This window comes from Schistocerca cancellata, chromosome 8, assembly GCF_023864275.1.
Source record: "Schistocerca cancellata isolate TAMUIC-IGC-003103 chromosome 8, iqSchCanc2.1, whole genome shotgun sequence".
NCBI classification, from domain to species: Eukaryota; Metazoa; Arthropoda; class Insecta; order Orthoptera; family Acrididae; genus Schistocerca; species Schistocerca cancellata.
Window position 1 is genome coordinate 248,944,130 of NC_064633.1, and position 144,179 is coordinate 249,088,308.

A 144,179-nucleotide genomic window follows, 5' to 3' on the forward strand; every position below is an offset into this window, starting at 1 on the left:
GAAAACATAGAAAATGGTTAGCTAATCTAAAATCAGCAAGAAATGAAATACTATTTACAAAATTAACCAGAGTACATGGTCATATGAACAGGTATATCAAAATACGCTAATTAATAATTAATTACATAGAACACGCATTTTATGTAACCTTTTCATAATTAGTATTCTCGTCATGAGAGTCCACTTAACATTAAACAAGAAAATAATATACAGCATATCGACAAAAACATAAATATTTACAGCAGAATTCTTTCACATCAGCTGTCCGGGTAGAAAAACAACTCCGCCCTCCGTACCCGCAAGTACAAATAATGCCGACTGCGGCACAAGAGCCGACAGCGGCTCCGCCTCGCCCGTATTGTTGCGCCCGCTTGTGCGGCACGCATGATCTCACTCGCCTGTGTAACGGCATTTCCAGAATGTCCGTTTCACTGAATTCTTTCGGAAAAACTCACTCCCGAGTAATCTCAAGGAGTCCATTAACACTATCACAGTGGATAACTCGACACTGTCCATCACACGCATGTACTAGCCTGAAACTTAAAACAGCGTCTAAGTACATCGGCAATGACTAGTAAATCACATGTTTATGAAATCTTACAGCTAGCTACAAAATCATATTTACATTCCTTAATCTACTGTGACTCAGCTGAAAACTTAAACTAGCAGCTTGGATTTTTCAATTGATAAATAATCACTCTCTCTTAAATCATCTAGTAAAAATTAATTACTTATTAATTACAACTTCTTTAATGTCCTCTTGGTCAGGCAAAGGCATGGCAATCTAGCAAATCGTTTAAATCTTGCACTCTATACTTACATACTGTACAAATTACCCTTTCTGTGGTATTAATCAATTTGTGGTTGGTACAATTTCAGGTCTACAATGTTCCGTATACCTAATAGCTATCCAGAGCTTGGATACTCTAAGCAATAAGCATTTGTGTGAGGTATACCAGTGACTTTATATGGTCCATTATAAACAAACAAAAATTTTAGAGATTTCATGGTCTATTTCGCTTGATTTCTCATGAGCTTTTACAAGTACTAAATCTCCGATTGAAAACTTAGCAAAACGCGCTTTAGCGTCATGACGACATATGCGTGCATCGGCTCTTAGCTTCATTACTTCTCGCAAACGATCTTTTTTCACACCAATATTAATGTCAATCTGTGGAGGGAATTTGATTATCTCTTCCACAAGTCCCGGTTTGTCTGAAAACACACTCTTATTTCTCATTATTACTTCATACAGGCCTCATCTTTGTTCGTGTGTTACGTTTGACACATCGTCTACAATACTTCCCAATTCACTTGCTACACTATGGTCAATGCCGAGATTCCTCACGATACATTAGTTCAAATTCATATCTAAGTCAATGTCATCCGGCCAGTTAACAATGTGTATAGGCTGATATTGCCTATGCACACCATCTCCTGCCTCGTCAATACTAAGTACTATTGTTTTATCTTGTGACGCACATGTCAAAGTTATGCTTTCGCAATTAATCACCGCACGGTACTTTAGTAGCCAATCCAACCCGATAATTACTTCCCTAGTTAAGTCTGGCACGACGACAAACTCTTGTTCAAATTGTGCCCCACAAATCTTGAAGTTGACAAAAATCTGTTTTGTGACCGGTTTACTGTCCTTCCCAGTAGCACCGATAATTTTCACTCCTGTTACAGGCGTAACTACGATACCAGGTCTGTCTTTCAGTAACTCAAAAATTTTCCCAGATACAGCACTCAATTCTGCACCGGTGTCAATCAACACGTTTAGTTGTAGGTCGTGCATATTAACAGACAATACTATCTGTCTACACTTGTCCTCGACTGTTTCTTTATTTTCCCATAATAAATCCTCGTCTTTATCCATGTCATTCCAGATACAACCATCCGGCTTTGATCCTAAATCCGGCTTATGTGGCGGCTTTTTCAGCCTCTGTTCACATACAGTTTTAATTTTAACACGTTTGTCTTGACTTGAGGCTTAGTCTGTAGCTCCGCCTCCAATACCGAAACCTTTTCCTGTAACTCGTCAACTAGTGAGTGTTGCTTTGCTATCAGTTCACTAATTGTCACCTTCGTTGATTCCTCTTTGGTCAGATTGATCCCATCTGCCATTTACCTGGAGGAATGTGCCCAGTAGTATCTGCAATTACTTTCTCTGGATCTGCGCAATCCACACTGCTATCGTCCGACCGTATAACGTCAGCTCTAACCTCATACACGCTGTAATCTACGTGCTTTTCTACAAATCGTGTTCGGTTATCACTAAAATTTTCGCTATCTTTCTCCTTAATACTCTCGCAATGTTTAAACTGAAGTTTTGCGTCGGATGGGTCGGCCACTTCTACCACTATAACTTTCGGTAATGTCTGCCGGTTAGGACCAGAACTTTCCGTTACTACTTCAACATCCAACTCCTGCGGGACGAAACACGACGAATCTTGCTCGTGCTCCCCATTAATATCAACTATTTCTGGTAAAGTATGCCGGTTAGGGCCAGAACTTTCTATCACTTCACAAACACTATCTCCCTGCGGGACGAGACGCGGCAAATTCTGCCCACGCTCCCAAATGGTTCAAATGGCTCTGAGCACTATGGGACTCAACATCTTAGGTCATAAGTCCCCTAGAACTTAGAACTACTTAAACCTAACTAACCTAAGGACCTCACACACACCCATGCCCGAGGCAGGATTCGAACCTGCGACCGTAGCAGTTCCGCGGTGCCGGACTGCAGCGCCAGAACCGCTAGACCACCGCGGCCGGCGCTCCCAATAAACACTTCTCCCATACAGACCCCTATAATCTCTTAGTTCGTCGTATAAGCGACCGAACTGCCTTAACCGGACCTCATCCCTCTCTGCATCCCCTCGCTCGATGACGGACGTGTTAACCGGCATCTGATCTTCTCTCAACACTTGCGAATCATTCGTAAACTCAGTCTCCAGTTCAGCTGTGGGTGTTAAAGCTGCCACTTTATAATCGATTTCCGGAACACTACTTAAATTGTTCTCACAGACAGTGAATGTATTTTCCACTGCCGTGTCTACAGCTGATCTACTACTCGTTGGCGCACTCCTTTCTCCTAACACTGGCACACTCTCCCGCCGTTGATTATTCCACACGGAATTTTTATAACGACGACACCTGGGTTTTCTCCTGTTATTGGGCCGCCAAAATTTCTCCACGCCCGGTCGGCCGCTCACCGGCGCGGCTAATGGTTTCCCTGTCTCGTCCTAGCAGATACGCTCCCCGGATGCTGCTGAGGCGGCTGATCACACCGTCTGGCGTTATTACTATTCTGCGAAGCCCGTATCACGCTAGTATGATACTGGTTTCCGTCTTTCCTGTTATTATTTGCATTGTACCGATTGTCATTACGGCCCGAACCACTATTGTTATTGCTGTCAAGATTGCGGTATCCATTATTCCTATAGTTATCGTTGTGGTTGCTGTGGTACCCGTTGTTATTACCACGGCCTCTACCACTTTCGCAATTATTGCGCCAATTGTCATCGTCCTAAACTCTTTCCAGGAAATCATTGATTGTCATGTAATTGCTTCCTACGTATCGTTTTGTATCATCAGGAAGCTTCTTGTAGAGTTCCCAGACTATTTCGGATTCCGTGCGGCGATCATGCAAATATTCCAACTTGCGGATCCAGCCCTCACAAAACTCCTTCATCGAGCCGCGCGAATTCCCATCGAAAGGCCTCGATACGACAAATTCGCGCTAGACAATTTGTTGTTTTTGCTCTGATCAGTATTCAGCCAGAAAAAAACTTTTAAACTCGTCAAAAGTCAGGTTCGCAATGTTGAGGTTTAGGCCCCAACGCATGGCATCATCAGCCAACACGTCATTAACCGCATTAATTTTTCTCTCATTGGCCCATGATCTGGGTAAAACTCTTTCACAATTTTTAATGAAATCCGTCGCGTGTATGCCGATTTTTCAACGGGTCGAACCGCTCCTCTTTCGTCAACAATTCCGAACTATGTGAACAGATTGGCACATAGCTCTGTTTTTCGTCAATTTTCTTTTCTAATTCCGACACCCTCGTAATTATTTGGCAAGTGGTTGTCTCAAGCGTTTCCACTTCCCTCTTTTTCTCTTCGCAGTTATTAGCCTGCTTCCTCACTTTAATATCTACTTCGGACACTAAAGCCTTTAAAGTTTCCACCTTCTGTTGATCCTCTTTTTTCACTAATTGAATTTGTTCCGTCACTTTATTCACGATGATCGGAGCAACTGCTTCTCCTACACTTTTCTCGATTCTGCTAATTTCGGAATTAAAACGAGTATTTATGCTCGCAATTTCCGCCTGAACGCCTATCATTTCCTGTTTAAGATTACCGATTTCGGTATTAATCACAACAATATCTTCTTTGATTTTATCAACTTTTGTGTTAACAACTCCAACATTGTAGTTAACAACATTAATAGCTTTGTTCTGATTGTCTAGCATCCGTTCAATTTTTTCAGACTGAGCTTCTTGCTTGGCAGACTGAGCTTCTTGTTTGGCAGCCTGAGCTTTAATTTCTGCCGATTGACTCTTGATTTCATTAATCAAAACATTCAATAAATCAGTTAAATTCCCGGAAACTATCGGTTTTACTTCCGTAGCTGGTTCCTCTATATATGTTCCACTGTATTCATCATCAAGGGGTACAGATTTGATTTTCGCTTCCGATTGCGAAATATTTTCTAAAGTTTGGAATTCTATTTCTACTCTTTGTTGCGTTTCGGCGGTCGGTTTCATGCTAGCCGCCTGCCCCTGAACAATGGGTTCCGCGGAGCGTGTTCACCACTGTTCGACCGATGGTTCCGTATCCGAGTCTACCAAATTTTGGTAATTGTTGCCTTCACTCATTTTAATAATTTTCAATATAAATGCCAAATCTCAAATATAATTAGGATTACTGCCACTACTTATTCTCGCTGACGGAACGGCCTGTTCGTAACCAGTACTTTGTTACGAGATTTGCACAATGCAAAATTTGTGTCCAGAACAACCTCAAATCTGAAGATTGTCCTGTCATGGTCGCCACGTGTAACCTACCCCTCACTTACCGACCGTAACGACAGTGAAAAATTAAACCGTGTGTACCTAATGGGAATTTGGGAAAAGCAATCGTCACCGAAGTTAATCTGTCGGTAAAGAGGGAGGAATGGGTTACATCGAAATGAAAGCAAAAATGCAAATGAAATTGGTGGAATTAATTTTGAGAAAAGGGTAAAATTAATAAAGAAAGTAAATGTGCGGCCGTTACGTTAACAATTAACTAGCAGTAATTAGATATTTGAGATTTGAGGTAAATTACGGTCGCCAGTCCTATGGACAATTACTATAGTAACTGAAAAAGAAAGATTATTGCACATATAATTAGCACTAGAAGCGTGGCAACTGAAGGTTGATACGTGTAGTGTGAGAATTGAATGTTTGTCAGAAGTAATAAATTTCGCTACACTCTGACTTATTTTCACAAAAGAATTAATAAAACCGGAAAAATGAAAGTTAATTTAGTGACTGAAATTAATAGTGAGCTTTGTTGTTGAAGCGCATCGAAATTCAGTAAAATACGGTTAGTCTTGGGCTACCTCAACAATCATTTCAAAGGCTACTTGAATCTGCAGAATTTAGAAATAAGAGATTTAACTTTTAACTTGAATTAAATGATTCTGAACAATTAACAATAGTAAAATTTAGTATGTACCAAGCTGAACTGCAGTCACAGTGGAGCTAAAATATGGTAACAAAACTCGCACTCTTAATTTGTGCTTGTTTAATCTAAATATTGTAGCCAGCTATGAATACTTTAACTGAACTTTGAGATTAAAGCAGTGAAATGGAATGATATTACTTCAACGCTGGTGTCTGAATTTCAACGACACTCGGGGTCATTTTGGAAAAGGAAGGGACCCTGCTTGGTAATGCAATTGGGACAATGAGCAACAAAGGTTCATGCTAAGTTGCTGTAATTTTGTGATGCAACAATTTTAAAGCTGAGGTCTGTCATACAGTTCTAGAACTTTACGTGCTTCCAGTCTTCCTTGTTGGTTGATTGAAGGTTTGCAGTCGTCGGTCGAGCAGGTGACGACAGTTACTCATTGTCGGCCGTCGCTGTTGCAGAAGCTGGATTTTGGCGCGCCTTCTTCTCGTCACGGTCACCAGGCGAAACGGGCTCTTGATGTGTGCCAGCTAACGCTTCCCGTCCGCGACATCATGTCAGAAACTATCATAGCAAGTCGAGCGCAATTACATGCTGCCAAATCCCGAAAGCGCGGCAACTCGCGGGAGCGTCACACCACCCCTGCTCCACTGCCCTCCTCCAGCCAGACTCCGCTCTGACCGCACTCCACGCGGCCGAGTTCACACTACCAAAGATCCTAAACACTTTGGTTCTCCACACGACCTATCGATGTATTCGTTCGATAGCATAGTTTTCCCTAGGCAGGACCCAGCGTAAAATTATAAATAATATTTACAAAACAAACCAATTATACATCGACATAAATGCATAAATAATTACAATATATAAAGACACAGAAATTTCATATATTCAGGTAACAAAATAAGGAAAAATCTAAAGTCAATAGATGGAAATAGAAGGATATGCATTTCCGGCGTTACAAGCGATCAAACACCAAACGTGATCGATCGTCGTTGCGGACGCTTTGTAAGATGTCAGCAACGCTATCAGACTCGATAACTGACATACCAAGGCCCAGCACGGCGATGCGCATTCGCTCCACGTATTGGCTCAACGTCCGCGACGATGCCTGAACCTTCCAATAATACTTCCGCCCAAGTTCGCTGCGCACATGCGCTGACAACTTTCTGACTATAATGAGAGGTCTGAGCTGCCGTATGGAGTTCTGACGTCTCAAGGTTTCCGAATCCAGACTACCCAATGTCCCTTTAGCTATAGGGTAAAGAAAGGGGAGGATTACGTGGTGCGGTATGCATATGGCATCAATATGTGACTCAAACCGCACAAGCATCCACAAGATTTGAAGCACTTCATTTGAAATATCAACAGAAAATTCTGAAATACCGGTCAGTAGGCACAAAATTAGATTGGATAACTTAGCGAAGTAATCGAAGCGCAAACTACCTAGACTTCGGCCCTCAGGGTGGTTGTCGTCACTGTGTTGATTACAGCTTAATAATTCCAGCTCCAAGCCTACCTCTCAGTTTTATAGGCTCAGGGATTCCGCCTTAACCAGCAGGTCCCTTGCCCAGTCACTCGACTGCTTAATGTTCAGTCTCTCGTGATAGTTAAGCAAAACACAGCTAAATTCCTACCAGCAGTTCCCTAAATGCGTCAGAGGTGCTTGAATCCTACCTGCTTAGCTATGGACTGGCTATCGTCCAGATAGGAGAGATTTCGTTGTACCTCGCAGCTGAAATGTTCTGAAAAGAGGCACACACCTTCCCGACGATATCTTCCAAAAGTGTAAGCGGGCTGTCCAACGCCGCACGCACTCTGGTCACCAATTCCAGGACGCTATCTGGAAGCTGACGGATTTTTAATTCATACTGCAAGAATCACTTTTATTAAATACGAAACTCCACGACACCCCCTGGAATCCACGATAAGTCACGGTCCTTAAAACATAGACAGCAAAAGAGTACATTACCATAATCACAAGAAACAAAAATGACGTCAATGGGTAGACAATTCTAATCCATTTTTTAAGCATTTTCAACTTAAGCTGTTTATTTGTCGGACTTCCCATCTACCAGGTTTGGCTATTAAGCATCATCCAGGATATAGGGTACAATAGATTAGTTACAAGCATCTATTATTTATTGAAAACTGGAATATGGGATGCGTTTAGCTAATTTGCTGTACCCTACGTCCAGGATGATGGTTAATAAAAGAAACTGGTAGATAACTAATGGAAAAAATAAACAGTTGCTTGTTGGTTCAAATGGTTCAAATTGCTCTGAGCACTATGGGACCTGACTTCTAAGGTCATCAGTCCCCTAGAACATAGAACTACTTAAACCTAACTAACCTAAGGACATCACACACATCCATGCCCGAGGCAGGATTCGAACCTGCGACCGTAGCCGTCGCGCGGTTCCAGACTGTAGCGCCTAGAACCGCTCGGCCACTCCGGCCGGATAGGTGCTTGTCGAAAAACATTCTAAAAGCGTTTTACGGCTGTTGATACTCCCCTTATGGAGTCATTACAACTTTAACCACCTCTCGGCAAGCAGAACGTAACCACGAACTGCGTACAACAATTGATAGCTCACAACAAGAGATTGGATAATTTTAAAGAAAAACACATGGAAGGGGCACCCATATAATTTGTCATTTGTAATTTCATGGAATAACAACAATTATTATGTTAACAATTGAAAACTTGTCATAATGAACAACAATGTTTACAACAATTTAAAGTAATTGAACAGGATCAATTCATTACCAAAATACTTTAACAATTTATACCATTAAGAACAGGGCTTAAAACCAAGAACATAGATAAGTCCCCCAATACAAATAAGATGTCACACCAACCAGGTACGTGTGCAAACTGGTTCAATAAACGGAGTTTTACCAGTAAAGTGAATTATAAATGACTGCCACTAAAGTTGGTAACAATACCCAAAAAAAAAAAAAACACGCAGCTGATTGTGGCTGTTGGAAAGCACTTAACATTTCATAAACCTCAATACAATTCCTGAAGCAATAAATAGTCAATCCCCCAAACCACAAGAAAATCTGGGAACACCAGCAGAAACATTAACAATGAAAAATAAATATGCAGTGACCCTAAATACAAGACAACAGGCCACAAGCAAGAAGGTTTCACAATGACTGTTGATAAAAAAGGAGAAACTCAACAGTTTATATTCATAACTAAAGGGCTTTAAAACTTGACATGCTCCAAAACTAGCATAAGGGTGCAAGGTTTAAAGAAGCAGTTAAGTGGCAACTATAGCGCTGAGGCACATCGGACTTGCAGAGCACTCTTCAAAGTTTATGTGCTAGCTGAATAGATGAAGAGTTCCAGAATTAATTGGCGCCACTCTACCGTAACACGTATCAGTCGATCAGATTTATTTAACTTGAGCCAACATGAGGTGGCTGGTAAGGACGCCAGTTTGTGGGCCGATCTAGATGTCCTGCGACTACGGAAGTGTCGCCACAGCCGAAAGAAACAAGTCCCTGCCACGTACCCAGGAAACATTAACGCGTCGTCCGCTGCCAAAACTGCGCTGCAAACACACATAAGAAGACAAAAGTAATCTATCCAAATAAGGCTACAAACTAGGATATCTAGGATGTAGAACTTATTCTGGAAGTGACTACACGAAAGAGTTACAAGCTTAACACTCCTTAAATCAAGGTGAAATATCAGCGTCTGCAAATCCAATAGGCACACTTTTCTTCATAAGTAAGAGAGATTCACACGTAAAAAAAAATATTTTGTTACTTTTTCGAACTTCCACTGCTATGAGTATGAATCCTGAATCCTTTCTGGTCATGCTGGCAAAGTTTTAAGAATTTATTTGTAAAAGTATAGACAGTGGAAATTAAAATGTTCTGTGGTGCTTCTCCTGCATCAAGTCGGCCCGTTTGAAGTCCTACCCCCCTTAAGAGTTTGGACGCAAAACTTTAGGGCACATTACTTTCCAGCATCAATTCGTATTATAAAAATTTTGTACCTGTCTGAAAAATGCACTGGATGTAACTCCTTATAAGAGTTTTTTACTGAACACTGATCGCCTAACAAATAACGATAGACAGCTTAAATTCTTTTTATGTCGTATTCACGTATATGGAGGTTTGCAGAGCATCATGGGCGTAAAATGTTCATGTAAGGGACAAGACACTTGCAACACAATGAAAAGAGGGAAAAGAGCACAATTCCAGTAGCGTTTTATTTGTGACTCAGCTTCCGGCTCGTCGGGGTGCGGAAGAGACGAAAGGGGCCGGGCTGGAGTGGCGCCGGTGTCGCGACGCTTTGTCCAGCAGCGTCGGCGTCGGCGGTGCGGTGCGTCGCGTCGGAAATTACAGCTCATGGCCAGCCGTAAAAAGCGCGCTTTATGGCGGAGAATAAACCGGGGCCGGGCTGTAAACGTAATCGCGGCGTGGCCGCGGGCCGTGCTCCGGCCTGCCAGGTCCCACTGGACGCCGACCGCCCCCACCACCGCCACCGCGTCTCGCCCCAGCTGGGGGCGGACCACCGCGGCGGCTCAATTAACCGTCGCCTCCCTGCGGGCCAGACGCCGGCGCCGGCCGCGCCTTCTGGGTGCCGAGCTGGTGGCGGGACCAGCTCGCCGCTGCTGGCGCCATGCAGATCGCCCAACCCAAACACGCCTCCGACGTGTCTCCACACAGCACTAAAGCTCTTTCGGCGGCTTTCTAAGCAACGTGGCAACCTTGCGGATGGCTTTCTATTCTCCGATTTTATTTATACAGGTCGGTCTCGAGCTTCAGTTTCCCAAGGCAGTACTGCGAACTCTCTAGGCACTAACCGCCTTTAGAAAATGATGAAGTGGCGTTCATTAAGAAACATTAACACTGTGGTGACGAAAGTCACCGGATGTCTCCTAACGTCATCTCGGACCTCCTTTCGTGCGGCATAGTGAAGCAACTCCATGTGGCATGGCTCAACAAGCCGTTGGAAGTCCCCAGCAGAGATTTTGAGCTGTGCTGCCTCTACAGCCGTCATAATCACTAACGTGTGGCCGTTTTCTCCAACTGTCCAATCGCAACAGTTGTGACCCAGTAACATGGAGCACTATCATCCATAAAAATAAAATTGTTGTTTGGGAACAAGAATGGCCGAAAATAGTTACCAAGTAGCTGACCAAAAGTATTTCCATCAATGATCTGTGTTAACATAGCCCACATCATTATAGAGGATCACCAGATTGCACAGAGCCTTGTTGACAACCTGGATCCAGAAGTTCGAAGGGTCTGTGCCATACTCTGACGATATCATCAGCTCTTACCAACTGAAATTTGGGCTCCTCTGATCAGGCCATGGCTTCCAGTCGTCTAGGGTCCAACTTATACGGTCACGAGCCCAGGAGAGGCATTGCAGGCGACACTTTTATCAAAAGCACTAGCCGCGGTTTCTGAGGTTAGGCCTATTCCAATCAGTGTTACTTGTTAAAATATGGCGTTTCAGTCTTCGATCGCTATTCTTTTATTTTCAATTACCGGTTTCGGGATAGCTGCCCATCTTCAGATCTGTTAGACAATGTTAAAAATGTAATTAATAAAAGAGATACAGTTAGTGATAAAATATCTTAGTTTACAAAAAGAAATTTTGGAACGTATTAAATGCCAACATACGATTTGTTGTGGTTACAGAGTAACTTGTCCGTACAGAACACACAGTTCACTGTCATAAGTAAAGTAAATTTCAATCTGTTAAAACATTATATCGCAGTATTTATGAGTAACCTGATTGGTAACAGTAAAAAGTGCCCTCTACCTAAAACAAGTGTGCATCTGTTATTATTTCGCCGTATATACTAATGGCGTATATTCTTTTTAATAAAATAATTTTTAAGGTAATAACATACGAATAATCTTTTTGAGTGGACCATGAAACGAAAGATTTTTACATTAATTTAAAATTTCTTTATAAAGAAACATAAAATATAATTAAAATTTAGATATTCTTCTGAAAATGTGCGTTTGCTCTTCTTTGTTTTTTATTGGTGGTGGAGTGGATTTCCCTACGTCAGAAGGAATACAACGCCACGCCGAGTCGTCTTGCGCCGCGCCCAATTCACCTCGCCGCCAGTACGCTGAGGGAAATCCACTCCACCACCAATCAAAAACAAAGAAGAGCAAACGCACATTTTCATAAGAATATCTACATTTTAATTATGTTTTATGTTTATTAATAAAGAAATTTTAAATTAATGTAAAAATCTTTCGTTTCATGGTCCACTCAAAAAGATTATTCGTATGTTATTACCTTAAAAATTATTTTATTAAAAAGAATATTCGCCATTAATATATACGGCGAAATAATAACAGAAGCACACTTGTTTTAGGTAGAGGGCACTTTTTACTGTTACCAATCAGGTTACTCTCAAATACTGCGATACATTGTTTTAACAGATTGAAATTTACTTTACTTATGACAGTGAACTGTGTGTTCTGTACGGACAAGTTACTCTGTAACTACAACAAATGGTATGTTGGCATTTAATACGTTCCAAAATTTCTTTTTGTAAACTAAGATATTTTAATCACTAACTGTATCTGTCTCATTAAATACATTTTTAACATTGTCTAACAGATCTGAAGATGGGCAGCTAGCCCGAAACCGGTAATTGAAAATAAAAGAATAGCGATCGAAGACTGAAACGCCATACTTTATTTCATGAAGGATCGCGGAATTCCCAGTGAGACAACCATGTCCAGTTTTGATAAAGTGTTACTTGTCTTTTAGATCTAATAACCCAACGAAAACGCCACTACTCTCATCCATTAAGTGAAGACCATCGGTCATTGTCTGTGGTAGGTAGCAACGACTATAAGTTGCTATTATCGACATACTCTTGACTCTTGACTAACAATTTCTGATATCGACTGTCCCATACATCTACCTCCAACTACAATTTCGCGTTAAATTCCCGTGGTGCTGCCATAATCCTGACAAACACCTTTTCAGATGAATCACCTGAGTGCAAATGAAATCTCCACCAATGTACTGCCCTTTTATACCTTACGTTTGCGATAATACCGCAATTTGTATATGTGAATATCGGTATTTCATTACATTTAGCGCCTCTCCACATCCAAAATAGACTTGTAAATCGTAGGCTTCCATCGGAAGACATGATGTATCCGGCGACGTGGCATGCTGCCGACTATGGGCCAGCTACCGGAAACACGCTATTTATAGACGCCACGTCATCCAAGGTCATGGACTTTGATTGATATGTTGAACGGACAGACTGGTTTTCGAGGAGGTCGTTTAGATTTTATTTTTTCTGTTACTGATAATCCTGTCGGTCAGTGTTGGTTGACTGTTGCGATTATTCGTATTGATAGTACTACTACGTCGACTGCAACGTCTTTAGAGCAGATACCTCCCCGTGATGTTCTCGGTTGTCGTGGTGTTGGTGAAACATGAACGTAGTCACCGGCAGATGACCGAGCCTTTGAGTCTACACCTCCGGGTAAACAAGGTGTAAAAGAGGCTACAAGCTTTGTGTGAAGACAATTCAGAAATTACGAATAGTATTCCAAAAGTAATCCTACACAGTCCTTGTACCTGAAAGCAGATCGGTTTTATTCAGGATTCCAGTACACCACATTAGTCCTCGCCATTTCGCCTACAAAACCCTGTATTCCAATATAATCTCGATTTAGTGCGATGTCCGTACGCCACATTACTGGGAGGGCTTGTATGCCCACATCGTACCACTCTAGTAACTGACATCGGAAGCAAAGCCTTGCTGCATAACTAACTTCCACGTCATCCAAGTACTGCTTCCAGCGGAGTGCATCCTTCGTGGGTTTTGACAGATGGAATTCTGGGGTGGCGAGATCCGGGCAGGAGGTGGATGCGAAAGAGTAGTCCAGTGATGTTTTGTGACATCCTCTCGGGTGCGCACACTTGTCTGAGGTTTGCGTTGTCATGTAGGAGGAGAAGATCTTCGGCCTGAGGTCGTTTCTGCAATTTGCTTATGGTAGCACGATACACTTCAGAGTTGATCGTTGCACCGCGAGGGAAGACATCAAACACAAACCCCTTCAGTGTCCCAGAAGACTCTCACCATTGCTATGCTGTCTTTGAACTTTTCATTAGGAGGAGACGTGGTTTGACGCCTTTCCATAGATTGCCGTTTTCTTTACGGTTCTAAGTGGTGGACCACCCTTCCATCGCTCTTAACCATGTTTGACAAAATATTGTCACGATCAGCCTCGTGACACGTAAACAACTCTGCAGAGACGTTGCTTCTGATTACTGTTTGAGGTCTTCTTTTGTGTGGCGATGAACCGACCGGTCACACACCTTAGTACCCCAACTGATGGACGAGTGTGTCCGTAAACAGAGACGTACAGTTGTGCAGGGAGGTGTTCGAGTATCATCAATCCATCGCCTCGAATGAGAGTGTCCGCACGTTCCAACATTGCAAGAGTCACAGCCATGTGCGACCGGCCGGCGCGCCAGAGGTCCGACAGGTTTGGGAGACTCTGTTGCGGTGATGCCAGACGCCTAGTTCAGCGACTCTCCGTGCTATTGTCTACTGCCCGGTCTCCACAACATTTTGCAAGAGCCAGTGAATATCGGCTTTGCTCTGGTTTTCCGCCACAAGAAAGTTGGAAATGACAGCTCTCTGCTGGGAACGCACCTTCATCGCAGATGCCATTTTAAAGGTAACATATAGCGAGGCCGCCTTTCGGAACTTCATGAAACAATAGGTGCCGACGTGGGAATATTGCATTATGTTCATAAAGAATTCTGAAATATTTAAACCGAAATTGGTCGAGAAAATATCCCTTGCATTACTTATTGAACGCCCCTCGTATTTTACGAAATGGATTCGCAGTCTGAGAATAGTATTCACCTCAGCTCATTCTGACATGAAAGTCCTTGCCGGAGAAGGACCATACCCTGATTTCCAGCTTAACCAAAGGGATTGCCTTAACGTCTTGGGCTATCCGTGCCCGCTCCCCAGAACCGACTTAAACCTCCGTATATCACGTATTCAAGGACGTAGTAATGTACAGATCGGACACTGTATCAGCAAAAACATACTAAACATCATTGGTGATATTTGTTTCTAAAATGTGGCATTCACGAAACCTGCGAGCGTAATGGAATGAACAGACGACGTGACATATTAAGATTCTGTTCGCTCCTTGGGGCCGTACACGGACAGCCGAAGGTGTTACGGTGAAGGGTCCCGTTAAGCGGGAACTCCGCGTGCAGTTTATTAGCCGGTACAGATTTTCAAGTCTCACAAACAGCTTATGTCAATACATTTTCTAAAATTGCGAATGCAGCTTGCAATATTTACAGCAGCTGTAATTGTCAAGATGAGCGTCTTTTTCTTCAGAAAGGCACTGTAATGTAAAAACACACGGCTGCGTAAAAACAGACAATGTAATTATCAATGTAATATTTTTTAGGGGAAAATAGGCTACTTTCAAAGGGTACATAACTAGAAGGAAAATGTAATCAAGCCAATAATCCCTCGAACCACAGAAATTAAGGAAGCGAAATACAGAAAGAGGCAAAGAATCAAAGAGATAGTTATGGCACAATATTAATAACAAGTCTTGGCAAACATGATATCGTTTTAGAAACTGTACTGCCAAAACAAGTAGCATCTTCAGACCATGATTTACTGAAACTATGCCTTATAATCAAAATTCTCGTAACTCAATAATCATTTATTCAACTCACTCTGAGTTCGACAGTACAATATGACCATGGTATCATTCATGTACAATAAATCGCGTAGACAGTATCATGCAAGTGTAGTTTGTGTAACGGAACGTCGGATACTGAGAAATTATTCGTAAGCTCGCTTGAAACTGTAGAGTGTATAGCTTTTCAGCATATAGCCAACACGATACCAAGGATCGTGACCTTTCATAATAATCACAAAGCCTTAACATAAAGGTGATTAATTGTTGCTAACATCTCTCCAAATCAGTCCAAAAATGCATGAATCATTCGATTAAATAGGTTTAAAAAAAAACGAGCTCCTGTCCATGGTGTTAAAGTTGAAGGGATGTCTACCGGCAACCGTGTCGTCCTCTGTCTTGCATCACAATGCAGATGCGGTATGGAGGAGCACGTGGTCAGCGCTCTGCTCTCTCGGCCGTTTCGGGCTACAGCTGTTATTACTCGGTGTTGTAGCTCCTCCGTTGTCATCAAGAGGCTGGGTGCATATCGTACCAGTCCTCTCACCATGGCAGTTACGGGAAACGCGTCCCGTTCCTCCGCATGGTAGTCATTTACGCTGACGACTCAGCTATGCAGACGAACTAAATTTATGTACAGAATGAAATTTTCACACGGCAGCGGAGTGTCCGCTGATATGAAACTTCATCTCAGATTAAAACTATGTGCCTGACCGAGATTCGATATCGGGACCTTTGCCTTTCGCGGGCAAGTGTTCTACCATCTGAGATACCCAAGCACAACTCACGACACGTCCTCACTGCTTCAGTTCTGCCTGTACCCTGTCTCCTACTCTCCAAACTTCACAGAAGCTCTTCTGCGAACCTTGCAGAACTAGCACCCCTGGAAGGAAGATTACTGCGGAGACATGGCATAGCCACAGCATGGGGGATGTTCCAGAATGAGGTTTTCACCCTGCAGCGGAGTGTGCACTGATATGAAACTTCCTGGTAGATTAAAACTGTGTGACGGACCGAGACTCGAACTCGGGACCTTCGCCATAAATTTATACAAGCTATTACGAAATGCTGTGGGGATCAGTACCATCCTCTGTGCTGGTTAGTTTTTGGAAACATCACCGTATATGGACAATACAGAGAAAAATGTGGCTTTGTAAGTCAGAATTCAGGAATCAACGTCACACCTTTTCTTCAGACCTGAACTTTATGCTTCCTTAGAGAGGATGTTTGTTAATGTTAATAGAGCAACAGCAGAAATCTGTATATCAACTGAGTTATTTGGTAATCTGTACCACGTATACCCACTGACTCGGTACAAAAGCATTGGTTGCATAAGTGTGGTGTGCCCAGCAAGGCACCCGACAAGAATATGAACCATAGAGTCCCATAAATGTGCAGTTAATTGTGTAGGTAAAGCCGAAATCAGTAACAGGAAACTCACGCCGTCCGGTTAGCCGTGCTGCCTAACGCACTGCTTTCCAGGCGGGAAGACGTGCCTGTCTCCGGCACGAATCCGCCTGGTGGACTGCGTTCGAGATCCGATGTGACGGCCAGTCTGTGGATGTTTTTTAGGGCGCATCTGCCTCAGCGAATGTGGGCTGGTTCCCTTTATTCCAGTTAAGTTACCTATGTCGGCGATTGCTACTCAAACGCTGTCTCCACGTACGCGTACACCATACTTACTCTACCACGCAGACATTATGGTTATACTCGTCTGGTATGAGACTTTCTTAAGGGGGTCCACTGGCGGGCCGAACTTCAAAATAACCGTGGGTTCAGTATCGGGCGGCGGTGGTGGGAGTGGACTACAGTAGCCTGTTGTGAGGTTGTGTACCACTGACGACTACGTCGGGGACGAAGCCTCTTCGTCATTTTTAGGTCACCAGTTCAATACAACATAAGAGCAAACTCAAATGAACTAAATACATACTGTCTTTATATCAAACTGTGTGCTATTTACAATGTACCTGAGACAATGTCGAAATTCTACCAGTAATAGATATTCAACATTAGTATACATGATTTTTATCAAAGCACAGAACAACAAAACCGACTACAAGACGATCTAGTAACCAGCCTCCACCTTACGGAAAACACAAGGATCCCAAATCTTAGCAGTATCACAACCCTGAATATCGATTCGCCTCAGTAATTCATCAACAGTTTTACACGTGAAATAATAGCAAAATAAACTGTGCTATATGAATTTCATATGAATGAGAAGATACAAAATTCTGCTTATTAGCAATCACTACAAATAACCGAAACCGTCTCTCTAAAGCGCCCATCACTTACCGGGTCTTCTGCACTGCCACAACTTCTCACTAGACGAGCCGGATCAAAGTATTTTATTGCAAGTCACTCTAAAGCCTGGCCTGGCCCATACGCTACCAGATAGTGTTTCAGAGAGATACCTCAATACATCAGTTCGCGAATTAAACAGACAAATCTTAGCAGGACTAAAATGTGCCGTACAACGCGCAACCTTCAATTTTTAATAAAGTAAAGTATGGTCAGTGATATGATGTCAAAAAATGAGAGGTTGCATACTACAGGGCTAAGCCACGCCAACGTACCTCTCAAGTGGTATTAGTGGACACGGTTTCACAACGGTCTACTTGCGGGAGTTGCAGCACTATATGGAATGCTGTAAATGAATACGTAGCATTTCTAAGAAGAAATGACGGGAGATATATTGCTACGGCAGTACTCATTGCACCAGATGAGCTCAACTTACTAAAAAAGAAGAATGATGCTTTTTTTAGCTGTATCGCAACATTCTTAATGGCGTGACGCATAAAAGTTCTTTACACTTAACTGAGAGTTACAGCTCTTACGTCCAAATTGAATTCTGTAAATAGTTAAAACTAAGATTTCATAAACAACGAATAGGAAAAACTAAATGTAATTGAAACACATCAACAATTAGAAACCAGAACGTATTGTAACACTTCTGCCACTAAATGTAACGGGGTTTTCTCTTTTGATGCTAGTCAATTGTCAGGATGAGCATCACTGCAAAGCGCATTTGATTCTAAAGCACTATGTGAAGGTGAACATACTAAATAAATTAACTTTTCTCTCTTAACAACGTGTGGGCAGGGTGGGTTCTTCCTTGACTCGGGTATGAGGTAGAATGAAACAGCATTTTTACATAAGATAACTTTTATTGAAAGTTTTGTACAACTGCTCCTTACTCGATGTTCTGGCTCGGAGAGCGGCAGCTGTGTCGTTTGCGAAGCCTTCTGCTGCGACAGCGGCGGCGTCTGATTACACCTGGCGGTGTGTATCTCGTGTCGCCGTCTCGCCCAGTTGACCGGAGACGCGTATCGTGCTGTGGCCCGTTTAATTATTGAGAACGAAGTCGTGCATCGGACGGTGATACTTTGGATGTGGCGTCCCAGTGTTTCTCTTCTCTTAGCGGCCGAGTGTGTTGTGCGTCGGCCAGCGGAGCGGCGCAGCGGGGGAAGGCCAGTGTCCTGGACTCGAACAACGGACTCCCACTTGCCAGTCTTTGCCTGTCAGATCTTCATCCCAGCTCACAGGTGACTGCTGATGTGAGGCTGTCTCCTTCCTGTCCTCACGAGTCACGAGAAGTCAGACTTCAAATACCTTTTAACTTCTGTCTTCTGGCGCCGAGGCTGCTGCTTGCTATTCCATTACAGCGGCGGACTTGGTGCGTCTGTGCATGATGTAGTCTCTTCTTGCATGACGGTCTTCAGCACCAAAACTGACTGAAAACTACTGCTACTCTTCTCTTCTTCCTTCGTCTTCTTCGTCTGTTGGGCCCACTGTGTCTCGCGTATTTATTCACTTTAGTTCACTGGAGATGAACGACTTCACAGTCATTGCCTCGTTTGTCACGATGAAAAGCTTCTCGAAGAATCTTCTTGACGTCGGTCATTGGCTCTTGGAATGTAGGTGAGGGCCTTTGATCACATGTGACAATTTAGAAACACGTGAGCCGGTCGTTGCCTCTTCTGTAATGCTGAAAAGCTTCTCGAAGAATCTTCTTAACGTCGGTCATTGGCTCTTGGAATGTAGGCGAGGGCCTTTGCTCACATGTGACAACTGAGAAACATGTGAGCCAGTCGGGCAATGCCCTGACGGCTGAATCGACAGCGTTCGCTTATGTGAGGAGGGCGATGGCTTCTGAACTCACTGACTTCACGGTCATTGTCTCTTCTGCTCTGCTGCTCTGCCCACTGTTTGCCAGTGTGTAACTAAGTTCTTCATTTATTTTCTAATTTCTACTTCACTTCACCTCGATTTCACTAATTTATTCACCTATCGTAAGTACCACTCAACATTATAAATACTGGCGTACACCTTATAAACTGTAACGTTATTTTTTTTCTATTTGACATATGTCTTGTGTGAATGCTTACCTTGCTTGAGAGTTTTATGAACACTGTCTTGCAATACACTGAAGAATATGTGAACGAGCAGTTAGAAAATAAGTATGGTAATTTATAAATAAGATGGAGTAATTTTTTGTGCAGAAGATATGTTATGTAATGTGCTTCTTTTGATTTACTACTTTTAAAGATGGGTGGCATGCATGTAATCTCATAGAGTGTTTGGTAACTCTATTTGTGTTTATATAAACATTTCCTAATTTTAACAGTTGTTGTTGTTGTGGTCTTCAGTCCTGAGACTGGTTTGATTCAGCTCTCCATGCTACTCTATCCTGTGCAAGCTTCTTCATCTCCCAGTATCTACTTAAACCTACATCCTTCTGAATCTGCTTAGTGTATTCATCTCTTGGTCTCCCTCTACGATTTTTACCCTCCACACTGCCCTCCAATGCTAAATTTGTGATCCCCTGATGCCTCAAAATATGTTTATAATGTTGAGTGGTACTTACGATAGGTGAATAAATTAGTGAAATCGAGGTGAAGTGAAGTAGAAATTTTAACAGTAACATCCTTCAAATTTAATTACTGGTTAAATGATAAATAAATTAAAATTTGACACAGGTATGTCTTACTGTTGAATGAAAAAAAGGTCATGTATACCAAGAGTACGATTCCAAAAATAAAACAAGTTCATTATTTTGCATTTGATTTTTCGCATATTTGTACCAAACTTATTTTCATGTCATTACTCGCATTTTAATACGGTTGGTAACTAATAACAAAAAGAAGTTACGTCTACAAAAATTACGATTAAATGCTCGTAATCTGACATTTCTGTTCGTTAGTAAACAAAATATTTGAATTGAAGTAAATATAATGTTCTTCTAGCGAAGTTTATAGCAGCTAACTAAAGACTTTTATGCTACATTGATAAGCTCACAAAAAAATTTCCCTTAAGGGCGATTTTCACGAGTTTTTTGAGAACTGCGCTGCACTTCCGTACCTGATTGATGTTCACCTCTGTTACTCTACTTCCATAAGTACGAAGAAATTCGTCGAGGGCTTCATTCGGTAAGATTCTTTTGGCAGACACGACACACGTGTAGCACCTCACGCACAGTAGGTCAAACTGGTGGCAGAGAGTGTCTATAAGTAGTGTGTTACTTGGCATACAAGTCACTGGTAAATTGTTGCGCCTGTGAAAGCCATATAGTGAATTGGCACAAGGTTCCGGACTATTACCGCATTCAGATTTAGAAGGTGAAACTGACAAATGGTGAAACCTCTGAAAAAATAAATAAAAAATCCACGAAGTTCAATGATTTTGAGACGGCACACTGAGTGTCACGACTGTGAATGTGTTGGAAAATAGGAAATCTTGAATGTATAAGGGCTGAAAATAGATGCAGTGTAGCCAATAAAGCGAAACGGTATATTTTGTGCTTCTGGAACTGCACAGCTCCTAGTTAACAGAAAGAGGAATACTTGGCAGCGGGAAAGCTGCTTCATTACTTTGCAGTATTCAACGGTGAAATTTATTTTCTTGTTTTCTTATCTAATGTTCTCCGAATTCTTCCACTAATGGGCTGGTACTTACATGGTTTGATATCATAATCAGTCTTATTTGTTACGCCACATATAAGATATTGAAAGTGAAATATGTATGTATAGGTCTATAATATAGTATTTGTTCGCACTGGATATTTACTTTCAAACGCCATACTCTCTGTCTTTTGTGCAGGAGTTTTCATTATATCCCTCGACTAGAACCATGAGAGTTAATACATATATCTCTGTCGCCCATATCCGGTTTATTGAATAATAAATTATCAACAAACAGCACTGTATGTAAGAGTATTCTTTCATTTAGCAAGGTACAGAAGTGGACTGCAGAAAATGCTATTATTTTTATTTACTTTGACGATTACAGCAGTTTCAGTTTACATCTTCCGAAATGAAATCTGCTTAAATCATTGTCAAGACAGCATTAAAATTAGAATACGACGGCAAAAAATATGTATGTAAAGCAAGTATGTTAAAAGCAAATGCAGAAAGATTGAACAGCAGGATTATCACAGGTTTATGAAAACAAATATAAAAGTGTTAACCATGAGAACAACAACGTCGCTTTGTTCAGAATCCATAAAAAGGATCACAATGCAAAACAAAACCTGATGTATGTGATGCGTAGTAAACGCTAAAATGTCAAATCGCAAATCGTACATAGTATGTCAAACAATATATAGGTCACATCGAGAGCAATAACCACGCGAAAGTACTAAGCGATAGCCCTAGCACACGTAGGACCTTAATAAAATACCCAGAGTGGGAGAGATAGTATTCATTGAACATTAGGAAACGATATAAATTATCTAAGTATTTAGAGAGACATTTAAACCATGGCTCTAGTGTTAAGTGAATAGACACATATTCACAAAAATATCATTGCAATGTAAAGCTAGTCAAACAAAGACAGGCAAAACACCAACATTTTACTATCAGTTGATTGTGGCGCCATGGGACAATGGAGAAGCGAAGATACATTGAGATGTTCAGTATCCCGGAGATGAGTGCGGTGGCAGCACGCGAATTAGCAGGAGACACAATTAAAAAGCTTGCAGTCAATCTTCGTAGAGACTGCCCACTCGAAGGCGTGTAAGGAGCCCAATGGCGTGTTTACAAGTTGACTTAGTGCATAGAATATTGCCTATAGCTCGTCCAGTGTGTGAAGGCTAGTAAACCCTGGTGGACATTTTAACAAATTACATTAAACTAATTGGTAGCTCATGATTATGTAAGAAACAACTGTTAAAAAGTAAAAGACTTATGATATATTAAAAGCTCCTAGTACGTATTGGACAGAGACGATAAAATGCATTGCTGTAGTTTTCCTTTATATATATATCCTAACCTACTTGGGTGACGATTTAAATTATCAGTATTATTATATCTATGTTTGAATATTTACATGTTTGTGGCTCCTACTGTCTGTCTCTGGAGATCTGCTGCTGCCTGAAGCATATCTACATTCTTTTTCTGTATCATCTGTGATCCATTTATATTTGAGTTTTCATGGCTAATTGCCATATGACCACTGCAAGAATTACCATTCATAATAAGCCTTTAGTTGGCTTACGTGAAGTAGACCTATATTTTTTCCTTTCGTTGGTTCACCAGTTCTACCGCATTTGGGTGAACCTCTTTACTAATGATCATGCGTTCCTTGCAAACTCGATAGAATTTATGGTAAATCTGTTTTCCGTTATTAGATGATAAGTGAGTTCTAACGAGAACCAACTGCCCCACAGTGAATATCTGTGTGGACCCATCTTTGTCTGCTCTGAGCTTCCTTTTTGCAGCTACTCGTTCAATGTTTTCGAGTGCTAATTTTATTATCTGCTGTTGTGATGGTCTTACTCTATCCAATGGTCTTTTATTTTTGAGAGCTGTGACTGGTGGTAATCGTGTAGTACTGTGCGGCATTTCGTTAATAATCTGTAAATGATGTCAATCGGCATCCTATGTGATATGACATGAACTGCAGTACAGGTGACACCATGTCCCAATATCCCTCATCATTCGTTCTGCACAATTGGCGCTTGGTTTGTACCTGGAAATGAAGATGGGTTTAATTTTAAGTCTTTTTAGAGTAGCCAACGAAGGTTTAGATCTATTTTGGGGCCCATTATCTGAAATTAACCTTTCTACATGCCATACCTTCTTGAGCAAATCACGTTGTAGTGCCTTACTGATCGTAACACCAGTTGAACGTTTCAAAGGAGTCAAACTGACATACTTTGATGTTAACCCTAAAACTACGAAGATAAATGTGTTCCCATTCCTTGTCCTTGGTAACAGTCCCAAATCTGTTGCTGCTAGATGTTTTAGCTTTTTCGCTATTATGGGTGACAATGGTGGTCTAGTCCGAAAAGTAGTGTGTTTGGCACATTGGCTGTCCTTACATTTTTGAGTACTTGCCGAATACATCTTTCCATGGTGGGGAAATGTGCGGTCTCTTTAAGTTTCACTAAACATTTCTTAACCCCGAAGTGCCCATTACTTAAGTGAGTGTACCATATATATTTGTTCATGAGTTCATCAGAAACACATACTGGCTATAAACATGTACTAGGGTTTCGTCTGTAGAGCAGCACGTCATTCTTTAGCAAATAATGCTGACAAATGTCAACACAGTTCTTGTCTTTCGACTTACGTTTGACCCTTAACACCTCTGGGTCTTTCTTCTGTTCATTTGAAATGTTTGAGAAAGCTGTTGCTATGTAGTTTTCAAAAGGAACACCAGTATTGGGACACGGCCGGCACCATTCCAAAATACCGAATGTATCCGGTACGTGTTGCCTCTCTAGTCGTTATTACCGTAGCGGGTTGCGACATAGAGAGAGTCCTTTCCTAAGCATCGTTAGTAGATAGCAACAAGGTCGCACGCAGTGTATCCGGCAAGTGTTGACTCTCTAGTCGTTATTACCGGCGCGGGGTTGTGACATAGAGAGAGAAACCCTTTCTGGAACTCGAACCCTGCTCCTCCTGGGTGGAAAGGCCAAGTGCTCCCACCTAACACAATTAAACCACCAGACACACATGGAATTGATGGGAAATTAAAAATGCCGGAGCCCTTTCTGGGACTCGAACCCTGGTGCTCCTGGACGGAATGCTCAAGTGCACCCCCAACACATGAAACCTGTCTAGATGCGGGAGAGGAAGGTTAGGTTAGTGTACTTTATTTATTTTGGTCGAGAAACTGACGCAAAGATCGATCCTAATTGCGTAATTAATCACAAAGATAGGTCCTAATTACACAACTATATGCAAAGCACTACAGAAGGACGGCATAAAATCGCAATACGCCGCGGAAACTGACGATACCATACAACTGGTGTTATCCTGCCAAGAAAAAAATTCGCAGAACCACTCGAAACCAGCGACAGAAACATCGAAACTCTACCCTACACCTACAAGCTGCCAGAGTCGATATTAGCTAACTTTGAGACGGGTGTATTTCCTGCTTTTCATGTATGCGTGTTTCTACTGCATTACAGAGAAGTTATTATCAGAGTTTTTTTTTCTTTGTATACGTCTACGGCATTGCATGTTTCGAATTCTTTAAGTTCAATGGGCCCCATGTACAATTAATCTTAAATAGAGTGATGGTAGAACTGCTGTCTGGACGCTTCCATATGAGGTCTACTTTTTTCGTATTTGGTCTTCGTGGTCCTTATGCGCAATTAATGTTAGCTGCAGTAGAGTCGTTTGGTAGTTACCTTGAAATGAGGGTCTCTAAATTTAGTGTTTACAGTTCCTAGGAAAGAACACCGTCCTCCAAGGACTTCTGTTTGAGTTCTGAAGGCAGCTCCATGGCACTTACAGGTAACAAATCTAGAAGCCATTCGCCGAAATTCTTCAACATGACCTGGAACGGATCAATCCCACCAGTGAAGTAAGCAGGACGATAGTAATACTTCACCTGAAAGTTACTGGTTTATTATTCCTACTCATCAGCATTAACTTGCATTTTTTCCGCATTTAAGGCTAGCGACCATTCATCACACCAAATGGAAATTTTGTCTAAATCGTCTTGTGTCCTCCTACAGTCACTCGGCTTTGATGACTTATCGTAGACCGCTGCATCGTCGGCAGACTATTGACCCGCCAAATCATTTAAGTATAAAGAGAACAGCAGCTATCCAATTGCACTGGGCTGCATATTGGATATAGCCACTCTCTTATCTCTGAGCCTGTTAAATATGCTCGTGCCTTCGTTAACGGGCTGCGATGGGAGATCGTATCATATACCTTCCTGAAATCTAGAATATGTAATCCACCTGTCACCTTCCTTTATAGTTCTAGATATATCATGTGAAATAAAGGCATGCCGAGTTTTGAACGAATGATGCTTTCTAAAATCAGGCTGATTCATCAACATAAACAGCTTAGCCTCAAGAATGTTTATTATATTCGAACTGAGAATACGTACAAAGATTCGGGAGCAGTCCGAAGTTAGGGATATTGGTCTGTAATTTTGCGGTCTGTTCCTTCATCTTTCTTGTATACTGGAGTGACCCGCGCTTTCTTTCTTTCCTTTATACCATTCGTTTCGATCTTCGTGTTGGACGAGAAAGAAAGAGAGAGGGAGAGAGAGAGAGGCGGGGTGATGGACCAATTCCCTGGAGTACTCCTTCTAAAACCTAACAGGAATGCCATCCGGACCAGATGATTTGTCTGTTTTTCAAATCTTGACGGTACTTCCTTATGTCAGTTACACATCTTTCATACGGGGGTCCGTCCGAAGGTCAAGAGACTGCATGTTTGTACGGTTTTCATGCTTGAACGATGTCTTAAACGTGAAATTTTAAACTTAGGTTCGGTTTTTGCTATCTTCAACTGCCGCACCAGACTGGTCAACAAGGAACTGATTGGAATCCTTAGACTCGCTTACCGATTTTACACACGGCCTGAATGTTCTCGGCTCCCTGCCAAATCTTTTGCTAAGTTGTGACGGTGGCAGTTACGTGCTTCACGCATTAATATTTCGGCAGCCGGCTAATGGCTTCCGAGGCCTCGATTCAATCTATTAAACGTGCTTGATTCGATTATTCTATTCCCTACAGCTTACAGCCATGAAATATCGGTCAAATTATACATCATCTTCGTTTTCCATTAATGTCGATGGTACTTCATTCCTAAATATACGGCTTACAAGTAGTATTGTTTAGTGCTCGTCGCAGTTATGAGTACCGGTAACTACAAGCGAGGTTCATTACAAAAGCGATTCATTGCAAAAGCGATACTGTCTGACTCGAAATAGCCAGGTATCTATGACAGGGTATGCTAATACACAGAAAATTCGGTGCATAACTGATTCTTTGCCTATGTGATGCACAAAACTAATTTCATTTTGTTTTGATGTTATTTATTTATTTATTGATTTTAGTTTCAGAAGCTATCCCCGATAGCTCCGCATCGCCGTCACCACTACCATCACTGCCAAGATGGTACTTACTTCCGGAGGAGGGGTATGGAAAAGATGATAATGATGACGATGACGACCATGTAATATTTCTCTGTGAAATAATAAATATCGACTAAAAGCACTACATATTTTGGAACACAACCTACGAGCAGCTTAGAGACAAAAGTGATGACACTTTCTGCGGGACCTGAACATCATTTTGCAGAACAATGCTCAAGCACGTAGAGTGCAAACTGTTACTGATTTGTTTGACTGATGGGACTGCTGAGTGCTGTACCACCTACTGCGGTCCCCTGACGTAAGTCCTCGTGAGTTCAACTCGATTTCTGACTGAAGGAAACACTTCACGGCATTTGCTTGACGACTGCTGCAACTCATCGATTAACAGACCGCGCCACTCGAACTGTCGACACATGTGACACTGCTAAGAGCATCACTGGCAAGGGTTATACACTATGCTGGAGACTACTTTGAAGGTCAATAAAACTTTGAAAGACATATTTATTTTGTACGAGCTGTAATTAAATAGTTTTTCCACTGTTAAATTTCCAATCCTCGTATATAAACTCTCTCCTAGTATCCACCATCTTCTACAAGACGAGTCCCTTACAACAGAGTATACCACAGAGGTGCATGTGTGTTTGATGCTTTAGAAATACGCAGTGTGTTGCCTCTACAGTTGCTAAATTCATCATAGCATCCACAGTGAGTAAATGATACACTGTCACTGTTGCGGCCAAAGATGTCAATACAGAGATAGAATGTATTGTACTTAAACTGCCAACAGCCTTGTTCAGTCTATTTCAGTAATGTCCAGCCTCGTACCTATCCATATATCCTCAATTTATACTATAACTTTGATGCCACTGGCTGATCTCCATGACAGCAGCAATATCTCCCTCCCTGTAATACTATTACTTGGAGTGCAATAAGACTCTCTTCACCAACTGTTCGGTGTTGTAATCAAGGAAGAAATTAACCGCATATTTACCTTCTCAAAGGAACCGAAAGTATAGGACCACGCGGATTACGTTTCGCAGACTCATCCATCATTCAATTTGATTTCGTTTGGCTCCCATACAGCTCAGCTGATGACGCCATTCTTACGTGCTCTCCGTCCCACTCAGCAACTTGTGTGATGAAGACGCTCGATCTGCTCACCACACAACGAATTCAACCACTGATGGTGTTAAAGATTAATATGTTTTAGAACAGTTAGTCTAATTCTGAAGACGACGCTAGTTTGACAGATTATGGCATTGGTCTTCCGCTCCTAGTCTACTTCTGTCTGTAACGGCAGGCTTAATTCAACGTCATGCTTATCTGTTGAACAAAACAAGAGTTAGTTTTACACGCTACAACAAGTAAAAATCAGTGATAGTGGTCAAGGTTCATGGTTGGACTTGAGAGCATCTATTTTTTGTGGTGACCTTCATTATCATCCTTTAAACTGACTGGCGTGTTGTTTTAGCGTCTCTGCTTAACTCAAATAGTTAAGCCTAGACTCGGCTAGCGTCGCTAATACGTCTCCACAACACTCCTACGGCCCAAATCATCAATAAGCTCTGTCGATCACGCTATTGCATGCGACCAGCCACCCGATTTACGTCTTTCTATGACGTCTCAAAACTCGTCTTTTCACACAACATCCTCATCGCACCGATTACGAATTATCCATGTTTGATGCGTCCCTATCGCCTAATTTCGATTGACTGGACACCGGATAGTCGTTTTGATCACCGTACTCACACTATCAACACAATTGAGATAACAGGTGCGTCTCGAACACTACTGCGTCGGACAGACCACCTCATAATTATCACTCGAAACACCCACAATCACCATACGCCGATAACGCAACGGGTGGGTCCTGAACACTACCGCATCGGACGTCATACCCTGCACTCGTCTCAAGAAACGCAACACATTCGGTGGGACGCAATATCCACCTACCACATCACAACACGCTCAACACAGCCCAAATCCATCCACCACAGAGCCAGATTTTATCCTGAAAGCTCTCCTGTCCAATAGCCTTGCCATAAAATTTTGTATAGGAAGTTATCTACATAAGATAACCCCTTCTATAATTAATCTAATACTTCTAAATATTGTTTTGTGTCATAGCTGAAGCAAATTTTCTATACTAAGCGACCCAGTGGTCCCCATACAACAAAATTTAACATCAAACACATAATATACACACAATCCATGCCAAAATAAGACAAGCACATGAAAATAGGAAAATAAATACACACAACATAAAACAAATAATCACAAAACACAAATAAAACAGTGCCTATACTAATACAAATAAACATCGCCAACAAATCACAAAAATCTAATCTAATTATACAATACTTTGTTCCCGGCCGCGTTCTTCCGCTGCCGAGTGTGCCGCCCTAGTCATTCTTGTCTGTTTTGCGCAGTTTGCGTACGGCCAAGGTTCGCCGGACGTATTTTGATTATTTGTGTAGGTTCTGGATTGCGGTCTTCACTCGCTCTCCAGTTCTGCACTGGTTGATCCCTTCCATTTTTATTGGTTGGTTTCCAGTTATTATTACCCTGGTTCCACCTACGTTCCTGTGGCGGATAATGTTTGTCCTCTATTATCGCGTCACTTCGGATTGTTTCTTCAAGTTGCATGCTTTGTGGGCTGCACCGCGGAACTTACCCGTAAGATGACAATGGTCTCTACGAGGAGTCTCAGCTTCTCTATCTAAGGTCAGCCCGCAAATATGACAATTAACAGCCTTTTCATACAAGTCATCATTTTCCTTTGATTTGGTCATGGGAATATTGATGCTGTAGAGCTTGTGAACTTGCCATGAAAGTTTTCCAAGCTCAGTGAGAAGCCAAACCGCCGGATCACCCCCTACATAAGACTGATAGCTATTACGTTTACAATCATATGCGCATACAACTTGGAACGCAGTCGCATAAGGTAAGTGTTTTTGTATGAAGGTTGTGTGTGAGGCTAAGGGGTTCCCTTCACAACGAGTAATAGGAGCCAGCAAGCATCAAAATCGGCGTACACAAAAAAAGGACAACGCTGCTCGTGGTGAGCATTTTTAAATTTAATGAAGTTATTTTCCTCAGTGGGCATAACAACATGTACCGGGTCCATGCATGCACAATCTAATAGATGTGTCGCTAATAACTCTTGAGATGAAAAATAATTCAAACACCTTATACAAATATGTTGTTTATGTTCATTTTTACTTAACTGGGAGGAAATGAGTCGGGACATGTCTTTGATCCAGACGTAGTGATAATTGTCACGTTCGGAGAAGAGCAGCATGTTGACATGCAACTCTCGCTCACATGCAAATTTTGAGAAATGGAGGGGGCCTACTACTGTATGCTTGTTCTGCTCATCTGACTTGCTTTTCCTCTCCAGGCCACAAATGTGAACCGATATTGCGGTATTCTGAGCTTAAAACTTAGGTATGTCCTGGATTCTTAAAGGGAACTCTATTCCATCAAAGTTGTACTGTCTCTTAATATCTTTGACTTTGTAACTGCTGGGACGCTCGGGATGATGTTTGTAATTGTATTTGTAATTTCTCTCGCAAGCCAGGACTGACCATGCAACACACGCATTATCATACTTATTTTGAACATTAATGCACGCCTGCTTTTTCTCAATATCTATAGGGAGTTTAATATAACTGAACCCTCCATTCATTGGATCAAAGACATGTATATGGATGTCGAGGTGTGGTATACTGCTGAGCGCTTTAGCGGATACACGTACTTCCATCTCGGAAAATCGGGCCATAATAGCGCTCAAGGTGGATTCTCGGTACAACTCAGCAATCGATGTGCTCCGAGAAATAACACCATTTTCACCCCATATATAATGCAGAGTAACCGTCTCCGCGTCACCTTGATGTTTAGGGGGGAGACTCAGTTCACTGCATAATACCGCACTGCATTTAAAGGCGTTAAATTCCGGATCTTCTAAGAGTTTGAGGAGCTCGGTCTCCAAGACGGGGAGGCACGCCTCCAAAAACCTTACAGGATCGCGATATACCGAGCGAGGTGGCGCAGTGGTTAGCACACTGGACTCGCATTCGGGAGGACGACGGTTCCATCCCGTCTCCGGCCATCCTGATTTAGGTTTTCCGTGATTTCCCTAAATCGTTTCAGGCAAATGCCGGGATGGTTACTCTGAAAGGGCACGGCCGATTTCCTTCCACTTCCTTCGTACCCCGAGCTTGCGCCCCGTCTCTAATGACCTCGTTGTCGACGGGACGTCAAAAACTAATCTCCTCCGGATCGCGATACCTCCCGCATGGATTCTCAATTCTGGTGAAAGAGATTCGCCCCTCAAACGCTCTAGCAACTGCTGAGTATTCTAAGGGAGTCATTACGCCGTTATTCTGATCGAATTCGTTATCGATAGGACGGGGGAGAGAACTACCGCTAGCCATAAGGAAATTACTATTATTACTGTTGCTACAACTAGGAGTCCACCCGATAGATAAATGGACTGGTGATGGGTGATCGTAATCATCATCATTTGCGGGGAGAGGTATATGTCTCGGAACGCATACCTTGCATGGGCGGCGAGCTGCTGCTTCTAGAGGAGGAGGAGGTGACAGCCGGTTTGAAGGGCCAGGCTGTGGCGACGGCGGACGGGCTGCGCAGCCAAACGCTTGCGACAGCGCTGGGGGAGGAGATGGCGCTAACTCTCTCTCTATGTCACAACCCCGCGTCCCAGAGCCAGAGGAAAGAAAGAAAGCGCGGGTCACTCCAGTATACAAGAAAGATGAAGGAACAGACCGCAAAATTACAGACCAATATCCCTAACTTCGGACTGCTCCCGAATCTTTGTACTTATTCTCAGTTCGAATATAATAAACATTCTTGAGGCTAAGCTGTTTATGTTGATGAATCAGCCTGATTTTAGAAAGCATCATTCGTTCAAAACTCGGCATGCCTTTATTTCACATGATATATCTAGAACTATAAAGGAAGGTAACAGGTGGATTACATATTCTAGATTTCAGGAAGGTATATGACACGATCTCCCATCGCAGCCCGTTAACGAAGGCACGAGCATATTTAACAGGCTCAGAGATAAGAGAGTGGCTATATCCAATATGCAGCCCAGTGTAATTGGATAGCTGCTGTTCTCTTTATACTTAAATGATTTGGCGGGTCAATAGTCTGCCGACGATGCAGCGGTCTACGATAAGTCATCAAAGCTGAGTGACTGTAGGAGGACACAAGACGATTTAGACAAAATTTCCATTTGGTGTGATGAATGGTCGCTAGCCTTAAATGCGGAAAAAATGCAAGTTAATGCTGATGAGTAGGAATAATAAACCAGTAACTTTCAGGTGAAGTATTACTATCATCCTGCTTACTTCACTGTAGGGATTGATCCGTTCCAGGTCATGTTGAAGAATTTCGGCGAATGGCTTCTAGATTTGTTACCTGTAAGTGCCATGGAGCTGCTTTCAGAACTCAAACAGAAGTCCTTGGAGGACGGTGTTCTTTCCTAGGAACTGTAAACACTAAATTTAGAGACCCTCATTTCAAGGTAACTACCAAACGACTCTACTGCAGCTAACATTAATTGCGCATAAGGACCACGAAGACCAAATACGAAAAAAGTAGACCTCATATGGAAGCGTCCAGACAGCAGTTCTACCATCACTCTATTTAAGATTAATTGTACATGGGGCCCATTGAACTTAAAGAATTCGAAACATGCAATGCCTTAGACGTATACAAAGAAAACAAACTCTGATAATAACTTCTCTGTAATGCAGTAGAAACACGCATACATGAAAAGCAGGAAATACACCTGTCTCAAGGTTAGCTAATATCGACTCTGGCAGCTTGTAGGTGTAGGGTAGAGTTTCGATGTTTCTGTCGCTGGTTTCGAGTGGTTCTGCGAATTTTTTTCTTGGCAGGATAACACCAGTTGTATGGTATCGTCAGTTTCCGCGGCGTATTGCGATTTTATGCCGTCCTTCTGTAGTGCTTTGCATATAGTTGTGTAATTAGGACCTATCTTTGTGATTAATTACGCAATTAGGATCGATCTTTGCGTCAGTTTCTCGACCAAAATAAATAAAGTACACTAACCTAACCTTCCTCTCCCGCATCTAGACAGGTTTCATGTGTTGGGGGTGCACTTGAGCATTCCGTCCAGGAGCACCAGGGTTCGAGTCCCAGAAAGGGCTCCGGCATTTTTAATTTCCCATCAATTCCATGTGTGTCTGGTGGTTTAATTGTGTTAGGTGGGAGCACTTGGCCTTTCCACCCAGGAGGAGCAGGGTTCGAGTTCCAGAAAGGGTTTCTCTCTCTATGTCACAACCCCGCGCCGGTAATAACGACTAGAGAGTCAACACTTGCCGGATACACTGCGTGCGACCTTGTTGCTGTCTACTAACGATGCTTAGGAAAGGACTCTCTCTATGTCGCAACCCGCTACGGTAATAACGACTAGAGAGGCAACACGTACCGGATACATTCGGTATTTTGGAATGGTGCCGGCCGTGTCCCAATACTAACACCTCTTAAGTAATATATACCCATTTGGTCTCCACCGAACTTCGTGTTAGTTAGGGTTTGCATCTTGTGGACACCGCGAAAGAAAATCTGGTATTTTCCGATCCTGGGATATGCTTCACACAGATATCATATTCTTGTAAGACTAAAATCCACGTTGCTAGCTTACGACGTGTCAACTCTGCTGTGAGTAAAACCTCAAGAGCGTTATGATATGTGCGTACAATAGTTTTCCTTCCGAACAAAAAATATCTAACTTTCGGAAACCCCAGAATACGGATAAAACTTCCAGCTTTGTAATGGAATAATTCCTCTCACTTTCTGGTAACACACGACTCGTATATGCATTGGTCTTATACGTTATCTGTCCATCTTTTTCGAAAATGGGTCAAATGGCTCTGAGCACTATGGGACTCAACATCTTAAGTCATAAGTCCCCTAAAACGTAGAACTACTTAAACCTAACTAACCTAAGGACATCACACACACCCATGCCCGAGGCAGGATTCGAACCTGCGACCGTAGCAGTCCCGCGGTTCCGGACTGCAGCGCCAGAACCACTAGACCACCGCGGCCGGCCATCTTTTTCGTTGTGTTGAAATAGTACTACGCCGAAGCCAGTCTTGGGGCTCTCCGTTGCCATACAAAAATCTTGCGTAAGATCTGGGTGTGAAAGTATCAGTGCCTCCGCTGATAACTTTTTCAACTTCTGAAATTGTTGTTCTGCAGTATCATTCCATATCCATGGAGTGTTTTTACCGGTTAAACTGCATAATCTGGTTGGTTAAAATGGCTCTGAGCACTATGGGACTCAACTGCTGAGGTCATTAGTCACCTAGAACTTAGGGCTAGTTAAACCTAACTAACCTAAGGACATCACAAACATCCATGTCCGAGGCAGGATTCGAACCTGCGACCGTAGCGGTCTTGCGGTTCCAGACTGCAGCGCCTTTAACCGCACGGCCACTTCGGCCGGCTGCATAATCTGGGTATAGCTATACAGATGAAACTTTTAAAAAACGTTATGCGTTCCAGAAATCCTCTGAGTGTCTTCCTATTATATGGTGCCGCAAACATCTACATCTACATCAACATCAGCCCCTGGAAATGCCTTACAATTTAAAACCTGGTCCCTAAATCTCTGTCTTGCCATTGTATAATCAGTCTGGAATCTACCAGTGTCTTTCCATAGAGATGGGGCCCCTCCACGCCCGCACCAACGTGGTGACCAAACCAAAAGTTCTACTGTCACCTCCGTAAACATGTTAGTTATCTAGTGGGTGGATCACAGGATGCTGGGCTGTGATGTTGTCCGTGCGTCTGGGTAAGGCTACGCATTAACACGGTCCATCAGGTGATAGATAGTGGACGAAACGCGAGTGAGGGTAGCGATTTGAAGAGCAGAGGGAAAAAAGTGCCATGGCTCGTGCCGTGGGAAAAAAACCTCTGCGACAGTGGGATGGGTAGTAAGAGCAGTAGTGGCTTACTAGCTGCGATAGTTCATGCAAGGTTGGATTTGTTAGTATAGGTATCATGCATCATTACCGTGACAGGCGATGGCGATGTGTCCCAGTTGCTGCGGCTGCTACTTTCCTGGAACAATCAATATCGTTATACAGTAGTGGGAGATCGGCCATAGATCATCTCACTGTGTGGGGGATGTGTGGAGCTTGTTTGCATGCAGTGTACGGTACGGCTTCCCTGTATGGTGCCAGTTATTCGGCAGTGTATTTCAGCTGGATATCCAGTAAATGCGTCTGATTAACAGGGGCTCGCCTGTGCCGCTATGTTTGCGTAAGCTTGGCCATAGATGTTATGTCCTTGCAAGTATGTCTTTTGGTCTTTTATGCTTCCATCTATGGTTGTGGTCGTAGTTCCCCAGATTCAGAATAAACGGGTTCTGCGAATGTCTGGAGTTTCTGTATAGTCTTGTGGTGAGTTTGTGGATTACCTCCGTGAGAGTCTCAAGTCGGTATTCCCGGTGAAGGTCCGCGATGCGTGTGTATCGTGGAGCATTGCTTATGATTTTGAGTACCTTGTTTTGTATGAGCTGCAGACGGCGCAGGCGTGTAGGCGCAGCGTATCCCCAGACGGGAGCTGCGTACGTCATCAGGGGTCGGATAAGTGTCATGTACATGGAACTCGACACCCTTCTGTTCAGTGTGCTACGCCTGTTGAGCATAGGATAAAGCTGTTTGAGCCTCGCGCTAGCTCGGTTGGTCATGTGTTGTATGTGGTCCCCCCAGAGTAATTTCCGGTCCAGCCAGACACCGAGGTATTTGACTTTCTCGCGGAAACGTATTGGGCGTGCATGTAGAGTTATTGGTCTGCAGTAGCGGTGTTTGCGCAGTTGCTTCGGTCTTCTCGTGAACAGAACGGCTTCGCACTTGTCGACGTTTACTCTAACACGCCATTTCTCCAACCAAGGCTCGGCCACTCTGAGTGCAGTCTGTAGGCGTGACGTAATATTTGATGGTTTCCAATCTTGCGCAAGGATGGCTGTGTCATCCACGTAGATTGCCATCATTGTGTTGTGTGTGGTTGGGAGATCGTTTATGTAGAGGTTAAACAGTAGGGGCCCTAGGATGCTTCCCTGGGGTACTCCCGCGTGTATACCATGTCGTGTTGACTGTTTTCCCTGCACGTCAGTGTTGAAACTCCTGTCTGTGAGGTATGAGTGTATTAGACGCAGCAGCCCGTCGGGGAATCCCGCGTCGCTGAGTTTGCGGATGAGGCCGTTGTGCCATAGACGGTCGAAAGTCTTTTCGATGTCCAGGAACACTGCCCCTGTAGCTTTGTTTATGTTGAAGCCATGTGTTATGTGTTCAACGACCCGTAGGAGTTGTTGTGTTGTGGAGTGGTGATTTCTGAAGCCGAATTGCTCCGGTCTCAGGATGTCATTTGTTATGCAGTGCCTAGTGATGCGTTTGAGAATCACCTTCTCAACAATCTTACTGAGCGAGCTCAGAATACTGATGGGTCGGTAATTTTGTGGGAGGCTGTGGTCTTTCCCCGGCTTCCTGAACATCAGGACCTTGGCCGTCTTCCAAAAGGCGGGGAAGTGTTGGTGTTTTAGTATGGCATTCGTTATGTGTGTTAGGTATTCAGTTGCTTTATCCGTGAACTCCTGGAGGACACGGTTTTGAATGCCATCATGACCAGGGGCTTTCCTAGCAGCGGAATGCATTATGGCCCAGGAGACTTCGGCTGTGCTAGCATGTCGAATGTCGTCGCGCGATGGTTGGGCTAGAATGCGTGTAACCTCTTGGTCAGTAGCAAGTGTGAACGCTGGATCTGATGGTACCAGGTTCGGTGTGAATGACGCTGCGAGTGTTCGGGCCATTAGTTCTGCTTTCTCTTCCGCTGAGTATGCAGGTCCGTCGGGCCCTTGAAGTGTTGGCGTGTATATTTTCTCCCTGGTGAAGTGTCGGGCTAGTTGCCACACGCCAGGTCGTGTGGTGTCCAGCCCTTCGAGTGTGTGGTTCCACTGTTGTGTTCTGTGTGTTTGTATTTTATCGTGTATGATGCCCTGTAGTCTGTTAATGTGCCGTTTGAAGTACGGACGCCTGGTGCGCTGCCATTGTCTCCTGAGGCGATTCCTCATCGAGATTAGGTCCAGGATTTCCTGCGGCAGGGCCGCACTATGTTGTTGTGAGGTGCGATCAGGTATGGTGCCTGCCATTGCGTCCTGGACGGCGTTAGTGAGGGTTTCTACTGCCTCGTCGATTTGTGCTGTTTCATTAATTTCGTGTATAGGTGGGATGTGGCTATCGAGCGTTTGCTTGAACCTTGTCCAATCCGCACGCCCGTAGTCCAACATCTTACGTTGTTCCATGTGCTGCAGTGTTTCCTCAATGTATAGTATTACAGGTTGGTGGTTTGAGGGCAGATCGTTTTCAACGGAAACGTTGAGTGTCGATGTAATGCCCTTGATGAGGGCCATGTCTATCACGTCTGGCCTGTGTCCCCTCTGATAGGGAATGTGCGTCGTTTCAGTCGGCGCTAGTATGATGTAGTTTCTGCCAAGTGAGTGTTCGTACAGTTTTTTGCCGTTGGGATTTCGTATGCGTGAATTCCATTCTGGGTGTTTTGCGTTCAGATCTCCAGCGACTATTACTCGCGGTGAAATGTTGAGTAGTGTGCTGATATCGCGTGTTGAAATGCCTACAGGGCTGTTGTATACCGATATCAGTGTGGTGTAGGCTCCGTTGAACTTGACTCTGACGGCCGTAGCCTCGATTTTTTCCAGTTCAGGGAGCTCTATGTTTGTGTGCTCAATGTCTTTGTGTATGACGATTGCAGTTCCACCTGCCACGGCGCCGCCCGGTCGGTCGGTACGATAGACACAGTAGCCAGGAAAGTTTAATTGTTTGTGCGGTTTGAGTTTAGTCTCGCTCAGTAGCGCGACAAGGATTCCCTTGCGCTCCATGAACGCGGCAAATTCTGCCCTTTTGTTGTGGATCGAGTCTGCATTCCAGAACAGGATCCGTGATAGTGTGTGTGTGTCTGCGTTATGGGCCGGGTGTGGCGTATTATTCATGTAAGAGTGTGAAAGAGTGTTGTGATGGCAGTGTGTATGACAGCCCAGTATTGCCCGGGTTCGGCGCTCATGAGCTGGGTGATAAGTGTAGTGACGGCCATCAGCACCTTGGTAAGGATTTCAATGGTCGTGTGTCGGGGGAATAGTGTTTCCAGTATTCCCCCAGGTGATGTGTTTGTGTTAGGTGTGGCAGCCTGAGGTGCTGTTGTGGTGTTAGCGGCCGCTTGTGCAGGTATTGGTGTGTTGTTTGGGGCGGCATTTGTGTTTCGTGGTAGAGGTTGTGGCGCCTGAGTTACTTCTGTGGTGAGGGGGATGGTAGTGTGAGTTACAGTCTCGGTGTCTTGTTGACTGTTTTCCTGTGTGTTGCTGTTCTGTTGTTGCTGCGTGGCCTGTTGTGGTGATTTCGTGTTCCCCGCTCTGTGTTTGCGTGTACGTTTATTCCGCCTCTGGGCTTGGGGTTCGGGGGGTTCTTGTGTGGATGTGTTTTCTTGTATATGGTGCGTTTCTTCGCAGCTCGTGATTTCCGGGAGTGGGGTCGTGTTGTTTGGGGGCATAGGTGTTGGTAGCGATGCTTGTTGGGTTTCAGGTGTTGTCTGTGGCTGTTGTGTGGCTGTTGCAGCGGTTGTTTCTCGTGTGTGTGTAGGGCGCTGAGGTTCCGCAGCCTGTGCCGTTCCGCCAGGGCGTGTAACCGTGGCAAACGTTACGCCGTTCCTTACTGGGTTCGGCGCTGGCCTTGGGCGTTGTATGTCGTACAGTACCCTACTTCTGTCTTGTTTTCGCTTCAGCGCCTGTTTGTATGAGTTGCACTGTCTGAAGTTTGCCGCATGGGGCCCACCGCAGTTGGCACAACGTCGCTGGTTTGGCTGTGTTTGTGTGCAGGTGTTGGATCTGTGGTTGCCAGCGCATCCGCGGCAGCGAGTTGCCAGGCCGCAGCGGAGGGCCGAGTGGCCGAACCGCTGGCAGTTGTTGCATTGTTGGGGGACGTTGGGTGGTTCGTAGAGTTCTACACGCACGTCCATCCGCAGAAAGCTCTTTATCTGCAGGATGGCGCGGGAATCAGCCGTGTCGGCTAACTCAACCATGTAGTGTGGTAACGGTGCGTGTGTACGGAACCCTGTCATCCGGGAGGCACTTTTACAGTCAAACCCCAAATAACAGAGGGCCGCATGTACTGTCTCGTTGGGGGTACTGGGATCCACTCCCTTGATCACGTACTGCTGGGTTCTCTCGTCCAGCGTCCTGTACGTATAGTGTTCGATCTTCCGATCTTTGAGGAAGGTCAGAAGATCTTTATATTCTGTGTCTGTGGCAACGTACAGTGAGGCCCTATCCCCCGAGTACTTTGCATGTAATGTGCTGTTTATGTGCCTTTCCGCGAATGCAGTGTTAGGGCACTAAGGTTCCCATAGTTTTGTATAACAACTGGGGGGAAACCAGTCTTGTGTTGTGTGGGCACTGTTGTGGCTTTGTGTGTTTTGTTGTTGTTCGCCACAACTGTGTTTGCGTTGGGTTGTGTGCCAATGTTGCTAGCCTGAGGTGTGCTAGTGGGTGTAGGCAACAGCGCCTTTCGGTTGCCTAGCGAGTTTGGTTGCTCGCTTGTTTGTGCCGGTGTTTTTTTTTTGGTCTGCGTCTTGGGCCCTCCACCTGCCAGGGCTCTGTGTAATGGTTTTCTGTGTCCTCATCCGCCGTCGCAGCCTCGATTTCTTGAGGCTGCGGCGTCGGTGGGAGAATGGTACATGACTGTCCAGTGATAGGTGAGTGTAGCGTGATCTTCAGTGTACTTGTTTTTGTGGGAGAGACGTCCGCCCCGAAAAGTTCGGTGATAGACCGGCGCGGCTCAAGCTGCTTTTGCGCTTTCGCGCCAAGCTGTCGAGCGCTCCCAGCCGCTCCCTTGCCTTCGGTAGCGGGCGGGGCGCGAGTTTCGGCGGGTGCAGTCGATCCTCGCGCCTCTTGTGTTGCAGTCTTGCTGCGGGTGATAGCAGGGGAAGTGCTAGTAGCGTCCGCCATTTCGCACTTAGGATTGTTTATTGGGTGGGAAGGAGGGAAACGACAATTTTACTTTTCTCGAAAGACAAGAGAAGTGTTACTTGTTCCCTATGGAAGTGGGTGGTCCCTAGTTTACGCTAACATGCGCTGTTTGTGTAAGCGCGGCACCTAAAGGAGGTGCGGGAGAAGAATGGCCTGCAGCACGCGGGCTTGGTCCCGTGAAGGAGCCCTGGTTACCAGTGTCTACATCTACATCTACATTTATACTCCGCAAGCCACCCAACGGTTTGTGGCGGAGGGCACTTTAGGTGCCACTGTCATTACCTCCTTTTCTTGTTCCAGTCGCGTAAGGTTCGCGGGAAGAACGACTGCCGCAAAGCCTCCGTGTGTGCTCGAATCTCTCTTATTTTACATTCGTGATCTCCTCGGGAGGTATAAGTAGGGGGAAGCTATATATTCGATACCTCTTCCAGAAACGCACCCTCTCGAAACCTGGACAGCAAACTACACCGCGATGCAGAGCGCCTCTCTTGCAGTCTGCCACTTGAGTTTGCTAAACATCTCCGTAACGCTGTCACGCTTACCAAATAACCCTGTGACGAAACGAGCCGCTCTTCTTTGGATCTTCTCTATCTCCTCCGTCAACCCGATTTGGTACGGATTCCACACTGATGAGCAATACTCAAGTATAGGTCGAACGAGTGTTTTGTAAGCACCTCCATTTTGATGGACTACGGTTTCTAAGGACTCACCCAATGAATCTCAACCTGGTACCCGCCTTACAACAATTAACCTTATATGATCATTACACTTCTAATCGTTCCGCACGCCTACAGATATTTTGCAGAAGTAACTGCTACCAGTGTTTGTACCGCTATCGTATAATCATACAATAAAGGATCCTTCTTTCTATGTATTCGCAATACATTACATTTGTCTATGTCAAGGGTCCGTTGCCTCTCCCTGCACCATGTGCCTATCCGCTGCAGATCTTCCTGCATTTCGCTACAATTTTCTAATGTCGCAACTTCTCTGTATACTACAGCATCATCCCCGAAAAGCCGCATGGAACTTCTGACACTATCTACTAGGTCATTAATATATATTTTGAAAAGCAATGGTCCCATAACACTCCCCTGTGGCACGCCAGTGGTTACTTTAAAGTCTGTAGACATCTCTCCATTGAGAACAACATGCTGTGTTCTGTTTGCTAAAACTCTTCAATCCAGCCACACAGCTGGTCTGATATTCCGTAGGATCTTACTTTGTTTATCAGGCGGCAAAATTTCTTATTGCCTCAAGTTTTTCTGGGTTCAGTTTTATTCCCTGTGCAGATATGACATGTCCAAGGAAGTCTATGTGTTGTGATCCAAATTTGGATTTCTCCAAGGTTACCGTTACCCCATGTTCCGTGCTTTCACTAAGATATCCAGAACTTCATTATGTTTTTCCCACGATGATTCTGCTATGAGGATGTCATCCACATAATGTGTCAACTGCTCCTGGATCTCCTAAGTTAGAATACTTCTTAGAGCTCGAATAATAGCCGTGGATGAAATTTTCAGTCCAAAGAGTAGTCTTCTACACCTATAACACCTTCCAAAATTGCTGGCCGGAGTTCTAGGCGCTACAGTCTGGAACCGAGCGACCGCTACGGTGGCAGGTTCAAATCCTGCTTCGGTCATGGATGTGTGTGATGTCCTTAGGTTAGTTAGGTTTCATTACTTCTACGTTCTAGGCGACTGATGATCCCAGAAATTAAGTCGCATAGTGCTCAGAGCCATTTGAACTATTTGAACCTTCCAAAAGCAGTAAATGCAGTATATTTCCTGCAGTCCGGGGGTATTTCAGTATCCCAAAAGCTACTTCGTAAATCTAGTGATGAGAATCTTTTTACATTACGAAATTTGAGGAGCAAGTCTTCTAGTCTCTCAGGATGGTATGTCTCAGGAACTACGATTGTTTTAACTTGTAATGTATCATGCTATCCTTTTTTTCAACAACACGTTACGGGCTGTTGTAAGTTGACGACACCTGTTCAGTGACAACATTTTGTTCCATCTTATTTATCTCCAAAAATACACCACATTAGTAACTCAATGGGATGTTATACGGAACTACTCTAAAAGGCTTATGTTTCTTAACCTCGAATCTGTACTGCAGATCTGGAATTGCTCTAGGTTTCGGTTCAAATACAATAGAATGCTTGTGTAATATTCCATCTAATTCCAACGGTTGCTTATCTGTTAACCCCTGATCTGTTAACCCCTCTAGACTTGGAATTTTTTTTCGATCTTTGTGTACATTTCTTCACGTGTTAACAAATCCATAGGCATTCTATTCTGAGACGCAAATTCTGCTTCTACTTGCATATGTAACTGTGTATAATTTCTACACATTTCTTCATCTCTCAGGTTTTCCTCTAATTCCAAGATAATTTCTCCTAAAGTGAAACTTCCTCTGCCCATGTCTAACACAGCTTTATGTTGAATGAGGAAGTCAGCTCCGATAATCATATCGACTGACATATTTGGTACTATGAGAAAATTCTTTTCTATTTCATGAACCTGGCATTAAAATGCAAGTCTTAACTGCCTTGTTACGTTCGACAAACGTTCCACAATTGGTCGGTGTAGTCTGACCTTTCCTGTTTTTAACACTAATAAGTCATTTTCACAACTGCAACGATTGAATAGCGGCTCTAATATCGCAGTTAATTGATTCCAGGAGAGGTACTTCCCTACTTTAAATTGTCCAACTTTAGTCTCGCTGCATCTAGATCAGCTTCTAAAGTAACCAATCTAGATTTTAAATCCTCATTTTCACACGTTGCTACTTCCTTTAAGTTAGTCTCCTTTTCATACATCTGTGTAATCGTGCCTAATTTGGATTTTAGAGCCTGGCAAGTATTCTTTAAGTGTAACAGTACTTCACTCTTAGATTCTGGGAAGTCAGGTTCTACGTTAAGTGTATCTGTACACTCACATTGATTAAACTAGTTATCATATTTGTTACCTGCCACTTAGAGTTACAGATTCAAATTTTCAGCTGTGTCGTCATTTATTAGGACGCTGTTTTCTATGTCTGGTGTGATGATTACATAGTCTCGGTAATACTGCCGTACTATGTCCTAGTATGTGCCAAAATAGTATACATTTGAATCTGATTTATCAGACTGTTTACATACTTCATTGTCTCGTTCGTTTTCTGATCCAAGCGAGATGTTTTCCCTGTTATTTTCCTCTCTATTATCGACTTGTTCGATTCCCGCAATCCACAATGCCTCAGACTCTTTCTGATTTTCTTCCAAACTTTTGTGGAAGCATTTCATTAGAGCCTGTAGCGTGTCGAATTTTTGATGTGGTGTACTTATCCGTACTTCCTTCTTTCTTTATGACATGTATTAGCCGTTTTTTGTCGGTTAATGATATCACCTTCATCAATCATAGCGTCACATGTTGCAGTAGTATATATATATTATCTTGCTGATATCATTTTTCGTCTGTGTTGATACTTCACTGGTAGTTTCGTTTTGCATATTTGAATAAATTCTCCGTTGCTATATGGGTTATCTAAGTATTGGTTCGTTTTATCCAAGTTCTCAAAGAATTTGACTGCTGTTTTCTCACGCGAATTTTCGAATGAGACGTTTTGTAATAATTCATAATTTATACTCATTTGACCTTCAGGAAACCAGTATCCTGCTATAAAGGCAGCTCTACACGAATCATACGAATCCCAAGTTTCTGCTATCTTCTGCATAGTTTCAGCAGCACTTCCCTCCATATGTGCGCAAATAAAATCTAACTTATGTTTCAATGGCCAATGTGTCCGTCCTCTTCAACTTTTTTAGTCCTGTCTTCCTCAGTGGCGTGTAATATTACGGTATACTGATAATTTTCACTTATGGACCGGCTGACAGCAACAGAATAACACACAATTTTAGTGCCATACGCGTTTCGCCTTTATTTTCTGCAAGGCATCATCAGTGGCAGATTTCGTGGACAATTTCTTACATATTAGGCTCCTGTTGCATTTTTGGTATTGTTCTTCTTCTTATGAATGCCAATTTGCGGTTTTTTCCCCACATTCCACAGCTCTATGAACTGAACGCTTGATCCAATGCAATGTTTTGGTTTCCGTTGCCTACTGTCGAAATACTGATTTTGACAGTAGGCAACAGAAACCAAAATTCAATACTCACTTTGAGCTTAGCTTCTTCAAATCTTACCCCATTCTCGCTAGTAACATTTCATTTAAGAGACTGTATGTGGATGATACCATCATGCTATTCGAAAGCGGTGTGACTGATTTCTTCACTCTTAGTGGCTTTCTGAACTGCTACGACTCTAATTTACAAATGAAACAGAAAACAAGTATGATGTACGTGGATTCCTCGACTTCAAATTCGGTATAGCACATGGAAAATTTAGTTGTGATGTCTGCAGGACACCTATAATGACGGAAAACGTTGTCGATGATTCTTCCTGTCACACTGTCAGGCACAATGTGGCATTTTATCAGCTATGTTTGGCCTAATGTTTGATATCCCTGTCACACCCTCTGTTACAATCTCACACGTGGTCTTAAATAACTTCTATCTTTAACGGTTATCAGACGAATCTTGTGCAGTAACTATATAACAGCTAATAAGCTCAAAAGATTCTTCTTTAGTCAATAAAGATGACGACACTGTGAAATGCTATTTTACAATCCGTTTTCTAGAGAATGAGTCGTATTGGATTGGCAAGCTCTATACAAAATACGATCTCAATGTGGCGTTTAATTCTAATAACGCCTCGAAGTTGTCTTTTAATTCAGTGCCTAGGTGAAGAACTTTTTATACGGGACAAAAAGGGATAGCTTTTAAGATTCCTTTTTGCGGGAGTTTATTCATCAATGGTTGTGAGAATTATTGTAAGTTAACTTCCGCTCAACATCTCAGAATTGGAAAACGCACACTCTCACCGCACTCCTTGTTGGACATGGAAATTTTGTATATAGTAGACAGGAGATGGAAAATGACTCAAAAATGGCTCTGAGCACTACGGAACTTAACTTCTGAGGTCATTAGTCCCCTAGAACTTAGAACTACCTAACCCTAACTAACCTAAGGACATCATACACATCCATGCCCGAGGCAGGATTCGAACCTACGACCGTAGCGGTCGCACGGTTCCAGACTGAAGCGCCTAGAACCTCTCGGCCACCCATGCCAGCTAACGAAGAATTCTCCGCTGCTATCACATCTCTTCGTTTGATCCTGGTTGTTACTTTCTGGGAGATTGCCGCGAGCACAAACGTGTGTTCACTGAAGTCGGCTAGAGTTGCAGCCGTTTTCTTGTGTAGTGTTTAACTTAATTTAATTCATTCCTTCATTAATGAAGTGTACCAGCGGTATCTTCTATCTTGTGGCCGTTGACATTCCGGTTACCTGCCCTGGGCGTTGACGTAATTTTCGGCAGGGTATTTTCCTCGTCGAGTTGATGCTGTGCTACGGTCGCAGGTTCGGATCCTCCCTCGGGCATGGATGTGTGTGATGTCCTTAGGTCAGTTAGGTTTAAGTAGTTCTAAGTTCTAGGGGACTGATAACCACAGCTGTTAAGTCCCATAGTGCTCAGAGCCATTTGAACCATTTTTTTGAGTTGATGCTGTCCAGCACAGCGGGTAATTCGACAGCTGAGGTGTATAGGTAATTTTGGGCGTTTATTCTGACTTGCCTGGATTGGGCACCAGTATCCAGTGCGTTGTACTAACGACATCTTTTTGTCGTTTTGCTGGATGGGTGGAACAGAACTGATCTTGTCAGTTGGTTCGTCGGCTTGCTTTTGATTGGGTTGCCTTCCGATAAAGAGGCTGTGGGTTTGGCTGCCTGTCTCACCTAAACGTGCGTTAGTGTTGCCTTCACAGGCCAACCCTTGGAACCTCCTGAGCGCCGCTCCTTGTGTTTTATATAGTGATTTCCTTGGTAGTCTTAAGTACTCTGTGTGGCCTTTAGCCGAGTCTTAGCTTATTAAGATTGCAAGGCTTCTCGTTAGGCTTTAAACCATATAAAAATTGTTTCTTGTTATGTGGCCTTCAGCCGTGTTTCAGTCTTTCAAGATCAAAACTGAAAATTCCTTGTGTCTAGGCCTTAATCTGTAAATTTGTTTCGAGTTGGTATGTAGCCTTCAGCCGAGTTTTCAGCCTTTTCAAATAAATAGTTGAAAAATTTAGTCTAGGCCTTAAGCTGTAAAACGTATTTTCTAGTTTGTATGTGACTTTCAGCCGATTTTTCCAGCTTAAATTAAAATTTGTAAATTCCTTTGTTTGGCTTTAAGCCATGAGATTGTTTGGGTTTCATATGTGGCCTTCAGCCGAGATTTATGTGAAGAATTTTAGGATAAAGCCTTTAGCCTATTTTAGTTGCAAATTAGAAGCTCCTCCCTTTAGACCTTAAACCATAAAATTGTTTTCTGCATGGTGTGTGGCCTTCTGCTGAGTTTCTATCACTCTTAAACATTCAAAATACTTCACTTGCTCTTAAGTCGTAAGGTTGTTATTCCTTAGTATGAGGCCTTCAGCCGAGTTTTACACGAAATATTTTAAGATAAGGCCTTCAGCCTTTTCAAATTGACAGATGTTCTTCTTAGGCCTTAAGCCGAGTTTGCAGCCTATTTAGATTGAACATTGAAAATCTTTGTCTCGGCCTTAAGCCGTAACACTGTTCTTGATTAATGAGTGGCCTTCAGCCGAGTTCTATGGGAAAAATTTAAGCTAAGTCTTTCAGCCTATTTATATTGAAGATAAATTTTTTTTTCTAAAGAGCTGAAACCTCCAGAAGAACTCTTGTACGTCAATTCCTTGCTTAGGCCTTGTATACTGGATTTTATATGTGGACTTCAGCCGATCTAAATTAAATCAGTGGAGGTCTTTCGTTAAAACCTTGAGAGTTTTTGATTCTTGCTTGTTTGATAGTGTGTCTTAACAAATAAAGTTTATATGTTGAGTGCAACTGACAGTAACTAATTTTGGCCCCTTTCCACATACATAACCACATCCGCTCAGTCCTGCTAGCACAGGGATCTCAGTAACAAAGGTAGGTAGCGATACTCAAGCTTATTTTACATTTGTTTGAGCAAAACCTATTCCATTTCTACAGTTCAGTCCCTGTACGTTTGTTTTAACATACTTGTCTTACATATATATTTTTGCAAAATCTTCGTAGGACACTACTGTTCGAGTCTTATTTTGACGTTGGCTTACCTATGATTTCAGCTTATTTCTCTTCCGAAGGTGACAGTTTAAAGTCTTCAAACCGGTAAAGGGAATCCAATAAAGTTTTTTGGTGCAGCTGACGACTGACTTTTCCTTTTCTCGAGATACCCTGCCGCTGCTGAGCTGCAATTACGAATAGAGTTATATGTAATATACTTTAACCCATGGCTTGCCCTGAGCTTTTGTCCTCTGATAACCGACTGCTTTTGACGCTCTCCTCGCTGGTGCAGATTTCTTCAGATAATACGTTTTTGGTGTCCAGTACAATCTGATGGCCTTGGTATAAGATTTGTATGAAATCCACAAGACGAAGAGTAAAGTGACAATTAATCATGGCAGAGTCTGTTGATCTTGTCACAGGTGTTTTGGTAATCAATGAGCGATACTTGAGAATCAAGATCAAATTTTTGTCTATTTTCAGTCAGTATATTTTAAACAAAATATTTTGCCTGGGCATGATCGATCTTTCCTTTGGCCCACCTGTTAATCCTGAAACGAAGTGTCAGACACTAATCATTCAATAATTATTTTCCATATACTTTCTACGAGATGTTAAACATATTTTCATCACCTATTTAAAATACAAAACTCTTAAGAGCTTTTCTCCCGACATAAATTTTTGCAGCCCTTCCCCCACATACTAAACAGGTACAACAATTTTAGTTTAAAGGGTTACTATGATATTTTAGTAATTCTCAAGTTACTACTTCAACACCACATGAACTTCAATGTATTATTGCCATAACCTCGTTTCCTTTCTCCGTAATTGTTATACTGTCAACACTAATGTTTCTGGTTCTGTTTTCTTCTAACAATCAAACCAGCTGATCATTGGTACAGTATCTGATTGTTTCTTTTTCGTCTTGCATAACAGGGTTGGTTATTTTCTCTGCCATTGTTGATCGCCCACGTACAACATCGTCTGTTAGGCAGCGCCCTATGTAAGCGTCAGAATTGATCAACAGCGAGCGACGTTTGGATACGCGACATTTTGGCACAATTCCCAAAACGCAGCAACTCTGACGATAAGTTCTGGTATACTGCATGTGAACAGCCATGTCGCGCTACAAACGGCTACTTAGAGCCGACCAGCTGTTTCTCTAAAACGGCGACCCTAAAATCTGTATCTGAAGAGTAAGACTACAAAATTAGCATCACTTCGAAAAATGAATCGAAAACTAAAATTGTGGATGATATTTAGAAAGAGAGGAATCTTCGTGGAAAATTTCAAACTTTATATCATCAACTACGAAGATCACCAGACAAATTCTTGGAATACACGTGAATGATCAGAGGAACATTCGACTATGTCATCAATAGATTAAAGACAAATGTCTTTTATGTGATCAAGAGCTTTTAACAGCCGATAAATATGGAAGAATGACTGACTAGTGTAAATAAGAATGAACGCATCATACAACTAACTGGAGTAACCGTAGCGTTCCCGGATCAAGAGTGCGACTACCAAATGGTCGTCGGTTCGATCCCAATTCCTCATTTTTTGACTGATTCAGCTACAATTCTGTATACTACGTTTTATGTATACTGTTTACACAGCGTCGCTAAGTTTGTTTTTAAGGTCATGCCAAAGCTCTTGATCTTTAACCGTCTACACCACCTATCGCAGTACATCACACACATTAAATTCCTAATAAACTATAATGAAGCACGAAATTTTACAGATATGAGATGTAGCGAACGTAATTCATCAGCATTCAGTGTTAAGGCCAAGCGTTTCAGTTAATCTAAATAGTCTGCAAAAGTAAAACATAAAAAAATTTTGAAAAGGAAGTCAAACGTTTTGTGAAATGATTTGTCTAAAAGAATGAAATAAGAAATATTACGGAAACGTTTGAGGCATCGCATTTTCTGATTTAGAGCATCATTCAAAGGCACTTACAACTTTTCTGTGATCTATTTATTTTTTATACAATGATCATTTCACAAAATATTTCACCGATTTCTTTCATTTTTTCAAAGTTTTATTCAGAAAGCATGATCTTACTGACTCCTCATTTGCCCTCTTAACGTCTTCTGTTCACGAAAATCCTAGCTTTGGTACCTGATTCGAAGGAAGCTTTTCTGACATTTAAATATTGCACCATTGTATCTTTATGTTCAAAATAGCTAGGTCTTGAACCGATGAAATTTTTGACACCTCAGTGATATAGCTTTGCAGCAGCTTTTCGTGAATTATTTTAATTTTTGTTAAACTAATTAATTAAGTTTTGCTTAACTACCCTCATTACTGTGGCGCAGTTAAATATTTTCATACAAAACTAGACCTCACGCTGGTCACTTTGATACCCCGTTTGCCTGTTTCTCTCACTTTGTTTGTATATGAAAATTCGGACAAAACCTCGTGGGGTAATTTATAAGGAGTCTTGATTGCGCTCTTCTCACGCGTTTACAATAGCATATCGATTGTTAATCAAGCGATAGAATAGTCCTTTCTGCGTGCTGTCGTTTCCAAAAAAGGTTGTTTCGATATCTTGAACCATCTATGAGATACGACGATTTTTTCGGTCACTTGATTCCCGAAGCGCAGGAAAGGATTCGGTCGCGCCGCGAGCGACCATTCCACGAATATAACAACCAATATCTTAAGAATGAAAAACGATATCATTTCGTCCTCAACCCTAAACACAATTTAGATGTATTCGTTGCATTTCATACACAATTTATGGCCTTCAATGAACTTCAGTACAGGGAAAATTTATGCAATGTGATTTTACCTCTGAAAATTCTTAAAAATTTCGTGCAGCCATGTACTCAGTTTCGTGCAGCACAGTAACTATGACGAATAACGAAAATAAATTCACACCTTTATCGAGCAAAGATATCAAGCTAAGAGATGCGGGAGAGTCAAATTTTTTCATCTAATAGTTTTCTTAAAATCGGAAGATAAGTATTTCATAGCTGCCGTCGCGTCCGCTCCACAACTTTGCCGAGAAGATACGTGGCAGTCGTTCTTACTGTCACGTGTACTGTAGCGACAAGATTCAAACACATTTAAATTCACACGTCGTTAGTTGAAGCAAAGGGCATGCAACGTCACGGACGTCGCCCACGTAGGACATTTGTGGTGTTTCGACGTCTGAAGTTGTCGGGCGTTGTCGGTCACTTCTGTCATTTACGTAGGACGCGGCCTTAGACTAATAATTCTGTTCCATGAATCCACATGTGCATTTAGATAACATTCTTTGCTGAATTCTGATTTTATTTATACGTTCTATAAGCGTCGTTTTCTTTTCTGATGTATTTATTAAAAGCTGACCGTTTCTTCTACTACTGTGTATCCTCGATCCTAATTTAAAGGGTGTTACAAAAAGGTACGGCCAAACTTTCAGGAACCATTCCTCACACACCAATAAAGAAAAGATGTTATGTGGACATGTGTCCGGAAACGCTTAATTTCCATGTTAGAACTCATTTTAGTTTCGTCCACCTACGCTCAATGGAGCACGTTATCATGATTTCATACGGGATACTCTCCCTGTACTGCTAGAACATGTGCCTTTACAAGTACGACACGACATGTGGTTCATGCAAGATGGAGCTACTGCACATTTCAGTCGAAGCGTTCGTACGCTTCTCAACAACAGATTCGGTGACCGACGGATTGGTAGAGGCGGACCAATTCCATGGCCTCCACGCGCTCCTGACCTCAACCTTCTTGACTTTCATTTATGGGGGCATTTGAAAGCTCTTGTCTACGCAACCCCGGTACCAAATGTAGAGACTCTTCGTGCACGTATTGTGGACGGCTGTGATACAATACGCCATTCTCCAGGGCTGCATCAGCGCATCAGGGATTCCATGCGACGGAGGGTGGATGCATGTATCCTCGCTAACGGAGGACATTTTGAACATTTCCTGTAGCAAAGTGTTTGAAATCACGCTGATACGTTCTGTTGCTGTGTGTTTCCATTCCATGATTAATGTGATTTGAAGTAATAAAATGAGCTCTAACATGGAAAGTAAGCGTTTCCGGACACATGTGTGTGAGGATTGTTTCCTGAAAGTTTGGTCGTACCTTTTTGTAACACCCTGTATAATCTTCTTCCGGGTTTAAATGAGACTTTCTTACAAATAACGTTATCACCTACATATATCTCAGGATATTTGTATGTTACAGCATCAGAGTGCAATTTTTTCAGCTTTCAGAGCTGTATACGGATATTCAGTTGCTCATTTCAGAAATAAATAATGTTTTCTATCTTCCAGTAACTTTAAACATCTCAGGTCTTACATTTCAAGTGTTATTTTAAACTTTTCTCATCTAGTTCCAACTTTTTAAAACACAATGTAATGGTTGTTGTTATATATCGAGACATTGTCACGCAGGGCGTTATTTCTTCTACTGCTGCTGATTCTTGTCTGCTTCCGTTGTCTTTTCGATGATCACCAGTGTACCCGCAAGCCGGAACAAGTGCTGCTCCCATGTGCCAGTTACGGGAAGCAGCAACACCGTCTCGTGTAAGAAGACACTACTACTGTCTGTTTTCAGGCATACATTAATACACGTTTCAAATTACTGATTTGCAAGTGTTATAGAGGGTTTGCTAGTCAATGATGAACGAATTAAATAATTTAGAAAACCTTTGAGATCATAAATAATGGTCGCTGGGTGGAGACGGGGGCCTCCCTCTTTCCGAACAGAAGGCTAGTCTGTTTGAAACAGCGCTACCTCATTCGGTTTATCCCTTAAATTCAGAAAGAGGATGAAGTTTTAGTCCTATTATTTCAGAGCTTTGAGTAAGGGTTAACAGAAATTAATCTTTGACTGTACAGATTGTGTTATTTGACAGGTGCTATCTAAACGCATTTTTGGGTATGTTCGTTGTAATAATCTTTTCAATCATATTGGAAAATTTCTTGCTTTGAATTTCATATTTATTCTTCCTTGGTGCATGTAAGTTCCCTCTAGATATCGTTCTGTATTCAGGGACTGAATAATTTGTGTAGTAACTGTCAAAGTCATCTGCGATGTGCTTAGCTGATTCGTAAATGTACTTAATTGGTGCTGTTAAAACTTTCAGTGTATAAGACCTGTGATCCTCAGATGAAGGAGAGAGATATGTATTGTTTGTTACAAGTGTTTAATAATCTTCATAGCAGTAAAAATTAAGTTTACATAAAAATGCAATATTATTTTAATTCATATCAAAACTAGTATTCTTAACAAAAACCTCATTGTTTTGAACAGATCCCTAAAATAAACTCTATTACCAGTTTTTGGTTTTCTTATGGCAACTTCCGTTGTTTTAAAACTATATTGATTTTTTGTAGGTTTGTAACTTAGAGAAAAATGATTCCATACCTAAGAACTGAGTGTACAAATGAACAGTGTGTAAATAAAAGTCACGGGCTATTTGTTACACACTGATGATACGACTAATAGCATAATACCTTGATGACATTCTACTTGCTATTATCGTTGTCTGTTCACACCATTTCCGCTGACAATCAGTTTTAATTCCAGGAAATTCTGTGTTCGTCAATAGAACCACCTTCTACACTCAGATCTAACAGTGCTATCTTTCTCTTCACACCGAAATTAATGGTTTTCTTGAATTTCAATGCCTATTTATTGTCTAATGATCAATGTTAAACTTCCTTCAAGATTTCATTTGCTTTCTCTTCGTGGAGTTCCCTTGTTTTGTCACTGACTACAATAATCCGGTCGTCAGTGAAGATACTTCAGGAACAGTACTAGTCCTGCTACCCTGAGGAACTCCTGTATTATTGTGTTTGGGTTCTTATAACATTGGATTATTTGAATATTGTGTTATCTCTGCTTTTCTATCGTATCTGCTTGGTATGATCGGGAACCAGAAATTATCTACAACCTCTTATTCCTAAAGGCTGTAGCTTATTTAGTAGACACTTATAGTAATAATAATAATGATAATAATAATTATTATTATTATTGTGGTGTCACCGCCAGACACCACACTTGCTAGGTGGTAGCCTTTAAATCGGCCGCGGTCCGCTAGTATACGTCGGACCCGCGTGTCGCCACTATCAGTGATTGTAGACCGAGCGCCGCCACACGGCAGGTCTAGAGACACGTCCTAGCACTCGCCCCAGTTGTACAGCCGACGTTGCTAGCAATGGTTCACTGACAAATTATGCTCTCATTTGCCGAGACGATAGTTAGCATAGCCTTCAGCTACGTCATTTGCTACGACCTAGCAAGGCGCTATTTATCTTGTGATGCATGTACCGTCAGACCGATGTTCACCAATTATGAATCAAAGTTAAGTATTCCAGCAGCGACGTACCTTATTGGCTATATTAATTACATTGTCCTGTTCCAGACCTCACGCCAGCCTGCGTGAGCTTAACGCGTGCTTTTCGGCTACCAATCATAGCGACTTGGCTGTCTTGCCAAGTCACAACAATTATGCCTAGTGTAAGTCTTTCAGCTGGGAGCAACTTCGCCGCCTAGCTGTCTCTGAACTAACGGAACGTGGCGTATCCAACTATTCCTATATTTTTTTTTTTTTGTTTTCCTTCCTCTTCTTCAGCCCTGTCTTTCAACTGACCATCAATACCCACTCTGGCCTGTCCTCAGTCCGCCAATGTTGCACTCTGCTTTCCCTGAAAGGGTGTCTTCTTCTTCAGAGTTAAGCGAATAATTGTCGTCGAGTAAAATTAATACTTCCATTGTAATTACTCTCCAAAGGAAATTAAAAGTTCATAGTTCGTGACGTGAAAACCATGACAAAGTGAGACTGAATTTCCACAGTTTCAAGTGAATCGTTGTAAATATCGACGCATTTGAGGTCACTGAACTGAAATACGTCTTCTGAATACATTAAAAGTCTTAGTGTAAACAGAAAAACAGTAACCAGCGAAAACAATAAAATTCGCTTATTTATACGTGAGCATGAACTTCGCAGATCCGACAGTAACCTAAATTCACTGAAGAGCATATCTATTGCTTGATGAATGACAAAGAGAAATCTTACACATATTTACTGACAGACATAAATATTTTTACGAATGAATTGAGAAAACATGAAGATATAAAGATCTTGTTACTTGAAACAAATGAACGTGTTCTAAAGTATAATACATCTGTACAAGTTAACCATCTGTGCAAGTTAACCCCTTACGGAAAGTGGTATTGTTCTTTTATAACAAAATCAACAACAGCTGTCTTCCTGTAAGAAATTGGGTATTTGTGAAATTTAGAGTGCATTCTCAAAGAATTCTGCTTATGCAGTACGTCGAACTCTGCAGAGGTTTGACCAACAGATTTCAAGATGCGAATTTTCAGTATCAGAAGATTCGTGCAACTGTCATTTAACTTCTCATATTCTCCTGTCGTAACTAATAATTTCACTGAACACTGTTTGAATAGATATTTTGAAAAATATTTTGGAAAGGCTTCATACGTAGCTTGTGTCCCTTTAAGGTGCGGTACTGCTCCAGCACATACATTAGAAACAGGACCGTTATTTCCAGAGCAAAAATTACATATCTTGCGTTACCAATTATCGAATTTGTTGTCACTCTTTCAGGAAATCGGCTGAAGTCAAGAATTATCAATCTGGTGACGTCAAGATACACTGACGTGATAATTCGCTGCCTTTCCCTGCCAGCATCCCATGTCGATCTGAACGTGGGGTGCGTGACGCAGCTCACCAGTGCGACTGTAGCGCCCCACGGTAGACACAGGTTGGACGGTGTGAGGTTTATCCTATGGAACTACTCTTTGATGGTATTGCTTTAAGAACTACCTTATACCAAATGGTATTCACATGTTGTGGGAAATAACGAGCAGAGATGTCTTGTCAAGCTTCCTTCCAGTGCTTGCTTGTTCCTAGTGAGCTCTTCATGAAGTCTCTTTGCAGCTCTGGTGCTGACACTAAATATTCCTGTAATATTTAGCTCCTCTGCATGAAGATATGAAGCAGGAATACTAAATGGGATGGGCTCGATGATGGATCCGTTGATGCTACCGGTGAAGCCGGTTGTTATTTCGTGAACAGTGAAGATTTGAGACTATCTGGATGCTCTTCGCATGTGACCAACGTTCTGTGCACCAAGGATGCAGCGTATTGGGCCAGCCGACCCTCCTGAAGTGACAGCAGGCTCATCGCAGATCTCCCCCTCCACAGAATTTGGTAAACAGCTTGCGCTCTGCCCCCGCCTATTTCCTTCACCACGAGGGAATTTTTGCTAAAATCCTAGCCTTTGACGAGAGGAAGACATCAATCAGTTGAACTTTCTCTCCTAGTGCGAGATTTCTATTGGAAAGCATTTTTGACAGAGCCTTTGGGGTTCATAAGCAAACGCCAATTGTAGGTTGTCGTTTTCTGCTAGTTTGCCTGCAAAATCTTAAGTTTCTCTTTTGACACATAATTTTTTGTGTTGATCACTGATTGGTGACCAAGTCGTTGAGTCTGGAACGTAATGATTCGTATGCGGGATCAAGACCATCTTCAAGACCGATTCATGTTGGACGCTTACGTTCCCCTATGCAATTGTAATACGCATGTGACGCGCTGATGTCCTTCCTAATACTAACACACAAGCCGAGGTTGTCTACATACGCAAGACAGACCACCCGTGCGTCGCCAACCAGTACGCCATTGCACACAAGTCATTTTGCGCGTCAGAGGATCGAACGAGATCGCAAAGAACGGTATGGAAAGTAGACAGTCGTGATGTACTGAACTTTGAGCATTTGTAGGTTCCGACAACTATCCTTCTTTTATGATCCTGGACCCTGAAATGGTTTATGAAGGCGTTTATAAACCTGGCACTGAAACCAAATTTCAACATAATTTTCCTTAAGTAATTATGATTAACTCTTTCAAACGCTTTGTCAAAGTCCACTGAAAGGATTTCCTGAGACGTTTGTGTAGTCGTGGCACTGGCCATTGCATCTCCGTACGTAAGCAGGACGTCGGAAGACAATATGGCCAGGGATTATGAAGCAGTAGCTCTCGTTACGCAATTGTTATCACGGCTGGTTTAAAGCGGGTAGCGGAACAGGATTTAACAGAGTCACTTGCCCTACATTTCTTGTTTGCGGTTTTCATTTGCCTTTGGGCAATACAACTCTTCTAAGTTGGCTGTAGCAACTGGAATTCCATTTACTACGTCGTTGAAGAGTTCTGTCATCGTTGCGCCCAGCATTTCTCAAAACCAGAGATAGAATTCAGACGGTAGGTTCTGTTCACCTGACGCCTTTCCGTAACAACCTTATGTGAAGCTATGCAGAGTTCATCTTACGTGAAACGTTCTTTGAAACGTGTACTATCTGTTTTGGTGAGAAGCTTCTACATTTTTTGTGTGAAGCTGTTACTGCTACGTTATCGATTCCCTTTTGCTGAAATAAGTTGGTAAAATACTTGCGCTCTTCCGACAACATCACAGTTTGGGTATTAAGATGTTCTCTGTTTTCTCCTTTTAGTTCGTCCAGCGTACGTTGCGATGGCGCTTATGTACTCGCATAATATGGTACATGTATTTTTCTTCCCCGTAGATCTACATCTACATCTACATCCATACTCCGCAAGCCACCTGACGGTGTGTGGCGGAGGGTACCTTGAGTACCTCTATCGGTACTCCCTTCTATTCCAGTCCCGTATTGTTCGTGGAAAGAAGGATTGTCGGTATGCCTCTGTGTGGGCTCTAATATCTCTGATTTTATCCTCATGGTCTCTTCGCGAGATATACGTAGGAGGGAGCAATATACTGCTTGACTCTTCGGTGAAGGTATGTTCTCGAAACTTTGACAAAAGCCCGTACCGAGCTACTGAGCGTCTCTCCTGCATAGTCTTCCACTGGAGTTTATCTATCATCTCCGTAACGCTTTCGCGATTACTAAATGATCCTGTAACGAAGCGCGCTGCTCTCCGTTGGATCTTCTCTATATCTTCTATCAACCCTATCTGGTACGGATCCCACACTGCTGAGTAGTATTCAAGCAGTGGGCGTACAAGCGTACTCTTACCTACTTCCTTTGTTTTCGGATTGCATTTCCTTAGGATTCTTCCGATGAATCTCAGTCTGGCATCTGCTTTACCGACGATCAACATTATATGATCATTCCACTTTAAATCACTCCTAATGCATACTCCCAGATAATTTATGGTATTAACTGCTTCCAGTTGCTGACCTGCTATTTTGTAGCTAAATGATAAAGGATCTATCTTTCTGTGTATTCGCAGCACACTACACTTGTCTACATTGAGATTCAATTGCCATTCCCTGCACCATGCGTCAATTCGCTGCAGATCCTCCTGCATTTCAGTACAATTTTCCATTGTTACAACTTCTCGATACACCACAGCATCATCTGCAAAAAGCCTCAGTGAACTTCCGATGTCATCCACCAGGTAATTTATGTATATTGTGAATAGCAACGGTCCTATGACATTCCCCTGCGGCACACCTGAAATCACTCTTACTTCGGAAGACTTCTCTCCATTGAGAATGATATGCTGCGCCCTGTTATCTAGGAACTCCTCAATCCAATCACACAACTGATTGGTTGACTTCCATTAATAGTGCAGTCTGATAGAACTCTATACCTTACGTATCTCCTCCTTGATGTATTTTAATCGCTGTAAAAAGTAGGACGAGTGTCTGAGAACGATTAGTAGGGCATCCTTTATGCACTATAGATGGAGCTCCGTGGTAGACATCAGCCAAAACGCTTTCGCCGCGCTATGTGTTTTTATGGACTACTTCAAAGCTTTTTCAACGCTAGTGATCCACTAATATATGGCGCTGAGGATGTTAGTTACTCGAGAGACTGATTGCAAGTTTTCTGGGGTTGGATTTGAAGTGCGATGTCCTGCAGAGGTTGGGTATAAGGTCTCCAAATTCCGGGCTAGCTTTTCTTTCAGCAGTTGTGGCACGGTGGTCAGGTAATGCGCCTCTATCGGGCTGCCATGAAGTCCATCACACGGGGGTGCAGCAACAAGGTCTTTGAACCCTCCCATTAGGTATTGATAGGAGCCGGGTTGCGGCTAAGTGATGTTTCACTAACCTGCCGACAGTGACGGCCGGCTGTAATATTAGGTAGTAACGTATGTTAAGGTAAATACTAAAATACGGCTTACTAGGCTAAACATTTTGCTGTAGAAAGTATCTACACTCCTGGAAATGGAAAAAAGAACACATTGACAACGGTGTGTCAGACACACCATACTTGCTCCGGACACTGCGAGAGGGCTGTACAAGCAATGATCACACGCACGGCACAGCGGACACACCAGGAACCGCGGTGTTGGCCGTCGAATGGCGCTAGCTGCGCAGCATTTGTGCACCGCCGCCGTCAGTGTCAGCCAGTTTGCCGTGGCATACGGAGCTCCATCGCAGTCTTTAACACTGGTAGCATGCCGCGACAGCGTGGACGTGAACCGTATGTGCAGTTGACGGACTTTGAGTGAGGGCGTATAGTGGGCATGTGGGAGGCCGGGTGGACGTACCGCCGAATTGCTCAACACGTGGGGAGTGAGGTCTCCACAGTACACCGATGTTGTCGCCAGTGGTCGGCGGAAGGTGCACGTGCCTGTCGACCTGGGACCGGACCGCAGCGACGCACGGATGCACGACAAGACCGTAGGATCCTACGCAGTGCCGTATGGGGACCGCACCGCCACTTCCCAGCAAATTAGGGACACTGTTGCTCCTGGGGTATCGGCGAGGACCATTCGCAACCGTCTCCATGAAGCTGGGCTACGGTCCCGCACACCGTTAGGCCGTCTTCCGCTCACGCCCCAACATCGTGCAGCCCGCCTCCAGTGGTGTCGCGACAGGCGTGAATGGAGGGACGAATGGAGACGTGTCGTCTTCAGCGATGAGAGTCGCTTCTGCCTTGGTGCCAATGACGGTCGTATGCGTGTTTGGCGCCGTGCAGGTGAGCGCCACAATCAGGACTGCATACGACCGAGGCACACAGGGCCAACACCCGGCATCATGGTGTGGGGAGCGATCTCCTACACTGGCCGTACACCACTGGTGATCGTCGAGGGGACACTGAATAGTGCACGGTACATCCAAACCGTCATCGAACCCATCGTTCTACCATTCCTAGACCGGCAAGGGAACTTGCTGTTCCAACAGGACAATGCACGTCCGCATGTATCCCGTGCCACCCAACGTGCTCTAGAAGGTGTAAGTCAACTACCCTGGCCAGCAAGATCTCCGGATCCGTCCCCCATTGAGCATGTTTGGGACTGGATGAAGCGTCGTCTCACGCGGTCTGCACGTCCAGCACGAACGCTGGTCCAACTGAGGCGCCAGGTGGAAATGGCATGGCAAGCCGTTCCACAGGACTACATCCAGCATCTCTACGATCGTCTCCATGGGAGAATAGCAGCCTGCATTGCTGCGAAAGGTGGATATACACTGTACTAGTGCCGACATTGTTCATGCTCTGTTGCCTGTGTCTATGTGCCTGTGGTTCTGTCAGTGTGATCATGTGATGTATCTGACCCCAGGAATGTGTCAATAAAGTTTCCCCTTCCTGGGACAATGAATTCACGGTGTTCTTATTTCAATTTCCAGGAGTGTATTAAATTGATGTAGCCCGTATAGAAATCAAACATTGATTTGCACGCTATTTTTAAGGCAGTGGAACAGTCTAATTAAAAGATTTATAATCCAACCATGTTTGCTATAGTTGGAAGGTGTGAAAGTGCCGTGCGAGAAGGCGTAACGTTGACATTGGCATAAGATGTATCACGTGAAGATGCCAACACGCTTTCTAGAAACTTATGCGTATGGACAAATATCTGGCGGAAACAAGAGAAAGGAGACATCTGTGTGAAGGGAACCACGCTTGGGACCAGTGGAATGGACTCGTCATTTTCGCTGAAGATAGCGACAGAAAACAGTTGGATGATAAATACACATAGTAAAATTCAGCATAATAGTTGATCCAAGCGATAATAAAAATTTGTCATAGTCTGTGATAACAAAGGTATTTTGATTATGCGGTGTTGTGGTCTTCAGTCCGACAGCTGGTTTGATGCCTCTCACCACGATATTTTATTCTCTACAAGCTGTTTCCATTCTTTATAACTGCTGCAACTGAAACACATTTCAACCTACTCTGTAATGGCTCACGTGTTGCAAAATTTCTCCAGGACTAAAACAAATCTTTCCACAGTTCGGGTTCTACATGTTTTTCCATTTTTCTGATAATAATTCGGTCATTATTTTGACACCACGAGTTACTGAACTGATAGTTCGGTAGTATTCATACCTGTCAGCACCTTCCTTCTTTGGAATTGAAATTATTACATTCTTCTTGAAGTCTGAGGGTACTGTCTCAGACATCTTGCACACCAATATTATAAGTAGTTCTGACGGAACACTGTTTACTCCAGGGTCATTGTTTAAAATTAGGTCGGTCAGCGTCCTGTCAAATTCTTCTTGCAGTGTAATATCTCCGACCTAATCATCATTTTTTCCCTTACTATAATATTGCCTTCAAGTTCTCCTCCCTTGTATAGATTATAAAATCCTCCCCCTCTTTGCTTTCCCCTCATTGCTGGGTACTGCTTTCCATTCTGAGCTCTTGATATTCTCTCATCGCCTTCTCTTTCGTCCAAAGGGCTCTTTAAAATATATTCCTTTAGTCGGTATGGTTCATCTCCCCTATGAACCATAGACCTTGCCGTTGGTGGGGAGGCTTGCGTTCCTCAGAGATACAGATAGCGGTACCGTAGGTACAACCACAACGGAGGGGTATCTGTTGAGAGGCCAGACAAACGTGTGGTTCCTGAAGAGGGGCAGCAGCCTTTTCAGTAGTTGCAAGGGCAACAGTCTGGATGATTGACTGATCTCGGCTTGTAACAATAACCAAATCGGCCTTGCTGTGCTGGTACTACGAACGGCTGAAAGCAAGTGGAAACTACGGCCGTTATTTTTCCCGAGGGCATGCAGCTTTACTGTATGATTAAATGATGATGGCGTCCTCTTGGGTAAAATATTCCTGAGGTAAAATAGTCCCCCATTCGGAACTCCGGGCGGGGACTACTCAAGAGGATGTCGTTATCAGGAGAAAGAAAACCGGCGTTCTACGGATCGGAGCGTGGAATGTCAGATCCCTTAATCGGGCAGGTAGGTTAGAAAATTTAAAAAGGGAAATGGATAGGTTAAAGTTAGATATAGTGGGAATTAGTGAAGTTCGGTGGCAGGAGGAACAAGACTTCTGGTCAGGTGACTACAGGGTTATAAACACAAAATCAAATAGGGGTAATGCAGGAGTAGGTTTAATAATGAATAGGAAAATAGGAATGCGGGTAAGCTACTACAAACAGCATAGTGAACGCATTATTGTGGCCAAGATAGATACGAAGCCCACACCTACTACATCAGTACAAGTTTATATGGCAACTAGCTCTGCAGATGACGAAGAAATTGAAGAAATGTATGATGAAATAAAAGAAATTATTCAGATAGTGAAGGGAGACGAAAGTTTAATAGTCATGGGTGACTGGAATTCGAGTGTAGGTAAAGGGAGAGAAGGAAACGTAGTAGGTGAATATGGATTGGGGGTAAGAAATGAAAGAGGATGCCGGCTGGTAGAATTTTGCACAGAGCACAACTTAATCATAGCTAACACTTGGTTTAAGAATCATGATAGAAGGTTGTATACATGGAAGAACCCTGGAGATACTAAAAGGTATCAGATAGATTATATAATGGTAAGGCAGAGATTTAGGAACCAGGTTTTAAATTGTAAGACATTTCCAGGGGCTGATGTGGACTCTGACCACAATCTATTGGTTGTGACCTGTAGATTAAAACTGAAGAAACTGCAAAAAGGTGGGAATTTAAGGAGATGGGACCTGGATAAACTGAAAGAACCAGAGGTTGTACACAGTTTCAGGGAGAGCATAAGGGAACAGCTGACAGGAATGGGGGAAAGAAATACAGTAGAAGAAGAATGGGTAGCTCTGAGGGATGAAGTAGTGAAGGCAGCAGAGGATCAAGTAGGTAAAAGACGAGGGCTAGTAGAAATCCTTGGGTAACAGAAGAAATATTGAATTTAATTGATGAAAGGAGAGAATATAAAAATGCAGTAAATGAAGCAGGCAAAAAGGAATACAAACGTCTCAAAAATGAGATCGAAAGGAAGTGCAAAATAGCTAAGCAGGGATGGCTAGAGGACAAATGTAAGGATGTAGAGGCTTATCTCACTAGGGGTAAGATAGATACTGCCTACAGGAAAATTAAAGAGACCTTTGGAGAAAAGAGAACCACTTGTATGAACATCAAGAGCTCAGATGGAAACCCAGTTCTAAGCAAAGAACGGAAGGCAGAGAGGTGGAAGGAGTATATAGAGGGTCTATACAAGGGCGATGTATTTGAGGACAATATTATGGAAATGGAAGAAGATGTAGATGAAGATGAAAGGGGAGATACGATACTGCGTGATGAGTTTGACAGAGCACTGATAGACCTGAGTCGAAACAAGGCCCCCGAAGTAGACAACATTCCATTGGAACTACTGACGGCGTTGGGAGAGCCAGTCCTGACAAAACTCTACCATCTGGTGAGCAAGATGTATGAAACAGGCGAAATACCCTCAGACTTCAAGAAGAATATAATAACTCCAATCCCAAAGAAAGCAGGTGTTGACAGATGTGAAAATTACCGAACAATCAGTTTAATAAGCCACAGCTGCAAAATACTAACACGAATACTTAGCAGACGAATGGAAAAACTAGAAGAAGCCGACCTCGGGGAAGATCAGTTTGGATTCTGTAGAAATACTGGAACACGTGAGGCAAAACTGACCTTACGACTTATCTCAGAAGAAAGATTAAGGAAAGGCAAACCCACGTTTCTAGCATTTGTAGACTTAGAGAAAGCTTTTGACAATGTTGACTGGAATACTCTCCTCAAATTCTAAAGCTGGCAGGGGTAAAATACAGGGAGAGAAAGGCTATTTACAATTTGTACAGAAACCAGATGGCAGTTATAAGAGTCGAGGGACATGAAAGGGAAGCAGTGGTTGGGAAGGGAGTAAGACAGGGTTGTAGCCTCTCCCCGATGTTATTCAATCTGTATATTGAGCAAGCAGTAAAGGAAACAAAAGAAAAATTTGGAGTAGGTATTAAAATCCATGGAGAAGAAGTAAAATCTTTGAGGTTCGCTGATGACATTGTAATTCTGTCAGAGACAGCAAAGGACTTGGAAGAGCAGTTGAACGGAATGGATGGTGTCTTGAAGGGAGGATATAAGATGAACATCAACAAAAGCAAAACCAGGATAATGGAATGTAGCCAAATTAAGTCGGGTGATGTTGAGGGTATTAGATTAGGAAATGAGACACTTAAAGTAGTAAAGGAGTTTTGCTATTTGGGGAGCAAAATAACTGATGATGGTCCAAGTAGAGAGGATATAAAATGTAGACTGGCAATGGCAAGGAAAGCATTTCTGAAGAAGAGAAATTTGTTAACATCGAGTATAGATTTAAGTGTCAGGAAGTCATTTCTGAAAGTATTTGTATGGAGTGTAGCCATGTATGGAAGTGAAACCTGGACGGTAAATAGTTTGGACAAGAAGAGAATAGAAGCTTTCGAAATGTGGTGCTACAGAAGAATGCTGAAGATTAGATGGGTAGATCACATAACTAATGAGGAAGTATTGAATAGGATTGGGGAGAAGAGAAGTTTGTGGCACAACTTGTCCAGAAGAAGGGATCGGTTGGTAGGACATGTTCTGAGGCATCAAGGGATCACCAATTTAGTATTGGAGGGCAGTGTGGAGGGTAAAAATCGTAGGGGGATACCAAGAGATGAATGCACTAAGCAGATTCAGAAGGATGTAGGTGGCAGTAGGTACTGGGAGATGAAGAAGCTTGCACAGGATAGAGTAGCATGGAGAGCTGCATCAAACCAGTCTCAGGACTGAAGACCACAGCAACAACAGTCGGTATCTGTCTTTCCCTTGGTTATACTTTCTTCTATAGACATTCACTTGTTCTCCAGACACACCTCTTGAGGCACTTTGTATTTGTTGTCAACCTCTTTTTCTAGGCTATCACCTTTTGCCTGCTTCATTTGACTATTATTTTTACTTTATCCTTTCGCCACTTACATTAAATAACTGCTGTGATATCTACTGATTTCTACTAGTCGTTGTTTTTTTATGTATTTGATCGTCTGCTGCCTCCACTGTCTCATCCCTGAATGCTTAATTATATTACATTAAAAAACTTATTAGACGCCACTGGCGAAGAAGAGCTTGCTATAGAGGTAATGGTGATCGTAATGAGGTTTCCCAAGTGAATATCATGTCGCCAATTGTGCAATATGTTGAATTAGTAATATCTCGAATACTGCCAAGTGAAATATTTATCTGATAACGATATGATTATTACAGTAGATGTACCAAATACCTGTTCATAACAAGTAATCTTTATTCCCGACTGACTCTTTCGGCTTAGCGCCATTTATGACGTCCATATTAAGTCGTTAGTGGACTTTCTTACAACTGCCATTGTTTTAATAAGGTGGTAGACGATGTCAATACGTCGAAAATAAAACGATAGTTACGACGTGACGGTGGCTCGAAAGTACCACTCTTACGACGCTATATTTTTACCATACATGGAAAAAATATAGCGTCGTAAGAGTGGACCTGTCGAACAACTGTCACATTGTAATTAACATTTTATGTTCAACATATTGGTATTATTTACCATCTTACTAAAACAGTGACAGTTAAATGACAGTCCACTAACGGCCTAATATGGACGTCACATCAGTCGAGACGTACTTGGAAATGGCGATAAAGCGGAAACAGTCTGTTGTGAATAAAGATTACGGCTTATGAACAGGTATGTGGTGCGTCTACTCTAATAGACATATTATGCTGCTGGCCCCAAATAAGAAAGAACAATTGAAATACATTCAGTCGTGGTGGCAGCGACTCTGACTCAGAATAAAATTGATTTATTTTTATTCGTGACAGTAATCACAGACTTAGACGGAACTAGATAGTAATGTACAAAGCTTACTCTGCTCAGCTATGTCATTGCTGCAATAGAAAGTAATGCAATGCAACACTCCAACTGTGCCATGTTCTCAGTATGCTTGCTATAATTATGGATCGCGAGGGGCGGGTAAAGATGATAAACTAGAGAACATGTTTGTTAAGGATAGAAAACAAATGTTTAATTATCCTGTTGTTTAACGGGTGGGTAGATTACTTCAAAAATATTAGCTAAAATTATTAAATAATGTTCCCCAGTATATTTCCCACAGATGTCAACAGTTTGTAGGGAGTACAATGGATGACGAGTACTCTGAATAACTAGCTCTCATGAAGGCTTCACCAGAAGAACTTGGTTTTTATTTAATGACCAACAAATACGTTCCAAGGCCTTTTAGCAGGTATGAAATGCGGATTCAGGTACAAACACTCGCACCAGCCATTCGTCAGATGTATCATGTGCAGACTTTGACCTATGGTGTATGGATTACTCGCCTCTCTGACGTCATAACGCTAGATGGCGGCAAGTCTTTCCTCCTTATTAATGTCGCCACCAAGCTACACCAGTCTCCCCTCTCACTATGAATCCCTTGCTTTTGTTTCCACCCCCTCCCCACCTCCCCCCTCCCCCCCTCCCCGCCACACACACACACACACACACACCCCAAACAATTACAATCAGAGATGGTGGAAGTAATACAATTTTGCTAGTGGCAAGCTGAAATTCAACTCCAGTTGTTGTTTCTAACCCATCCTCCCTCCTCCTCATCCCACCCTAATCCTCCCTTTTCTGACTTAATTTAGTAATTTGCGGTCATTAAAATGAAGCAACCAATCACAATATAGCTGTCAACATACAACTGGGTTGTATAAAATGGCGTCATGTTCAAATATATTTGCCAATAGTACAGTATTCCGATATCGACAAATACGTGAGCTTTACTTGATTGACTCGACGTTCTAAATCAGAGGCGTCCAACCTTTTATCTTACCTGGGTCATACTGGACGAAATTGAGTACTTTTAGGCCGCACATACAATTTTTAATAGAAACTGGAGGGGAGTTTCAAATCACGTCTATGTATAAACGCGATTTTAAGAAACATTGCTCCGATTCTGTGATGGATGCTCACTTCTAGGACAGCACTGGCATTTGCTTTGGGGCCGCATGTAGCCTGTGGGCCTTCCTTTTCAATACCTCGGTATCTCTAAAAGGAAATTACTAAGCTACCTCACATGATTGGCACTATTCATCACACACACACACACACACACACACACACACACACACACACACACACACACAGTGAGAGAGAGCTAGAGAGAGAGAGAGAGAGAGAGAGAGAGAGAGAGAATAATTCGAATGCACTGTATTCTTTTTTGTGCCGTGTTCAAAAGTATTTATCCTAAAAATTGCGTAAAGGCTGTAACTTGCACTATTTATGAATACTTTTGAAGAAACTGGAAACTATGTGAGCATCCTGAATATTTTTTGCACCATATTCAGAATTGTTTATCCAAAATACTTAGTCTGTTACATGCAGTATTTCCAAGTACTTTACAGGATACTCAGACGTATCCAAATACTAAGTTTTTGCGGTATTCAAGTGTAACCATAAAAAATTTAGGTAAAGCAGCACTTCTGCTCGTTCAGAACTCGATTTCTTTACTACAGACTTTTTAAAAAACGATATTTTGTGCCAAGTGTCATTAGCCAGCCAGGCAGGCTTCTGCAACATAGAATTCGCTTTTTTTCCTGTTTTTAACAAGTCATGTCTGCCTGACACCGAATCTACCTGACTCACTTAGCACTCTGTTCAGTCCTCATTCGTAATATGACGAATAGTTTCAGGGTTGACTTCACTGTGGAAAAGAGCAGCAAAAATTAACCAGAAAATTATCGATGAATAGAGTTTCAGTCCTGCGTAATTTCACTAGTCTTTAATGCGACAAGCTTAAATTTAGATACTATTAGAGGTTTGAGGGTTGTTACTGAAAAAGTTTTGAAAAACGATCTCTTACCTTGCAGACGTTACATATATGAAATCAAACTGAGAAGCGTTTTTGGAGAAAAGCTGAGTTGAAGAATCACAGACCTGTCCACACGAAACTTAAAAAAAGTTCGAAATGCTTGGTCTGGAACCGACGTTAATACTTTAATAACTGCAATACAGGAGGAAAAGTCAAGGAATACATTAATCACGCCACTGAGTTTTGATACCGCAATTTAATTTCAGATATTTCGAGGGAACAGTAGCCTATAGAGAGTTATACTAAATTTTCGTAACTGACTCAACCATTTCTTATTGAAGTACAGTCTTATTGAAGTACAGTGTGTTCACCAAGCAAGGCAGTTAGAAAAAGCTATTTATTGCTTGAAAGCATATATTTTCAGTAATGAGCTCCACTTGTCACCACAAGCATATAATACAATTTGCAACCTTTATATTTCTCTTACATGGGACCGGTGTATAACTTCGCTTATGGAAGGTAATTAATGAATACAGTTGTTGAATAGGAGTTTTACTTCAACCATTACACCACAAAACTTCAAAATCTGAAATGAAATCCACTGCTTCTTTACGCTGCTCCTGAGTGTTACTTTCATACTTCGGTCTATGAGCTACGCTTGGGGTAGCTTACAAAAGCCCCTCAGGTCAATAATTTTCCGTGTCAAAATTGTTGTATCATGCTTATTACTCAACATCGTACCACAATTTGGTAAACATAGTCTGGTAGAATGGTAAATGGATAAATGAAATGATAAAAGAAATGGGGAACGTGTTACCACAACGATAGTGTAAACAGGTGCACAACAGGTATTTTAATCGGCAATTCAGTCTGGTGAACGCTTTTAGAATTACAGAGCCAGAAACCACCATAACCTATTTTCCAAAATTTTCTACAGTTCTTCTTGTTGTTAAATTTGAGGTTTTGCCTTACATATCATTTGTAAATATTTTACTTTCTGCATATTTAAGTGATGAGTAATATATTAAAGCTATTTTGAATACATTATTAATTCATCTGGTATGTAGTTTCATAATGAGAAAAAATGCTATACCCTTTAGAACTGTTTATACAACCTGTGGCCAATTAAGCCATAATTCATCAGCCTAGCTCAATTTTGTATCTTGATGCAGGAAACGTTGCCATTTACCATGCAAATAAATTATGTTTGTTTAAGTTCTTAACAATTTTATCTGTCGAGATAGTGGAAATTTTTGTTAGTTTCCAGTAACTTCTATTTCAAAAAGAATTTAACTTGTAACTGGGATTTGATAAACTTTCTGCTTATTGTGATTTCGCTTACTGATTATTTGTGAACAGCAGAGTAATAATGTAAGGCATATAGTTCTGAATACAGTACTCATATCTTTTGGTGGAACACCTTTAAACTTCAGCTGAATATTTTTTCCTAGGTACAAACCCGTATTGTTCCTTGGACATTGTTTTACATTTGGAAAAAAATTCTTAGTTTTCCACAGCAATTTTTGTGATTTCTGAAAACCACTAAGCCACATAAAGATGAATTCCCAGAATTTAAAAATATATTGACAAATATATTACAGTTCTATCACAGACTGGCCAGATTTGATAGTCTGAAAGTTACAACACTCTCCCCTAAGAGACTGCCAGAAAATTGGTAATAGTAAATAGGGCGCAGCTAAACGGTTAAAAGGTAGAACAATAGTGGTAAATGGGTAATGGTAATGGGTCACCATAACACGTTAATCGTAAATGGTTAACGGTCAATGGGCAATGGATAATGGTGAACGAGTAACCTTAAAAGGCTAGTAGGTTACGAGACTGCACTATGATGGGTGTACAAGTGAATGTAGCATCTGGAGGATAGTGTAACAAGGAACACATGTAGATTTCTGATCGGTGTTTCAGTCTCGTGACCCACTACAGAATTACATGAAGGTCAGTCACTACAGAAAATAGTCAGCAGTTTCCAATCTTTTCCACTGCTTCCCTTGCTGTTGGACATGTAGTTGCATTTTGTGCAGCGTTTGTAAATATTACGAGTTGTACATATTTAAGTGTTATATAATATGTCACGACTATTTTAAGGGTGTATTTAATTTCTCAGTTGCAGGTGCTTATCGCAAGTGAAATTGTGTATGTTTTTAGAAGTACTTGCATAATGTGTGGACGGATCAGCCATAATTAGTCACTCATGAACTATACTGTACCTAGAAACGTAAGGAGATTTTCCACATATTACGTGATATTAGTCAAAGAACTTGATTTCTTCAGTGTCTCAACGATGTTCTCTGTTCCTAAAATGGATTTTGTTTTGTATCATTTGCCAATAGCTTCTTCTTCAAAATGATTTTAACTAGTAACCGGTTTTTGGTAGTATTTTTGCTTAATTGGAGTTAACTTACTGACTACTAGTATGTTCTAGAGTACTAATGCAATATATATACTATTAAATAAAGTACTGACAAGATCTTCTCGGTTGCAAAACTTCTAAATTTGAACAGAATAATTGTTCCTAGATGCATGCCCATGTTGTACCTTGGAAGTATCTTCAGATATGGAAAAAGCCTACATTTCCAGAATAATTTTTGTAGTTTCATAAAAATATTGCAGCACACCTAAAGTGAATAATACCATTTTAAAATATAGTGAAAAAAATTATTTAACCTTCTTTACAGGGCTGGCTAGAGTCTAATGTCTGAAAATTGTTATAAAGTACAGCACTTTCCTCTAATGGTCATGACCGTGGTTAGGGTAATGGGAAACTCCGTTAGGGGTAATGGTAGTCAACATATGGCTAATGACAGTCGCCATTTGCTGTAATAGCGGGAGAGGATAATCGAAGCATTTGAGCTGTGGTACTACTGACAAATATTTAAAATTAGGTGGACTGAGATGATAAGGAGAGAGCAAGTTTTCTGCAGAATCGGCGAGGAATGGAATGTATGGACCATACTGATAGCAAGAAGAGCCAGAATGCTGGGACATCTTTTAAGACGTCTGGGAAAACTTTTACGGTAATAGAGGGAGCCACAAACGGCAAAAACTGTAGGGGAAAACAGAGATTGAAAATATTGAGCAAATAATTGAGGATGTAGTTTGCAGTTGCTACTCTGAGAGAAAGGTAGGTACAGAAGAGAGATTTTGGGGCGGATGACCTAACAAATATGAATTAAAGCAAATAAAAAATAAAAAAAATATAGAAAAACCACCACGTTCGGGATTATGGCAGTCACCATGTGTTTCAGGTTGACATAGTTATCATGACTAGGGTACTGACAGGTACCATCTACGGTTCAGTATGCTATTTCATCCAGCATGATTTAACATTATCAGCGGAACATGACAAAACTTTTGCACCTCAAGATAAAGTTAATGCTCTATCACCGGGTCTTCAGAACAGATGACTGACTCTTAATGATCGGAATTCATCGAGCAAATAATTCAGGGCACTGGGTGCCATTGCTATTCTGAGATGGAGTGCTTAGTGCAGGAGAGGAATTCGTGATGCACCGCATCAAGCCAGTCAGAAAAGAATGATGACTTAAGAGGATGCATGGCTGTAACTTTCACCCTACTGTTCAGTCTGTACGCCTGCTGTTCAATCTGTACGCGGAAGGGACAACGAGGGAAATACAAGAAAGGTTTAAGAGTGTGATTAAAATTTTAATGACTCCGATAGCATCAGTGAATGTGAAGTAAAATTACAGGGCCTCTTGATCAGAATAAATAGTCTAATGAGTACACATTATACGTAGAGGGTAAATTGCAAAAATACTAAGTAATGTGAAGTAGCGGAAATGTAAAAAGCAAGAAACTTTACATCAGTGTCGGTGGTCAAAAACTAGACGAAGTTAAGGAATTCTGCTACTATGGAAGTGAAATAACCCATGACGTACGAAGCAAAGGGGACGGAAAAACTCGTCAGCTGAGACAAAGTTGGCATTACTGGCCAGGAGAAGTCTACATGTATCAAACACAGGCCTTAATTTGAGGACGAAATTTCTTAGAATGTTCATTTGGAGCACAGGATTGGATGGTGGTCAAAAATGGACAGTGAGAAAACTGGTACAGAAGAGAATCGAAGCATTTGATGTGTGGTGCTGCGGAGAATGCTGAAAATCAGGTGGGCTGACAAGACAAGGAATAAGGAGGCTCCCCGCAGAATCTTAGATGATAGCAACATACGGAAAACACTGACAGCAAGAAGGTACAGGGATGATAGGAACTCTAGGGGGTGCCAACTGTAGGGGAGCACAGATATTTGAATACGTCCGGCAAATGACTGACGATGTAGGGTGCAAGAGCTACTCTGAATGAGGAGGTGGTCGCAGGAAAGGAATTCGTGGCCAGCCGCACTCAACCAGTCTGATGACTAAAAGAAAAAAAAGCATTTGTAACGGTACCAACCATCTTGTCGAATGCTTCCTCTGTGGCCTCTGGTGTATGTCATTGTCTTATTGAACCGCTATCTCTGTGATGCTGAACGTGGGTCTGGAGACCTGCCTTCAACGATTTCTGCTCTTCTCTTCTGATTGCAGCTACCCTAATCGTGTTGGTCTGGGCTAAATCTATTCCCATGAGTTTAACAGCTGTACGTATTTTCTTTTCTATATCTTCTGTGATTTCAAGAGATATGCTCATCAATCCTGCTATGGAATCCAATCCGATAGTTAAAATACCCTCAGGAATGTTAATTATCAGTCCGGTAAAGTTAGTGTCTTGACTCTTGTCTGTTATTCGCATTGTTTATGATAATTCTCGTTAGCTGTTCCCCTTCAGTTTCAAGGGTTTTGCAGTGAGACCGAACAATAAATGAGAATTACCTTAAATGTCTACACAGTTGTTGAATCTCTGAAGACGATTATGTCAACTAGGTGATTTTCTCCATTATTAAACTGTCGTTTTGAGTGCCAGTTGTTTATTTGGTCACGCTGCAGTCGAATATCTTTTCTGCTATTATGCTCTCTATTGTTCGATGGCAAGCGGTCAACATTGTGAAATTGAAATTCCTGTAACAGGCTTTGAGACCTTCAATAACATATTAACATTTGTTCGCTAGTCTAATATGCCTCTACCGATTCGGTAATTTGGTCAGATATATTTGAATAAGTTCCATAGGACTGTAAGGGATGCACAAAAATTGATTTTTAAGAACCATGTGTTCAAAATAGCGCGTGGGACTCGAAAAGCTAGATTGATCAAAGTTTTTGTACATAATAATGTTACCTTTGTCTCGATCTTCTGTCTTGTGACCAGTAGGCTGACAGGGAAGCACAATAAGGCTACCCATATGTTTTATATTCGCGTGCTATCAGGAGCCATATTGTGATTGGTTCACTTTCAAGTTTCAGCACATAATTTCTAACTTATGCCCAGTTGTTGGCCAAGTTGCTAGTAAAGAATAATAAAACAGTTCACGCCAAACTTTCTCATGTATTTAGTTTTAAACATTTCAAAAATTGTAAGCTTCTAAACATAAGATAATGATCGCACTCGAAACTGCCATTATCCTGTGTACCCAAAGTCTGTCTAACATTCACAACTTGAATGATTACTCTCTCCGAAACAAGTCATGATCACGAGCGGACTTGTCTACATGCCTCAAGTATGACAGCTTGTCATGTTTCCTAAGAGAATCACAGACTGCTCATGCATTACCTTCTTGCTCTAAATTATTTTCAATTCGAGTAAGTTGTGCACAAATCTCAATGACATCTCTCTTAACTTGGCGATTACTAGTGTATTTCCCCTCTTTGAACCTTGATATCTTTTGTCCCATCAAAGGAAACCGGATTAGTGGCTTCTGAATTCCTTTATGAGTTAGTGAAAAATTTTGATAATATTGTGCCAACTTCTTCCATCCCTTACTTAGAAATGCTAAACTGTTCCTTAGTCTTAAGTGCCTGAGATTCCGACAGTACTTTAATAGATTCAAATCGATGTCCCATTTCACAGATAAGCGCATGACGATGACTCCCCTGTTCTTTACTCTGGGTTATCTAAGCGACTCGTAACACGCTGTTCATCTTTCTCATTATTTCTTCTTTATCTTTTCTTTGTGCCCTTAATTCTATCAAAAGCGTCTACTGTTTATTTGCGTCTGTCTGTGAGGTCCTTCTTTTGCCTAATTTGTTGTGTCCCTACACTTTCTACCCAGGTTTTTATATTATGTACCTCAAGTTCGAGATCTGACGCACCGAAAAAACTGGCTCTGAGCCCTATGGAACTTAACATCTGAGGTCATCAGTACCCTAGAACGTAGAACTACTTAACCTAACTAATCTAAGGACATTACACACATCAATGCCCGAGGCAGGATTCAAACATGCGACCGTAGCAGTAGCGTGGGTCGGGATTGAAGCCCCTAGAACCGCTCGGCCACAGCGGCCGGGTGCACCGACATGTTGCAAATTTTCTCATCTTTAATTATATTCATTAACTATTCTTGTCTTTAGTATGCTCTTCCTGCCTTTTTAGCATTTTCTTCCCGCCTTTTAACGTTCTGCTCCTCTCTTCTAATCTTGCCAATAAAATTTGCAAGAGGTCTTGTCTCCCCACTTCCGTAATACTAAGGTGCAGGAGCTGGAGTAGTTCCTAATAGTGTTACTGATAGCAGACTCGAACACTCACCTATGAACTACAGTGCTGTGACGTATAACAAACTGCTGAATTTTTGTAACAAATATTAATTCGCGTGGTAAATGTTCCTGTTTCTCTCTCAGTACAGTAACCTGACTATGCTGATTAAGTGTATCTACTTCTTTGACAGGTAACTCAGTTAAACCATTCACCTGAGAAATTCCTCCCTCACCCATCTCTGCTGCTAATGAGCTATTAGATACAACTTTACTCAACCCGCGAGTTCCAGTTTCTGATTTAGTAGAGACGATTTTGACAGGAGAGAACAATGCACCAAAACAAAAATTCAAAACACCAAGATAAATTATTGGAGAAGGTAACTACTATGCAGGAAACCACTGAACTTACTCCCCACGGTCTGTATGTACCAGCAATTTTAACCTTATGAAAATATTACTATATTCTCAGCCAAGCATGTCCACACTAATCCTCACAGCGTTGTAATGCCACCAGAAGAAATTCACTTAATGCACCTGCTATCAAACAACACTTCCACCATACAACATCTCTACTCAAAAACTTAATATAAATGTCGAAAGAACTCCAAACATAGGAACATCCTACAATGTATGGACTAAAAGGATCGAAATCCTTGTATTCTAGTAGTTCAAAGATACGTAATCACTGCATAAATCGACCATGAATTCTAGCTTCAGTATGCCAAACAGTAGTTCCAAGATTAGTGCTTCATACCACCTTCTAATAGAGGTAAAGCTTATCCTTCCATAGCCTGATAAAAGAAAGAAAAATAAGTACAAGAAAAGCTGTAACTTTAAATATAAACAGAATAAGACACTAATATTAAATCAGATACGGCGATGACAAACTTTTACCCAGCTGAAGCATGTTATTTACAATGTACGTCACTAAAATTCTTTTACAGTACTAATGCCTCAGTAGCGACTCACAAATAATTAAATATAACAGTCAAGTAAAACATTATTTTCTTTAATCACACTAAAAAATATGCCAGTTTGTTGTACCTAAAGTTTAACATGACCAATGCAACGTAATGTTTGCATGTCCATATACTCAATTTCTTATTCCCAATATCATTTTGCAGTATTGTCGGCAAAGGTAGGTGACACGTGGTGACATTTTACATATGTATTGAGGTGGTATCTACTTATAAGAGTTGTGAATAGGCTTGAGAAATGATTTTGTTATTGCGAATGTGGTGTAGCGTTTGATATGAATAAGAAACTGAGTAAAATAACACGTCACTTGTTTCATAACAAACACAACAGAGCCATTCAGTAAAAACGGAACATATGAAGGACACAACTCGTCAGTGTTCCAAAGACAGTGAGAAATTACTAGTTTTATAAACTATAGCCCAAGTACAACACCAAAATTTCATTCAGGCCAACCCTATCTTTTAACTTATACTAAAGAATTCTTGTGCCAAAACTAGATAAACGTCTATGAATGTACACCCTACACACCTATGTTATCAATTTAGAGAAATTCCTCTCAACTCACATACTACACAGCCCACAACCAACGTGCACCAACATGTAATATGGCTTCACCTCTAAAAGACAAAATAGTCATATAAAACTTCACATGAACCATTATTATACAAATCATGAGCATGTACAAAAGAGTAACAAATTACATACTTGCAGCTAGGACAATGGCAGGGCAGAGACAGAGATTATTTATATGGCCGCTGGCCAACAATCGCCTGTGAGATTGGGATCCTAAGCAGAAAGATGGACACGAAAAAATTTCTTATTTAAACTTCTGCAGAGTAAATTTCTTGTTTGAAGTGGCTCTGAGCACTATGGGACTTAACATCTATGGTCATCAGTCCCCTAGAACTTACAACTACTTAAACCTAACTAACCTAACGACAGCACACAACACCCAGCCATCACGAGGCAGAGAAAATCCCTGACCCCGCCGGGAATCGAACCCTGGAACCCGTACGTGGCAAGCGAGAACGCTACCGCACGACCACGAGATGCGGGCTCTTGTTTGAAGTCTAACAGTGTGAACTGTGTAAACGTCCCATTTTAACTACTTCTTGTTATGTTGCTGTATTACCTGGAAGCTATAGCAGATGCGCAATCTTCAATTTTCTACTCTCATAGTGCAATATTTCAGCAAGCTTCTCTCTATTGTTTAATGTTTCCAAAACATCAGATTAACTGTTCAGACTGTATTTGCAACGACACCTCTGAACTGTATCTCAATAAAATGATTAATGCTATCTCGAGCTACGACGTACAAAATCTTATAATAATTTAGAGATAAATGTTTTGACTCCTGAGTTAGATGTAACATACTGTAACTGGGGTAATTTTAATGAAGAAATAAGATGTGTGAATGGATTAACACGAGGTGGTATAGATATTTCCGATCGAGATGCTTAAAATGTGACCCTGCAATTTTCAATAAACAAACAGTAAACAATTTATGCAAATGCCGGTTAATGATCATTATTATCTTATTGTGATACTCGAAATTCAGACACTGTAACTAATACTGGACGACATACTGTTTCCTTGTCAGTTATATGAAATTTAGTTAATTTCGTTAAACGTAACTTGATAACCTGCAATAACTCAGGCTTGCACACAATGTGTACGGTAAGTATTTGTGATACACTCAAAACTCCAAAGAGTTAATTTCAGCTTGTTGAATTTGTAAGCGGTTATTAAAGCTACTTCTAGATTTCATGGAAATTCAAAAATGATCACTGTTTCCTAATCACAGCGCGCAATATGGAATATGGGCCCCCAAGGGGATCCTCATGTGAACAAGAGAAACGCTGCACTGCTCTGACCTAATACCTGATGTAAATCACCTTCTTGTACTTGTCTCAATTCTTTGCGCTGGAAGTATGCTTAAAATTAATGCAACTGTTACCAAAACTCAGAACATTCGTAAAGAATGCGGCTAGCTGACCTCGTGACACTGTAAGGCGTGTTAGCAATATTATGTTAGTTTTACTCACAAACATTAAAGATAAAACGTCACAGCCCGGGAAGAAACCATTTGAAAGCTCGCTTTCGACTGAAGTACTGTTATGACACAAAAACCACAAAGAATCTAAATCACATTTATACGAGGGTTGCCCGGGAACTAATGCACCGATTTTTTTTTTCTTAGTCGAAAACAATGCTACGAATGCGAAACGTAACTTACGTATTTTAGAAGCCTCCTGAGAGAGCGCGCCAAGTTTCCGTCACTTCCGATACATATCGTAGCTCCAGGACAATTTCAAAATGGCGTCTGTAAGTGATGTACGTTACAAGCAACGTACCCTCGTTCAATTTCTCACTGCAGAGAAAGAAACTGTGGGGAATATTCACAAACGCTAAGTCTATGGAGCATCTGCTGTCGACAGAAGTAGAGTTAGTCTCAGGTCGCGGAGGCTGAGGACATCGGAATGGGGTTCGGGGGAGTTTCACGATTTACAGCTGTCGAGGAGACAATTCAATACTGTCACACCTGACATGTTGCAGCGGGCTGATGTCATTCGCGAGAACAGACGCGTTACGATTTGGCAGTTGGCGCTGAATGTTCGTGGATGCAATTATACGCACTTTTTAATATTCAAAAGTGTATGCAAGATAGGTCCCGCTGTGTCTAACGGTGGATCACGAATCGCACAGAAAAACACTTGTCACTATTTATTGAAATGTTTTGAAGCTGAGGGGAAGCCCTCTTATACCGGTGACGGGTGATGAAAGATGGGTTAACCATTTTGAGCCCGAAACAGAACGACAGACTGTGAAATGGCGCCCTTCTCGCTCCCCACAGAAGAAAAATTTCAAAGCAATTGCTTCCGCCGGTAAGACCATGATCACCATTTTCTCAGACTGTGAAGGTGTGATTGTCGTTGACGTGATGCCAAGAGGCGGTACGAGCGGTACCATCAATTCAGAATCATATGTCAACACATTAACAAAACTCAAGACGGGCTTCCGGCGACTTCGACCCCACAGCAACCCAGGAGATGTTTTGCCGCAACACGATAGCGCTCGGCCCCACACGAGTCTGAGGACTGCTGAACACATCACAAAACAGGGTTGGACAGTGTTAGCCCATCCACCCTACAGCCCTGACCTAGGCACTTGGACTTCCCCTTGTGTGGGCCATTAAAGGATCGTGGAAGACATTTGGAGGACCATGATGAGGTCATTCACTCAGTGAAGCACTGGCTCCGCAACGAGGACAAGGATTGGTACCGAATGGGCGTACACACACTTATTTCACTGTAGGGGAAGTCCATACAACGGGATGGAGATTATGTGGAAAAATATGTTGAGTAGGTAAAACACTGTTCCTTCATGTGTGTAATACTCATTATGTTCAATTAAAAATTGTTCAATAAATAAATGCGATGAATTACTTTCTCGAAAACTCTCGTATGAGAACTTAGGGCCATCTTTTGGCATTGTCAGAAACAATCAGAAGGAAGCATGCAGAAACCAAAGAGAAGTCAGTACACCATTTTCACAAGATTCACTCCTTAACTTCTTTGAGGTGAAGAACAAATTACCAGTACTCTGAGCACATGTCTGATAATCTTGAAGTTGATGCAAGGAAAGAGACTGTCTACTGGAATTTCGTCTTTCGCTTAATAGTAATTCAAGGAAAGAATATCAATGCCAGAACAGCTTGCGCTATTATTACAATTCGACTTCGTAGCAGATCTGTAAATTCTGATACATATTACTTCATTGGAAGTGTACAAGCACACAGGGAAGCACCTGAACAATAAATTATTACCGGCGATGAGTGCCAACTGGGCAGTGCATTTGACAATTACACTTCGACAGGACGACGGCGACGTTATCTTCCACTAACATAGACACTGGTGACCAAAGAGGTATGTCATCCATGCGTTCAGGTATATAACGATATCATACCCTCATCTTTCAACTTATTGTGCTTAGTCTGTCAGGTAGAGGAGGGGGTACAAATGGAGTAATATAACATACTATGGTTTCTTGCTTTGTAAGTGCAGTACACTGGTCAGCTACCTGAAAACTAAGTTCAGCAATTGTAATCTGTTGTAGAACACTTTCACAGTCCAGTTGGCAGATGCCACGAGTAAGTGAAGCTACTTTATCGAATTCACTAGGGGGAAAAATAGTTTGCAGGTTGGTGGTTTTCAGTGTCATTCTTTTTACAATAGATAATTTATTGACGAATTTCTAAACAGAGTTTAGCGAATACACTAAGATGTAAAATAGCTTTTTTCTTGTCTATTTAAGTTAAATTTTTCATTTTATTTGCTGTTCTGAAATTCTAAATCTTTGTGTCACCAACATGGAATAATACTATTCCATATTTGTATCGTACTTTTGCAGCCTGTTTAAGATATCGCTTCAGAAATAACTTTACGAGCTCGAAAACTGTGAGATGGGTCTGATAAATGTTAGAGAAAATAGGATAATCTTCCTGAAGGTGGCAAAAACCCTTCACGCCTTGTAGGCTAACCAAATTTGATTTACGAGCTGATTTAGCCAGAAATACTAAACTTGGAAGAAAAACTATTCTGTTTCCTGAACAAGAACAACAGCTGGCTGAATATAGTGTAGTGTCTAGGAAGCCTGCATACTCGGTTCGCTAGACAAACAATCAAACAAGTCATATTAATGAGTTTTATTACAACAAGACAAGGACAGTACTTAACTTCGGCAACTACACAGATGTGTCGCAAGGAAAGGGCAACATACAAAATAATCAGTCTTCTTCAGTATAGTCAGTCCCATTTCTGAGCTACGTAGAGAGTACAAGCGAAGTGACTAGCGTTGAGACATCTATCCAAGTTGCTAATCTTGAAGCTGCTATTGAATTGGACTGTAACCAGCCGGTCGCAGCGCTTATGTCCTCTCCACATAGGGGCCACTGCTGTAGCGTTGTTGTCCTGGAGGGAGGTCTGTTCAGCATGCGATTGGCTTACTTGTTCTCAGAGCCTTCTCTTCCCTGTCGTTCCCGACTCGCGTGCAGGCGCTTAACTTTGCGAAGTAACATACGGCATGACAGTGGCAAGTAAATTTTTTGGACTTACCCAGAAGGATCTCCAAAAGCTTGCATTTCAGTCTGACAAAGCCCAAATCCCTTTTTGGTGAACAGGCTGGAAAAAGGTGGTCACGCCTTTCCTTGAGACGGCACAATACGAATATTTCGATGTGGAAACCCACAGCAACCACATTTAACAGTTCTCTAGCTTCCAGAAGGGATGGAGAAAAGCAACTCTACACTGGATACAATATACCATGTCGTCGAAACTGGTCTAAGCAAAGCGATGTTTCCCACATCGTAGTAAGAAAGAAAAAGCGAGAGTGGATCACTTGTGGCCGTTGTCACCTGGAAGAGTGCTACAGGAAATTTTGTCCCGCCATTGATAACAATCCCTCGTAAGTACTGGAGCAGTCAGATAATGAGAAGTACCCCACTTGGATCCGTTACTGCATGCTACCCTTCTTAATGGATTCAAAGCCAACACTTCACTGACTGTTTTCAACATTTCCTGAGAAAGGTGAAGGCAACAGCATAGTCACAAGCGGTTCTGATTCTAAATGGGGCATTACGACCGCTCTAGATATCAGGAAATTATTAATCTTGTGCTTGAAAACCACGTCAGCATCTTGTGTCTGCCTCCTCATGCCTCCCACAAGTGCTGAACTGCTGAATAGAGCTTTCATGAGCCTTTTGAAAGACGGTTTTTCTGAGCAGGTACGCGAATGGATGAGGGAAAATGCGTATCCAATAAGAAACATAGACATCGCCGATCAGTTTGGGATGGCCACACAGGTGAGATAACAGTAAACGAATTTATGGTGACAGTAATACATCCATTAAACCCTCATACTTTCACAGATACATACTTTATTGTGAACCGTGAATGAAATTGAGAATTTGACCAATGATCCAGTCAACGAACCATCTGCAACAGCTGTGGCATCTAAAAATGGACAGGCTAATGTGGAAATCGAGCCAGGAGTATCTTCAGCCACCTCTGAAATTACACCTTGGCTAATCTCATTTGTTCCATAAATAAAGAAGAAGCCAAGCACCATCGGAAGAAAAGCAGGTTCTTGAGAAATCCTAACTTCGTTTCCATACAAGAGGTCTCTTGAAGTATCGACAACAGGAACATATAACGCGCAGACAAAGAAGCAGAGGCTACCAAAGCCTAGGGACAATGAATCATCTGATTCGGAGGATGATGTTGTTATTTCGAGAGACGATTCGTCCAACCTCAGTAGCGTTCCGGATAGTTTACCAACAAACGAAGATGCTAATTGTCTCTTTTGCTCAGGTAAATTTTCGCAGGACAAGACAGGAGAAGAATGCGTAACACGTCGAATGTGCGAAATTTGGGTGCACACTGAATGTGCGGGTTACGATAAAGGACGAAATGTATGTGACTTCCGCAAGTGAAATTACTTAGAGTAAGGAATTTAATAACTGAAAATGGTATATTTTATTTATTTTTCCTTTGTGTTATAATGTTCTATAGTGTTTTTCATACAATGAGCTATTAGAATTACCATTATTTGCTTTAATGTTAACAAACTAGAAACCAATTGGTTATTCCATAATTGTACACCATAATCTGAAGATTCAAACATGCCAAACTTTGCGTTAAGCCTGATAAGAAATGTTCTTAACGTAGTATGTATTAAAAATATAGGAAGAAATAAAACACATCCTAAAGAGTGGGCTGCAGATATTTTGTTTGCTTAATGCCAAAAAGTGACAAATGTATGAACGAAAACCTAGTCCGAGTGTGACAATCATGTCACGAGAGTATTCACTCAATCCTTGTTTACAAACTGGGTGTCTGCTACAGAAGGAGGACATCTCCGCAAGCACAAATGAGATCACAACTTTGTAGGAAATGGAGAGACATCATGCGAAAGGGAGTCGCCTCTCGCGTAATATTAACCCGCTAGGCATAAAAATAGCTCGTTAAAAGGACTGAGGCTATACGGTGGATCATTCAGTAGTCCTCAGAGAGTTGAACCTCTTGGAAAATTATTGCAAAATGAAACAAGATTTTCTCTTGACCCTACACGTAATGGGTAAAAGTGGTAGTGCCTGTCGATCATTATCAATATCAGTCACAAGTGTAAAATATTTGCAGCTGTCCATTCAGTTGAAACTGAAAAGCATAAGGGCACATGAACTTATTTGTACTGAAGAAGCTTTTAGTAGAATGAGTGAGATGAGACGGTTGTGGCTAGTGGGTGGAAACGGACTGCTGTTAGGCGTTCCAGCTGGCGCGGTAGTATTCATGGGTTACGTTTTGTTGAAAACTGTGTGTGTCATAGTGTGTCTGAAAACTGAGAATCATCGGAAGTGTGCTAAAGAGGCGTAATAAATCGCCGCCTGTTATTGAATATTGCTTGTCAGACTGAAACACCAAGCAAAAACTAGAATAACAAAACACAATATTTAGAAAAAAGGATCAAGAGCCATCGAGATAGTCTATCTAGTTAAAAAGTGTAGCACGTACATTCTATATGCTCTAATGAGACAATAAAAAAATGTAATTGTGCATCACATGTAGGTTGGTTTTAAAAATCCGAAAACACACTCGTCATGACAAACAGGGAAACGCATTAGTCTTCCTAAGGAAGTTCAAAATACTCTGATGGCATAAAGTGGGATTTTCAAGTTCATACCTAGGCGACTGGAAGGTAAAGCCTACATACTGCCTCGTCTGCCACACACCAAATGGCGTCAGAGGACGCGAACTTACTGTAATACGCGAAACTACGTTTCAGAAAGCGGAAGATTGTGCTTAGAGCGTTGCGTGTTGGGAAGTATATTTTTCTGGCTGTTCTGTGTTGGTCGACGACATAGATGTAGGATAACCATTATGTCTATGTTTGTATAAAGAGAGATAAATAAGTGAACTTTTAGTTGTTCTGTGGTTCATACTAATTTATCTGAAGCAACATACAATGTTTATTTTCTTGCATATATTGTAAAGTGAATGACAGCCCATATACGGGGTAGATTTGTTTATGTTTCTAAATTAGAAATAAAGTAAAGAGGGATGAGAAAGTCACCCGCATGTACGTTCTTGTCACGAATCTCGTATGTGACAATTCATAATAGAGGAATACGAGCGTACAGCTGCTCCGGTCTCTCCTTTAAGCATCAAGAGGACCAGCGACTCCAGCGACGGCAACGACTTCATCTGCAGCAGGAACATTGTGAGGTTCTTCTGAAACTAAGTCATAATCTTGATTTACATAAATACATCTGTCTTTAGACCTTGAACGCAAGTTAATGGAAGTGCTCTCGCCTTTTGAGCAACTCTGCATCTTCCAATTTACACAAGAATTTTAACACTGCGGCTTTCAACTTAATGAAGCAATGCAGAGCAGCAATTAATGAATATTAAATTTACACTCCCGTCGCACTGCTTCATTAGAAACGAGGAAGACCGTAATAAAACGCAAAGGAATATTTCACTCTCCTGGAATTAAATTAAAGGAATATTTTGGGTTTCGAATTAGAAGACGAGAAGCAATAAGGGTGAGACTCGGAAGACGCAAAGCGGCAAATGTAGCGAGACAAAAGAGAGAACGAGAGAATTGTGAGTGCCCGCACAGCCATATATATATTCAGTTCGAAGATGTGTACTACTTTCTGCAGTACTTCGTATGTAGATCTGTTTCGGAATGTTCGTTTCATGTTATGAAGTCAATGTGAAATGGTGAACTCAGGGAAGTTCTACAATAATAAAAGAGAACAAATACAATTACGTGTTTATGTGAGATTATAATTTCAAATGACTGATAATGGGCAGATATTGGACAACGTTTTTAATCACGTTGTTATTAAAAATTTAGATATTCTACGGAATAATTTAATGAAGTCACAGGAAGACCATAAATTGTAAGCTGACATTCCTGAATACTCGTTACAGTGCCAACACCTACTGTAAACATCCGACATCGTTCGGTATACAATATAATTGATTGTGATTACGTGTGCCCAACCACTAGTAAACAAGCTGGTTATGCAAAAATTCATCGAAGAAATGTTGAAAAGTCTGTAACTAATCATCAACACAGCACCTGAATAAACTGCCTTAATGAAGTGTGAGCACAAAGAAAGTCATTACTTACAATTTGCAGTTTGCGGTAACAGAATGTAACAATCTGCTCGCCAGACTTGAGGCAGACACTTCGTTTCGGAAACCCGATTATTGCCAGACTTCAGTTATCGTAAAAATTACTTATACGTGTACTGACGACATTGATCATTACTTGCGCTGAAGTAAATTCTGGTATTCAAGAGATCGAAAGATACTCAAGAAACACTAGGATTCTTTAGTAAGAAACAAAATAAAAATTGAGTAGGTCACAGTAGCATGCAACGTGATAGTAATGACGTTCTAACTCACTATCATCCTTACAGTTACGAAAACTGAGAGACAAAGTTCTACGAAAACTTAAAATTTCTTAACTATTACTTAATGCAAATGTTAACAAGAAAATAACAGTAAAATTCCATGACAACGCTGGAAGAAGTAAGCCAGTATATGGATATAGAAACTTACCAAAATCACAGACAATTAATTGATGTAGCTGAATAAGAAGTAAAATTTACTATTATTTATCAAAATTAATGGCTTTTATCGGACTTTTAAACGTCTGATTCTAAAGTTAGACGCCATTGTTCTTGTTGAAACATTTATATTTATTAATGACTTCTAATGATTAGCAACAGTATGAGCTTGTAAGCCGATCGCTTCCGAAGCTTATTCACCTAGGCATAAATCTACTTTAAGATTCGCAATGTGACTGGCGAAAAAATACGAATATGTTTCTCTTTAAAACACTGACAGAAAAGTGGAGAACCAGCTGCCTCAGTCCTTATTCCGCTTTCGTGACAAAAATTTTCGCGTGGCAACGTATTTACGTTCTATTAGCACAGGACATTCTAAATCCTCTTACCCCGTCTACTACATCTCGCGCAGTCAGATTCCTAAGAAGCTCCACCTTCCAAAACAAGAAGAGAATTTTTTTACAACACAACAGGACATTAGTACAACGAAAATCCAGTCAGTCAACGTGTGAATAAAAATGTTAAATCTGTAACTTTGGACTGGTTTTTCCGTTGCACTGATTAACAGAAGTTGCCCTTAACCTGCATGTTAAAGTTCGTCTGCCTGTGAGGGTTAAGACCCTTGATACATATGTACAGTCTCCACTGATCTATATTGATCATTTCGATTCTCCTCTCTCTCTCTCTCTTGCTCCCACTGCTTCTACCTCTATCTGCCTTTCTCTTTTACCACTATCTGTCTCCCCCCATTTTGGCTCCCATTGCTACTGTCTTCGTCCATCGCTTACCTCTTTCAGTGCTACTACGTCTCTCCACCATCACTACCTTCTCTCTCTTTCTCTCCCGATGGCATCTACTGTCTCCACTCTCTTCCGTCGTCATTGTCTCTCTGCGAGTCTCTTTCAGCACAAAAAGGACGAATTTTTTCTCATGCCTAAATTTTTGGAGAGGAAGCAGGTGTGACTATTGAGGCAACTGGTTCATCACATTTGGGTCAGGATCTTTCACAGACGAACATAATGGCCTTTTTCGTGCTCCGACAGGAGAATTTTCAACTGCTTCCATTCTTCCGCTAATACAGCAGAGTGTGCTGCTTATAGAAGCCGAATTCTCAGGTCAGTAAAATTTTGACTATTTATTTACTTACTTCGATGCGTTTATAGACCTTGACACATATAAACAACAAATAAATCCGCGTAATGCAATGATAGCATAAGATCGTTACCAATACATTTGTTATGAACACTTTTCTCATAGATCGCAATTCACTGAAAACGTCCTCCTTAGGATTTTTACGTTAAAAGAGTTAAAATGTTACCATAAATATTTTCCTGAATTTTCAATCCTTCAAGTTGTACATAACTTTTGGCAGTCGTTTTAAGTTCTTTTCAATCAAGACGAAACTAGTTTTTCCCGATTTTTGTCACGGCAGTGCCACTACTGGCGTAATTGTTTAGGCGTGAAGTGCCTATTATACACTCACAATGCATCACAAAGTCTTATTGCGGAAAAAAAATGCTGACTAGAAACATACTTTGCTGACCTGAGATCTCTCGCCACGCTTTCAGTAAGATAAATTTATATTTACACCTCATTTTGGTTATTATGTGCATATCCTAAGTGCACGACTACGGTAATTTTAAGTCTCTGAATTCGATAATGATATCGAAATAGAGTTTCAGCTTTCCCCAAGAATATCATCTTAAGAACATAAGCTAAGACTTTCGACGATTTGCCTTGAACATAGACTGTAGAAGAACATTACCAACATTGGTGATTTTAGTACCAAAAATTACCGGCCGCGGTGGTCTAGCGGTTCTGGCGCTGCAGTCCGGAACCGCGGGACTGCTACGGTCGCAGGTTCGAATCCTGCCTCGGGCATGGGTGTGTGTGATGTCCTTAGGTTAGTTAGGTTTAAGTAGTTTTAAGTTCTAGGGGACTGATGACCTAAGATGTTGAGTCCCATAGTGCTCAGACCCATTTTTTAGTACCAAAAATTAAGGATTTTGGGGCTTTTCTCAGTTTATGTCAATGAATAAATGGTATTTCTATATGCCCGTTCTAGACAACATCTAATGTAAACGAACCTACCGATTTGCTCATCTTGACCTGGATGGAGGAAGTGTGTAATATTTACGTTTAGACCCTGTACTATAGGGCAGCTACAGTATAGGTGTAAGCCGTTAGGCCAAGGCATATTTAAAGCACTTGGCCCCTTGCTCAGTGATCAATAGAACTCGTCATATGACCCCAAGGGAAACAGCATTTCCTCGTTCAGCTTCTTGCAAAATATGAATACAGTACACTGTCGTGCAAGGTCAATACTCGCAACATAGTACAACGATCATGTTCCATGTAATAATGACTTGAACACTACGAAATTATTGTTAATGTTTACACAAAAATATATTATCCCATTCGTTCAAAACACGAACCTTATACATTGCAGCTACTTGGGTAGCAGAATACTTGTGGAATGCACATGAGGTTTTTTAGCTAGGCGGTAGTTTGAGGTACTCCGATGAACGCTCAACAATAGACCGCAGTAAGGGAAGCCAGACTGAGTTTAGAGTAAACGCACTTTGAATGTCAACATTTTATCAGTGAATTGTTGAAGTATTCGTAACGAAGTTCCCAAACTTATTGCAGTCCAGGAAAGTTTTCTGGCTCAAATTATTTTCGGGACCAAGATCTGGGTGAAACCCGAATGGAAAGCTCTGATATACATCGAGTCATAGAACTCATATATGAAAGATAGACTTTAACATACCGACTATAGACTTGGATGTCGGTGAATTCGTTGGAAGGGGGTACAGACAGACAGCCGCGCTAGGTACTTTTGAATACGTTTTAGGAAAAGTGTATTGAGCAGCTAGTTCAAAAATGGAAATATCCTGCATCTTGTGGCTGCAAATAGGCCTGACCTTATCGACAGTGTCAGAACAGAAATGGGGATTAGCGATCGTGATGTCATTGTGAAAAACCATGGTTACGAAAGTTATTAAAACAGTTAACTAAGCTACGAGAGTGTTTCTGTTAGAAAGAGCAGATAAACAACTGTTAGAATCTCACTTAGTCAGCCAAATGACATCACTTAGTTCCAGTAAGATGGACGTAGAGGAATTATGGGCGACCTTTGAGGAGATTGTAAATCGTGGTCTGGAGAATTATGTGCCTAGTAATTGAGCTAAGTCCGGAAAAGACGCACCTTGGTTTAATAATGAAATTCGGAAAACGTACAGAAACCCTCGGTTCAAAAGAGAACGCACAAATGACAACAAGCCATGGTTAGTAGGGATTCGTTCGTCTGTGAGAAGATCTATGCCCAAAGCGTACAACTACTGCCACCATCATACCTTAGCAAAAGATGCTAGAGTGTTACATTACTTGTAATATTACAATGTTATATTGATTGTAAAATCACAATTGGGTCAACAATGCCATATGTTTATTACATAATGGTTGTGTGTGTATGATATTTTCAGGGGTTACAATTTTTTAATTGTCGCATGCTAACAGGTAATTCTTATATCAATTCTTTTGCCTTCATGAAGATTTAGTACATTCCCTAATTTTATTCGAAACATTGTAGCACCTGCTCACATGACTCTCATTCGTAAAACAAACGTCGCTAACGTCACTGAAAATTTCATGCACTTGAAATAAATCTACATATAGTAGTCTTTAGGCCGGCCGCCGTGGCCGAGCGGTTCTAGGCGCTTCAGTCCGGAACAGCGCGGCTGCTACGGTCGCAGGTTCGAATCCTGCCTCGGGCATGGATGTGTGTGATGGCTTAGGTTAGTTAGGTTTAAGTAGTTCTAAGTCTAGGGGACTGATGACCTCAGATGTTAAGTCCCATAATGCTTAGAGCTATTTTTCATAGTGGTGCTTAGCTAGTTGAGTTGGAATGAAGACAAGAATTTCTGGACATATTTGCATAGGATAATATCAACAGCAGCAGAAAATGCTATAACTGGAGAAGGATTCGTTACGTGTAGGAAGGTAAGCCACAGAGTGGATTACTGCGAACAGTTCAGTGATAGGGTTCTTCTCATTAAAATCGACTGCAAACCGACACCAACAGCTAAAGTTCAGTATCTATTTCGACGTTGCAGGACTAAGATGAAGAGATAGAGAAGCTATGTAAGAATATTGAAAGGAGAATTAAGTATGTAAAGGGAGATTGAAATCTAGTAGTCATGAGGAACGGGAATGAGATAGCAGGGAAAGGAATAGAAGGAAGAGTTACTGGAGAATATGCGCTTGGTACTAGAAATGAAAGAATAACTGCGATTAGCAGTAAATTTCACTTAGTAATAGTAAACACTCTTTCAAGAACCACAACTACAGGAGGTGAGCTTGAATAATGCCTGATGATACGGGAAGATTTCAGTTAGGTTATATTATGGTCAGGCAGAGATTCTGAAATCAGTTACTGGATTGTAAGCTTACCCAGGAAAAAATATAGCCTCAGATCACAATTTAGTAGTGATGAATAGTAGGCCGAAGCCTAAGAGATTAATAAGGAACAATTAATGAGAAAAGAAGTGGGCTACGGAAATACTAATAAATGAAGAGATACTCCTGAACCGTTATGAGGCTGCGGATTCTGCGTCAGTAAATAATTTAGTAGGCAATTTAGCTGAAAAGGCTTAGACATCTCTAAAAAGTGTAGTAAGAGAAGTTACAAAGTCAAACATAGGTACACAGAAGATAAATGTGAATAAACCATAGGTAACGAGAGAACTACTTCAATTCATCAGTGAAAGAAGGAAGTACAAATATGTTCAGGTTATTCAGGAATACAGCAATACAAGTCACTTACGAATGAAATAAATAAGCAGTGCAGGGATTCTAAGGCGAAATGGTGGATGAAAAATGTGAAGAAATCAAAATAAGAAGTGATTGTCGAAAGGACTGAGTCAGCGTATAGAAAATTCAAAACAACCTTCGGTGAAACTGAAGGCATCAATGGTGGTAATATTAGGAGTTCAATGGGTATTCCAGTTTTACATGCAGAGGAGAAAGCGGATAAGTGGAAAGAGAACACTAAAGGCCTCTATGAGAGAGAAGACTTGTCTGACGCTTTAATAGAAGAAGGAAAAGGAGTCGATATACAAGAGATAGGGGATCCAGTATTAGAATCAGCATTTCAAAGAGCTTAAGAAGATCTAAGTTCGAATGAGGCAAATGGGGAAGTATGGAAAAGAAAACTCAGATAGTGTCACATGACGGTAATTTGGCTTTATGGAATGCAAAGCCACCAGAGACGCAGTTCTGGCGTGGCGGTTGATAATGGCAGCAAGAGTTAAGTAATATCGAGACAAGTCGAGAGGATTTATCTACCTAGAAAAGCGCTCCAAAATGTAAAATGGTGCAATATGTCGAAATTCTGGGAAAAATAGGAGTAAATTTTAGGAAAACACAGATAATATACTAGTACAATATGTAGACGAACAAAGAGGGAGTAATAAGAGTGGAAAACCATGAACGAAATGCACGGATTAAAAAGCTGTAAGACAAAGGACGTAGACTATAGTACTGTACAGTCTGTTCATCGAAGTAAGAATGACGGGAATAAAAGAAAGATTCAAGAGTGGAGTTAAAATTGAAGGTGATAGGATATAAATGATAAACTTAGCTAATGGCATTGCTATCCTCAGTGAATATGAAGAAGAATTACAGGATCTACTGAATGGAATGAACAGTCTAATGAGTACTTAACATGGATTGATAGTAAACTGAAGAAAGACAAAACAAGAAGTAGAAGAAATGGTAATAGCGGAAACTTACGATCAGGATTGATCAGTAAGTAGATGAATTTAGGGAATCCTCCTCCATAGACAGCAAACTAACCCGTGACGGTTGGAGCACGGAGGACATAAAAAGCAGACTATCAGTTTCCAAGAGAAGTCTGCTAGCATCAAACATGGGCCTTAGTCTGAGGAAGAAATTTTGGGAACGTACGTTTAGAGCGCAACAGTGCATGGGAATGGAGCAAGGACTGTGGGGAAACCTGAACGAAAGAGTGTCGAAGCATATGAGATGTTGAAAAGTAAGTGGACTGATAAGGTAAGAGATGAGAAAGCTTTCCAAAGAATAGACAAGGAAATGAACATGTGCGAAACATGACAAGAATAAAGGAGAGGGTGGCACAACGTCTGTTAAGACATCATGGAATAACTTCCATGGTACTAGATGGAGCTGTAGGTGGTAAAAAGTGCACAGACAGACAGAGATACGAATACACCAACAAATAATTGAGAACTTAGTTTGCAAGTGCCATTCTGAGATGAAGAGGTTGGGAGGGGAGGGGAACACTTGGCGGATCACGTCAAACCAGTCAGAAGACTGATGTCTAAAAAAATAGTAAATACATAAATAAAGCACTTCGTTTCAAATCAGGAACAATGAATCACGTTTCCGGAAACTCACTCTTGCAACCAATTACGATAAGGATACACTATAGGTATTTCACCGAAAAAAAATTTAAATAATTTTTTCATTCGCCGGACAAACAACTAGTAGACGAATAAAAACATGGTTATTTCTATATATATTGGAAAACATTCGATTAGAAATCTTCTACAGACATTAGTAGATACATGAAAATCAAAACCAAAAGTAATAATTATGCATAATTAGATTTTCACTCTGCAGCGGAGTGTGCGCTGATATGAAACTTCCTGGCAGATTAAAACTGTGTGCTGGACCGAGACTCGAACTCGGGACCTGTGTATCTCTCGGGCAAGTGCTCTACGAACTGAGCTACCCAAGCACGACTCACGCCCCTCCTCACAGCTTAACTTCCGCCAGTGTCTCGTCTCCAAACTTTACAGAAGCTCTCCTGCGAACCTTGCACAACTAGCACTCCTCAGAGAAATGTTATTGCGGAGACATGGCTTAACCACAGCCTGGGGGATGTTTCTAGAATGAGATTTTCTCTCTCATAATAATTATGTTAGTTAGTTAGTTACTTTCTATTCCATGGATCATTTTGCATGATAAATCGTCATGATGTGGATCGAGGCATTTGGCATTCATATTGCAAATTAATTTGTACATCTATTTGTACTTTAAACATCACCACATAATTTTTTTCCGAGAAATGAGAACAAGATATACAGATTGAGTTAGCAATTCCTACCCACCACTTTTTACACATTACAAACACAGAAATTCTTCTATATAATAGAAGGAGTTGTCAAGGAGAATCTTTTTCTATTTATTTTCTAATTTTACCTCGCTGTCTATTAGCCATTTAATGTCACTGGGTAAGTTTTCAAACATTTTTGTTGCAGTGTTGTGCACCTCTTTCTATGCTAAGGACAACCTAAATGTCCAGTAATGAATGTCATTTTTTCTGCTATTATTGTAATCATACACCTCATTGATCTTTTGAAGTGTAGTGGATTATTTACAACAAACTTCATGAAGTAATACATATACTGTGGAGCAGTAGTGAGAATGCCCTACTCCTTAAACGTATGTCTAGATGATGATCATGGGTGAGCACACTGTATTATTCTTACAGCACGTTTTTTGACAATGAAGACCTTTATTCTTAAAGATGAGTTACCCAGAGCCCCAGAGCATTATTCCATATGACTTTACTGAATGAAAATTGGCAAAATAAGTCAACTTATTGATTTCTCTCTCCCCAAAGTTTGCTATGATTCTAAGTGCAAATATGGCTGAACTAAGTTGTTTTAGGAGACCCTAATTGAGTTTTCTCCAACCTAAATTCTCATCAATATGGAAACCAAAGAATTTTGAAGTTTGCACCGTATGTAGTATTTCATCACCATGTGTTACACTGCACCATGTGGTGCAGTACTCCTAGAGGTACAGAACTGAGTATGACGTGTCTTTGTGAAATTCATGGTGAGACCATTCGCAGAAAGCGAGTCAATGATACTTCTGAGAACTTTGTTCACCATTTCTTACATTGCTGTGTGTATAATGCGAGTGATTACAATACTGGTGTCATCTGCAAAAAGAATGAATTCTACTTGTTGTACATTAGACGATAAATCATATACATGTATTTGAAACAGTAGTGGACCTAAGATAGATCCTTGAAGAACCCTATACGTGATATCTCCCAAGTCAGAATTATGTCACTGGATTCTATTGGTTGAATTACTACTAAGTACACCTTTCTACACCCTTTTGGTAGGTATATCATGATACATTGGTTGGCAGTAGCATCAAACACATAAAACATCAACTTATCTGGGAGTATACTATGATTCACACAATCAAATGCCTCAGATAGGTCACATAAAATACCTACCGGTGCTATTTTGTTATTTAATACTTTTAATATCTGGTGTGTGACCATGTATGTGGCATTCTCATTAGAGGATCCCTTCTGAAACCGAAACTGTGATTTCCTGAGGATATTGTTTTTACCAAGGTGAGATACTATTCTGGAATACATCACCTTCTCGAAAATTTGGAAAATGATGTCAGCAGTGAAACAGGTCGGTAGTTAGTGATGTCTCTCTTATCACCTTTCATTTTGTGGGGTTTAATAATGGCATAGTTTAGTCTTTCCGGAGAAACGACTTGAGTTAGTGATGCATTACATATTTAGTACAATACCAGACTTATAATATGGGAACAAATCTTTCGTACACTATTAGAAACACCATCAAAACCAAAAGAACTTTTATCCTTGAGAGAATGTATGACACTCTTAATTTTAGAAATAGAAGTTGGTGATACATTCATATGGCGTAATTTTATGGGAGTTCCTTCTTCAACAAATTGCTGTGATTTTTCTCTTGAACTGGTGATCCCTATGCTTTCTACTATTTTTAACAAATGATTATTAAACACATTTGCTACCTGTGACTTGTCATTTATAAGCACTCCATCAAACTCAATAGTAATGTTATCCAGTTCTGTGGTTGGTTGTCCTGCCTGTTGCTTCACTATATTCCGTATTGCCTTAACTCTGTTGTCAGACGTACTGATTTCTGACATTATGTGCATGTTTCTTCATTTTTAATAACATTTTTAGTAATTTTGAGTAGTTTTTGTAATGCTCAACTACTGCAGGATCTCTACTTGTTCTTGTCGAATAATATATTTCCCTTTTCCTTTCACAAGATACATTAATCCCGTTCGTGATCCGTGGGTTTTTTACATGGCTGTTTAATGTCCATTCTGATTAGCTTCTGCGTAAAGCTATTTTCAAATACAGATACCAATTTATCATGAAATAGATTAAATTTTATATTGACAATTGGTTCTTTATAAATTACAACCCAAGTTGTTTCTTGTAAACTACCCTCAAAAACAATTGCCCTGTAGGCGTTAATGATTCCACTGACTTACACTGAGGTGTATCCACGCTGTAAAGCACTATGTCATTTATCATGACTAAATGTGCATCATGATCACAGAGAGAGTTTGTTACTGGGTAAACAGTTATTTTCTTGCTCTGTGTCTCATCACAGAAAACGTTATCATTTAGGGACCCTCTCTCTTCATCCACCCATGCTGGAATGTTAACTACTGAGAGCAAATTAAATCCCGTTCTAAGGTCAAAGTCCTCGTTCAGTATATAAGCGAGTGTGCTCTCGCGCTACACTCAGTCTGCGTCTTGCTGCTGCACAGGCAACTGCATTGAACGCCGCCAACATGCCCTACAGGAGGTATCGTCGTACCCGCACAACAGTCTACAAAAGCATAGAAAACATTGAACTTACAACAACAACAGGAGACAAGAAAAATCTCATTCCAGTGAAGAGTGTTGAAGCCCACGCCCTCGCCGATGGACCTTGTTTATTTGTTGGATGTTCTCTTAATTTAAGTTTGGATATAAACGACACTATTTCACATGGAAATGGATGGTTCACCGTTGTCATAGTAAGAGGTGGTAGCGGAGTATCTAGTGTTCCTGGTTTGGAAAGTTTAATGATAGAGATATAATTGCCTATCGTACTTACCATATGTTTGAAATTGCTAATAAAGATTTTGGTAAATCAGCATATGACTCAACCTCTGCACTTGTTTTGTATACTCGTAGCAAACGAAAAATTAATCAAAATGAGTCTATAATATTTGGATTAAAGGTAAAGGTGTATGTGAATATGTAAAATTTGTAGGTGATTGTACCGTATATTTCCATAAATAAAGATCTATTGCGTCAGCCACGAGTTATTAAGTGTACATCTAGAACCGGAGGCTCAAGGATGCAACAGTTGTGTTATGTAAACACACTTATCTTACTGGTAGGGTAGAAAAAACCCACCATCCCTCCCCCTACACCACCCACAGTGCCAATATACAGTACCTCACAATATTAATCATCAGTATGGCACTCAGTATAGTGCAATTTTATTAATTTGTTGCATCCTTAAGCCAGCGGTTAGCGATGTACACTCACCGGTTGATGACATCACCGGTTGGAGATTAAGGGACCAAAGTTAAAGTTCTTATACATTGGAAGCCGTATGGGACTTTAACTCTGAAAACTTCAAATGTTAATAAGTTCTTTATTTGTTAATATACAACAAAGATACTCAGAGGGATGATTATTACGGTCTGTCTGAATACAACGATTGGTCAAACATTGTCCATCTTAAATTTTCATAAAATGCGTTATTCCGGACGCGTGCTCTAGTCACTTTAAGAGCACACCCGTCCGGGTACTGGTTGGGTAGAAAAAACCCACCATCTCTCCCCATACACCGCCCACAGTACCAATATATAGTATATCACAATATTAATCATCATTATGGCACTATATCTCTATCATTAAAGCTTTCCAAACCAGGAACACTAGATACTCCGCTACCACCTCTTACTATGGCAACGGTGAACCATCCATTTCCATGTGAAAAAGTGTCGTTTATATCCAAACTGAAATTAAGAGAACATCCAACAAATAAACAAGGTCCATCGACGAGGGCGTCGGCTGCGACACTCTTCACTGGAGTGCGATTTTTCTTGTCTCCTGATGTTGTTGTAAGTTCAATGTTTTCAGTGCTTTTGTAGACTGTTGTGAGGGTACGACGATAGCTCCTGTAGGGAAAATTAAAGGATCGAAATAAGATTTACAGATCTTTTTTTTATCAGAATCCCTCAGAAAATCTACATTCAGCTCAACACAGAGTCTTAGCTCTTGCTGATATCTGACAGACAGCACAGTAATGAATTCTGGTTCCTCATAAATAATTCGATATTTACCAGTGGGGGATCTATATACCGATACAATTAAAAGTGCTGCTCACTACAAAATCCGTTAGCGTCAATGTTCTTGAACTTGCGTTCTTTCTTAATATATGCAACAACTCCTCCTTTTCCCATATTAGTTTTGTATAAGTAAGATGCTAGACTGTAATCTTTTATATGTAGCTTACCTAACCCCGTAGTTATGTGATGCTCAGGCAGGCAGTGTTTCGAACGCAGGACGCAATAATTTTAGACCGCGATGTTTGCCAATGTGCCACCGCTTTCGATGAACTATTTACTCGCTGAATTGCACGCAAAGTAACACGGAAGCTTTGACTGCCATTTTCTGATGAACGGTCGAGTATCTCGTAAGACATCTGTCGACTTAATTATGACCCGTGTTCCACTGAGGAAAGTTTCTGTCGAACCGTGTTATGAGACTTGCCGTAATCTCCTCGTCAGACTTGCGTCCTTATTCATGACCGACAATATTCCAAAAATTCATTTTTACCATTCAGTGACACTATGCAGTTCTAAGTATCTGACATTGGCATTATGCCTACAGATTTTACGAAATTGTTTCAAATAGCATCAGGTAATAATTCATTTGTAAGAAGTACAGTTATCATATTTGGGTTACAGTATTTGCTCAGTAGTGAAACTGCCCACTCATAATAACGAAATAAAAAAAAACCACATTCGTGAAAAAGAATGACGTTACATATTTCAGTAGTAATGGTCTTATATTGTCAAATGCTCTGTTCTAGTGACAAGGTACTGCTTAAAATATTTCAGTTTTAGCAACGTAGTGTCACACCAATAACGTTTTATTGCGTTTTGATCATTGCTGGCTGTGGGCTTCAACACTAATTCCGGAATATTGGTCTTGCTGCAGGGCGGTTAGGCCACATAACGGAAACTGGTTGAATGTAATGGCCGCGAACTTACACGGTGGCATAACAATAACTTAAGTCGATCTTGTTTTATTTACACAAATAAGAGAAAAACTTATTTTAAATGTTTAATGTGTCCATTAATAAAAAAAAAGACTAGATTCCATTATACGGAATGGGTGCAGCTTTTCCTCGCCAAGAGGTCCCTCTAGACAACATAAAAAGCCATCAGGGAGCAGACACACTAAGATGCCATCGTATTGACCCTATTTTATAAAACAGTAAATCACGTGGCGTCCGTCACTTCCCACTTCACGTCGTGGAATGACTCGCCTTTAGCCCCGAAAGAGGTTATCCCAAACTACGAATGAATGGTGACATAAATCAGAATAAAACTGGGAGATTTAAAGTTGTAATTTGTTCTCCTATATACTAAATTTGCAACAGTTTCTATGAGTTATGTATTTTAGTTTATGATTGAATACATACTACTACACATTGATCTTGCCAAAAGCCGAGAAGCGATTCTTCTTGGTGTTTTAGGTCTCTGGGGCACTCTGGGATGCTCTCTGGGCACTCTGGGATACTCTTTGTGCTAGTCTGAGATTATCTCTAACGTATATAATCATGTTTTTTTAATTGTTTATAATTTCAAATTTAGCCTTTAATTTATTGTTCAAGGTAAAGTTGCGAAGCATCGTTATCTATCTCGTGAGACTTTTTTTTTTTTTTTTTTTTTTTTTAAAGTACGGACTTCGGCACTTACAGCAAGACAATGTGACACCCCACACCTCCATAATTGCTACAGAGTGGCTCCAGGAACACTCTTATGAGTTCAAGCATTTCCGCTGACCACCAAACTCCCCAGACATGAATGTTATTGAGAACATCTAGGATGCCTTGCAACGTGCTGTTCAGAAGAGATCTCCACTCCGTTGTACTCTTACAGATTTATGGACGGCCCTACAGGATTCATCGTGTCTATTCCCTACAGGATATAAGCGTAGCTTTGCAAAGCCATATGAAATGGAACGTGCATGTAACTATTTTAGTGCGTGAGGCGAATGTTCGAATTCGATTCATTGGGAGGCGTTTTGGAAAGTATGATTCATCTGTAAAGAGATCGCATATAGAACACTAGTGCGACCTATTCTTGAGTGCTGTTTCAATATTTGGGATCACTACCAGTCCGGATTAAAGGAAGGCACCGAATTAATTAAGAGGTGGGCTGCTAGATTTCTTACGGGTAGTCTCAAATGGCTCTGAGCACTATGCGACTTAACTGCTGAGGTCATCAGTCGCCTAGAACTTAGAACTAATTAAACCTAACTAACCTAAGGACATCACACACATCCATGCCCGAGGCAGGATTCGAACCTGCGACCGTAGCGGTCGCGCGGTTTGGACTGTAGCGCCTAGAACCGCTCGGCCACCACGGCCTGCAACATGGTGTTCTTAGCGATGAACGCTACTCAGAAAATTTACAGAACAGGCAATTCAAGGTGACTGTTGAAGGATCCTCCAGATGCCAATGTAAATTTCGATTAAGAAGCACGAACATAACATAAGAGAAATTACGTCTTGTACCGAGGCATAGAGGCACTCGATTTTTCTTCGCTCTGTTTGCGAGTGAAACTGAACTGGAAATGACTAGTCGTGGTACAACGGACCCATCGCCACAAACCATACGCTGCCCGGGTTCCCGGGTTCGATTCCCGGCGGGGTCAGGGATTTTCTCTGCCTCGTGATGGCTGGGTGTTGTGTGCTGTCCTTAGGTTAGTTAGGTTTAAGTAGTTCTAAGTTCTAGGGGACTGATGACCATAGATGTTAAGTCCCATAGTGCTCAGAGCCATTTCAACCATTTCATACCATACGCTGGCTTCTGGTATATGTATGTACATACAGATATAGAAGTGTGAAGTCATTGATTTGAATCGTTTAAGTGCTTCTCCAGATGTGGAGAACAAAGTAAATAAAGCACGTTGATAATACTGGGTTTAGGTTTGAATATTGTAATAACAGTTCGCAAATTAAAAAGAGTCATTAGCGTGTATCATGAAATGTATAAATGTCATATTTTGTCCACGTTCCACGAATAGTGGTCATTTTGTAAGTCAGAGCAGTACTATGTAATGTGGTTAATGAAAGCGAGTTGATAAATGAAGGTGGGGAGCAAGGTAAAGTGTTTTTCGTCTGCGAGTCGTCAGTTTGGTGAGATCTTTGAAGGTATTTTGCGTCCAGAGCTTCGATTCATTCAATGAGTGTTATTTCGGTGTTTGAGAGACCAGAACTTTCAATATTTACGGAACTCTGAATGCTGTTCGATCTGGGATTTCAGTCCGGGTCTCAGTAATTGAGTATTTTGTAACAGCCTATGAGTTAAGGTTTTCTTCTTCTTCCTTTTCTTCTTTACTTCATTGATTAGGGTTTCCTGCCATTTCTAGCACCACGGATGTATCCTGCCTGTACCGGGCCGTCCTCGATATTGTATATTCTTCTGAAAGTTACCCATCGCTGCTTTGACAAGTCTGGTATCTTCCATTCTCGGTAAGCATTCGATCTAGTTCTAGAATTCAATATGTTGTCATATACTGATTCCGTGTTTCTTTCCTAAGATGCTCATTTTGTACCTGTCAGTCGTCTTACGTCCTCTCCTTACAAATGTCATTCCTTCAGATTATAAATGACTCAGTTGCATTTGAGTCGGCACCCAGCCTCCTCGGACATTAAGCGCTGTAGGCGAAGGAATTACATTCTAAAATTCATGTAAAGAAGGGAAACATGGACAACAAACAGATTAAATAAGAAACGAATAAAAGATTTGGAAACGTGGTGCTTCAGAAGAATGCTGAAGTTCAAGCAGGTAGATCACATAACTAATGCGAAAGTACTGTATAGAACTGAGGAGACAACTAACTTATGGAACAACTTGACTAAACAAAATTTAGCAATTTAGTATTGGAGGGAAGAGTGTGTGAGAGAGTTATGGCGGTGGGAGCGAGGGGGCGAGGGTGGGGGGGGGGGCGGGGGGGGGGTAAATCGTGAGACCAAGAGAGGAATACACAAAGCAGATTCAGCTGCATTCAGCTTGCAGACCGCCCTCTAGGGATAGTGCATGCTTTAGTGCATGCTGTTACCAATTTTTCATTAATGTAGGAATAATTTTACAGCATCTTGTTCCAGCTTTCATGTATTAACACGGCTAGTCGACGCCGAGCTCTTCCATTTTGTTCTACTCCAAAAATAGTTCAAATAGCTCTGAGCACTAAGGGACTTAACTTCTGATGTCATCAGTCCCCTACAACTTAGAACTACTTAAACCTAACTAACCTATGGACATCACACACATCCATGTATTAACACACTGTCCGGGCATCCAAATTTAGATTTACATTGATTTATCTAAATCGCTCCAGACAAATGGCGGGTTGGTTTTTTCGAAAGGGCACGGCCGATTTCCTTTTCCATCCTTGACACAATTCGAGCTTACAAAACAATTATGGTAAGAAGAAACTGCGTTGTTGAGGCCCTTTGCCCTCCAAATATGTCGGCATACGTAAGTATAATACTCGTAATAAAAGCAACATGGGTGTAACAGCAGAATTAGAGGAACCTTAACGGTACGTTCATCGACGCCTGTGTGAAATATTCTGTCACGTGGGACTTCACACACTAAATAAAGACAACAATAATAAAATACAATGTGGGAATCGTTCACCAAAGGATTCTTTAATCCTGCCACGTTTCTCGAATCAGTTGTGACCACAAGGCCATCCGCAATAAGCTAAATCGACACAAAAATATCGCTCAGCGTGATACTTGGCATACGTTGGACAGCTATGGAGCAGTGGAGCTGCGTAAGTTCCGTTCATCTCATGTAACTATGTCTACCTCTCTAAATATTGGCAGCATACGAAATAAAACCCTCGTTCAACAATCAAAGTCACTTCCTATGCGAATACACATATTTCATTTGGCAGCATCAAATAAACTGCTAATTAACCTCATTACTCCAGCTAGGTTCAACCGCCAGTTGCGTCATGATGTGCTCTCGGCAAATACTCGCCCCGATCTCTGATAAATAAAGGCCAGCTACACCAGTCAGTAAACTTTTCCGATCCTGTAACGCCATATATGTTAATTTTCACCCCAAAAATAACAAAAATATTTTTTTTTCACCAGCTGTTAAGAACGTTTATGTCCACTAGGGCCAATTACTACGATAATTTTTCTGTGTATATTTGTTATCCACAGACAACTTTTCCGAACGAAATCTTTCATATCTTCCCTACTTCAGGGACATGGACAAGTCTCTTCCTCCGGTCTACAGCAGTGTAGCTCAACGCAAACAGCGTTTCACTTTTTCGTTTCACCAACCATACAGAAGGTTCGAGAAGCCGCACTGGCCGCTCCACATGGTACAGCTTCCGCCCATGCCGGCAAACAGCTGCTCGCTCGGCCATTTCTCCTCCTGACTTCCGAAACAATGGCAGACATGGCCCCCTTGAATCCACTTACATTCCGCTGCTCCTTTATCCTCAGAACTACATAGAGATTAAATTGTATATTCGATTTGAATGCAGATCTCATAAATCATCTGGATATTTTCCATTGCAAATTTTACACGTTGGTAAAAACATTTTCTGTATCTTGACTTACTAAAACTACCACAGCCGGCCCAAAGCGAGTTTGAGAAATAAAGAGGGGAAGGAGTAACACCTCTATAAATACCTTGGTTCACTTGTCCCAGGCGACAGTAACCTGCAAGGAAATCTTGCGAGACCTTTTGCGAAGAGTGCAATGATCGACGAGGCTGGCGTTTCCTAAAATGCAGAGGCAGCGACCCTGCTCTCTGTTGGGCGAGGTGGGGGGGTTAGTAAACAGGAAAGAGCTCAGCGAATATAGATGTGATTGTCGATAAAAGGACCAAGTACAACACGCACATTCAAGCTAATTTCCGAAATCAAGCCCTATTCTTCCCGGAGGGGACTGTTCGCTGGTGTCTTTCCAATGTAAAACAAATTTCGTTCATTTCTTTCACAGTATACAGCCGGACGGGTGTAACAGTAATAGACGTCCTCATGCTAAGAGGACTAGATTTGAATATGGAATGAAATTTTTAAACTATATTTGTAATGTGAATGGTATAAATACCAAAGGGCAGCAGTGTGAAAGAGAACAAAACAGGAAAGATGTAAATATAGCTACTGTAACAGAAACTAAAGCAAATTAAACGAAACGTGGGATATGAGCCAATTCACAATAATACACAGCAGAGTAGAGCAGCCGCCCGGAGTGGCCGAGCGGTTCTAGGCCCTACAGTCTGGAGCCGCGCGACCGCTACTGTCGCAGGTTCGAATCCACAATGGACATGAATGGTAATCGGACAGGATGCTTATGTACGGGTCATTGGTCAGATTTGTATCTGTACATATCAGGAATCCCATATGACTCTAACTGCACGCGCCCCATACCATACAAAGCCTACACCAGCTTGCAGAGTCCCCTGCTGCCACGCAGAGTCCATGGAATCATGAGATTGTCTTCATACCCGTACACGTCTCTCGCTCGGTACTATTCGAAACGGCACTCGTCCGACCAGGCAACAGGATTCCAGTCATTGAGAATCCAATATCGCTGCTGACGATCCCAGGCGAGGTGTAAAGCTTTGTATCGTGCAGTCTCCGAATGCCAAAATCGATGATGTTTCGTCGAACGGTCTGCACGCTGACTCTTGTTGACGGTGCAGCATTTAAATGTGCAGCAGTTTGCGAAAGGCTTTCACATCTGTCACTTTGAACGATTCTCTTCAGTGCTTCAAATGGTCCAAATGTCTGTGATCGCTATGGGACTTAACATCAGAGGTCATCAGTCCCCTAGAACTTAGAACTTCTTAAACCTAACTAACCTAAAGACATGACACACATCCATACCCGAGGCCGGATTCGAACCTACGACCGTAGCATTCGCAAGGTTCCGGACTGGAGCGCCTAGAACCGCTCGGCCACCGCGGCCGGCTCTTCAGTAGTCGTTTGTCCAGTTCTTGTAGGATGTTTTTCCGGCTACAGCACTGTCGGAGATCTGATATTATACCGGATTCCTGATTTTCACGGTTCACTAGAGAAATGATCGTACGGGAATATCCCCACTTAATCGCTACGTCGGAGAAGATGTATCCCGTCGCTAGGGCGGCGACTATAGCATCATTTTCAAACTCACTTAAATCTTGATAACCTGGCATTGTAGCAGCAGTAACTGATCTAACAACTGCGCCACACAATTGTTGTCTTAAATAGGCATTGTCGACCACAGCGCCGTATTTTGCTTGTTTACGTGTTTCTGTATTTGGATACCGATGCCTATACCAGTTTCCTTGGCGCTTCTGTGTACATTTAGTCCACTTGACTGTGTCAAGTCCCTGACTGTTGACCACGCGTGCAACTGCACTGCTTCACCACTCAGGGCCACACCAGATTATCTAACCTAGACACGCTTTAACAGCTTATGGTTACCAACCGTTTAACCTATTGCTCAGTGTGCATAAGCTCTCAGCCGAAATTGTCAAGTTCAACGGAATGACCATGAACAGTTCCGTAAGCTTTACGAAGATAGTTCTATCCAATGGAAACAATGAACAGAATTAAAATGAACAGCACAAGGACTGCGAGGAAGTTGTAAATTGTGTTATGTAAATAAACTGATATATTCAATTTCTTGAGTGCTATAATGTGAGAAAGGGTAAACGCAGTTGTACTCCATTACTACCACTTTTGTTAATTTTCACCTACCGTTAATCTCGAAAGAAAGATTAGGTCTGACGTCACGTCGACAAAGACGTCATCAGAGAGGAAGCCCAAGCTCGGTTTGTATCAAGGATGGAAAAGGAAATCGGCCGTGCCCTTTCGAAAGAACCAACACGCCATTTGTCTGGAGAGATTTAGAGAAATCAATGTAAATCTAAATTTGGATGCCCGGACAGTGTGTTAAGCACTGTGGCACTTCACTCGGTGAGTACATCTCGAAAGATATAATATTAAAGTCTAGACGATGAAACTAAGAGGACCAGAGTCATTACAGGCCTGATACGAAATAAACATAAAATTAATATTAAAGTAAATCATATTGTGTGATAATTTTTAAAATGAAGTCGCCAAAGTTTCTAAGTTTTCAGGGAACATAATCTTAAGAACATATGTTACAAATGCGCGCGACTCAATGTTCTATGGAAACTGGAGCACAACCATGGCTTAAAATGCGGAAAATGCGAAGAATTTCTTGGCTTACTGAGAGGAAAAAGACTGTCTTGTATACAAAAGTGGTTTATTCATTGATATCCATTTATCAGTCAAATGTAGTGCGTTTGAATGTATTTCAATTCATAACCGACAAAATTCCAGTCACCTCCCACACCTTTACTAATTAATGGTTATTACTGAGACCTACTTAATTTATCATTATGTCTTACAGGACTGTATAAGTTTTGCTACCAAATACTTTTCCTATAATTAAAATTTGATGAACGGTGACTTTGCGTGTGTGTGACCCCTATTTTCACCTGTAATACTTTCATATTGTATTGAAACACGATTTAAAAATCTCATTATTTGAAAAAAGGTTTTCTATTCAGTTGTCAGTTGCTACTGCTACACTGCAGTCATTGAAATTAATCGACGTATTTGCCGAAAACTGTGCTGGTAAATAAGACTTCTCAGTGGGTTACATTTGGGACTCCGTTGTTCGCAAATATATGTGTTAAAGTGTTTTTGATAGCCCTTGGTCTAGCGATCGTTTGTACTCCTATTGGAATAGTACAGCACATAAAAGAAATGTAAACATTACACATTTCCTCCAGTCCATCCATATTGAGGGTTGCTTCTTTTGTGTTGGATGCGGTCTAAGGTGGACCTTGCGCAGCTTCTAAGACAACAATTTGTTGATGAGTAGTTCCTGACAAAACCCCGAGAAACCATGATATTTGGTTATTAAAAGTACCAAATAAGTTCTGTTAGTGGCAATTCGTCGAGATTTTTAGCAGATGTTCTAAAGATAATGTTTTGGTGGAACTTCGAAACTTTCTCGCCATCGTTATCCATTAACGAGATCCAGAGGTTTGAAGTCACCCCACCTACGAAGAAAAAAAAAAGCTACAAACACCGATTTATAGCTGACTTTACACCATGGTCCGCAATTAACTAACTAACCAACGACATAATGATAAAAATTCCAATTGTAATCTAAATAACCAACGACATAAAGTGACTAAACTTTCAGCTGTACATTCCAGAAAGGCCAATTTTTCGTTTTAGAAAATCCTTACTCATTGTCAAGATACACCCGAAAAAAAGTGATTTTTAGGAACAAAAAGTACCAAATGTGGAGAACACCATTTCTGTATTTTGTATTCGTGGCAACTCTTCGAGACTTTACCCGTTTTATTCTTATTATTACTTTCTCGGGAAATCTTGAAATTTTTCGGGACAATTTTCCATTACCGTACTCAATAGATTCGAAGTTACTGTTCTTATGCACGTAAAATACGCACGTCGTATAATGTGTGAGGCGCAGCTGTAATTTTAACAGACTTCGTGCAAACACGGCAAGGATTCTGCCCTTGCTAGGGCTTTGAGGTCATGTTTCACCAGCAAGATTTTACTATGCGCTGCCTTTATATAAATGGTTTATCACGCCTGTATATTCTGGAAATTAATGGAAGGTGCTACCTGGTGGTGTAATCACCTTGCAAAGAATTATTTCATCGTTCGAAATTGTATGCACTTACAAATGAAATAACTAATTTGTTTGGTACATTGTAGGTGGTGGGAAACGATTTTGTTTTAATGTTATTTTATGTGTAGTTATTGGTTGGTTATAAGTGGACGTAAATGTGTCGAAGTACATAAATAGACTGTCTTTTAATTTCATTTAATTGGTTTTCAAATGTTTCGTCTTTCGTTAGATTCAGAACGTCAAGGCTGACGAAAACCCTTTTCTTTCATCTTAGCCGCCTAACTAGCTAGCCACGTATTTGAAGGTGTCACCATCTTCTGACAGGGCTTCCATAATTGTTTTTTTTTTTTTTTTTTTTCGACCAGCGCCTGCCTTTTCACTGTTGTCCGATCTGCATGGGAAACAGGAGACCTTCCTCAAAGCTCCAAAACGGTCCACGTGGGGCACATTGTTTGTCCTAGAACCAAACTTTTATGCCAAAATACACAAGACAGACATCGTTGACCACATTTCAGATCGTCCACTGCAACTACGTTAGTACAAGTTTTGTACAGGTGTGTCCTAAGTGGTCAGGGTAATGAATATAACCTCTTGAAGCTATGAAATTCGCTAAAACAGGCACCAGTCAATATATCACCCGTTTCTTTAAATTTGCACGAGAAATGGTATATAAAACTAACGTACAAGTCTCACCATTACAAGACAACCGATAAAGTGGTAGTTTTATTCTAGATCGTAACATTAAGCATCTTTTGTAGAAGGTTACACTGCTATGTTTCACAAAACCATTCTGGTGTTATTGTAAGGATTAAATACCTACATCTTGCATATTTCATCAGGAAGTCTCGATTTTTGTCAAACCTGCATTCGGTTGAACATTCTAAGTACTTTAGCTGAAATCAGCATCCAAAAATACAGCGGAAAACTTCTTTCCCTGCAAGAAATAAATTTCAGTGTCAACCAGTGTATTATACATATGTAACATAAAACGCAATATTATCTCACGATGTACAAATCTAAAAAATACAGCTGTTGAGGATACTTCACTGCCTATAGAGCTACCACTGTAATGGTGACTCTGATCGATAATTCCATGATTTACTGATGACAAAAGCAGACACTTTTGACACTAGTGTTCCCGGTCAGTTGTCAAAGTTTATCACCATTATGTACCACCCACTATGAAAACCCTTTGAATCACTGACAGATATAGGACGCCAAATTTCATACTTCTGTGGTACAAAAAATTACCCATTTTTCAGTAGGTGGAAATTCGTAATCAGAATATCACTTACGCAGTGTAAGTGAAAAAAGTGCTGATTCCAACCCAAATGAGGATACAATTCCACAACAAATGAAAAAATTTGTTAGCCATGAAACCTAACTCTGACAATAACTTGAATATAAAAAGAAGTTGGACTTCTGTTACTTCAACATAATAAAATCAGAATTAAGTCGAAGCTGCCACTAATGAAGAAGGCCTGTGTGGCTTATTTCCACTTTTACGTACATTAATTGTGGAATTTATTCTCTAAAATCAGCAGTTAAATTCAAAATAAAAACATTCAGATTCCTTCTGTCTCACATGTAATAAGAATGCAACTAAACTTCTTCGTACAGAGTAGGAAGCAGAACCATTATGCCCTATTCTCGATTTATACGAAATGCACTTGTAATATCGTTGGTGAAACTCTTCTAATACGACTCAACGCTACAGTTACTTGATTAACTTCGTTTCACGATGCATCGTACTTGGAGAGGAAATATGAGACCCCCAACTTGAAGATGGGAAAGTTAGTTGCGAAAGGTTCGCTGTACTCTCGTGGTTTTGAATTTTTTTCTAGCGTACTGGCTTTTTTACAAAATGCATCTGCTTCCTTCGTACCACTCTTAACAACACTTAGTGCAGGATTTATCTATGCGTCCCCACTGATTTGTTTTACTCATCTTTTCAATGGGAAGAAAATACTTCTTTTTGAAACCCTTAATCCATGTCTTAAATTATTGATGACTGCCGACTTAGGCTTCCTTCGTACCACTCTTAACAACACTTAGTGCAGGATTTATCTATGCGTCCCCACTGATTTGTTTTACTCATCTTTTCAATGGGAAGAAAATACTTCTTTTTGAAACCCTTAATCCATGTCTTAAATTATTGATGACTGCCGACTTAGGTTGTCTAATGGTACTAATGGAACAAAACTGTTCAGCATTTACTGTCGTCTGTGAGCTATAAACGCTGCTGAACTATTTCCACCATCCCTGCTACCATATACAAAATCACAATTCTTCCTGGTGAATACTATAATATTTTCTTTCCAATTTATCGGTAGGTATTTATTGTATCAAGATTACCCATTTCAGGCACGACCATCCATCATCAGATCATATCCATAGTTACGCAGCCACCCGTCTTGCAGAAACGCTATGATTTTCACAGCTTCAATATATATGAGTGCAAAACTGATAACGGTCCTGTATAATAGCTTACTGTGCAACTACGAATATCATCTGAAGACGTACTTTAGTGCTTCAGACGCTCAATCTTGACACAATAAAGAGCTGTTTTTTAGTAACTGTGTATCACTTCTTGCTGACAAGTATGGGCTGGTCCCTGCGGAGGTTCGAGTCCTCCCTCGGGCATGGGTGTGTGTGTTTGTCCTTAGGATAATTTAGGTTAAGTGGTGTATAAGCTTAGGGACTGATGACCTTAGCAGTGAAGTTCCATAAGATGTCACACACATTTGGACATTTTTTGACAAGTATGTCCAGATTTGAAGATAAAGGGAACCAAACTTTTCTACTTGTTAGAAAATCATGTTGCTATTCTTACATTTATAGTAACTTTTTCGTGTCATTTGGCCAACATTAGCGTCCAGACACTCGTGAATGACACGGGAACTGAAACTAAGAGTAGCCAACCAAAACTAGAAATGATGAACGTTATTTGTAAACAATACGTTTCTACGGTAGAAACAGTAAACTGCCCCTTTTCATTTCTAAACACTGCAAATATTAGTGATATCAATATTAGTAGATGAGTGACGTTGAGAAACAGCTAAAATTTCTAAAACTAAACAAAGCTCTAGGATTCAAAGGAAACTCTATGACATTCTGTACAGACTTTGCAGGTGAGGTAGTACCCATTTTGGCGACAATATGACGTATATTTCTTGAGCCCAGTAATTGGTAAAAAGCGCAGCCAGTATCTGTCTAATAAGGAATACGAGAAGAAATTTACAAAAGTAGCGCAGAATCTCATTGTCGTCCATCTTATATGCTATCCTAACACATATTCGGAGCTCTAATATAATGAGGTATATCGAACAGAATTACCTCCTCCATGCCAACCAGCACGTTCAACATGCAACACAAAGTACTGCAGGAGACCTGGAGACGCTATATCGATATTCAGATCATCCGTATCACCGCTTTTTATTCACTAATAGCAAAAGCCGACTTTATTTAATTTATTTTTGCGTTTCAGGCGTGACCCATCATCAAAATATTTGTTAAAAGGTTAAAATTTTAAAGAAAGTCCAACCTGTAAATTACGTATTGAGTATGAGAACGAAGTTTTTCGCGGTGGCACTTATGTATAAAATATTCTCGGTATTCTTGCCTAGATAAAATCTCGAGCTTTCGACAATTACCTCCATCGTCATCGTCAGGAGCTGACTGTCTCCACTGCTGCTATGGTAGCCTCTATATAGCCCGAAGACGGCTTCTGATTGGTCGGCTTCTGATTGGTCGGCGATTACGTGCTGCTGTCTCAGACGGTGTCACTGTGTGCGCCGGTGGCGCCACCGCTTCCGTTTGAACTTAAACCTTGGAAGGAACATCTCTGCTGCTTCTCTGCATCAAGCGCTCGTTTCCACGCACAGCTCAGATGGTATCCGCTATCGCGGTTAAAGTTCTTTTGGCTCATTCTTATTTCAACAGCCTCCTTAATAACAGAATCCCAGTACGTGGAGGCATGGGACAGAATTTTAGTTTCATCGAACAATATTTTGTGTTTGTTCGTGAGGCTGTGCTCCGCAATTGCCGATTTCTCCAGCTCTCTATTTACGTTTTAGTACAACGACAGACGGACGGGCGTCTTGGCCACTCTGTATACCGTAAGCCGACGCATACCGATTTATACCTGAACGCACAGAGTTTCCATCACCCTGCTCAGAAGAGAGCCGTTTTGAACACGTTGGTATATAGAGCCAAAACTGTTTCTGACGAGGACCGCTTAAGGTCCGAGATTAATCACCTGAAGAACGTGTTCCGAAAGAACGGCTATGGTGCACGCGATATAAAGGCAGCGTTCTCCAAAGAAGGAAACGTGATAATGCTGCAACCTCACAGGATGAAACACCGATTGCGGTTCTTCCTTTTTGCGGCGCAATTTCCAGCAAAATAGGAAGAGTCCTGCGTAGACGTGGTATAAGACCGATTTTTCGTCCTCCTAAGAAAATTAAGGAGATGATGCGCCCTGTTAAGGACAATCTCGGCCTCAGGGTCCCTGGAGTTTATAATATACCCTATGAGTGTGGAAGCAATTATATAGGTCAGACTATTCGTTCCGTTTCCGACCGCTGTGCAGAACACCAACGCCATATTAAAAATAGAGAGCTGGAGAAATCGGCAATTGCGGAGCACAGCCTCACGAACAAACACAAAATATTGTTCGATGAAACTAAAATTCTGTCCCATGCCTCCACGTACTGGGATTCTGTTATTAAGGAGGCTGTTAAAATAAGAATGAGCCAAAATAACTTTAACCGCGATAGCGGATACCATCTGAGCTGTGCGTGGAAACGAGCGCTTGATGCAGAGAAGCAGCAGAGATGTTCCTTCCAAGGTTTAAGTTCAAACGGAAGCGGTGGCGCCACCGGCGCACACAGTGACACCGTCTGAGACAGCAGCACGTAATCGCCGACCAATCAGAAGCCGACCAATCAGAAGCCGTCTTCGGGCTATATAGAGGCTACCATAGCAGCAGTGGAGACAGTCAGCTCCTGACGATGACGATGGAGGTAATCGTCGAAAGCTCGAGATTTTATCTAGAACTGACGCGGCAAGAATACCGAGAATATTTTATACACGTATTGAGTACTTAACTTCATTGACATATAGTTAACATACAAATGAAGAGAAATGTTGAGAACTTATCAAAAGGCCTCATTATTAAATCCAGTGTGTGTTCCACAACTGCTTCTAAACCACTTGATGGATTTTAATAAAAAGTCGCTACACATATCTCTTACTGTCAGGCAGCAATCGATGTGGGGCAAGAACAACCTACCCATGATAGTTCACGAGATATGACATCATATACAATGAGGTGCGTGAACAATTGTCGTATCATGCGTGGAGTTTTAATACATTTACTCTTCATTACTAAGACACCTGCCAGCGTCCTTAACAGCATTCAGCTGCAAAGCGCAAACAGTTGTAGGAGAAAACAATAGTCGTCACTAGGGCTATGAAGGGGTGTTGCCATGAGACGCTTACAAAACAGTGTTCAACATAATGTGAAGCAACTGCACCGAGGAAATATAAAATTGGCAAAATAGGCAATATCAGGTTTGTCAAGGAAGGAACAAAATAAATAATGGTACATACATACCCCCAAGTTGTAGTATACTATCTCCATGAAATCTATCTCTTAACAGAAATGTACGTCACAATGACAATGTAATATTAAACAAATAAGCACATTATTAGAAAAAGCATCTGGTCTCAAACATGAACTAATTTGGAAACTCAATACTGCGAGTGGAAGCCGATATCCAAATTGGAGCTGCGCGAGGTTAGCCGAGCGGTCTGAGGCGCTGCAGTCATGGACTGTGCGGCTGGTCCCGGAGGAGGTTCGAGTCCTCATTCGGGCATGGGTGTGTGTGTTTGTCCTTAGGGTAATTTACGCTAAGTGGTGTGTATGCTTAGAGACTGATGACCTTAGCAGTTAAGTCCCATAAGATTTCACACACATTTTTCCAAATTGGAGAATCTGTTTCTTCGTGTGATATAACGAAGTCGTACGAGTATAGAATTAGTATGTAATTTTCTCTAGAGTTGTGCGTATCAATCTCTATCGATCGTTTTCCGACTGACCATATAAAAATTATTTCAACTTATTGTAATTTCCTGGTAAGTTATGAAGGGGTTACGAACTATGTTGCGGGCCTGACAGCACAGTGCGTTTAGGCTTTGTGTCAACCCTTGACTACGACCTCGTTAAAACGACCGACTTTGAGGTAGGTTACTCCCTCTACCAGCACATTTACGAAAGGAACTGAAATCGACAAGCGTAAGCGATGAAAGCCCGTCCATGTCTCACGCGCTGTTTCACACATCTAATTTCATTCTTTTTTGATCCTTTGAGGAATAGCGTGATTTCCATTTACAAGAGAAAGGGACAAAAAACAATATTGCAACAGATATCCTACTCGGACCATGGACCTGAAAGGCAGTTATTGTTTCATACGGAATTATCTCCTGGAAAGCGCACCTGCTGACTTGGTACAAAAAAATGAAAAGGCTGAAGGGAGGGGTAACACCAGGAAAAACGCTTTACACTCGTTCGTTTTCGCTCCGAGCTGCATCTCTTTGTCAGTCGCTCTTTCACTCTGCCAGATCGTCGCGTTCCCCTCCCCAACCCTCCTTCCCCCCCCCCCCACTCTTCGCCGAACTCTAACGTTTACCCGACAAGCTCGGCACACGACGGAGGAGGCTGCATTTTCGCGAACAATGCAGTAAAAGGAGACCCTCGCGCGATCCAATCAAATGCAGCGGCGTGAATGGGAATTTCCATTCGGTCAACAAACCCGGTACGCGGTATTTTTATTCCGTTGCGTTTCATTCTTTCGCTTTTTTTGTGCAAGCGCGAACGTTTGCACGATGTCTGCAATTAATTAATTTATAATGGCTGGCGCGTTTTGCGCGGCAGGCCAACAGCAGATTATGTGACCGCGCTGTAATGCGGGAGTTTTAATGTTTCTTCCGGTATGTTGGCTGACATATATTGTATCCAGTACTAACGCTCTCAGTTTCCGTAATCGAAGGCTTCTGCGTAATGCTATAGCGGCACAATTCACTCATCCGAGTAAATGTAGGCAGTACATAGAAGGTACTGTCATAAAAAAACTGTCACTGGAAACGTGAAGCGAAGTATATTTCTTGCAACTCGGCGTACATTTGCAGGAAACTAGGTGCATGTATTACTTATTTACTTCCGAAAGCTGTTTTACTCGGTATCACACCTGCGTTTGTTACCGAAAGTGCGATCAGATGGAGTACCACACGTAATTTGTAATTGGGTTTAGGTTTTCTAAGTAGGAAGGAGGCTTCATATTGTCTTGAATGCCTATCGTCAGAGAAGTGGAAGTCACCCTGACATGACCTTCCGGGCAGGGGGTTTAAACACTTGCTGCTCACTGTGCACGTTAATGATGGCGCAGCAACATAAATGAAAACCTCACATGTTTTGCACATGGGTGAGTCTGACCTTTAAATAATGAAGTTGTTGTGGCCTTCGTCCGCATCTCGTGGTCGTGCGGTAGCGTTCTCGCTTCCCACGCCCAGGTTCCCGGGTTCGATTCCCGGCGGGGTCAGGGATTTCCTCTGCCTCGTGATGACTGGGTATTGAGTGCTGTCCTTAGGTTAGTTAGGTTTAAGTAGTTCTAAGTTCTAGGGGACTGATGACCATAGATGTTAAGTCCCATAGTGCTCAGAGCCATTTGAACCATTTTTTGTTGTGGCCTTTAGTCCGAAGACTGGCTTGACGCAACTCTGCACGGTACTCCATCATGTGCGAGCCTCTTGATTTCCGAATAACTACTACAATCTACGTTCATTTAAGCCTGCTTACTGTACCCAGCTCTTTCTCTCCTACGGCAGTCCTCTCCGAAGTCCCACTTCACTCTCCTACTAAATTGACGTTTCGTGTATGTCTGACGAATTAAACTAGCACCGACCCCTTCTTACAACGAAGTAAAATCTGGAGAAAGGTGCACAAATATCTAATCAGATCTAGATGATCTGTGTAAGGGGTGCAATTATTAGCAACTCTCTTCAGATTTATGGGAAGGTAGAAAAAAAATAACAACAAAAACCCAGAAAATTAGTTTACTTTTACTGTGCCGTAGTTGGAATCAGTGAACTCATACAAATACTTCGGTGTTACAGTTTGTATGGTTATGAAAAAGAATAAATGCATATTCTCAGTTGTAAGTGAAGCAGCTGATAGACTTCAGTTCATTGCCTAGGTACCGGAAAATTGCAGTCAATCTACAGAATTGACTTTACAGTTCACTTGTGAATTGGATCTTAGAAGGCAGCTCAAGTGTATACGACTATCAGATGCTGATTTACGTCTCAGGAAAGCGTCATGGAAACACTGACAAATCTGAATTGTTAGATGCTAGAACATAGATGCCAACTAAACTGCAAATGGTCCCATACAAAATTTCAAGACAATATTGAGGCCTATAAAGATATACTGCAGCCACCTAAGAATAATTTCCATAAGGAATTAATTACAGTGTGCATCGATGGTTTTAAGTGGGAATTCTTCTCGCCATCCTTAGGCAATTGGAAGGAAATAATTATTTTATGTACTACATTGCAAAGTACATTATGCCATGTACATCACAGTGATTTTCAGATATACTTAGGTGGTATTTCTCATGCTTTTCAGTTAAGTAGCTAATTTTATATCGTTTTATATTTAGCTGGAAAGCCCAATCCATTTACCTGGTTATTCATCGAGCAGTAAATGTGTTACAAAATCAGGATTTCAACAGCAGTTCTTTACGGTCGTTCAATAAGTAATGTCCCACATTTCTTTTAAAAAGTCATTGATATACATAGACATACTTCCTTGTTGCTGCTTCACATTTGATGTTTCTTACGTGCGCCAGTGAAGTTTCAGACCACTCTAGCAGATGGTAGAGCCGTAGTACAGCGTCAAAATGTCGTCTACATGCGCCTCACATTACAAACAGCGTCCTATTATTAGATTCTTGTATAAAGAAACCATGGTGAACATCCATAACCGTTTGTGTGCAATGTATGGCGATGCTGCACTTGATAGGAGTACAGTTGGGCGACGGGTAAAGACAGTTACAGCCTCAGGAAATGCAGAATCTGAGCTCCATCACCAGCCGTGCTCGGGACGTCCTGTCACAGCCACTGCTCCACACACGCTGGATCATGCGGATGCCATTATTCGTGCCGACCGGCGCATCACTACTCGACAATTGGGTCTATAGTTCTCGGTGAGCGTTGGTAGTGCGTCTACAATAATCGAGACCCTTGCATATTTAAAACGGTCCTCACGGTATGTTCCACGAATCTCACAGCAGACCACAAGGTTCAAAGAAATCTTAATTGTTGGAGCCTTTTGAGACCGACGGAGAGGCCTTTACGTCACGGATCATTACAGGGGACGAAAGCTGGGTGCAGCACTTCGCGCCGGAAACAGAAAGGCAGCCCGTGGAGTGCCATCATCACATTCACCACAAAAGAAGAAATCTAAGACAGCCCCTCTGCCGGAAAAGTTATGGTGACAGTCTTCTGGGATTGTGATGGCGTCATTTTCGTGGATGTGATGCCAAGAGGGTGAACCATCAATTCAGAGACATACGGGAAGGCTCTGAATAAACTCAAGAACCGTTTCCGACGTGTTCGATCGGACAAGAATCCATCAGAAATCTTGCTCCAACATGATACTGTACGCCCACGTATGTCTGAGAACACGGGAACTCATTGCTATGCTAAATTGGTTTGGACATCTTTGCCTCATGCATCCTACAGTCCAGATCTGTCACCCTCGGACTACATCTCTTTGGGATGTTTCTCTACGGGAAACACACATTGAAGATGACGAGAGTGTCAGTCATGCAGTGAAAACATAGCTACGCCTACAGGACAAGAGCTTTTACCAGCGGGGAATACTTACTATTCCACACCGTTGAAGTAATGCCATAGAACATGATGGAGACTACGAAGAAAAATAGGTCGTCACCAAATTCTGACTCTTAGCAATAAATATGTTTTGAGATAAAAATGTGGAGCATCTGGCAAAATTGAAAAGCAAGCCTCCAAGGTCATGGAACGAATCAAGACATAAAATTATAATAGATGAGAAATAATAGATAAAATAAAACATATATGAGTCCTATGCAGACGACAAACCATGTAACACAGGAATCAGCTAATTTTATTTTATTTTTCCTGGAGTTCTTCGACAGAATAGAATGACTAAGCCATGAAACTTCTCCATTTTAGACTAGAAAGTGGGTGGATTAGTGCTAAATTTTTTTAAATTCTTGTGGCAGCTTATTGAAAATGGATGCTGTAGTATACTGCACGTCTTTCTGCACACGCGTCAACGAGGTGCGTTCCAAGAGCAAATAGGATTTTGGTCTAGTATTAACTGACTGAAAGCTGCTAAGTGTTGGGAACAAGCTGATATTATTAACAACAGACTACATTAAAGGAAGTAAGTATTGAGAGGCCATCGTCAGAATTCTCAGACTACTGAACAGGTTTCGACAAGAGGTTCGTGAACCTACACCACATATTGCTCGAACCACCCATTTCTGAGCAAAAACCACACTTTCCGAATCAGAAGAGTTACCTCAAAAAGTTATATCATACGTCATAAGCGGACAAAAAAAAAACAATGTAGACTACTTTTCCTATTGAACTGTCACTTATTTCAGAGACACAAGGCAGTATTTAGCTTCTGAATAAGAAACTGAACATGAGCTTTCCAGGACAGCTTACAATCTATCTAAACAGTTAGGTACTAGCACTGTCTTGTCTCACAAATCATATGTCCATTCCGTGTAATCAAAACGTCAGTTTTTGTTGAAGTGCGTGTTAGAAACTGTAAAATCTTACTGCGAATTAGCTTCAATTTATGTTCTACAAACCATGAACTTACGTCTATAACTGCTCTACATCATACCATATCAGTATTGCATGCAACATCCTTCACTGCCTAGCTGGTATCATTAGCAAACAGAAATATTTTATCACCTCTAATGCTAGAAGGTATATGGAAGCATTGAGCAATTGTTATATCGCTGGAGGGAGTTGGCACCACATCTGCATATACAAGTTACCTAATTCCCCTAAATTCCTGGGAGGGAGCCGATGAGCTCTGACGCCACGTTCAATCACATCCCAGATGCGTTCGATCGGTTTGAGATCTGGCGAGATGGGAGGCCAGCACATCAATTGAAACACGACACTGCGTTTCACAAACCACTCCATCCTACTCCTGGACTTGTGGCATGGCGCATTATCTTGTTGAAAAGTGCCAGTGCCGTCGGGAAAAATTATCGTCATGAAGGGATGTACGTGGTCTGCAGCCACTGAGCGATACCCCTTGGCCGTCATGGGGCCTTTCACGAGCTCCACCTGACCCATGGGAGCTCACGTGAATGATCCCCAGAGCATAATGGAGAGCCCGCCAGCTTGCCTCCGTCTCGCAGTACAGGTGTCAAAGAGCTGTCTCCTGGAAGACGACGAATTCGCGCCCTTCATCGTTATAATGACGAAGGTATCGTGATTCATCAGGCAATGCAAGGCTGAGCCAATGTCCAGTACCGATAACCCGTGCCCATTTCAGTCTTAGTTGGCGACGTCGTGGTGATATCATTGGCACATACATGGGCATTGGAGGCACATCATTAGGCATATTCGGTGCTCTGTGTGATCAGACAGACTTGTACTCGATCCTTCTTTAGTCTGATGTTAGCTCCGCCACAGTTCCCTGCCTACCATGTTTTACCAGACTGCCCTTCCTACGTTATCCGTCCTCTGTAATGAGGGGTGGCCTCCCAACCCCACGACGTCTGGACGTGGCTGCATCTTGCTTTCTACACGTGTTGAAGACACTCAACGCAGCACTCCACGAACACCCGACAAGTCGTGTAGTTTCCGAAATTCTCGTACCGAGACTACGGGCCATCACAATCTGCTCTCGGTCGAAGTCAGATACATAATGCATCTTCCCTATTCTACACACGGACAGCACGCTCACTGATACTACATGCAACGTGCGCGTGTCTGACTAGCAGTCATTTCTCGCCAGGTGACGCTGCTATTGCCTGGATGGGTTGGTCTCGATATTAGGTCGGTGGTCATAATGTTCTGGCTGATCAGTCGATATAAGTAAGAAACAGTAGTGTCCTCAGAACCGACACCTGGGTCGCAGCTCGTGGTCGTATGGTAGCGTTATCGCTTCCCACGCCCGGGTTCCCGGGTTCGATTCCCGGCGGGGTCAGGGATTTTCTCTGCCTCGTCACGACTGGGTGTTGTGTGATGTCCTTAGGTTAGTTAGGTTTAAGTAGTTCTAAGTTTCAGGGGACTGATGACCATAGATGTTAAGTCCCATAGTGCTCAGAGCCATTTTGAACCGACCCCTGGGGCACTCCCTGCTCCCCCCCCCCCCCCCCAATGTGCCCCAATGTGCCCCACTGAACTACATGGAGTAGCCACTGTGAAGAATAATCTTCTGCTGTCAGTTCTCAAAGTGAAGGGTAAATCAGTTTTGAGCTACTTCCTTTATTCCATAATGGTCCAGTTTCTGCAGTAATATTTTGTGATCAATACCATCGACCACCTTAGTTAAATCCAAGAAGACGCCCAGTGCTCACCACCGTTTAATGAATCCGTTCAGAGCTTTACAAATAAAAGAGAATATAGCACTTTCAGTTGTTAAACCACTTCTAAAATCAAACTGTACAGTTGGCAGCAAATTAAGTTAATTATGACTTACACTTGTATATGCAACCTCATCAATAACTTGAGAAAACATTGATGGCATAGCTATATCTCTAAAATTGTCTACATTATCCCATTCCCTTTTTTGTAAAGTGGCTTCACTACTGAATATTTTGACTGGTCAGGAAACTGACAATTTCGAAACGATAAGTATTGGGTTAACATATGCAGTACAGTGCTTTAGTATTCTGCTAGACACCCACAGTGTCCATGAGAGTCCCTGGCCTCCAGTGATTTAATTAATGATTCAACCTCACTATTATCAGTATCAAGGAGTATTATTCCAGAAAACAGTCTGGGGAAGTTATTTTCTAACAGAGTCATATGATTCCCTGAAGGGGATATGATTCTATTTGGTCGACCTGCTGTATTCAGAAAGATTATTAAATCCTCTACATATATCTGACTGATGAGTAACTGAAACATTTCTGCTACACACTGACTTTATATCCCCAATCTGGTGCTGCTGACCATATCATTCCTTCACGACTGACCGTATGTTTCTAATTTTATCCTGAGAATTAGCTTCTCCTTTTATGTATCACATACTTTTTGCCTTCCTGATGACATTTTTAAGCACCTGTTTGTAATGAGCAGCTGCAATTCGATTATGACTGCTTCTAACATTTTCTTCTACGTGATGTTCATATAACCCTAGTCATTCTTATCACCTAGTCAGCCAACCAACCTGCCTGTTTTTGCCAGTATCCTGTTTTGAACGTTCTAATAAAGAGCATGAGAAACGTGTTGAGGAAATCATTATATTTACTGTCAAATTATTAGAACTATAATCACCCGACCGCTCGTGTTCCTTAATGAGGTTTAATAAGGTTGCTGTTGCAACTGGATTAGCTTTTATAAATAGTTTATAATCATATTTAACATATGACTGATCACATAACATTTTGTCGTTAAAATTTGTGCGTAATGGTGAAGGATCATTTGCCTTTTTGCATACCGAATGCCCCTCTAATAATGAAGAGCGAACAAAAATGTTGTGTATGTTTCTGCTACTGTTCCCCTGCACTGTCGTCGGAAAGAATACAGTTTGCATCACATTATATCACCTATTGAGCAGAAATGTTCAGAAATCAGAATCAGGAGACCTATTAACAACATTTGAAGGTTTAGTTCCACTAAATTCGATCACACCTGCAAACATTCAAATACCTGCTCTGCGCAGTGCTTTGAAACATCAGTAGACTCAAATGGAATACCGGTTTTCACATACAATGCAACACCGTCATACAACAATGAACTCCTAGAAGAACACCAGCCGACCTATAACCTGATAAAGACAGCCTTTGAATTATCACGTTATAGGGGAACTGCTCTAAAGTCAGCATCACTCAGTAGTTCACAAACTTCATCACTAATAACTTGTGTATTTCGTTGCAATATGCTAATTCCTTTATTACCCGGATACCTCGCCTTTGTCGCTGTCACTTCAAGCTTTGCCATCTTCCCCTTCGTATACATACTGAGGTGCAGGCCATGCCTACTGTAATTCGTCCTGTTGAGACACTCAGCTGACACAACTGCAATATAAAACATGCCTTCCGCCATCAGTACCTTCTCAAGTCTCATGGTAATACGCCTGACAGCCGTATGAAGGTGAGGCCGATCATGACGTTGAAACAGTTGCACGAAATGCACATCCGTGCCATCAGTTTGAGTAGTTATCTTTACGAGGTTACCATCCATGCCGTACTCCCCACCCCTATCATGACTATTCCCATATCCAACAACAATCACCACAAGATCTTCTATTATAAAATTCCTGTATTACTCCCCTATGTTAACTGTTACCTGAGTTAACCTTGAACTAGGCTTCACAATACCGGTGACCAGGTATTCACTCCCCAACAGTTCTTCCAACTGGCGGCTTACGCCTCTGCCATGAGAACTATCCGAACAACAGAAGATTCATCTTTCAATGGAAAGTAGCAGCTGATTTACGCTTCCTACTGGTGAAGTCTGGTGCATACTTCCTACCTCTATAGCTAGAATTTTTCTTGGTATAACAATAACCCATCTCCCATTTTACGAAGAATTTGGGATGTCAGCTGGTGTACTGTTTTTGCACAAAATCATTATTTACTCTCTTCTTTTACAAAATTAATTCCAGAGAGCGGTATTAGACGACGTTCATATAATACGAACGATTTAGAAACTCTAACGGCTTGATCAGGTACGTGTCATGACAGTTAGTGCGCAGTGCTTGATGCTCAAGCTACCAGAGGTTAAAAGTCAATAGTAATATATGAACATGAACAAATTCAACTGTTTGAAAATAAATTGGAAATAAAGATTAGAAATAGTTATACACTGCTACAAATGATATAACAAGAAGGTTATAAACATAACACAAACACACCAGGAGGAACTGGGAGAAATAAGGAGTAACGTAATGGAATGAAGAAACCGTAGAAACAGTAGAAGATAAGAAATTAGATCATCTACAAGCGTTACAAACACAAACTGATGAAGCAGGAGATGTACGTAGGGAAAAACAATGTGAAACGTAAAACATTGTAGGAAAGCTCACCACTCTTGGGACAAGTTTATTATCACCACTGAAGATGATATATATTGGGGGTATGTCATTCCCTATAAAGGGCTTAACCATCTAGAGAGCAGAAAAAGAAATGTCGTAAATATAAATGTAATCCAGGAAGAACAATGGATACAAAATTATAGAGATTTGTGGTCAGGAAACTCCCAGGAAAAAGAACAAAACGAGCAGCCTGTTTAGGAAAACGTAGATCCGATTCACTTAGAGCAATTACAAAAAGCAGTGAAACTAATGATGAATTTGATGGGTACAGGACAAGATAGAATAAATGCAGAATTCTTTAGGTCAAAGATCTCTAAATCTAATCTATACGTTAGAAAGGATATGGGATTCCTAGATCTTGGACGCATGCCCACGTTATCCCTGTATTTCACAAAACGGTGGTGGAAATAGATGTGAAAATCATAAAAAAAATAGGGGTTTAGAATATAGAATATACACTGAAGAGCCAAAGAAACTGCTATACCTTCCTAATACCCTGTAGAGCAAGATATTCCAGACATGCTCAGTAATGTTAATTTCTGGGGGGAGTAGTGGGCAGGCGAAGTGTTTAAACTCAGAAGACTGTTCCTGGAGCCATTCTGTAGCAGTTCTGGACGTGTGGGGTGTCGCATTGTCCCGCTGGAATTGTCCAAGTCTGTCGGAATGCACAATGGACATAAATATAAGCAGGAGGTCAGACAGGATGCTTACGTACGTGTCACCTGTCGGAGTCGTACCAACACGTATCACGGGTCCCATATCATTCCAACTGCACACGCTCAAAACAATTACAAAGCCTCCAGCAGCAAAATCAGACCCCTGCTGACATGCAGATTCCATGGCTTCACGAAGTTGTCTCCATACCCATACACGTCCATACAATTTGAAATGACACTCGTCTTACTAGGCACCATGTTCCTATTCATCAACTGTCCAATTTCGGTGCTGACGGGGCCAGGTGAGGCGTAAAGCTTTGTGTCGTGCAGTTATCAAGGATACATGACTGGGCCTTCGTCTCAGGTTGATGATGTTTCGTTGATCGATTCGCACGTTGACACCTGTTGACGGCCGAGAATTTAAATCTGTAGCAATTAGCGGAAGGGTTTCACTTCCGTCACGATAAACGATTCTCTTCAGCAGCCATTGGTTCCGTTGTTGCAGGATCTTTCTCCGGCCGGAGCGATATCGGAGATCGATATTTTACCGGATTTCTATTTTCACGGTATACTCGTGAAATCGTTGTACGGGAAAATCCCCACTTTATCGCTACCTCGGAGATGCTGTGTCCCATCGCTCATACTCCGACTGTGACACCTCGTTCAAACTCACTTAAATCTTGATAAACTCTCATTATTGCATCGGTAAACTATCCAACAACAGCGCGAGACACCTGTTGTCTTACATAGTCGTAGCCGACCGCAGAGCCGTACTCTGCTTGCTTATATATCTCTGAATTTGAATAGGTATGTCTATAAAAGATTGTTTGGCACTTCAGTTAAAATGTAAGGTAGAATCTTAAGCATAAGAGGACGAGAAATCCGAAAGATTTTAGTACTAGAAGAATAATAAGGCTTTAGAAAGGAACGATCCTGCGCAGGTGCTACGTTCACAGTTAGGCAGACAATAGAAGAAGCAGAAAATACAACCTTTGAAGTCATACCGGTTTTATTGATTTCAAAAAGACATTCAAGCGAGCAAGTTGCAAAAAAGTATGGGAAATCAAAACTCGAAGAGAGTCTCCTAATCCCCTAATCGAAGTACAAAAATGTATCTACAAAGACTGATCAATCAGTATACATGTCGGAAATGGGTGATTCAAGAAATAGACACTTTGAAATCAAGGGATACAGGATGCTTATGGCTTGTCTCCTACTTTGTTTATAATCTATGTGGATGATACGATTGGGAAATGACTGTAGAAAATGTTTACGAAACAGATCGCGTGCAATCGATCCCTTACTCCTTCGTTATTGAAAAAATCGTTTTCAATTTCGCAGATAGCAAGTGTGAGCTAATCTAGGTTAACTACTTTTACTCGCATCGGTGTCTAAATACTTTGTGGAATCAAATGGTGAACACCTGGAAATAACAGTACAGATTGCTGTTTGCGCCTGAGCGGTCGGTGGTTCCTCTGTGTGTGTTTGGCCGCAGAAAAGTATCGTCTGCGACACACACCGTTTCAAAGAACGCCAGGTGTTCGCCTCAGTCAGTCGAGTATTAGCATTAATTTAGCGCTTCACACTTAAAACACTGCTTATAATGTCATTCACTTTTGACCATATTGTAAAAGAGGCGGGATAACATTACCGTCGGGATCACGGATTCTCTAACATTAGGTGGGAGTGCGTGGACAGAAGTCGACAGACCTGTTGACAAATACAAAGCCTTTGCTTCAGTAAGATGGCCCTCAGGGTACATTTTCATCTCGTCGGAATACACGGACATAGAGGGCAGGTAGCGGCAGGCACCGGGAGTGTCGGGCGCGGCGGCGTGTTGCTGATCTAGTGGCAGTGAAACGCGCCACTGCGACATGGAGCGGGCGTCAAACTCCCCCCGATACTGCTGTGACGAGGTGCGGCTATCACGGCCGGCGCAGTCTAGTAGGGTGTGACGTCAACGGCTGTGAGCGGGTCAACGATACACGTAGCAGACCATCTCCGCGACATCTGTCTGGCGCCTGGGCAGGGCTCTAGACTCAGTCACTCTGTTCGCTATGGCACAGGCGGCACGCCATTTGACCGCTCAGTTGCATCCCCACATGACAGGCTGGCCTGCGGTCGTGAACTATGCTTCTTCCCTACTGATGTCTACTGTTTTCCTGTGGTGAGTAGGACGATGGAAAGCCCAGCAGCCGGCCGGAGTGGCCGAGTGGTTCTAGGCGCTACAGTCAGGAACCGCGCGACCGCTACGGTCGCAGGTTCGAATCCTGCCTCGGGCATGGATGTGTGTGACGTCCTTAGGTTAGTTAGGTTTAAGTAGTTCTAGGGGACTGATGACCTCACCAATTAAGTCCCATAGTGCTCAGAGCCATTTGAACCAAAGCCCAGCACGGGGCGATACGCCTTCCTGTTGTAATCGGGGCACAGTTACTGCAGCCTGTGTCTTCACTTTGGTGTGCGGCCAGCGTAATTCACCTGTTGGCGTCGTCCTTTCGCCATCATGTTCTCTGACTCGGCTCGTCAGCTATTCACTTACGACACGCACTGTTCTCCTGAGATGCTAACAGAAGTCACAGAACTTCTTCAAACTTTGTCAATGTCTTTAACCAGTTTCATAATTTTACCTCTGCACTCTTACCCTTCAAAGAAGAATTTGCCCTCCAACTGTACTATTATGCGGAGGCACTATGTCAACAAATCTTATTTAAAATAGCTAGGCGATTCACTTTTATGGTCCTTGTGTTATGCTGCTACCTTCTGTACCTCTTGTGTTCAGTATCCTCAGTGTATTTACATTTTGTACACCGTGGCCCATTGTACATTGTAACTGTATGCTATTTAATACTCTGCTCTTCCTTGTAGGTTCTTTGCCTTTTTAGTTTATGCCGTTCCTACTGGTCTTAACCGTTCTGTTGAAGATCGGCAGGCGTGGGATTTGGGCAACTGTTCTCTTGAACAGATAGTATACAATTCCTAAGACAGAACAGAAAATGCAAGCAGCTGTGGTCGAAGACTATCAGTTGTCCCTCTTGTTTGCACCGGTAATTCCTTACATGTTCCAAAAGGCGTTTCATCGTGATTCGGCCGTGCTGCGAGGCAATCATGTATTCTAGAGAGGGGAGTAGGGTCAAGTCCAGGGTACTACTTAGAAAAGTAGTCTTTTCTGTGAGTGGGATTCCAGAGTGTTAGTTGGGTATGTAAATTAATGTGTGGACCACGATAACGCAAACGGTTCCAGTTATTGTGGCTGGCAATCGAAAAGTAGGCCCAGATGTATCATATCGCATTGAGTGACATTGTTTATCAATCCTTGTCCTCATAATTCCATCGCCATTTCAGTCTCACTCGTGGTACCAACTCTGTTTACAGGTGCAAGTGCGTCTGCAACTGTGAAAATGCCGATGACAGAAGCTTTGTCGTAGCATGGCGTGGAGTGCAGACGTGTTCCGAGAGCGCTCCGCTAATTTTCTCGTTTGTGGTGGGAAGAGGTGGTAGCATGCAGTGGAAGTTGCTGAGTGAATGGTTAAAGGTCTGATCTGCCGTGAAAGTGAATGTATTCTAGTGAGCCGCGTGCCTGACGGTTGCTGTGACGTCGGGCGCGAACGATGCCGACAGCGTGGCTTGCGACGGGCTGACTGCTCGACCTACAACTGTTCCTTTGCGTCAGGAGTCCCAGACAGCAGCGGCCGACTCAGCAGGCGTCGTCTAAGGAAGGCTGGCTGCAGGAATTTTCAACAGACGTCCTATTAACAAAACGCAGATTTTAACACAAGCATCCCAAATCGCAGAAGCAAACAAATCACCAGGAACCAAAACAAGAACGTGATGACGTGCAGTATCCTGGAGAAAAAAAGTGGGTTGCTCCTGACCACACACTATAAGATCTTATGGAAGATCTTGTGGTAAGATCTTATAGAATCAAATTGCTTAGGTCATCGGTCCCTAAGCTTACACACTACTTAATCTAACTTAAACTAGCAAGTTTGTTTCTGTGGCCATCCTCCGCAGCAAGCATATAAATACTTGTTCTGCAAATCAAACTGCCTTTTTCTGCTGCTAGTTACGTTCCTGCTTTCGCAGATGAAATATAGCGAGCACTACATGCAGCACACGAACAGGGGAGACCATTTGCTAGAATAAGATAGGCTGCACGTCTGACAGTTCAGAAGTACACAGTAAGTGATATAGACATAGAGACTGATTCGAATTCTGTGTCACACACAAGAAGTGAAGACGACATACAAACGTAGTAAACGTAAGGTGGTTAGTGTTTAACGTCCCGTCGACAACGAGGTCATTAGAGACGGAGCCCAAGCTCGGGTTAGGGAAGGATTGGGAAGGAAATCGGCCGTGCCCTTTCAAAGGAACCATCCCGGCATTTGCCTGAAACGATTTAGGGAAATCACGGAAAACCTAAATCAGGATGGTTGGAGACGGGATTGAACCGTCGTCCTCCCGAATGCGAGTCCAGTGTGCTAACCACTGCGCCACCTCGCTCGGTAGTAAACGTAAGCTAAGATTTTCCAACACAAAATCGAATCAATCTGAAAATATATCTCTCTATGTAGTTGGTTGTTATATCATTCCTTAGCTTGTAACGCTATCTGACGGTGTGACATTTCTTCGTCTTTCCACGCATCGGGTGTAACTGGCACTTTTACCGAGCCCTCGCACCTGATGCAGAAATGACTATACTCCAGAAACACATAGTGACTTTATTAACCAATACAGTATTAATTACTACACAGGCGAGATAACATATGTAATAGACAAATACCAACCTCGTAAAAGGTATAAAGGGAAGAACTCTCCCGTCAATATCTAAGTCAACATAATTCTCATATCTCTTTTTTTCATTAAATAAAAGTTCAATTTTAATGTAAAATACATCCATAATTTATCATGTATTTTATTTCTTGCCATTATCTAAGTTAGCAACAGATTTCAACAAAACAATGCTTTTATTTATATTTTCATTATTTAGTTTATCTTTTTGTAAAATTCTCAAAAAGTGTGCTAGTAATGAAATTGAATTTGTGTGACATAACAAGTAAAACCCCAAACTGTTCGACGTGCTATATAGTAAGAGACAGCAGGTCTTTACTTGAGAAATAAAATAATACATCGTAAATAAATTTTCTCCATATTCACCGTTGAACCCCATTCGATTAGCTGTCACGAAATGCTGTTTGCTGAATGCATCCTCCAGTCTTTGTATCTCCTTTTCCAGTGCCCAAAAGTTACCATCAACACTCAGGTTCCACTGATTATGTCCGTTTGTCTTGACAACACAACACCACCCGATGGGAGACTTTTTTTTATCGCTTCTGACATCCTACAACAGCACAACAGGCCTAGCACGACGAAAGTTCCTGCTTTCTTTCCTGTTCCTGTTCCGATATTTCTGCAGTGAGTTGTGACTGGTTCATCACGTTCTGGGGTAGAATTGCGTGCATGCAGGAAAAGGAAATCCTGCTGTTAGCATATTTTATCCTTGATCGAAGTCTAAGTGCATAATGATGAGTTGTGTTAGCTACTGAATTATTTCGTTTTCCCTGACACACGTTTTCCCTTATCCTTATTTTCTTTGACTCTTCGCTCCACCCTTTCGAAACTCCAGCCAACAAATGAAGTAACTGTCAAATATTACCCTTAAATGGCTAAATTCGACTCACATGAATTACCGTAAGCGAGTCGTAAGCTGTGACGTGACATTAACAGGTGACGTCATTTCAGGCACTTGTAAGGACCCTGATATTGCGGTACAAATCTTTTCGTTTTTCCCTTACGCACGTAAGGATTCGTCATGATCACCCCTGGCCCACATGATATTTAGGCAATGCTGTTTTACTATTATGACTCCTACCTTGCGGCTCCAAAGCTATAGTATTCATCCTCGTCACATGCCACTAAATAGTTTTCAACCGTTTGGCAACGTCCATTACTGACGAAAACTCACCCTCCGGCGTAGGTTTACAAAATTCAAAGGGTGACGATATTTTACTACCTAAAATCACCCCTTATCGGGACAACTCTGTCCTCTGACGGGTTTTTGAATTATAAGCAGTCGTGACGTAAGCCAGTAACATAACAAAATTTTGGTTTTGGGAATTATTGTAACAATTTAACATTTTCGCAATCGTTCTTTGTGTCTGTTCATTTCGACCGTCGGCCTGTGAATGCAGAGCGCTCGTTCGCAGGTCCTTAATGTGCAACAACCTGCACAATTGCTACACCAGCTAGGACATAAAATTTGTCCCAAACCTAAGTATCCATTGGTTCACGATTTCCTATTGTAGCCTTTTAGTCCGGTAAATCAAGATTGTGTCATCCATACATTGCTTCGGGCTCAATCCTCGAAACACAATCGAAGAAATGCTACAAAATTGTAGCGGCGTTCTTAAGCCGAAATGACATACGAAGATATTGATAGTAACAGAGTGGTGTCAAAAACGTAGTTTCTGGTCTGTCTTCAGGTGCCGCTTCACAAATCTAAAGTCGTAAAGTATCGGTACGGACCCAGACTGTCTAAAATTTGCTTAACCTTGTCACAAGTGTTTCAGATCCACGAAGAAAGTGGCTCTCTAAATGACAACATCGTCCAAGTAGTAGGAACGCATACTTGAACTTCAAATCTCCGAGCATAGAATCGAGTAACTTAGAAAGAACTGCCGCCCCCATAGTAAGACCCAAAGGTATCACATTGAATTCGTGTAAGTTCAGTGGAGTGTAAAAGGCACTGGCCGCCTTGGATTCCTTGGCATGGGGAATCTGTCACGACGCTTAGCTAAGATCGAATACGGACAAATATAGTGTACGCCAGAGAACCATGAAAAAGGAAGCGTGACAGACTCAAAAATTACTTTGTAATTAAGAACACCATAGTCCACAATACGGCCGGAAAGCCTCTCCCATTATTCTTCAGTACCAGATAAATCAGTGATGCATACCGCGAGGTAGACGGCCTTGTAACCCATTCAGCGAGCATTTTATCTACCATCTTACGCAATACCTTCATCCTAGGTAAAGATAGGTTGTATTGTTGATACAGCAGGAAGATGGTCTGAAAGTAAAATACGATATTCAGTCCCAATAGTCACACCTAATATATGTGTCAACACCTCCGCGGAACCACGAAATACCTGAAGGAGAGGCTCAGCCTGATGAGCATTTACCTGCACAACGCCGAACTTCGCCCCACTAATTCCAGTATCAAATAGATCTGCCCTCCTGGATGTCTATACAAGATAAACTCCTCAGGCGGAAACCCAAAATACAATTTCCCAAAGGCATAATCCAAAACTAATCAGTTTTACTTACAAAATCATACCTAAAGAGGGAGTAGGTGCTTAAACCCTCTTACATTGGCCAAGAAAAATCACCGACATGACAAATGCGTATGGATCCTATCGCAGGAAGAGATAGACCATTAACAGATCTAGAATTTCAGCTCACGGGCTTTAAATTAGTAACTTACAAATGATTCGGTTTCGGGAATACCACCTATGACTCATTATGGAAAGAGTGCTACCGGAATCTAATAGTGTACAAGGCGGCTAATGATTGACGTACTCGCACACAAATGGAAGAGAAATATACACTGAAGCGCCGACGTAACTGCTATAGACATGCGAATTTAAATAAAGAAATATGTAAACAGACAGAATACGGCGCTCCGGTCGGCAACGCCTATTTAAGACCAGTGTCTGCGCAGTTGTTAGATCTGTTACTGCTGCTTCTATGGCTGGTTATCAAGATTTAAGTGATTTTGAACGTATTGTATAGTCGGCGCACAAGCGATGGGACACAGTATCTCCAAGGTAGCGATATAAATGGGGATTTTCCTGTAAAACCATTTCACGAGTGTACCACGAATATCGGGAATCCGGTAAAATATCAAATCCCGGACATAGCTGCGTCCGGGAGAATATTATGCAAGAAGGGGACCAACGACGATCGGAGAGAATCCTTCAAAGTGGCAGAAGTTTAGTCTTTCTGCGTATTGCTGGAGATTTCATTGTAGCGTCGTTAACAATCTTGCGAACCATTCAACGAAACATCCTTGATGTGGGCTTTCGGAGCCGAAGGCCCGCACGTGTACCCTTGATGACTGCTCGATCCAAAGCTTTACGCCTCGCCTGGGCTCATTAACACCGATAAAGGACTGTCGATGACTGGAAACGTGTTGCCTGGTCGGACGAGTCTCATTTCAAATTTATCGAGCGGATGGACATGTACGGGTGTGGAGACTATCTCATGAATCCAGGGACCCTACATGTCAGCAGGGGACTGTTGAAGCTGGTGAAGGCTCAATAATGGTGTGGTCGTGTGCAGTGTAAGTGATATGGAGCCCCTGATACGTCTGGATAGACTGACAGGTAACACGTACGTAAGCATCATGTCTGATCACCTGGATTCATTCCCGTCCATTGTGTATTCCGACGGACTCTGGCAATTCTAGTATGACAATGCGACACCATGCACGTACAAAATTGCTACAGAGTACTTCCAGGAACACACTTCTGTATTTAAACACTTCCGCTGGTCACCAAACTCACCAGACATGAACGTTATTGTGCTTACCTGGGATGCCTTGCAATGTGCCGTTGCAAGTGTTGCGACAAATCTTTCGGATTTATTGACAGCCCTGCATGATCCAAGGTGTCAGTTCCCTCCTACACTACTTCAGACATTAGTCGAGTCCATACCACGTCGTGAGGTGGCACTTATGCGTCCTCGTGGGTGCCCTACACGATATTAGGCAGGTGTACCAGTTTCTTTGGCTCTTCAGTGTAGATCACCCCATTTACGTTTTTTACATGCACTCGAAAAAGGCGCCGCACCATCTCCGTCTACGGCTTCAGCTGTCTCAAGCCATTTCCATTGATCTCGCACTGGCGAGCAAAATCGCCGTGCCGACCACAGTGATAACACCTACCTTACTAGCATAAATAATGCCTGAGATGTGTTTGGCGTAATATTGAGATGAGGCCTTCTGACAGCGTCTCCTTTGATTGGCTTGTCTAACCACCTCCTCAAGAGTGACTAACATATCAAAATGACGATAGGCCTCTCGACAAACAAGATTGTGGAACTATATTCCGGTTTAAATCCTTGTAAAATGGTGGGAACGATGTTATGCTCAGCCAACCCTAGATCAAAGGCCACTGCTGTCGTGCGCACATCAATATACGCACATAGCTTTTCATAATGATGACGAGACAAAAATGTTAATTAACTAGTTCGGTCTTAACACTGACAGGCAGGCGCTTTCTTAGCACTTGGGCGTGAAGTTCCTTAAACAGCTCTTTCTCGCCAAAACCTCACCGACCATTTTCGTCAAGGATCCTTGGCAGAAAGCATGCATCAGCTGAGAACACGGTCTCCCGCGACATTTTAAAAACGTTAACTTTTTCTTCTAAGGTTACAGTAAACCAAAAAACTTTAATAAAATCTTGCTGAGCATCGATTGCAAGGCATTCTATCCCGTGCGGCACATTCTAGAAGTGATTAGGCAATTTAGCAAAAGTGGACAGCGGGTTCTCTATACCGCCACTTCAGGGGTTTTGTTTTCGTTAAATACTGGATTTTGCAGTTCACTAATTCCCTGCTCACTCTCTCATTCTAAGACAGTCAAACTAGTTTGAAAATTTATCACTCTATTATGCAGTTGATCACTCTTACGTTTGATCTGGGAATCCATGAGTAACGGTCTTCAACTTTATGTAACCAGTGCGTAATTTGTTCCTGCATGCTGTACAACAGTGTTCGATGGGACACTAACACGAAGAATAACGTCTGTTCTATCTCTGGCAGTTAAGCGACGTGACCAATAGGTTCCGCCGTCACCTGCACACGAGCATCCATATTTGGGTGAAGACGTGCCGATAGATCTGCGATGGCTTCATCCTCTGTCAGTCCTCTGATTTTATTCGCGTATTTAAACGGATCCTGGCGAAGGCAGACTATTCCCGACACCTCTCCGTAATAGACGAATGCACTTGCAAACCAAAGCCAAAAACCAACATATCGTGCTGAGCATGATGCAATACAAGCATTAAAATATAATTAAATATTTACATATATGGATGATCAATATAACTCAGTCCGACTTTCAGAAAAAAAAATCACGCTCTGGCTATCAGATTGGTGTGCACTACTGGAGTAAGGCTGCATAGGAGTGAAAGGACCGGGCAAAGTAAGCACTGAACATCATTCCTATGTAGACCTACTAAAACCCCTCAGGCAACATAACTTTAAAAATTAAGTCAGTAGTACTTTGACGTATAAAGACCACTTCGCGATTGCACAAAACCACTAAAGAACAGTTATAGTCTATCAACAATGTTAAATAGTTCAGTGAGATTAATAAAAGCTTATGAGTTAATTCAAATAGTTGCTCTCAACTCTAAAGGGTGATTCACGACAACATGAATCAGGAAAACTTTAATTAGAACTACATTTTTTCTGTTTTCAAAATATAGAATTTTTGTGTGCCACTGGTTAGTATTGTTGAAATATTTCTGTAAGAAAAGGAAGATAATATTTTATCAAATGAAGTTACATAGCAATCACTTCGAAAGTTCTGAGAAAGCCTTAAAAACAGACTAAAATACAACAAATGATTTAGGTTCAACGACAGAGGAGGTCGTTAATGAACAGAGAAGCAATTTTGGAATAAAATAGGAAAAAACATGAGTCACCAGCTTACACACTGGCATTTACACCGAACAGTTGCGAAAAGCAGGTAAAAGGTAATAGGCCAACTGGCCAAGGCGACCACCCCCACTTACGTCTGATAGTGAGGAAGTTCAGTGGCCAACCCCCATGCAGCCTCAAATTACGGCACGAGGCGGAAGAATAAATACCTAACCGTAACGCGGGGCGGAAAACAGGTGGAACGTTTGGCTGATGGACCTCATCTATGTAAAGACAAACTAGGTTTGGAAGTGTAAACCACCAAAATATACACTCCTGGAAATGGAAAAAAGAACACATTGACACCGGTGTGTCAGACCCACCATACTTGCTCCGGACACTGCGAGAGGGCTGTACAATCAATGATCACACGCACGGCACATCGGACACACCAGGAACCGCGGTGTTGGCCGTCGAATGGCGCTAGCTGCGCAGCATTTGTGCACCGCCGCCGTCAGTGTCAGCCAGTTTGCCGTGGCATACGGAGCTCCATCGCAGTCTTTAACACTGGTAGCATGCCGCGACAGCGTGGACGTGAACCGTACGTGCAGTTGACGGACTTTGAGCGAGGGCGTATAGTGGGCATGCGGGAGGCCGGGTGGACATACCGCCGAATTGCTCAACACGTGGGGCGTGAGGTCTCCACAGTACATCGATGTTGTCGCCAGTGGTCGGCAGAAGGTGCACGTGCCCGTCGACCTGGGACCGGACCGCAGCGACGCACGGATGCACGCCAAGACCGTAGGATCCTACGCAGTGCCGTAGGGGACCGCACCGCCACTTCCCCGCAATTTAGGGACACTGTTGCTCCTGGGGTACCGGCGAGGACCATTCGCAACTGTCTCCATGAAGCTGGGCTACGGTCCCGCACACCGTTAGGCCGTCTTCCGCTCACGCCTCAACATCGTGCAGCCCGCCTCCAGTGGTGTCGCGACAGGCGTGAATCGAGGGACGAATGGAGACGTGTCGTCTTCAGCGATGAGAGTCGCTTCTGCCTTGGTGCCAATGATGGTCGTATGCGTGTTTGGCGCCGTGCAGGTGAGCGCCACAATCAGGACTGCATACGACCGAGGCACACAGGGCCAACACCCGGCATCATGGTGTGGGGAGCGATCTCCTACACTGGCCGTACACCACTGGTGATCGTCGAGGGGACACTGAATAGTGCACGGTACATCCAAACCGTCATCGAACCCATCGTTCTACCATTCCTAGACCGGCAAGGGAACTTGCTGTTCCAACAGGACAATGCACGCCCGCATGTATCCCGTGCCACCCAACGTGCTCTAGAAGGTGTAAGTCAACTACCCTGGCCAGCAAGATCTCCGGATCTGTCCCCCATTGAGCATGTTTGGGACTGGATGAAGCGTCGTCTCACGCAGTCTGCACGTCCAGCACGAACGCTGGTCCAACTGAGGCGCCAGGTGAAAATGGCATGGCAAGCTGTTCCACAGGACTACATCCAGCATCTCTACGATCGTCTCCATGGGAGAATAGCAGCCTGCATTGCTGCGAAAGGTGGATATACACTGTACTTGTGCCGACATTGTGCATGCTCTGTTGCCTGTGTCTATGTGCCTGTGGTTCTGTCAGTGTGATCATGTGATGTATCTGACCCCAGGAATGTGTCAATAAAGTTTCCCCTTCCTGGGACAATGAATTCACGGTGGTCTTATTTCAATTTCCAGGAGTGTAATTTGAAAATTTATTACTCTATTGTGCAGTTGATCACTCTTACGTTTGATCTGGGAATCCATGAGTAACGGTCTTCAACTTTATGTAACCAGTGCGTAATTTGTTCCTGCATGCTGTACAACTGTGTTCGATGGGACACTAACCCGAAGAATATCGTCTGTTCTATCTCTGGCAGTTAAGCGACGTGACTAATACCTGCACACGAGCATCCATATTTGGGTGAAGACGTGCCGATAGATCTGTGACGTCTTCATCCTCTGTCAGTCCTCTGAATTTGTTCTCGTATTTAAACGGATCCTGGCGAAGGCAGCCTATTCCCGACACCTCTCCGTAATAGACGAATGCACTTGTAAACCAAAGCCAAAAACCAACATATCGTGCTGAGCATGATGCAATACAAGCATTAAAATATAATTAAATATTTACATACATGGATGATCAATATAATTCAGTCCGACTTTCAGAAAAAAAAATCACGCTCTGGCTATCAGATTGGTGTGCACTACTGGAGTAAGGCTGCATAGGAGTGAAAGGACCGGGCAAAGTAAGCACTGAACATCATTCCTATCTAGACCTACTAAAACTCCTCAGGCAACATAACTTTACAAATTAAGTCAGTAGTACTTTGATGTATAAAGACAACTTCGCGATTGCACAAAACCACTAAAGAACAGTTATAGTCTATCAGAAATGTTAAATAGTTCAGTGAGATTAATAAAAGCTTATGAGTTAATTCAAATAGTTTCTCTCAACTCTAAAGGGTCATTCACGGGAATATGAATCAGGAAAACTTAAATAGAACTAAATTTTTTCTGTTTTGAAAATATAGAATTTTTGTGTGCCACTGGTTAGTATTGTTGAAATATTTCTGTAAGAAAAGGAAGGTAATATTTTATCAAATGAAGTTACATCGCAATCACTTCGAAAGTTCTGAGAAAGCCTTAAAAACAGACTAAAATACAACAGATTATTTAGGTTTAACGACAGAGGAGGTCATTAATGAACAGAGAAGCAATTTTGGAATAAAATAAGCAAAAACATGAGTCACCAGCTTACACTCTGGCATTTAGACAGAACAGTTGCGAAAAGCAGGTAAAAGGTAATAGGCCAACAGGCCAAGGCAACCACCCCCACTTACGTCTGATGGTGAGGAAGTTCAGTGGCCAACCCCCATGCAGCCTCAAATTACGGCACGAGCGGGCGGAAAACAGGTGGAACGTTTGGCTGATGCGTAGCAGCGAGGAGAGCTCCACCTACCATCCTAAGGGAGCCATGGGTCTGATGATGGTTCTGTAGAAAGAACCGAAACCGGTTACCTATATCATTAAAACATACATGAGTGATCAAGACTGAACTTTAGTCAAAATAGAACTACAATGGACATGTTATTCCATGGACTCTTGCGCTTGTATGCATGAGCTATCTTTCCTTTGTCATTCGCTTATCTTATCTGTTTGGATTCGGACCTAAGAGGACGTTCTTTTGTTAAGCTTATCTTGCTGTACAAGCTGATAATGTAAGTTGTACTTAAAACCCGAAAATATAATGGTTATTTTGTCAAAAGGATTTGTGTATGTGGTCAATCTATCGTAAATCTGATACCTTTATTGTCTTAAGTAGATGTGGGCCTTAACAAAGAATTTTCATTGTTAGGTGCCATCTTAGAAAAATCTTTAACATTTTTCTTTTACCTCATCTACGAGACGTGCCGTCGGTTAGGCCAATTAACTTTCAGATCCCACGAGGCCGGAGGCAGCTGCTAATAATTTAACAATTTTACTTACAGATTTTCTTTATAACACGAGATAACATCCTAGGCAGAAAAGTTCTGGTCACAGGATCCCAGTTGCATTATGGGATTTCATTTGTAGATGCTACTCTTGTTATCTTATATTGGGGAATCGACACGAAACCACGATATTAAGTTACGTACTACAGTAGTGTACAACTAACAGACTTGGCAAATATTCTCTGGTGCAATAAGCACATGATTTCTCACGAGCCTAGTGTTGGATAAATGAGTAATGGACAATTAACTATCGAAGATTGCGTAACTATCCTGAGAACTGAGCTAGTTTACTGAGTGCTTACACACGTCGGGCTAAATTAAACAAGATATTACACTGTTAGTAATATTCCTACATTAGTTATTTCTCTTTTATGCTGAACCATTGCATTAATGTGTGTTTCGTTTTTATATAAGTAATGGCTCAAGTTTTATTTTACTACATTACACTTGGCGCCGGTAGTAAGTGTTCTGCAGCATCTATGATTGAATATTTAAAGAATTCTTGTCAGTATATTTTTTGTGTTTAAACAGCTTGGTGCACATCCACCAATAACTGAATTCACTGAACACTTAGTAGTGGGGCCGAAATCGAAACTGGAATCCTACGACCTACCGCCACTGTTGTAATTGATTACCCGTATGTATACCAGAAATAGTGAATTGTAATTAATGCATAAAACGTTTCCGTTTCATGTACCATACGCATGGGATCTACGGCAAGCTGATAGAAAACTGAATGAGTGATCGCTGACCAACACTGTTTCTTACATCTGACATAGACCGAAAGGTAACGAACCGAATGCACGCGACCAGCTTTCTAATTAAAACTAGTCAGTAGCACCTGGGGGCATGCAATTAAACCAATCTGTACACATAGGTTTCTTCTAGTTTTTCTATTGTCACTATTAGTATAGGCAGTTTTGAGTAGTTATAGTATGAATCTTGTGTGTGAACTGATAGTATCAGCTAGCAACATGGTTAGGCAAATACTAGACGTGTGGAGGTTGAGAATTATTAAAGTGATGACCAATTAGAGAATATTCCTGGATCATTGGCAGGAGGGTCGGGAGCTTATGAAAATGAACAAGCTACGATCCCACATGATAGTGTAGTATCGCAGATTGACATTACTCAACCGAGTATACAAACGCTGGGCGGACAAGTGAATGTCGAGACCGCGAGAGAAATCAACTGCGAGAAAACAGACGAAAGTGTTCGCGCGCAAGTCGACTTTGCAAATCCAAGCGATATGCTTACACAGCTATTCCGGAAATTAGAATTAATGGAACAGCAAAGAAAGAAAGAACAGGAATTAATGGAACGGCAAAGAAAGAAAGAACAGGAATTAATGGGACACCATAGAAAAGGAGAGCGAGAGGAGGATATCCAACGCCACAATGAGTTTTTCGAAAAAGTTGAGACTAGCCTAATCGCCACAGTGGACGAGCGGTTAGTCAAACGCGGACAAGCGTTGATACAAAAACTGAATTATGCTCTTGACGATAGTAATCAAGGCATATTAGAACATGTTAACAGCGAGACAGAAAAGGTTGAATCTGAGGTATCGGAAGTGAAGAAAAATTTACAGGAATTACCCGATAAAGTAAATACTTTGGCAGGAGAGGTATCAGAGGTCAAAGAGGTGCAGGAATCCCTCGATGCCAAAGTTAAGCAATTAACCAAAGGCAGCGAGGAACTCTCTTTAACTATTGAGCGAAAGGTAGAAGCTGAGTGAAGCTTATAATGCTTGACCATGTTGAACACAAGAGTCAGCAAGGTACCTCCATGAACCACGAACCCGTAACACCCGAGATACAGAAAAGCCAGTGAATGACTATGATAATAGAGTCATGAACTGTGCCGCACCTAGTCCCTGTTGCAATCGTTCATGTAATTCACAGCAGGGCGAAAATTATGCTTCAAATCGAGGCGCGCGCGGATACCCACTAGCAAACAGTGTAACTGTCAGTCCATATGCAGCGAATACAGGTAAAAATAACCCGATACTTGTTCGCAATGAAGCACACACTCTGACAACACTGAAACAGGAAGAGTCACTACTGAAACATAGACAATTTAAGGTATTTTTCCGAAGAGAAAAAGTCCTGTTATCCAGTAATATTTGTAAAAAAGTTTTAAGAATGTATTACCAGCATCATGGAAGGAGAGGCAAAAGATACATTTTTTTATCTCATATATTTCCGGAGATGCCACATTATGGGCATCTGAAGTTGCAGAGAAATGTCATTCTTTTTGTGAGTTCGAGCAACAATTTTTGACCAAATTTTGGTCGGCTAGTATACAAGAGAGATTTCGGAAACAGGTATACAATCCAGAGATGTACAATTTCAAGCAAGGAACACTTACAAAATACTTTGAAAAGTATATTAACAAAACAAGGTACTGGCCCGAGCCGATCGCTACACGCGACGTGCTTAGGATATTCAAATCTAAGTTGCCGATCTCAATAAGGAGAGAACTGGTACACGTACCTGATAACGATTTACAGACATTCATGTCGGTTGTGGATTCTTTAGATTTGATACAAGAGGATGCACGACAACAAAGCAATAACGGTGAGGGGATAAATAATAACTATAAACCTAGAAATAATGATTATGGAAATCAAAACCGAAATAATAATTGGGGACATGAATGTGGCGGCAATAGTTATGAGAGAGCGAATGGGCAAAGAGGAGGTAATGAGAATAGAGGAAGCCGCGCGGGATTAGCCGACCGGTCTGGGGCGCTGCAGTCATAGATTGTGCGGCTGATCCCGGCGGAAGTTCGAGTCCTCCCTCGGGCATGGGTGTGTGTGTGTTTGTCCTTAGGATAATTTGGGTTAAGTAGTGTGTAAGCTTAGGAACTGATGACCCTAGATATTAAGTCCCATAAGATTTCACACACATTTGACATTTTTTTGAACAGAGGAAGTGGTATGTCGAGCCGTAACTGCTCGCCCATGAAGGATAGGAATGATACGATGAATCGAAAAAGGAGAAACGATAAGATTTACGGAAGTAATTTTCAACCTAAAAATATCAAACAAGGAGGCCAGTGGCGTCAGAATGTGACTGCTAACTGGTCGGCACAGTCAAATAGACCGGAACAGGGAGTCCCGATTAATAGTGTCGAGGCTATTCCCATGCAGGGGAATACTACGACTCCAACATGGGCTAATAAACAAAGTACTTCACAAAATAGTGCGAACAGACAGCACATTGTGCAAATAGTAGAGGTTACCGAGGAGAACCAGCCAACAAACTGCAGGGGGTCGATGTAAGCCTTCGGCACTCGACCACCAGGAATAGAAGCGAAGACAGATTCAAAAATGACAATAATCGGATTGCTACGCTGTGCTATTGTAACGGCCAGGATTTGCGGGAGGAACTACTCACTGAACCGCGTAAATGTTCTGACCAACAAACAGAGATTGTGCAAGCCGCAGTACAAGTGAAAGTAAACGGTGTACTTGCTAATGTTTTGATTGGCACAGGAACGGTTCTGTCAGCGATGTCTGAGGATTTCTTTAATGTTATGAACGACAATATAAGACTGGCTACGTTGCCGGTTCAAAATTGTAAAATTACGGGGGCGCTAAAGGGAAAGGCACAAAGTGTCAAGGCCCAGGTGCAGGCAGGAATAGAAATAGAAAATGATGCGATATTATGCACGTTCCTCATAGTTAAAAATTTAACTGCAACTTGCATCCTGGGATTGGACATCCTGAGGTAAAGGAGTGCTATAACACTCGTCAACACTCATTTTCTTGCCAAGGATATTTGAGTGGCTTTAGGATGGGTTAGTGGTGCTGAGGACGAATATAGCAACCATTTATGCAGTTTGGCTCTAGTTTTTGAGATAATGCATGATTTATTCAAAAAATTAGAAAAAATTGCTAATACTGAACTCGAGCGCTACAAACTACAATGAAAAAAGAAAATAATATTTATAAATAGCTTCTATGAAAACCTGATAGGCATTTGTCCACGTATAAAACATAATTGAAAAGTTTCTCTATAAGTATATCATTTTCCGTCCATGACGAACCGCTTCCTGCACGCTTTCCTTTTATAGGTCTCTTCAGAACAGTCACGTTGCAGATTCCAGCAATAATCTGCCATCATATGCCTGTCCCATCTTCCTTTATATCTTTCCTCTATTCCTTTCATATCTTGATGGAACCGCTCTCCTTGTTACTCACTGAAATCACCTAGATTACGAGGAAATCGATCCAAGTGGCTGTGAAGGAAGTGCAATTTTATGCTCATGTTAGCTCCTAAGTTTTGAAAGTTAGTGAGCATGTTTTTGACCAGTTCCTCGTAATTGGGAGCTTTATGATTGCCCAAAACACATTTTACAACAGCGACAAAACTGTTCCAGGCCGATGCTTCAGTGACAGTCATGACACTTGTAAAATTGGTATCGTTGATGAGCCTGCGAATTTGAGGACCATCAAATATTCCTGCCTTACGGTTTTCACTACTGAGTCCAGGGAACGTATTGCAGATGTGTGTGAAGCAATTACCATTTCTGTCTAAAGCTTTGGTGAATTGCTTCATTAGTCCTAACTTAATATGTAATGGTGGAAGAACAATCTTGTCCCTACTAACCAGAGGTTCATTAATGATGTTTGCTTCACTAACAGCCATATGTTCCCTTGGAGGCCATGTTTTCTGCTTCCAATGTTCGTGCTTTGCCCTACTATCCCACATGCAGATAAAACATGGGTGCTTTGTGTATCCACTTTGTTGTCCAAGCAAGAAGTTCACCATTTTCAAATCAACTCAAATCAACCACTGGTGCTGCATATACTGAATTTTCTGCAGAACCATCTTGATGTTAGCATATGCTTCACAAAGTTTTGTTGAGTGGGCAATTGGAATAGATGCGTAACGATTGCCATTGTGTAGGAGAACACATTTTAAACTTCTAGTGGAACTGTCTATGAAGAGACGCCAGTCCTCTGGTCTATATTCCGGCAGCCCCAATTCAAGTAAAAGTCCAGGTATATTGCTGCAATACACTATAACCTCTTCTTGGTTGAAGTATGGAAGAAGGTTTTCTTCTCTCGTCCGGTAAGCTGTTATTTTAACACTTGGATGAAGACAGTTCTTTTCCTTAAGCCTGGATGCTAAGAGTTCTGATGCTTGCTTTGAAAGATTGAGTTCTCGTATCAAGTCACTGAGCTCTTTCTGGTCGAACTGCTGGGGTTCTGTCTCACGTCCTTCGTATTCCGAACCACTACTTGTACATTCCTCGCCGTGCACCTCGTCATCTGATGATGTTAGCGTGGGTAATGTTGTGAAGGTTGGTACAGGAACATCGTTGCTGTGCACCACCGGTCTTCTTGCTGACTCCAAATCGGGATATTCCCACTTTCGTTTTTTGAACCTATTAAAACCTTTCACATTAACAATGCAAAAATAGCAATCATCTGTATGGTTCTTCTGCTCTCGCCATACCATAGGCACTCCGAAGTTTAAGCTTTTCCTTTTTCATTTTGTCCACTGCCGTAAGCACTCCACACAGCATTTACAAACTTTATGGGGTGCCCACGCCTTGTCTTGATCTCCAAGTTTAATTCCGAAATATGCCAGATACGCTTCCTTCACAAAAGGAGTGATATTCTTCCTGTTCTTTTGAAGAACGTATTCACCACAAATGTAGCAGAACTCATCTGGATGGTTCACGCAAAGACGGCGTGAAGAACTCATGTTTTCCTAAAACAAAATTGCACAAATACTACATATTATGCAGAACTTTCTTGTATTTGCATGTCAATCACATCCAACAAACATCATTAATTGTTTTGTGTGAAATGAATACTCACCTCTTATTTGCTACATCACGATGAAAAGGTTCTATCTCCTTGAAGCTGCACTGCACATGTGTGTGACTTTCGACCATCGCCATTTTTCTTGTTTACACTGAACGCTACCTATCGGCTGTTGCGGGGATTACCTCGGCCAACAAATGAATGTCGAGTACCGCCGAATTCAAATCTGCACAACCCTCAATATCTTCAACACACGCACCGCACAACAGGACTGAACACATGCTGACAGTGTGATGTTTGCATGATGTAATCCTCAACCACACAGATGCACTCTCTGAGCACAATTGTTTAATAAAGATAGTGCAATATCACTAATTAAAAAACAGGTAGCAAATACATTACACCATATATGGACCCTGCAGTCGATATTATCCACATGAAACTCTCATTTTCACAAATAACCTATATCTCAAAAACCAGAGCCAATTTGGAAAAAATACAAATATACTCGGAATGAGTATCATAACAATATCCCATTTTCGTTCAAACTTCCCTGGCAACGAAAAAAAAATTTTATTTTGTAGAGCTGTGTAATCGACATCCCTCAGGGCTTGTGCCAACGCCTACCAAGGATTTGCAATTACCATTGATTAAAACAATGGCAAGGTGCAATAGGTGTTGTCGGTGGTTCGAAAAGATAGAAGTAGAACCTCTTATACTCAATATTCAGGATAATGTACCACTAAAGGCGTATTCTGACATAAATGAGCAATATGACGAAGAAGTCGTTCAGATACGACAGGAGATTCAGTCCAAGGTTAAGGAGACAGGATATTTAACCGATGAGCAGCAGCATGAGCTCTCTAAATTATTGAGTGATTACGCTGGCACATTTTCGGAAAAACCCGGAACAATTCAAGGTTACGTATTGATATGCAGGTATATCCGCATCAGACGTTTTGACATGGTTCTTATTCCGTGCCGCAGAGTAACCTTGAAGCTGTGTGGAATGAAATAAAGAAAATGTTGGATTGGGAAATGGTTGAACCGTCCCTTTCTCCCTATAGTAGTGCCTTACTAGCTGTGGTAAAAGCGGATGGGAGTATCAGATTGGTATCTGATGCTAGTAACATCAACAAAACTATAATACCAGTAAGGACAAGGCCGGAAAACCTGGATGAACGAATACAGAAGTTTCATACAGTAAAGTTTCTCTCGAGTATCGATTTGAGAATGTCATATTGGCTGGTCCCTTTAACAGAAAAGTGCAGGAAATATACTGCCTTTATTTTTGGTGGGAGGACGTACCAATTTCGCGTGCTACCATTCGGCTTGAATGTCAGTACGGGTGTATTTATCTCTGCATTAGACACTGTGCTAGGACCAGAATTGTTGGATCTAGTAACACTCTGTGTGGACGATTTATTGATCGTCACAAATACGTGGGTGGAGCACGTGGAATTCATAAAGCGAGTGTTAGGTAAATTCTCACAGGCTGGTGTTACAGTTAATTTAAAGAAATCGAAATTTGGAAATTTGGGTGGCACCAATTGAAGTACCTGGGACATATAATATCACCCAAGGGTATTTCTCCAGAACCAGGAAAACTAGAAGCCATAAAGAATACGCCGTACCCTATTAATCGTAAACTATTGCTGCTATTGTTTTATTCTCAGTATTTGATACTGAGTACATTGGTTGCTTGTCTCTAGCCGTCCTTAGCGGTAACGAAATGTATTTATTTAAAAATTTCGCTACCACAAGAGACATCATGTTATGACTTGTATCAGCTGTGTTGACACTCTTTTACTGCACAGGCTGTCGAAAGAACGCTACGCTATGCGCCCTTGAGAATTGATGTATCTGCGGCAGCGAAAGAAAGTTACTGTGAATATATTACGTGTAGGCGGTGATGCTCTTTGCTGATATAGCAACCTTCACACTGGAATAATAATACTTCTCACAATGACCTCAGGTTCTGGAGTAGAAAGACATGATGTCAGAAAGGATCTAATTGTATTGTTTCACAGCAGCCATTACGGAATTAGGGAATCAAGTTCACTTAAACGCTGAGACGTAATACCGTGGCAATAGAAATAAGAAAGTGTTTATTTTGTTAAGGAAGGAATAATTTGAAACTTCCTGGCAGATTAAAACTGTGTGCCCGACCGAGACCCGAACTCGGGACCTTTGCCTTTCGCGGGCAAGCACTTGCCCGCGAAAGGCAAAGGTCCCGAGTTCGAGTCTCTGTCGGACACACAGTTTTAATCTGCCAGGAAGTTTCATATCAGCGCACACTCCGCTGCAGAGTGAAAATCTCATTCTGGAAGGAATAATTTGTTTAACGACCCTTCGACATCGAGACAAGCTCGGATTGTGTCAGGGATGGAGAAGGAAATCGGCCGTGCCCTTTCAAAGGAACCATCCCGGAGATCGTCTGCAGCGATTTACGGAAATCATAGAAAAGCTAAATCTGGATGGCCGGACGCGGGTTTGAACCGTCGTACATCCGAATGCGAATCCAGTGTTCTAACCACTGCGTCACCATTCTCAGTCTCTTTTGTTAATGAGAACTATTGCATAAATAAATATTTATTCAGAGGTGAGCAATTGCATCATTTCAACAACTACGGGACTTTGTGCATCAAGTTTACATAGATCCACGATTAGACATTTGTGTCTGCAGCTTTATTTACTAATATTTTCTGCCCTAAAACTGAGAAAACTACGTTCATACAACCCAGAGTGTGCTAAGTGTGTACGTGGCCACGCATGTCTAGCTTCAGAAATAAATTTAAGTAAGATTTTGAGGAGAGCGTCGTGCAACAGCAGCAGTGCTGAGTGCGGAGGTTACAGCTTCAGATCGCTACCATTTGATCATTACGATGACTGTACATCATGAAATTAAACTTATTAAACATAGCCATAGCTGGATTGTCTTGAAAGCTTAGGTTCATTTAAAGGTATTCCTAAGGAGAAAAACTTCTCTGTGACGCACGTTAACTTTAACTTGACATTTAAGTAACTTTCATTCCAACTTTAACATTTCAAGTTCTGTATTCATTGAAGTAAATCGCTTTTTAAATTTCACCCATAAAATTTTCTGCCGCCATATAAAAAGGTGTTGACACCTTTCATAAGGACTGTTGCACCCTACAGTGTCTCTGGGAGGCATGTAGGCGCTGACCGACTGAAGAGAGAG